Consider the following 143,713-nt stretch of genomic DNA (forward strand, 5'->3'; position numbering starts at 1 on the left):
GATCAAGGATAAAAACAGGTAGGTATCATATAATTCTCATCACAATCATACATTGAATTCATTAAAGGCTACAGATATAGAAGTATCATGCAACCAAAAGGGTTTAAGACCATACACAAGGATCAGTGTTAGCGGAATTGAGATATATTTGTACAGGGTAATGAAAGGTGCCAATCCAGTGCAAGATAATACAACAAATATGTCAAAGTTATTTAGATTTGCTAATGTGTTTGTTACACTACCAAAATTCAAGATAAACCATGACAGGGAAACCAGTGAATTACAGCAAAGGAGGCATCTAATTTGACTACCAGTACCACAATCATTGAGTGAAAGCAAACACCAGAGAATTCAGAAATTTTCTGAACTGAATGCAAGCAAGTCTGCACATGACATAGTAAGTATGCAATCCGTAATTAGATTAGATGTTCTAACTCATGAGCTACATACATAGAGACCTACTGGAATCCTTATGCTTAAACTAGAAAGAGAACAAAAAAACTGAACCTAACTATGCAGCAGAGAGAGATAGCATGGGGGGACGACCTATGGACCAAATTGTCCTTCACCAGATCATTCAAGGGAGCACAACAGCATTAGCAGACCTTGCATGTTGCTTCACACAACTAGATCGGAGCAACCTGCAAAGGAACACACTAATTAGATGGGGAGATGGAGAAGAAGAAGATAAGAGAAGTGGAGGAGCAAGTGACGAACCTGAGATGGTGCTGCTCCTCCTAGGTCGCCATGGACAATCTGATCCCCACATAATGTTTCTCGCCCTTCCTTCACAAAACCAGATCAACTCTCTTCATGAACCTGCAAAAAAAAGCAATCATATGCAAGATACGTTAAGTGTACCTGAAATGTCTATAGAGTATGGAGTGAATAAAAGTTAGTCTTGCCGGATTCATCAAATGCAATGGTTTGAATGGACCTTGAGGATCCCACCTATTTATTCCAGAAGCAGTATCATCATCAGTAACCAATCATATGCAAAGGAAAAACTTATCGCGCCCTTCGCTTTGAGCATCTTAACATACAGACTATGCTAAGTGATGCACTAGCAGGGTGACACCAAAGAGCAAAAGCCTTAGACAGAATCCATTGCCACAGAGATGCATTCGCAACTACAGCCCAATCTTATAGGATTATAACGTGAACATGAACTGGCCAATACTTATTAGAACCAAGAATCGCATGACACATAGCACCACAGAGTATGTACAGAAACCCCACAACTTGCTCGCAAGTTGCAACACAGCTAATAAGTACTAGAAAGCACGCTTATAGCCAATAAGATCTGTTCTTCCTGATTTGCTTAAATACTGAGAAAATTAGTACAAGTGTGATCTTGTCGATGTTTCTGGGCTCATATGATATGATGAGTTGACTGGAAGGCACCTAGAATACTGCTAGGTGGGATTCCAGATTAAAATGTTATACTATTTCGGTAGAGTAAACCGGATTGAGTGCTACTACTGTATCATGCAACATCTTTTAAAAGTTTCTTCTGGTTCTGAGGCGGCCATGTAGCGACCGAGGTCGTCCCATGGTGGTGGAGCCATGTATGCGTTGTGAACCCACGTACGTGTCTTATCTCAAAGAAATAACCCGGCAGCAGCAGGTCGCACACTTGTTCAAGTGCAGCAGTTCTCTTGACCTACCAGGGTGCCACGGTGCCGGTTTCATTCAATCCTCTGCACCTAGCCATATCTTTTGTCTACCAACAGGGAATAAATTCTGCACCTACTAATCTTATCTTATCTCAAAGAAGACTTGACGACCATGAATGACGACGGCGGGTGAAATGAAAATGAAAGGAGAGGAAAGGCAAGGCTCACTCACATCGTTGGCGAAGAAGACGCGGCTGTAGGTGTAGCTGCCGGCGGGGTAGATCTAGGAGTTGGCGACGAAGCAGAGGTTGCCGCGGCCGGGACGTCGTGGAGGGTGACGGTCTTGAGCAGGAACTCGGGGCTGTGGTAGTTGTTGACGACGATGGCGCCGCACCCGTGGGTCTTCCTCCGTGGCTCCGCGACGTGAAGCAAGCGGAAGGAGAAGCCCGCTGCTGGAACGCGCGCACGGAGGGGAAGGTCGTCGCCGAAGAAGGAGTAGAGTGAGGAAGCCCGCTCCCTGCTCGACGTCCTCGTGTCGGATCCGGCGCGCGGTAGACGTCGCCGGCCTTGGTTCGTGGAGGCCCCTTGACGGCGGGGGAGGGAGGTCGCTTGCTCGGGAGATCGATTGATGACGATGGCGCCTGGACGGAGAAGTGAGGGGAACTGGGTGGCGGCGGCGATGTGGGTGACGAGGGGGAGCGCGTGAGGTGGATCTGGAGCGCTAGGGTTCGACGGAGCGTTGTGGGGAAGGAGGGGGCGGCGACGGGGGGCCGTCATCGTCGATATGGATGAGGAGGTGCGGATCCGGCGATGTGGGGGCAGTGAGGTCGGGGCGGTGGGTGAGGAGGAAGGGTTGCCGCGCGGGAGAGGACTGGATCGGGAGGGGGGCGGCGGCGGCGCGGAGATGGGAGGAAGCGATCGATCTGAGCTAGGGTTTGGGCTGCGGGTGGGGGGTATCTCTTTCTGTTTTCTTTTTTTATTTTTTCTGTAGAAAGATGGATGGATGGATGTGGGATGGATGGATGGATGGACGCCATGTCATCAATCCGTGGGAAGTGTTCTGATTGGTTCGGAAAATCAATGGTTTAAAATAGTTTTGAACTATTAAAAATAGAGGGATTTTGTGAAGTAGATATCAAAAATATTTTTCAAAAGGGCACCACACAAATTTTCACTAGAGTTAGACCACATTTTATGGATAAGGACCCATTTGGATGCATTTCTGATCTTTCTAGCTATTTTTAATCATTTTCCGAGTGCCCGAAAGGAGGTTTTTTTGTGAAGGAACTACCAAATAATTGTTGCAAAATTGGACCAAATCAATTTTCTAAAATACTAGGCCATATTTAATGCACAATTGACCAAATGGTTGGGTGTAAAAAGTTTTGATCCACCTCTCGTGAAAAAGACAAATTTCCGCCGATTCAGTTGGAAGCAGGTCAAATTTGAACTGCAGCTGCCTCATAGTTTGCTATTTATTTTTTCTAAAAATCATTTCTAGGTACATAAGTATCTATTTAATCAGAGAAACACCAAAAGTTTTCCAAGATTCAACCACTAGCTAGGAACGGTCAAGCCCGCCGGGTTTTGACCGCATTTTGAAATGGGCATAAAAAATTCAAAAAAAATCAAAAAATTGGGAAACCTTTGCATTGTGTCATTATATGTGGCCAAGTTCCCAGGAAAAATAACAAACTTGTAATACGGCAATTATTTTAAGAAAGTGTTCTCAGAAACGAGCTATGAAGTGTGGAGATCAATGGCTTTCAAGCCAAATGATCAATCTTATGGCCACATTCATGGCATAGTTTGTTCAAATGATCTCATATTGTGCACAAGGGTGCATATTGGAATGGCAAACAATGTTGCCTAAGGAAGTTTTCTTTTTCTTTGGACGAAAGAACCATTTTCCATTTTTCGAGTGCCCAAAAGGAGGTTTTTTTGTGAAGGACCTCCCAAATAATTGTTGCAAAATTGGACCAAATCATTTTTCTAAAATACTAGTCCATATTTAATGCACAATTGGCCAAATGGTTGGGTGTAAAAGTTTTTATCCACCTCTGGTGAAAAAGACAAATTCCCGCCGATTCAGTAGGAAGCGGGTAAAATTTGAACTGCAGCTGCCTCATAGTTTGCTCTTTATTTTTTCCAAAAATCATTTCTAGGTACATAAGTATCTACTTAATCAGAGAAATACCAAAAGTTCTCCAAGATTCAACCACTAGCTAGGAACGGTCATTCCCGTCGTTTTGACCGCATTTTGAAACGGGCATAAAAAATTCAAAAAATCAAAAAATTGGGAAACCTTCGCATTGTGTCATGATATGTGGCCAAGTTCCCAGGAAAAATAATAAACTTGTAATACGGCAATTATTTTAAAAAAGTGTTCTCAGAAATGAGCTATCATCTCTGAAGAATCATGGCTTTCAAGCCAAATGATCAATCTTATGGTTACATTCGTGGCATAGTTTGTTCAAATGATCTCATATTGTGCACAAGGGTGCATATTGGAATGGCAAACAATGTTGCCTAAGGAAGTTTTCATTTTCTTTGGACGAAAAAACCATTTTTCATTTTCCGAGTGCCCGAAAGGAGGTTTTTTTGTGAAGGAACTACCAAATAATTGTTGCAAAATTGGACCAAATCAATTTTCTAAAATACTAGGCCATATTTAATGCACAATTGACCAAATGGTTGGGTGTAAAAAGTTTTGATCCACCTCTCGTGAAAAAGACAAATTTCCGCCGATTCAGCTGGAAGCGGGTCAAATTTGAACTGCAGCTGCCTCATAGTTTGCTATTTATTTTTTCCAAAAATCATTTATAGGTACATAAGTATCTATTTAATCAAAGAAACACCAAAAGTTTTCCAAGATTCAACCACTAGCTAGGAACGGTCAAGCCCGCCGTTTTGACCACATTTTGAAACGGGCACAAAAATTTCAAAAAAAATCAAAAAATTGGGAAACCTTCGCATTGTGTCATTATATGTGGCCAAGTTCCCAGGAAAAATAACAAACTTGTAATACGGCAATTATTTTAAAAAAGTGTTCTCAGAAATGAGCTATCATCTCTGAAGATTCGTGGCTTTCTGATCAATCTTATGGCCACATTCGTGGCATAGTTTGTTTAAATGATCTCATATTATGCACAAGGATGCATATTGGAATGGAAAACAATGTTGCCTAAGGAAGTTTTCATTTTCTTGGGACGAAAAAACCATTTTTCATTTTCCGAGTGCCTGAAAGGAGGTTTTTTTGTGAAGGAACTACCAAATAATTGTTGCAAAATTGGACCAAATCAATTTTCTAAAATACTAGGACATGTTTAATGCACAATTGACAAAATGGTTGGGTGTAAAAAGTTTTGATCCACCTCTCGTGAAAAAGACAAATTTCCACCGATTCAGGTGGAAGCGGGTCAAATTTGAACTGCAGCTGCCTCATAGTTTGCTATTTATTTTTTCCAAAAATCATTTCTAGTTACATAAGTACCTATTTAATCATAAATACATGGTTTGGTGGCGATACGTCGAGGTTTGGGCAGTGGCCGAGGGCCCCATCTCTAGAGCGCGTAAACTCGCATGCCCGCCGCGTGGTCACCGCGTGACCGTGGCGTTGCCATGTGTTCTGGGTGGCCTAGACATGTCTAGTTGGTTGGGCACTCCACAGGTAGGTGCTAGGAAGAAAATTACAACATAAGATTCTCACGAGGAGACCGATTGGTGCTCAAACATGAATTAGCAGCCAAGTGTTTGATTAGCGGTACAGGAAATGTACATGGCTAATGGGCGTGAGTTTTGGCTGAGGATGATCAGTTACTAAGAAGACCGTCTTCACAAATTTTCAGCTCAAAAGGAGGAGCCTAGGTGGTACTTGCTTTGCAAACTACCACACTGGACATAAATACGTATGTTGAAGCTTGGCTCAAAATAATGAATAGATTGAGCTGGCATTTGGTGGAGGATGTTTATTTGGGCATAGGAAAGCACTGTAGAAAATGGATACTATTTGGACATGCCAAAGTGGTACTTCCTTCACAAACTGTTGTTCTGAACAAAATAGGAAAATGAATTATTTTTGAATTATTTTTGAACTAGGCAAGGAAGGTTTTTACATATTTGACGAAGATATGACCCAAAGAATTTATGAGATTTTTTTGGGAATTTCGAGAATGACAGAAATATAGGTTGCTTCACAACCTAGGGCAAAAACTGCCACATGGACACGACACATAGGCAAAACTGATGAGGTGGCGCCTAGTCATAGCAACCCATCACAATTTACAAGGCTATGACCATCTATATTGGCCGTTAACAAATAGAAATAAGGCAGCGGACTAGCGCTGCTTGCTTTATGACCTTTTCGTGTGAGGAAATTACGACCTTTCTGACCAAAATGGTCGCAATGGTTTAGGGTTTGGAGCCCCCCGAACAGCTTTTGACCAATTGGTCTGAAATGGTCACAAATTTATGACCAATTCTTCAAGGGTCACTGACAGAAGGTCATAAGTTGACATATTTCTTGTAGTGGACTCGAGCCAAACCCATGGAACGCAGCCAGACTTCGAAGATTCTACGCCTAGCGCCGGACTCTATGTTCGTCTCCTTACCTCCATGAATTTTTTGCACATCTGTTTTTTTCCTCTCTTTCTTTCTCTCTTTTCTCTTCAAGGCCCTAAAGGGCTACACTTGTGTCTTGGTTACACAATCTTGACACGCTAACCGCGCTCAATATACCTGGGGGCTTCCTATACAGAAGCTTAATCTAATTACCTTTCCGGGCTTTATGCCCCACACATGTGTTATTCTTACACATGTACATTTTTTCGCCATTATATGCATCGATATGACTTACACTCCCGTTAATTCGGCTAGGGAATAAGGGGAGCACCTCTGTGATTGTTACTGTCGGGTCAGCCGGATGTGTACCTCAGACTGGGTGAAGCCGAAAGCTAGCGTTCTTAAGGGAATATTCAGTCGGTGAATAAAAGATGACCTTCATTTAAATTACTACACGCCCCCAGATGTTTTTAGCCTGTGTCTCACAGTTCGGACATGCACATTAGGGCATGTGTAGCCAGGGAAAGGAACCCTTAATGGAACTATTCTCCCTGGAAGATGTTGCTTACTATCCATGTAATATAACATAGCTAGTTGGGTACTTGTCTGTTCAAGCACTTATGACCCCTACGCCTAGTTTCCATGCATACCCTGGTTTTTACATAACCGAGTGGGTATTCGGATACACTCCGGACTATCGGGTCCAGAGGTTGAAGCGAAAAGGTCCGCCATGACAAATGATTTACAATCCGGCTAGGGACATTACATATGTCACTTGAAGTACACAGTCACTAAGACTGATTAAATTCTTCTTCTATACCATCCAACAGACTGTCTAGCCTACAATCCTATTGGGAATACTTTGCGGCTAATTCTATTTGATCATACACTAAACTAACAGGGATCTCTTTCCCATCGGGCCCCATAGGTCCGACCTCGGCCATGTGGTTTGGGTCAGCCTTGGTATATCGTGTCTTCACCATAGCCCATGCTTCCCTTGCACCTTGTCGGCAGGCTGATATCTTCCATAATCCAAAGCGCCGCCGTGCTCCCTTGAGCTTCTCTATAAGCTCCCCCATGCCTCCTGGCGGGGACGCGGATGGCCACAAGGCTTGGGCAATACCCTGCATCACCTGCCGAACTTGTTCGTGTAGTTGTGAGAGCTCTGGTAGAAGATCATCCGAAGACCCGGGCATCTCCTCCGCGGGACGACCCGTCAGCATACCTGCAGACATAACGCTGTTAGCAGGCTTCTTCGCCGAACTCCTTTAAAAAGTTCGTTCAAGCACTTACTAAAAATGTCGCGCCGAGCCGTTTATTCTCCTTCACGGAGTCCGCAAGCTGGGCTCGGACATCCTTCAGTTCCACGCCCAACCGGATATTGGCGTCTTGGAGATCATTTTTCTCCTGGCTGACTCGCGTCAGCACGCGCTCGCCAGCATTTCGCTGTCGATCATCACGTGCCGTATCCGCCTCCACGGCCTCCGGATTCACTCCGGGGCCACCTGCAACATCTATTGTTAGGTGTGCATACATGCCGCATAGTACCTGGTACCCATATTCTTTGCAATAGACAATAGAGTTACGAGCGGGACCCTTTTTGGACTCCTTCAATGCGGCAACAGCGGCTTCCAGCTGGGCCTTGCACTCGTCCAGCTCTTGAGACAACTGGGAATTCTTCTCTGTAAGAACCTGCACAAATAATGATCCTTAAATCAGTTGCGGCAACTGTTTCAAGTCTGAGGAGCTACTGATACATATAATCGTCAGATTTGCTTACCCATATATCCCTTACATACTGGTCCGTAGCTCTGGCTAGACCATTTTGAGCAGCACGGAAGTACGCTTCTCTAGAATTGAAGGCATCAAATGCCTCTGATGAGAAGCAAGCGTCACGGAGTACGGCTCAGCGACGCCTATGATTCATGGCGCTCTCGACTTTTGAATTTGTAGCAGATAGTTTATCCGCATCCTCTGTAGGAGAAGCATCCGGCGTCCGCCCCATGTTGGCTTCCGCCTCTATGTCCGGCCCTAGAGCCCGACTGGTGGAGGCGTGATCGACAGCCTCTCCGGATATAGTCCGGCGAGCGTTTTTTCTATTAAAGAAGCATGGATGTCATTACATTTTGAGAAAGACGACAACCACGGAGCGAGGTTTTGTGTCATACCTTTGCGTCGGCATCTCCGTCCTGACAGCCTTCCTTTTTGGCCTACCCGGTTTCGGTGCCTCTTGTTGGCGAGTTGCTGCGGGTTCGGCACGGCATCCCGAATGCCTTCCCTGTAAAACACCATATGTGTACGGTAGGTGAAATGTCTAAAAGGGGATCCTATTTTTGGAGTTGGATTTTGGTTTTTCTTACGTGCGACGCAGGGAGCAGTCCGAGATAATCGGCCGTTATGGCCACCATGGCGTCATCGCAGCTCAATTGATAGAATTGCCTGTCTATCAGCTCCACGAATATGTCTGGATCCTCTTCGAGTCCGGGACCGAGGGCCCGGTCAGGGTCCTCTGGTTGTGGAGATGGGGTGTTGACCTCCCTTACAGCTTTTCGCAGTTCCTGCCGTAAAATGGCAAGGTGAGTACCTACGACGAAGAATGCGGGAGGAATGGGAGTAAAAAGGTATAACTCGCCCATCTTGGAGGGTTGTACATGGAGAATACATCCCGTGGCTTGATACAGATGAACTCCTCTTCCTCTCCCTTGAACAGCTCGGACAGATTTTTTGCTAAAGCAGCAGCGGAGTCCGGTCCCTTACGCCCGCAACGGGTGGCATCATCTTCCCCGTTAAAACACCACAGGGGGTGCCCTCGATATTGAAGTGGCTGCACTCCCCGCATTATGCATATTGACATAACCTCGATTATTGTCAATCCTGATTGAGCCAGCGCTTTAATCCGGTTCATCAGGTAGAGGACTTCTCCGTTGTCTTCCTCCTGGGGGCTTCGTGGGTGCCAGCTTCGGCGTTTCTTCAAAGGAGCATTGTTGAACTCAGGAAGACCCCGCCGAACAGGGTCTGGAAGGGGGACGTCCTCCATATAAAACCACTTCGAAGGCCAGTCTTCGGACGTCTTCTTCGGAGTACCGGACAGGTATCCGGTTTCGGCGCTGCGCCATATTTCGGCTCTGCCTACTTGATAAAGTGACCCCTTCTGTGTGCGGGGCACAAGGCAAAATAACCTCTTCCACAGCTTGAAATGAGCCCCGCAGCCCAGAAACAGCTCACAAAGGGCAACATAACCGGCGATGTGTAGAATGGAAGCATGGCTGAAATTATGCAATTGGAGGCCGTAGAACTCCAGGAGCCCGCGGAGGAATGGATGAATTGGAAATCCGAGTCCCCTTAGTAAGTAAGGGACGAGGCATACCCGCTCCCCCTTAGAGGGGCTGGGAAAACCAAAAATTTTGAGATAAGCCCTAGACTACCCACAGTGGGAGTAACATAGATGGTAACATCACACTTATCTAGGCAAAATAGATGATGTGACATGTAATTAATGAAGAAAGAGAGGCATGTGATAACATAGCTAAGTTACAGTAACATCACACATATCAAGAAAAGATAAGTCTACAACCTAATAAATGAAGTGATGCATGACACAACACATACGTTAGGGCCTGTTTGGTTCCAAATAAGTCACCAACTTATAAGTCAAAAAGTGAAAAAAGTGACTTATTTTGCCAAACAGACCCGACTTATAAGCCACCCCAACTTATAAGTCATAAGTCGCTCCACCCCAACTTAAAACTTATAAGTCACCCCCTTTTGCGTGGGTCCCACCACCTTTACATTAAAAAACAAGGTGGAAATGTGTGATCAGGTGACTTATAAGTGAAGTGACAACCAAACAGACATAACTTATAAGTCACTGGTTTTAAGTCACCTGAATTATAAATCAGGTGACTTATTGGAACCAAACAGGCCCTTACTATCCACTGTGAAGATAGTAACATAGACTAATAACATATGCATGTTACTACTCTAAGTTACTCCCCACTGTGATTAGTCTAAACCGGAAAGGAGGGAGTATATTATAGGATTGTGCCTCCCCATGTGTCCATTTAATTTTGTACATGGATGTTTGAGGCTGACTGTAAACCTGATAGCGCTCATACGATTACTTGAGTAGATGATCATGAGACAATCATTCTGTTGTTTTCTAATAGAACAGATGTCTTACCGATGCAGTAATTCCTGCGGAATCTTCTGGGTTATTTCTTTCGTGATATCTAATGCCGAATTCTTCCACTGGACAAGGGAGACAAAACTGTGTGCAGTCATATCCAAGGATGCTTTTTGGACGACACAAGGTGCGTCTCGGCTGAAAGCTCCCATTGAGTATTGATAATCTGATATCTAGTGTAAGGCTACAAGGTAGGCACATTCTCAATTTGCAGGCCATTCCTTAAGCAGCGGTTTTGCATGTTTGTGTTGCCACGCGGAAATATACTGTTAGGACATGAATAAGGACTAGGTTTTTTACAAGGATTTCTTTGTATGTGCTTATTGTGTGATGAATAAGGAACGATTTGCTAGGCAGTGTGATCTTTCATCCTCAAAGTTAGAATATAAAACCAGTATTAGAATATCCCCAGCTCTGTACAATTACAATATCAGTATTAGAATATAAAACCATCCACAAAGTTATGATCCTTTACATATTATAAACTGGGTCTGTGAATACATCTAGTTACACGTTGCACCAGATGAAGATTTACCAAAAAGGGAGCGCATATACATCATGAAGACATTGCTCTTGAAACCACTCTCCACCAGCCGTGTGGACGATGCAGTGACCCTTGTCTGCGATATCTGATGCGCTGTGTAGGTCGGCGCCTTTGATGGCCACCACCACCGTCAGCCTCTTCTTCCCAAGGGCTGCCATCAGTGGACACTTCTTTGTCTGTTGAACTAACCTCTTGTGGGTTTATTTATTCCAATGAGATGTGCTTGTTTGTGTGCTAGTTCCATGTGTTTGTAGGCCATAAGTTTGTCTGATGGTGTAGCCGTCAGTACGACTAGTTGGCGAGGTACAATGATAAAGCTCATGACTTTGTACCGCGGCGGGGCGTCCCAATGCTCGGCGCGTCGGCGGAGGGGTTATGCGTCCACCAGCGCGTTCGGACACCAGACGGACTGAACCACCTCCGGCGAGGTACCTATGGATGGCCTAGCGTCGGATCCATGCAATGAATTGCCGACGGAAGGAGTCCGAGCGCTGCCGTGCACGGGCCTCCTCCCGGGCACGGCGGAGTGCAAGCCGGACGGCCATCTCCTCCTCGGGGCCGCGTGGGATGAGCTCGGGGTCGACGGATTTAGAGGTGAAGGATTCGAATCCGCTGCCCGACATGCCAGAGACGGCCGAAAGGCGCCGGAGACGAGCTTGGGTGGCGAAGGAAAGTGGAAGGGGGTGGAGTGAAGTGGCTAGGTTTGGTATGGCGAGCGAATGGGGAGGAATATGAGTTGGGTCAGGTGGGTCAGCGTGGGCTGGCTCCGACATGGCGGATGTGCCCGGGCACGCCCGTGGATCTTATATCTGCTCCATGCTTGAACTGGATATAAAGGGTGCCAGTCAGCCCGGGCGTTTGAGGACCATTTGAGGCGCCTGTTTGGATCAAAATTTTGTGACCGAACAATGACCGGGTTATTTGTCCGGACGTATGAGACATGTTTAAGGCGCACGGCTATAGATGCTCTAATAGCTCAATAGTAGCTTCCTTGAAGATGTCACTCCATCCCAGACAAGTGAAACCCTTGTCACGTCTCGCCTTAACATTTTCGGAAATACTAATGCCCACACGTGTGGGCGTTTGCATCTTGCTTACACGCATTGATCAATATCGGTTTGAGTTTGCACGAATTTTGGCATGCTTTGTCAGATTTTTTATGCCATGTAGGATTGGGCCGGTGTGTGGGTATTCATCCGGTCGTCCACACGTTCGTTTTTATACGTGGAGGTGCTGGTGTGTGTGGGCATTTAGCAGTTCGCCCACATGCCAGTTTTCAATGCACGCAGAGAGGCTGGTGTGTGGGCGTTTATCAGTTCGCCCACACGCCCGTCTCTTCTCCCACACCCAAAGCTATCAGTTGCCATGTGTTTTGCAGGGTACATGGGAACTGCCCTAATATGCTTGTAAGCAGATGACAACTCTCTCTTTACCCGAACATGTTATTTTGCCATGTCTTTTTGTAGTGCTACATGGCAACTGTCTAGTGTTTAGTAGATGGCAACTCCTAAAGATACCACCGCGTCCACACGTCCGTCTTCTCTCTCACACCCAAAGTTGTCAGTTGCCATGTGTTTGCAGGGTACATGGCAACTGCCCGTAGTGTGCTTGTAAGCAGACGATGGCAACTCTCTCTTTACCCGAACATGTTATTTTGCCATGTCTTTTCGTAGTGTTACATGGCAACTGCCTAGTGTTAGTAGATGGCAACTTCTAAAGTTTTCAAATCATGGCAACTGTAGTCACACATGGCAACAGCTGCAGTTGTCTAAAAATGGCATCTGGCACTTGACCTGAGATGGTAACTGCAGTTGAGCAACCATGGCAACTGTAGTTGTCCGATATGGCAACTGTAGTTTAGCAACATGGCAACTGCAGTTAAGAGAACATGGAAGAGGGTCCGGGACCATGGCAACTACAGGATGCGTGGTGACTGTCACACGGGGCGTGCAGGACAAGGTACGAGGTCTGACATATGGGCGTGTGGGCGGTATCTATTTCGCCCACAGATAAACGTGTAGGAGGGACCGCGAGGCAAAAAAGGAGACGTGTAGGCATTACTTGTTTTGCCCACACGTAGACGTGTAGGCTGGTTCTTTCAAACACTACACAAAACATGTGATTAGACCCGATAACACCCACACATGTGGGCGTTATCAGCGTCCTTTTGCGCCCTCTTGCTTTTTTGTCATAGGTCCACACCGGCCCTTTAAAACCAAGATCAAACAGGTTGCACTTCGAGAGAACCTCCTAGAAGTTGACCATATTCCTTTTCGATCTTCTTGCTATGGAGATGTGCTCAGGTTGCCACATCGTTTCGTTGAAATCATCGATGACCAACCAAGACACATTGGCAATATCTTTTATTCTTCTATAAGCAGGTTCCACATATAATGGCGTTCGTGTGCTTTTGGTTCTCAATATTACAAAGGTACCGCGTCAATGTTGGCCACGGCAGTTCAAACGTATCAACACATCAATGTATCTCAAACCCTTGACAATCTTTATTACTTCAGCATTTTTATTATAAAAGAGCGCAATGTCAAGAATAAATCAAGTCTGAGCGCGGACTCATCTACATCCGTTGAGCAGTAAATTCTTAAAAAAATAGCAAAAAAATAAATCTGAACTTTTTTTGGCGTCGAAGATGATCAAGTGCGCAAGGAGCGTGCAAAATCTCATGATGTTTGGATATTGGAGGAGCTCTAGACAAAAAATGATAGAAGCAAACCCCCAAACAATGTACTTTTTTCAGGTCTCTCAAAACCAAAATTTATTTTGCCATGACCTTCAAGAATGTTGAAACACCACAATTTTTCACGGGCACTTCACATGTTCAAGCATCTTGTATGCCAAAAAGAAAACATATTTTTTTTTATTTTTGTTGCTGTTTTAAATGATTTTATCATTCACGCCGCACCTGGGCATCAAATCGATACTTCCGCAATGCCAACCCCTTTTCCTCTAACCAGCCACCTTTTTTTAGCCTTTTCTTTTCCCTCTCACAAGGCGATTAGGGGAAGCTTTCTTCCCTTCGATCTTCACCGACGAGCCTCTGTGGATTCGCCTCCCTCCCCCTCCCCCTGCCTGCCACTCCAGCAGCCGGTGGTGGGGAGGGTATTCCTGGTGCCTCGGCTTATATAGGTATGGTTTTAGTTCTCGCAAGGCGGCGTCGGACAGATGGTGGCGCTTCTTCTTCAAGTCAGTCTTTCGGGCTCCGATCCTCCTCAAGTTTGTTCGTCGGGACAAATTAGACTGAGCTCCGGCATAGATTCCTGCCAGCTCCTCGGAGCGGCGAGGTTAGGGTTCCTCGTCGTGCGTATGCAACGATGTGATTTGGTGTCAAATTCTTCGGATCAATTCAATGAGTCAATGACGATAATTGTAACTCCCGAACGTTGGTTCTTAGGGGCACGTGCACGAAGATTTTCTGGTTGTCATCGACAAGAAAGCCGGCTCCGGTATGGGAGCAACGACAGCGGCGCATCGACGGCTCGTTCTGGCGACAACAATGGTCGTTCAGTTGTCCATGAACCATGATGTAATTTTTATTATATTTGAGATGCTTTATACTTCGAATGAATCTTTATAATAGATCTGATATTTTCCAAAAAAAAGCTTTTCTCTACTCGGCCCTGCCTGATACAATGTTTCAAACCTAGCCTCCATCTCATCAGGTTACTTTGCCAAGTTTCAAGCACACTAACTCTTGAACTCCAGAATATTAAAAACAAAACTAAGAAAATCTGCACGAATCACTGCTTATTTTCGATGGTTTGAAAAATACTCAATCGGTTGAGAAAAAGAAATCTTGATTAGGGCTCCCTAAAGATAAAGCTGAAAGAAGTTTAGTTTATAGTTTATATTAGCAAAAGTACCCGTGCATTACAACGGAAGGATACATATTTTATACTCCCTCCGTCCGTGAACTTTGCCGCTGCTCGTAGCTAGATTCGCCAGCCCGGCTAGAGCCTAAATCGCCATCGTCTCCGACCAGCGCCGCCGCCGCAGCCGCACAATTGCCACACCAAACGCAAAGATCTCATCGTTTTCCCACCTTTTCTCTCCTACTTCCTTCCTTGACATGCCGGCCGGCGAGGGCAGAATCGTTCTAGCTAGGCGTGCTTGCATCCCGTCGCCGTCAGCTCGCCGGTACAGGGTGCTTTCTCTCTGCCACGCGCACATACGCACAGTTCCTGTACGGCACAATCCTCGTCAGCCCGGAGTGCTCCCACGCCACCGCACCTTCACCGCCGGACACATGCCTGCGTTGCCACGAAAGATCCATGCCTTCTTGTTTAATTCGTCCCTCGTGCAGCTGGTGATGGGGGAAAAGCACCGACCAACCCAACACCGTCCACCTCCCGGACTAATAAGACGCGCACGACCCAAGACGGCGTACATCCACGGAGACATGCGCGCGCGGCGAGGCACCGGCTGGCTTCCGCAGGAGCCGTAGGCATTGGTCCCAGCCAGGCGCGTGCAGCGAGCGACCACACGATGGCAAGGCGGGTGCAAAAGCAGCTGTTCGAAAAGATTGGGTCTCCCCTCAGAAAAAAAAAGACTGGATCTTGCTTCAGCTTGGTACGTGCATGTGCATGATCAACCAAACAAACAACACACATGAGCCATTTTGATCGATCGATCAATTGAGAAGTAGAACGCTCACATGTACTGTATCAGCTACGTGCGTGCATGCATGGTGTAGCAGCTTTGAGGCCATCAGCTGGGGGTCTCTCTCATTGCTCTGCATCTCACAAACCTACGTCCACCTATAAAAATAGCTCATGCACACGTACGTGTATATGCACATGCACGTGAAAAGAATAGATTTGATCGATTAGTTAATTATTACTCCTTTTGTTTCTAAATATAAGTCTTTCTAGAGATTCCAATATGGACGAGCAAAATGAATGAATCTACATTTTAAAATATGTCTATATACATCCGTATGTAGTTTCTATTGTAATCTTTAAATGGTGTGGCTAGGTCTCAGTCGACTGAGACTTGACCAAGTCTAAGTCAAATGACGTAACAAGCAAGAAACAAAAATAAAATTTTACATGGATCTTCATGTAAGATCCTGCGGATATAGCGTCGACTGAGGCGGATCTATATCTATATCTATATCTATATCTATACCTATACCTACTAATAAAGCATGGATTGAGTCTGCTGGTTCACCATCGTAATACACTTCTTTCCATGAATTTACGCTTTCAATTTGAATTTAAAACATATACGCAAGGTGGTACTAATTCAGGGAACCGTTTGTAGTTTCGTCCGTCATCAAAATTTCCGTAGGTTGCTGTTGTTTTAAGTGAGTTGGACTTCTCCCTGATCCGTCTGGGCCTCAGCCCACCAAACTCAACCCAGGTAAAACCGTGTAGTTCGGCGGAGGTGGCAAAAATAATGATCCAGCAACTGGTAGTCGAACTCCCGACCTCCTGGTCAATGTATAAGGAGGTGTCCAACTAACCAAGGTTATGTTGATGGCTTAAAGAAAGATTGGTTGTTATTAGATAGTCCCACCTCGCTTTCTTAGGCAAAATCTCACCAATTTAAATACATCTATGAGTTGATACCAATAAGCCACCAGCGAATTAATAAGGAGTGCATGCGTCTCCTTCATGGGAAGAAAATTATGGAATTAACTCCAGAGAGACTCTATTAAACTGGCTCATCCTAAGTAATCGGAGAAGAAGAAGGGACAGGACGCGTCCATGGAAAGGAGCAATGAGGAGTACAGGGACTAGCCACGTCCATGGAAAGGAGCAATGAGGAGTACAGAGACGGGCCGCGTCCATGGGAAGGAGCAAGGAGGAGTGCAGGCCGACGGAGCACTCTAGAGAGGTGGTGTGACGGCTGCAGCCCGCCGGAGCTGTAGAGGCGGCTGGAGACCACCATGGGTGCAGGATGGTGTGAGACGGGAGGTAAAATGAGGAAGGGCTTCGAAGATAAGTGGTGATGGTAGAAGAGCATCGACGGCTCTACCTGTTCAATCTCATGCGTATGTAGTAGCCGGGTGGGCTTTGTCGTCCAAACGGGCCTTTGGCCTAGATTGATGCGCTTTTTTCCTTTGCTCACGGAAATGAAATAGCAAAAGAAAGAGGTAAAATCGGCATAAGCTTTTGAGCCACAATATTAGTTAGGTAAAAATGAATGTACATGCAAAGGCGTGCAGTGCTATGATACTTTTGTTGTTTGTTTTTATATATGTTGATCAAGTCTACTTCGCGTATTAATATTTGTTTAGGTAACTCTGGCATATAGATCACAATGATTATAGTGTATGTATAAACTTAGATTTTGTCTGGTCTGTTGTACACTTTATTGTTAATTTAATCCCATTTAATTTCTAACCATGGCAACAATACTCAGTTATTTACTTCAAATGGTTATGAACCTAAGAAGCAGAAATTGATAGAATGCATGTTCCGAACTTTTGCACTAAGATTCAGACAATGCCACGGTTGAGATTGCTAAGCGTCATATTGTGTATGGTGTTTCTAGAAATATCTAAGGGGCTATGAAAAATTAAGGTTGTCAAGAATGAGAATACATACTCCTCGCCAAAATAGCGCCCCGAAGTACCTTTGATCCATAGTGTTTTTTTTTTCATCAGAGACTTTTGTCCGGTGTTGGCCATGACTAAAGTTGATTTATGTTGCTTGGGTGACAAGAGAGTTTCAGGACGCTCAAGGTGCCTAGGTTTAATTGAGAAATGAGAAAGTTGTAATCAGTTGATTTTTTTTCTCCATAGCAATGCATGGGTATTAAGTTATGCATCTCTTTACGTAGACAAATGCATGTATTATACATGCATGATACTTTAACAAATGGATAATTTAGTTTTTGGTTAAGGTGAATCTTGGTAGCATCATATATGTGAGTGTGCTCCCATGACAACGCACGGACATTCTAAACATGGAAGATTTTTTTCTTCCGTTGCAACGCACGGGCATTTTTGCTAGTTATTATAGTTTGTATAAATCTTGATTAGTTTGTTTCGTCCCGCCGCCGTTTCCTTCCAGGAAACAGATAAATCCGCCGCCGCCGTTCGAGCTAGCCATGGCTTCCCAGTTAGGCCCACCGTCGCCGTCGATGGCGCTGGCGAAGCTTGATCCAGCGGCCATCGCCACCGCCACCGCCACCGCAATCACTGCTATCGGCGACGACCTCCTCCGCGAGATCTTCCTCCGCCTCCCCTCCCTCCCGAGCCTCGTCCGCGCCGCCCTCGCCTGCCGCACCTTCCTCCGCGCCGTCCGAACCTCCCCCGACTTCCGCCGCCGCTTCCTGGCTGTCCACCCGCCCCAGATCCTTGGATTCTTCGACCACCCTCTCCGACGAAGGGGCATCCCTGCCTTCGTCCCCTTCCGAAGCTCCTCTGACCCGGACCTCGCCGCCGCCGTCAGCGGCGCCGATTTCCTCCTCACCCGCCTACCGGAAGACAGCGGCGACCCCGGGTGGGAGATGAATTCAACCTGCTGCAGCTACCTCGTCCTCCACAACAAGAAAACCAAGCAGCTGGCCGCCTACAACCCCCTCACGCGGGCGCTGGATATCTTCCCCTGCCCGGCCCAGGAGGCCAACTGCCATCCCCGGTACCTTGCGTGCCACATCACCGTCTCCGAGGAGGACCCGAGGTCGTTCCGTCTGGTTTGCGTGCGTTGCCGCAGGCGCCGTCGCCGGACGCTTGCTCGATTCTCCGTCTTCTCATCGGACAGCAGGGAGTGGCAGAGTTTCCCTTGGGTGGACACGTCCACGCCGCGGCTCTCTTCTTCTTCTTCTTCTTCCTCGTCTTCCACTAATGACACGCTGACGAATGGATGCGTCTACTGGAAACATAAGAATCAAGCGTATGTGGTCGTGCTCAACACCGCGACGTTGCAAATGTCTCGGATGGATTTGCCGCCAAACATGGAAGATGACTGCACAGATTTTCGGCTTGGTCAGACCAAGGATGGGCATCTCTGTATGGCATACATAGATCACCCTGATGCAAACATGGAAGTGCTTTCTGTTTGTTGTTGGAGCGCCGATAGTGATGGTGTTAGCAGGTTGATGACGCACAAGGTTTTCCCAAAGAGTACATTTATTGATGCCGCTATGTGTTCGACAGGGGATGCTGTCATGATGGAGGTTTCGGCGGTCATCGATGGATTTGTGTTCCTGTCTATTAATTATGCTAGGTGGAATGACTGCCTCGTATCCTTCTGCCTGGAAACAGAGAATGTAAACAAGCTCATCGGTCATACGTACTACTGCCATATGCATCCTTACATCATGGCATGGCCTCCTTCTTTGGTAGGCAACAAGGTGATCCCTTGCTTCAAGATGCTGGTAAGATTTCTTCAGACCTTTGGTCCCTGTATTGTGTATTGTGTGCAGTTAGGTTACTTGAGAGCAATTGATTATTGTGTACCAGTGAAAATCTGTCGTCAGTCTCATATTTTGCAGGTCCCTGGTCAACCACTTTTTAGTATAAGTCTAGTTACTAATACATGTGTTCAATTGCAGATTATATGCAATATTTTTGTTTCTTTCTTTGTGCATATTATATGAATCTGCATTGACAGTATCTTGGGCTAGAAATTTCTCTCCACTAAAATGTTGTCTACACAATGTTTTGTAATCCGACCACTATAGAGACGTTGGTGTATTTCACTTCCGTTGCTTCGGTCGTTGCTAAATAAATCTGCCATGTACCATTTTTTTTTATTTTTCTTGTACAACATTGGAGCCAATAACCTTGCACTGTTTGTCTGTGCCAACACTTGCATCCTTACTTAGTACTTACACTTAAATCGTTCTATGTCTCAGGAGGATTTAGAAATCAAAGTTACTGGAGATAATGTGGCGGATGATGGTCCTGTGGGCACAGAAGGGACTCCCTCTGTTCTTGCGATGACGTTGCAATCATATAAAGAAGCTTTGATTAATGGCGATGGGGCAAAAGTTTCAGAGATAGAGGCATTTCTACTTTCCATCGAGGATGAGAAGAAGTCTCTGGTTGCAGAATTGACTACTGCGAGAGATTGTATCTTGAGGATAAGTGCCGGCACCGATGGGTACAGGGGAGGGGCAGAAAGAGAGGGGTGACGACATGGTGACCCACTTCGTTACCAGTTGAACCAGCCGTGTATTTCTTGTGATGAGATGAACTTTTGTTTATATGTGTCGGTACTTTGGTTTTTGTGGAGACAAACATCATGTGTAGTTTTGATATACTTGTAGGGTAGCAAGGAAACACTCGAGACATAAGCTACGGCTAATGAGTGTAACCATCAGTATGGCTATTTGGCAAGAGACCAAGCCATGTGCTTTTTCTTCCTGGAGGTTGCTATATATCTCAAGCACACTTTGCTTCTTGACTTGAGTACTATTCAACCATCACGCGTCCAGTCAGTTTGTGTTTTGTTGGATCCAGCCTCTTTATCATTTGTCGCGGTCGGTTTTATGAGCCTCTTAACCCCCGTTTGTTTGCCCACTATGATACTCTGTTTCCTTCTGCTTGATGTTTGCATTTGAAATGGGTCCAGATGGCTCAGGAGGTTTCAGATTGTTCTTTTTAAGTTTTCATACGTTTGTTGCCTCGTCTTTGTTTCCATATTGTAAGAAGATCTACTTAATAATTATGAAACATTAAACATACAAGCAAAATTAAGGTCCCAGGCTGGTTACTCATTTCCTTGTTAGTCTTTGGGCAGTAGTGATGTACTCCCTCTGTAATTCTTTACAGAGGGAGTAGTTGAGATCACAGCCTTCTATTTCTTCAGGCTATGAACCTATTTTCTCCTGAATACGCACTAGCGTGCGTATTCATATTTTATAAAAGGAGCAAGATTGTTCATCTATGATGGCATGTTTGTGCATCCCTCGATTATGAAGCACATCTCATCAATCCACCTACCTACAATCCTAGAGTCTCGCTGCTAACGTTTCACAAAAAGCTTCATCTCTCGACCGCAGACGACCAGCAGCAACCCAAGTTGTAGCTTCCCGAACAATGGCAAAGAGCACCTTTTGCGCCTCAGCGGCCACCCCTTGTCCATTACCACCCATGTTGATCACGGGCACTCACCACCACCTCACTTCAACACCAACCAACTAATTCTATTTTCCACCTATAATCGGTGATGCTATGGATAACCGTTCGCCCTAACGCTCCTCCCAACGTGGCTTGAGCCATTCTGCTAAGTTGTAAGAGCATTAGTTTCTTATCTGGCATCATGATCAGTCTTTCCACCCATAAAACCAATCCTTTTCTAGCGGTGTTGCAATTAGGGTGTGAGGTTCAAGAAAATATGGCATATGTGATGTTGTCCTTGGATCGAAACAACCTGGTAATACCATTGAAAAAATAACGTGCTATAGCAAAATAGCGCCGCCCTTAAAATATGCTCTTGGCGTGCTATATCGTGCTATAGCATGCTATTAGCGAGACATCGTATGCTAGCAAAACACTGCTCAAAATGCTATAATGTGCTATTAACTGCGCTATAGTGTTCTATTTTTTTCAATGAGTAATATGCATGGAAATGGTGTGAGGCATCTCCTACATGCTTAATTTCAGCTTAACATATCGTGTGTTGGCTTCATTTAAATGGGCGCCCAACATGGTTACACAAACATGGAGTTCATATGTGACATGTCAATAACAAGTGCAATAGGGGTTGCTACCGGCATGTTAATAGTAGTATAGGGGTATTGCAGATGATATCTCAAAAAACATCTTCAATGATAGCCCCTATTTTAGAGAGTCTAAAGTTCAAAAGGGGCATGCCCCATTTACATAGGCCTACAAATGCTTTCGACTTAAGTAGCATTCCCTTCGTCTGAAAAAGTTTGTCCCGAACTCGTCTCTCAAATGATGTATCTAGCGTTAGATACATTTCTAAGCTCGCAGGAATTGGTGCCCTGGGAGCGCTCGATTGTTTTTTTTTTTCGGAAGTGCATGGCACTTGTCAGAGAAAGATCGCAACTGACGTCCAGGTAGCCACCCATCCAATAGTCGGTTTGTTCAGAATTATTTTTTGCGAGGACGGTTTGTTCAGATCAGCAATGTTGACTTTGTATGCCCTTGAGCTCGTGAGCCACCCTCCCATCTCTCTTCTCCCTGTAGTTTCCGCCCGCCTAGCGCTCGCCGGCCACCCAACGCCGGCTTCCACCGCACATATCCTCTCCGGCTACACCACCTTGCCCACTATTTCCTCCGTCCAGATCTGTGACGCACCACGAGATTGCTTGTGGCCTTCGTCCTCATACCCCGGCGTCCCCATCCACCGCTCCATCGCCCACCCCAGGCCGGTTTCTACAGTAAGGGCTATGGCCTATGGGGCTGGGCAGGTTAGGCGGAAGGATAGTGAGAGCTTCACGACCTGAAGGAGCGGGCGGTGTGGGAGCTGCGGGAGGCTGCCAAGGCCCTCATCGTGCGTCGCGCCGCCGTCAGGACGTACGCTTTGTGGTGGCGCTGGATAGGGACGTCCGCCACCCTTCCTCAAGCTCAAGCCCACCATGGTCCGCATCCCCTCCCCACCCCACCTACTCGGTTCTCTCTTTTCCTAATCTCTCTGTCTGGTTATATTGTTTTCTCCCAGGCTAATTTCAGAAAAGTAGATCTTAATTCCGAGCAAAATCATGGGCTATTTGGAGGCCTCTACTTATTTGGTCGGACAAGCTATATATGGATTTTAGGGTGAGCTCACTGAATTTCTAGATGTTGCCCAAGGAGTTAATCTTCATATACACCTTTTGTGTCCACTCGAAGAAGTAGTAACTATCCATAGGATTTTCATTCTGAAGAACATGTGTGGCAGGGGGTTCTTGGCTGCCTCGGAGGAGGCTCGGACTCAACACTACTTTCATGGACTTTCCCCTCCTGCTCTTTGAGTTGTACTGTATATTGTTTACTACTGCTCTTGGAGTAGTATTTTAGTGGCAAGAAGCCATGAACTGAAAAAATAATGACATCTGTGTATAGAGATCGGATTAACAATGGTCTCCTTCTGTACTAATTTTTTGCGATACTTCTTTGGAGCATTGGGTTCGGTGTTAATGGCTGTCACATTATGAATCTTTATGAGACACGATAGTTTGTTGTTAAATTTTCAACCTTTTCTATTTCAGATATATATTACAATCTTCAATGGGTAGCTCCAGGTTACATCTGGAGTGAGGTGATAGGAGCAGCAAGCAACAATAGGGAACCAACAGGATCTCTTGTATGAAGCAGGTTTTGTTCAGCTACTACAAATTTCGGAATCAGGTAATTGAAATATTTAATTTCGTGCAGGAAGGTCATAAGTATGAGTGACATCGTTAAGTAAGTAGATGATCTGATTTTTGCCTTTGAGCTAGGCTACACTCAGTAAAAAGCCTTCTATTAAAGAAAATGTGTTACACATGTTCCAATATATTCCTCTGTTTGGAATAGAGAAAAGAGCTTTATGCTGAGAATCTACTTTGTTTTAGAAGAAACTTCTGTTAATAACTACTTTTTTGCGGGATGTTAACAAATATCTTGAAATAAAAGGTGTTCTAATAAAATAACTCCTATCAAGATTATATGAAGGACAGACTGCCATTCTAGAACATATGTTATGTTGCTAATTGACAGTGCTTTCAGAAGTAACTTTTATTTACGACATGAACTGTCAAGGTGGCTCATCATTTAGTGAGAACCAACTATTTTACACTTCATCAAAGCATTGATCTGGGTAGATTGCAAGTGCATAAGTATTTGTAAATACATATGTTATGTTGCTAATTGACAGTGCTTTCAGAAGTAACTTCTATTTAGGACATTAACTGTCAAGGTGACTCATCATTTAGTGAGAGCCAACTATTTTACACTTCATCGAAGCATTGATCTGGGTAGATTGCAAGTGCATAAGTATTTGTAAATACATATGTTATGTTGCTAATTGACAATGCTTTCAGAAGTAACTTTAATTTAGGACATTAGCTGTCAAGGTGACTCATCATTTAGTGAGAACCAACTATTTTACACTTCATCGAAGCATTGATCTGGGTAGATTGCAAGTGCATAAGTATTTGTAAGAACACATACATTTTGTTTTGTTTTGTACTGCACCCTTATAATTTGGTGACTACCCCCCCCCCCCCGCCCCCCCCTCGAGCTCTCACGACCGCGTCGCCCCCGCGGGCGACCGGCCGCGCATCGCCGCCTCCCTCCTCCAGTCCCCACATCTCCCCTTCCTCCTGCCGCCGTCGCTGGCGCCCGCAGCCGCCCTGGCCCCGGGGTCGCTGGTGGCGGCGGCCCCCTGACCTTCCCCTCCCGATCTCCCGATGGCTCTCCGGTGCGGGGCGGAGCTGCACCGAGGGGTGCTCCTAGGCGGCGACGGACCGGGTGGCGGCGGGGTTCCCTGGCGCGGCGCGGGCGGGCGGCTGGACGGCGGCGGCGTCGTTGGCGGCGGGGCGGCGCAGCGGTGGGTCCTGGCGGCGGCGCTCGGCCCAGATCTGGGCCCTACGGGCCCCCTCTGGGCCTGGGCGGGCCAGCGGCGGGGCTGATCCGTGGCGAGTCTTCCGGGAGGCGAGGGAACAGCGCTGAGCGGCGAGGTGCTGGCGGCGCCGGCGCCAGCCTGCTGCAGCATGGCCGGCGGGGCTTAGCGGGCCCGTTGCGGGCCTGGCCGGGCCAGGGGTGGCCTGGTTTGCCCCGCTGCCGTGTTCGGACGGCAACCGCGACTGTGCCGGAGGCACGGGCCTCTTGCACGACGGCGGAGGAGGTTGTTCCCTCCCGCTCGGCCTTGGTGTTGCTGCTCCTGTCGCTTGGCTCTTCTCTCCGGCCTTCTTGGCCTCATGTTGGTGCTCGTAGTGAGACAGCTTGGGTGGCGGCGCATCCGCGATGGCGCATGGTGTTGGGCGGTGGTTTGGCTGGTCGGCTCCGGTTGGGCGGTGGGGTTGGTGTGCGGGAGAAATCCTTGCCGGTTCGGCCGGCTCCGATGCGGTGACACCGACGGGTGCCACCTTTCCTTCTTGGAGGGTGTCGGTGGTAGCCATCCTCCACTTCCCTCCGTGTACCGGGGGAAACTCTAGGACTCGTCCGGGCGGCAGCGTCGTCGGCGTCGCATTCCTTCTTGAAGGTACCGCTTGGTACGCGGCAGATCGGAGCCTCGGGCGGTGGTGGTGTGTCTCTGGAGGGCACAGCGGTGGCGATTCATCCATGCTTTGTCGAACTGCCGTTGTTGGCATTCTTTTCTTCTTTTCTTTTGGGCTTGTTGTGCTGCTCGCCCCAGCAATGCTATGTGTATGGTGTTCGTTGCTTTGGAATACAAAGCGGGGGGAAACCCTTTTCCGGTAAGTATTTGTAAATTTTTGCCGTTTGTATAGTTGAATAAGAAAATCTATCAACTTAGGATTGGTTTTGCTTGCAGGAATTGGCAACAGCCTATTACAGTAATGCTTCCTCTACCCGTCATTCACTTGACCTGGAGAAAGGTTTGCATCCAGCTTTAATTTCTGAGGGGTTTATTAATGAAGGTCCAAACATATTAGCATATCTTGATGAGATGTCACTATGAAATAATACCAAGGCATAACATCAAATATTCTTCATGTTATATATTCTGATATATATTCCCAGAGAATATTTGTGTTTTACACTTTTACTTGGCATCAGTTTGGAGAAAAAAATGTGAAATTGAAATTATGCTTCTTTTAGTCATTGTAACTACTGCACTGAATTCTAGAAAAAAATGTGTTAGCTCAGATTAAGGAGATGAAATTTTATTTTGTCCCCTGTTACACTTCAACTATGTAAGTTCTGACTAGATTGTAGCATTGGTAAAGAAGTCCCGGGGTCGTTGTGCAAAGCTGTTTATAGTGAATAATGCTGCCCAACTTGCAACTTCAGTAACTGGTCGTATTATTAGTAAATGTGTTTTGTGCAGGTTTCATGCTCTCCTATTTGTGATCTATGGGATTTGCATGTAGTTGGCTGTATATATGTGATAGGTGGCACCACCTGGCAAGCTGCGATGGAGACACACTAGAGGCGGCCATGACATCCTAGCGACTGTTGCCTCAGGCGGAGATCCATGTGAGTTGGCCGTCGTCTTTAGGGCGTGAGGCTCCCCCTCAACGGGCGCACCAAGTTCTCCCCTGATTGCGACGAGCGGTGCTCTCCCGCGATGTGGCTTCTTTCCCTGAATCCTGGCCGTTCCTCTGTCAGGAATAACAGCCCAACATGTGCATCCGTGGTAAACGATCTTTGTACAGCACTGCGTCGTCGAACTCTTCGCAAGTCTCCAGGCAGAGCCGGCCTGGAGGTCCTTCGATCACAACCCAAGACCAGCGCAGTTTGACAACAGCGCGACAGCATGTGGATTATTAGATGACCACTACTGCGACCATGCAGCTTTGTTATTTTTAGATGACCTCTCTTGCCAATTTTAGTGCCAATCGAGCCTCAAAACGGCACTACAAAATTCAGAAATAAGTGAATTTTTCTTGGTGAATGCAAAATTCAGAAAGTGAATGCTTATTGGCGACTACAAAAATCTGATCAAAACAACTGTTTAATTTCTTTTGGAGAATGATATTGTTGAGGTTCATGTGGGTTTGTAATCTTGAGAGGTTCCCTAAGTGTTCACACTGCATTTGGGTTAGAAGTCTCATATGGTATTGGCAAACTTTTACACCTGATGCATACATGCTACTTCTGGTGCTAAGCAGCTAATAGTGTTGATGGTGCCCTTGCTGCTTGTTATACCATTCACTTTCAACAACATTTGATTGTACATTTCAAAATATTTGGGTTCGAGTTCATGGTTTAGCAAGACACCTATTCATCACCTCGGTATTGCAATTTAATTTACTTCATAGTGGCTTTGTTTTTTGTTATTTTTGGATGTTTCAGGAAGACACAAATTTGCAAATAGAACATGGAGAAGAACTCCACTGTAATCCACTAATACGTATAAGGCCATGGATCAGGATAGTGTTTCAAGGATTGAAATCAACTAGGATAGCTTAGATAAACAGATCAGACATCCTGCACTGTCATTTGGAATTTGGAATTGGCTTCATGCAGTCCAGCTCAAAAAACTTTTGTCTGAATGATAGCGTCATCATTGTCTAATGGTTAGAGAAATGGCGCGGCAAAGCGCGCGTACACTTCTAGTTCATTTGAGGGACAAGATTTTTCGGACGGAGGGAGTAGCTCCCATATCTTTTTCTTTTCTTTTTCTGCACATACACTTCAATTTGACACGACAATAGTTCAAAATATAATATTTATAATGTTAGGGTTTAATCATATTGAAATTCACAATTCAACCGCAGCAGCTGAGATTCAAATTTATTTATTTTTCAAACATGGAAATGACAAGTAACAAAATGGTTATGCCAATATCACAAATAGGTCATCAAGCATTCTCAAACATAGATCATCCAGAAAAAAAATCAAAACATAGTCCACAAAATGAAACATCAAAGTTGTTAGATATGCGACCACCAAGCTCAAATGTTGCTCCAGTCAACACCACCATTGCTATCTCCATTGTAGCTACGATTATGACTAGCACCTCCAAAATCACTTCCAAAGCCACAATCAAAACCACATCCAAGTAATTGTTGAAAGCAGTTGGACACCTTAGCTGCAACGAGGCCTCCTTTGGTTTGGAGGAATTTTATAGGAATTTCATAGGGTAGGATTTTTATTAAAAAAATCCTATAGAGCTCTTTGGTTTGTAGGAATGGAATCCTATTTCTATGGAGGAAATCTTCCTATCCTCCACATTTCATAGAAAAATAAACATTAGCCTAGACTCAACGGAAAAAATTCCTATATTGTGAAACAAAGGACATCTCCTTTCCTATTCCTACTCATAGGATTTGAGATGCATGTCATCTCATTTCCTATGACTTTTCTATTCCTATAATTTTCCTACCCTATGAACCAAAAAAGGCCTCAATCTCATCGCCAATATATACGTCCCCACATCCAGCTCCAGGGTACTATCACCATACCCCCCCCCCCCTCCGGTTTGAATGGCCCATCTCATAATTTCCAGATTTTGGTTGCAGTGCGTTAAATGTCACACTGCATCTAATCAGCACATGCAATCATCGAAATAATAAACCAGTTGTATTCTAGTATATGCACTATGTAGATGAGTGACGGAGAGAGAGAGTGAGGAAGACAGAGAGAGAGAGAGTGTGTGTGTGTGTGAGAGAGAGAGATGCAATGCACCATGCATACCAAATCAGGGGGTGTTTGTTTCCAGGGACTTTTTTGTGTAGGGACTAGAAAAAGTCCCTCTTAGAGACTTTTTTACCAAACGGGAGGGACTTTTTAGGGACTAAACTAGGCATTTGGGACTAAATGAAGAAGACTCTCAAGGAGGGTCTTTTTTGGGACTTTTTGGGACTTTTCCAACAATGCCCCTCCATGCATTCAATGGCCCGCCACCCCATGGTGTTGTTTGATTGTTATTTTTCTATATACTAGGGGTAACATGGTCATTTAATAACCTCTAGGAAGGGATTAGGGACTTTTTAGTCTCTGAAAACAAACAGGGAGGGACTTTTTAGGGACTAGAGACTTTTTAATTGGGACTAGAAAAAGTCCTAGGACTTATGAACCAAACAGGGCCTCAGTGGGAGGGACTGGACTACTTGGGGAGTCGAAAGGGTGGGGGCACATTTCACGCACATGCACAATTTTTCCGGAGGAAATAAAGCGTGCTAATTGAAAGAAAAAAAATAAGCTCATGAAATTCGTTCCCTCCACTCACCATCTCTCTTGGTTCCTAAGAAATTTGAGACAGGCCATTTAAACCAAAAGAGAGCGAGCATACCATAATCTTTGCTCTTAGGCTGGTCATAGTGGGAGTAACTTAGCAAGTAACATAGCGCATTTCAAGACAAGTTTGCTTATGTGGCATATAGTTAATGAGGAAAGAGGTGTTTGGAGTAACATAACATGTTATTGTAACGTAACGCAACCCAAAGCAAAATGAGTCTATAATGTAATAAATGCTATCATCTATGATATTACTTGTATATTACTTTGCACTATGAAGATAGTAACAAAGACTAGTGTCATATGCATGACACTAATAGTCTAAGTTACTCCCCACTCTAACTAACCTTAATCTCACATGAGCTCTCGGTCCTCAAGAGACCTTGTGTGCCTACTTCTCTTTGTTCTCCCTATATCTTTGTTCTTTTAGCTTTCCTAAATGACAACTCTAATCACCCAAACAACAGTCTAAGTCCAATAAGGTCATTTTTAGGCTTTAACTCACTCTAATCGAAGCGCAAAACGTCTTTAACTACAAATACTATTTGGCGCGGCACAAAAAAAATCCTCCCCACCAATATATAAGAGTTTCCGTCTACCACCTCAAAAGCGCCCCAAAACCCTACTTCAACGTGGGAGTGAAATTAACCCACCCCATCGGCGCGTCGATTCCACCACAACCGTCCACCATTAGTCCTTTTATCGTTGTATATTTGTGATTAGACCCCACCCGCCCCTCCTCAGTCATGCCAAACAAGATTGTGAGGGATATCACCACTTGTTTGCCCGGCTCCCATGGTGGATGTGCCACCTCATGGCGCCCCCCGCCGATAGCCGCGGATCCAGTCCATGCGAGCTCATCGTCAACCTTTGTCAGCGCATCCGCCTTCGCAGCAAGATCAAACCTCCATCTACCCATAACTCTCAGGTGTTGGCATGGCGGAGCTGCAGATGCTCCTAGACAACATGGATGGAGGAGGCATCACAACTATAGCCGCACGAGCACAACAATATGGATCTTGAGCAGGAGGATAATGAGATCAGCGAGCAAGGATGAGAAGCAGTGTGGCTTGAGGAGGAGGAGCGCATGCTTTTGACGTTTCACGGGAGTAGTGCTGTCATGAGCTCCGGTACCGCGAGCACATCACCGACATGGAGCGGTAATAGACGAGTGGTGCACCATCGAGGAGTCGTAGGCGACATACACCCATGACCTCCGGTAACATGACCACCTATGAGTCATTGTGACGTCAAGGATAAGGAGGCAGCGGCGACATAAGAGGAATTCCCGGCGATGGCCATGATGATGCCTAACTACGTCATCGTCATCTCATTTTACTCCGACGACAAGGCCAAGGGCGACCGTCGAGAAACTAAGTTTTTTCCTATTTATAACTATCTTTAATTTCAATATAGTGTTTTAAGAGATTTTCTTCCTCAAGTTGTGTTCATACCGCAACTCTAGAACCCAAGCATATGTAGGGAGGGGGGAATTTGGGTGTCCAGACATGTCGCGGCAGCTCATCATGGCGGACCCAATCCGCCGGAATCACTCCCCCCCCCCCTTTTTTTTCTCTCCTCTCTTTATCCCGGACAATTTGAAAGCATACGGGTCTAATTAGACCAATCTAATTGTAGATGCTGTCTGAGTCCACCTAGCTGAAAGAAGTTTAGTTTGTAATCAATCAAGTTCAAAAAAAGAAGTTTAGTTTGTATCCATTCCGATTTGGCCCGGGTGATCCCGTACAAATAATTCCTTTCCGCTGTCGTTTACCTCAAAACCAAAATTCGCCGCCGCCGTTTGGAGCTCCAACCCGGTCGCCATGGCCTCCCAACTAGGCTCACCGTCGCCGTGGATGGCGCCGGCGAAGTATGATCCAGCGGCCACCACCATCGCTGACATCAGTGACGACCTCCTCCGCGAGATCCTCCTCCGCCTCCCCTCCCTCCCAAGCCTCGTCCGTGCCACCCTCGCCTGCCGCACCTTCCTCCGCGCCGCAAAAACCTCCCCCGACTTCTGATATCTGTTCATGGCGCTCCACCCGCCCCAGGTCCTGGGAGTCTTCGAAGACTCGTTCTGGCAGAGAGGCACCCCTGCCTTCGTCCCCTTCGGAAGCCGCTCCGACCCGGACGCCGCCGCCGCCGTCAGCGGCGCCGATTTCCTCTTCACCCGCCTCCCGGAAAGCACCGGCGGCGACACCGGGTGGGAGATCAATACCTGCCGCGGCTGCTACCTTGTCCTCCACAACCAGAAAACCAGGCAGCTGGCCACCTTTTTTTCGAAAAAGGGGGGACTCCCCGGCCTCTGCATCAGAATGATGCATACGGCCATCTTATTAACCACCAAAACAGTGTCAACATGGTTCCAAGGTCTCCAAACAAAATGAAAACAAAGAAAGCTCACACAGAGCCATAAAGGCTAGAAACATCGACTAGCCAAGATAAGATGCCACAACCGGCTGGCTATATAGATAAACTAGATGCCTATCCTATTACATGATCGCCATCCAAACCGGTTGAAGATATCCCGAGCTACCATCTCCCAGCGGAAAGATCCAGTAACCAAATGCTCCCTGGCCTCCGTCTGAGTGAGTAGTGACCACGAACGGATCAGAGCCGTAGTGCGGAATATAACCTGCAAAAAATGAATACATGATATTCTGTTAAAGACCAAATCATTTCTGCAAGTCCAGATAGTCCACAGCAAAGCGCAAACCCCAACCCGAATGTGTTTCGCTAAGTCAGGCGGAATCCCATTCAGCCATGTCCCAAATAACGCGTTAACAGAATTCGGTGGTTTGATATTGAAAGCAATGTGAACCGTCTGCCAAAGGACTTTGGCCAACGGGCAATCAAAAAAGAGGTGTTTTATAGTCTTATCCCGATCACAGAAACTACACCTAGTAGGCCTTGTCCAATTACGCTTTTTCAAATTGTCCTTGGTTAAAATAATTTGTTTATGGACAAACCACATAAACACTTTTATTTTCAAAGGTACTTTGATATCCCAAACATGCTTGGATGTAGGAGTGGAGTTCGAATTAATAACATCAATGTACATTGATTTAACTGTGAATACTCCAGACTTAGTCAACTTCCAGCGTAATTCATCGGGTTGTTTGGAAAGTTGGACCCCCATCAGTCTCCTAACTAGACGGAGCCACTCCTCCCAACGATTGCCCGCCAGCGTCCTGTAACACCCTCGATGCGACTATAGCTCCCACGTGTCGAGGCACGACTTAGAGACATAATTGCATTGAAGGCATATGTCGCAAGTGAGGTAATCTTCACACAACCCATGTAATACATAAGGGAAAGAGGTACATAGTTGGCTTACAATCGCCACTTCACACAATTACATGATTAAACATTACATCAATCAAATACACTCATGGTCCGACTACGGAACCAAAATAAAAGAAGAACCCCAAATGCGACAAAGGTCCCCGATCGACCCCGACTGGGCTCCACTACTGATCAACTAGAACGAAACCACACAAAGGACAAGATCTTCATCGAGCTCCTCCTGAGCTTGGTTGCGTCATCTGTACGGACTCATCGGCACCTGCAAGCTAGTTTTGGAAGTATCTGTGAGCCACAGGGACTCAGCAATCTCGCACCCTCGCGATCAAGACTATTTAAGCTTATGGGTAAGGTCAAGGTATGAGGTGGAGCTGCAGCAAGCGACTAGCATACATGGTGGCTAACATACGCAAATGAGAGCGAGAAGAGAAGGCAAAGCACGGTCGATAAAAGTATGATCAAGAAGTGATCCTGGACTACCTACGTCAAGCATAACTCCAACAACCGTGTTCACTTCCCGGAAACCGCCGGAAAGAGACCATCACGGTTACACACGTTGTTGATTCATTTTAATTAAGGTCGACTTCAGGTTTTCTACAACCGGACGTTAACAAATTCCCATCTGCCCATAACCACGGGCACGGCTTTCGAAAGTTCAAATCCCTGCAGGGTGTCCCAACTTAGCCCATCACAAGCTCTCACGGTCAATGAAGGAATAGACCTCCACCCGAGACGTTCCGATCAGACTCGGTATCCCGGTACAACAAGACATTTCGACAGGGTAAAACTAAACCAGCAACACCGCCCGATGCACCGACATCCTGATGGGAGCTGCACATATCTCGTTCTCAGGGCAACACCGGATAGGTCAAGCTACGAGTAAAACCAGCCCTCAAGTTTCCCCGAGGTGGCCCCGTAGGCTGCCCATTTCGGACCAACACTTAGACAAGCACTGGCCCGGGGGGGGGGGATTAAAATAAAGATGACCCTCGAGAGAGCGACTCCCAAGGGAAAAGAGGCTAGGTGGCGAATGGTAAAACCAATGTTGGGCATTGCTGGAAGAGCTTTACTTAAGGCGAACTGTCAAGGGGTTCCCATAATAGCCCAACCGCGTAAGGGACGCAAAATCCGGGAACATAACACCGATATGACGGAAACTAGGGCGGCAAGAGTGGAACAAAACACCAGGCATAAGGCCGAGCCTTCCACCCCTTACCAAGTATATAGATGCATTAATTAAATAAGATACATCGTGATATCCCAACAGGTAAATAAATATTCCAACAAGGAACAACATCTCCATGTTCCAACAAGGAACAAACTTCAATCTTCACCTGCAACTAACAACGCTATAAGAGGGGCTGAGCAAAGCGGTAACATAGCCAAACAACGGTTTGCTAGGACATGGTGGGTTAGGGGTTTGACATGGCAATTTGGGAGGCTGACAAGCAAAAGGTAGGCATCGTAGCATTGGCATAGCAAAAGAGCGAGCAAACTAGCATAGCAAAGATAGTAGTGATTTCGAGGGTATGATCATCTTGCCTGAAATCCCGCAAGGAAGAAGAACGAGTCCATGAAGAAGACAAACGGACGTAGTCGAACGGTTCCTCACAAACTCGACGTTACCGGAACCAACCCGAAGAAGCAATCACCGGAAAAGAAGCACACAACATAGTAAACAACCACCACATAGACATGGCATGATGTGCAAACAAGTATGATGCATGTCCGGTTTAAAGATACATGGCATGGCAAAGTGCACAAGCAATCCTACAAATTAAGTGGAGCTCAATATGCAACGAGTTGCATATTGACGAAACACCACGATAAGTTATTTAGTTTGATCCCGTTTATGTACCCAACAATATTAAATGTTGTTAAGCATGGCAAGAGGGTGAAGCTAATGAAAACTACCTATCTAGTCAAGGTTAAATGAGGCCGGAAACAACGAACAACAATTCCGGAAACTCCTCATGAGCATAAATTAGGTTTGGTACTGTTCTGCCCTAAACATTATTTTAGAGTTGTTAAACATGCAAGATGAGTGCAACATGTTAAACTAGACATTTTTCTACCCCATTTACATATATAATTTATTAAATTCGGAGTTACGGTGAATTAGTTATGAATTAAATCATTTTAACATGGCATAGGAGCAAATTTAATCAAACAGCATGTTTAACATTTAAAACATGGGTGAAAGTTGGATATTATTAATCTACACAAAATTCTGAGCAAGTTTCATATATAAAACATTTTAATCCGATGCACGGTTAGTGAGTTATTAAATGCATGAACTAGGGGGACTATTCTGCAAAACTGCTGTCTCTCGAATAATAGCTAAATCCCAGGCGCTGAAAAAAAAACACATGCGGGCCGAAACAGAGGCCGGCCCAAGAAGAACAGGGATCTGGAGGGGAAAGCTCACATCAGGCCTTGGCCCGGCTGGAGGCTGTTGGGCCTTGGGAGGCTGGGTTCAACACGAGCGGTGGGCCGAGGCCCACGCGCGGGAGACGTGCCTGTGCTCGCATGCGCACACGCTGGCATGCAGGAACGGCGACGACCGGTGGGAGGGGGGGTGGCGCATCGACGGCGGGGCATTCCGGCAGACGATGGGGATGGATGCGAGGGCGGCGGATCCAGGTAGCTCCAGCCTAGATCTAGCCGGAGGAGGCACGGCGGCGAGCTCCATCGGGCGGCCATGGCGGAGCTCCTGCAGGAGAGAGGGGTTGTGAGAGAGGAAGACGAGGGAGAATCAGAGGGAGGAGGAGAGGAACAGGGCGGCGGGGTCCGGCCTGGGTGTCCTTCGGTGGCGGCTCCATCAAGGCCGCTGATGAGGGCGGGGTCGGGCGGCTCCAAGAGCTCGATCTGGAGCTCATCTCCTCGACCCCGCTCGGGGCAGGAGGATGGCGAACGGTGGCGGCGCAACACTGGCACCTCAGGCCTAGATCGACCCAGACGGGCCGGTTGCGGGCTGTGACGGTGTAAGCATGGGGCTGGATCGTGAGGGGGGGATTTGGATCAAGGAGAAAGTGGCTGGTTGGCTCAGCGCTAAAAACAAGGAGAAAGAAGATTGCGGCGGCGGCGATGGGATGGATGGGACGGATCCCTAGGATTTAGGGTTGGGGCTATATATAGCATGTCGGCGAAAAGAGAGGGATGTGGATCATCGGATCGAAATCCGACAGATGAGAATAAATATGCTAAAGAGTCTAATAAATAAAACGATGATATTTTGTAGGTGTTTGGGGATGATCCGGACACAGCAGTAACGACTGTCCGAGTCGGGTCCGGGACAGCTTTCGGGCTAGCGTGAGGAGGGTCGCGGGCTGGCGAGAGAGGTTAGGTAGGGCCTGACGGTGAGTAGTGAGCTGTGTAGACGGTCTCGAGCTGAGAGAAGAGAAGAGAGAGAGGCCCGGTGACTGTTTCCGGAGACCGAAAACGTCCGACGTTAGACCAGCTACTATTGCCGCTATATTTATCCGTTGGGGCGTCAAACGGACTCCGAACGCGATGAAACTTGGCAGGCGGCCTACTAACAACAAAACAACACCGCACGCCAACTTTCATCCCATTCCGAGAACATTTTCTGGCCACTTATAAAATAATATTTCGGACGTGCCGCGGGCGCGTGCAAGTGTGGTAGGGCTCAGAACGGACAACGGAGAGAACGAGGAGGCCGGGACGGATGCAAGATTTGAAAACATGAAGATGCAATGCCCATGATGACATGATAAGATGCAACACACAAGCAAATGACACGGCAACGACAACGAATAACTGAACGACACCTGGCACATCGGTCTCGGGGCGTTACAACACTCCACCACTACGAGAGGATCTCGTCCCGAGATCTAGAATGGCACCGGAGGGACAAACGGAAGAGATAAGAGAAGAGGTAAAACAAATTGCTTCTTTGACAAACGAGTGAACCCACGAACCTTGAAAAGGTTGAACAAATTCGAGAAAAGAATACAACGAAGGAGAACAAAGTCGAAAGCACTCCGTTAGGAAAGAGGGACAAAGAACATTGCTAAAAAACCCTTGAGGTTTAAAGGCAAGATATATATTGAAAACACGCCGGTTAAGGAAGGGGATCAAGAAAGACCAAATTCAGGCAGCACTCCAGTTGAAAGGAGATGCAAGGCTTGATAAGGCGAAAAGAACTTGAGCAAAAAGGCACAACACTCCGGTTAAACAAGATAGGGAAGGAATAAGAGTGATATAATTTGGACAGCACTCCGCCTGTAAATGGAAGGAATTGAACTTGACAAGATGAGAGGATACTTGAAAAGAGGACACAACACTCCGGTTAAAAGGACAGGCATGAAAAGAACATGATCCTGACAGAACGAAAAGATGGGTTGAAGAGAGCAACATCAGAAAGCCTCCGGAACAAAAGAATAGAAGATAGATAATTGAAATAAGAGAATTGAGAAGAAAATGCCAATTTCTGCCACAAAAGAGTTCGAAAAGGCATCTTTAGGAGAAGGGTCGAACGGAGTTGTTGGAAAACCAACAATGAAAATACTAAGCTTGATATGGTCTTATGGAATATATCTCAAATATATGAGGTGACAACCTGCCACTCACGGAAAAAGAATTGGATTGGAATGAACAAGGAGACGAGAAAGCTATATCACCGGAAGGATAAATGAAAATCTTTGATCATATAATATCACCATTAATAGCATTACTCCTTAGGGAAAGCTTTAGGTGAAATATAACCCCAGATAATTCCAATGACGAGATTGATGGATTTAAAATATCCCAATCTTGACAACATGTGAATCATGAAAACATGAAGTCAAATTATCAAGAATGACATAATACAACCTCCAATGATACGGTAGAGAGAAAATGCACTCCGGATTACAAATATGAAGAAAGCTTGAGCTCCTCTGAAAAGAAAGTTGATGAACGTTTCGAGAAGGAATATGAATCCTTGATGAACCACCAAGTTGAGCCTCCACGAAGAACTCCGGTCAGAAAAGAATCATCAAACGAAAGGAAAGAGAAGTTGAGAACACAAGGTCAAACCTTGTAATGATTTAGATGGATCTCCGTGATATTTAGAGCTTGGAACTCCGGGAAAGAAAAGATGAAACAATTGAAACCAAGAATTTTGATGAGGCTCTGGAATAAAGAATTAATCACTTGGATGAACAAAAATAAGAATTACGTTATGCGTATCCTTCGCCAATTAAATTGATGACAAACAATGGATTTGGCACACTACTTATTCTTGTAGAAAGGATTAAGAGAGATATAGCGCAAGCTTGGGAAAGTCTTCAACGAACCACCGGTAGGATTGAAAAGAACGAAAGAATTGATATGATGAGAAAGAAGAAAAAACTTGAACGAACCATCGTAAGAAGTGAAAATGAACGAAGAGAAGATAAAGAGACGCCGGGAAGAATTATAAAATGAAACAAAGATGCTTGAGAGAATTTAGATACATGAGAACGAAGAGCTCACGAGCCGATTAAAGCTTACTTGAATGAAGCACCGGTAAAATTAGGAGAACGAGAGCTGAAGCTGAAATGGATAATCTTCGATGATGGGCTCCCGATAACAGACTGAGAAGACTCTTGAATTACTCCGGATAGGTGAAAAAGAATTCTCACGAACAAAACAATTACGAGAGGATGGCAACACGCTAGAATCACGAATCTTGAAGAGAATGGAGCGAGATTAAAGAGAAACTCTTCTTCGTTCTCCAAAATCTGAGAATTATGACGAGAAACACCACCATGAATTGTTGAGGCACCAGAATAAAGAAGAATATAAAAATTGAATCAACGATGAAATGAATTTGAAAGATCTTGGAGAAAAACATAAGACTGATGATAATTCATTCTTACGTCAAACTTGGAAAAGAATTTAATAATATCTCCGGGAAAATAAGAAGAGTCAGGTAAGATCCTGGGAAAAGACCTGTGGATTAGGGCCCACTGAAAAGATACACCGTAGAACGATTTCAAAGAGAGATTGCACCGGTTGAATTTAAATGGCTTGAATGAGATAACATCCTTGAAAGAGCTTGAATGAAAGCAGAGTGTAAGCACGAATCTTCGGGATTTCTTGAGCACTCCGGAACAATTGAATAGCAAGAGGTGGATGACTATGAGGTGCAACGGTAAGAGAAAAACATTGAAATACGGAAAAGAATATGATCAACACCGAAAGCTTGAATTGGTTCCACCGGAGAAGAAAAAGAATGAAGAATGATGAACTAGAAACTTCGTTAGCATCTTCATGAGCATCACCGGATAAGAAAATTGACGAAAAGGAATGGAGATGCTTTCCATCAATAAAGGATACTTGGATAAGAAATCTGAATCTTTGGAGAAAAACAAAGGGAGGCAGGGTGGGAAAAACAAAGACAATTTGGAATGGATGAAACGAACACCGTTGAGAGGAACTGATACTTGATCTTGCGGATGTTGAAATGATTGGATCCACTTGAGGAGGAGCACACCGGTTAAAAAGGATTGACAGCACAATCTCGATGATCAAGAAGGATTAGTATTCACATCGAAGTATGAGAACACCGTTTCAAAAAGGTATGGAATCAACATTTGACTTCGAAGCAACTCGAATACCACAACTCAAAACAAAAACAACGGGATTGGCTTGCAGAATAAGCCGGAACAAACATATGATAGAGATTTCGTCCGAAGTTTTCGTGGTGGGGCCTACACGGGCTCGATCGTACAGCACCATCATGTACAAGGCAGTGCACATGACATACGAAGCGTCCCCGAGTCGGCATAGCCAAGGACTCTTTAAGACACAACGAGACCACTGTAAAACCGACCGTGAATAGGCGGACCACTAGACGTCGAACCCCAATTTCATATCATACATCTGTCGGAAAGATATCCTAAGAGCTACTTGAATTCCCACCTATGAAACTCCCGAAACTTTCCGGTTATGCAATCAGGTGTTGGGGATACACGGGAATCATAATATCTCACCCAAACTAGCAAATCCTACATCCAGCTGTATCCATCCTTCAACACATAACCAAGAAACCTTCGGAAATCATCTACCTCAACCTTCGAAAAGCATCCGTTATACAAGTTATGGCGATACTCCCGAACTCCCGCCCCAGTACTGGGTGGCGTCGAGGTTATCTCACCAACGAACTGCATAAAAGAGATTTTCGATGTCGGCGTACTAAACTCAGGTATTCCAGAATTGCAACGATAAAATTATGATGACAACACCTCAGAGCTCAACTCCCCGGGACACTTCCACAAAACCACTGACAGGAGGCACCAAGAACAATGTTCTCGTCACAAAACCATCGGAACAAAACCAAGATACTCGCGTGATCCTAAAATTTTTTTTTAGTGAAATTTGAGAAGAGAAGAATCAAAACTCTACGTCATGATGCCTTACCAGAGCGATGAGGAGACTAGGAAGTAAAAAGAATTCCTAAGCTCTCCGATATATAATTCCTAAGGACTCAAAACATTTTTCTAGACACAACTCGGCTGCTAAAAACGATCAAGCAATGGGGGCTCCTAAGGTCGGGGAAGGCTCTGATTACCAACTTGTAACACCCTCGATGCGACTATAGCTCCCACGTGTCGAGGCACGACTTAGAGACATAATTGCATTGAAGGCATATGTCGCAAGTGAGGTAATCTTCACACAACCCATGTAATACATAAGGGAAAGAGGTACATAGTTGGCTTACAATCGCCACTTCACACAATTACATGATTAAACATTACATCAATCAAATACACTCATGGTCCGACTACGGAACCAAAATAAAAGAAGAACCCCAAATGCGACAAAGGTCCCCGATCGACCCCGACTGGGCTCCACTACTGATCAACTAGAACGAAACCACACAAAGGACAAGATCTTCATCGAGCTCCTCCTGAGCTTGGTTGCGTCATCTGTACGGACTCATCGGCACCTGCAAGCTGATTTTGGAAGTATCTGTGAGCCACAGGGACTCAGCAATCTCGCACCCTCGCGATCAAGACTATTTAAGCTTATGGGTAAGGTCAAGGTATGAGGTGGAGCTGCAGCAAGCGACTAGCATACATGGTGGCTAACATACGCAAATGAGAGCGAGAAGAGAAGGCAAAGCACGGTCGATAAAAGTATGATCAAGAAGTGATCCTGGACTACCTACGTCAAGCATAACTCCAACAACCGTGTTCACTTCCCGGAAACCGCCGGAAAGAGACCATCACGGTTACACACGCTGTTGATTCATTTTAATTAAGGTCGACTTCAGGTTTTCTACAACCGGACGTTAACAAATTCCCATCTGCCCATAACCGCGGGCACGGCTTTCGAAAGTTCAAATCCCTGCAGGGTGTCCCAACTTAGCCCATCACAAGCTCTCACGGTCAATGAAGGAATAGACCTCCACCCGAGACGTTCCGATCAGACTCGGTATCCCGGTACAACAAGACATTTCGACAGGGTAAAACTAAACCAGCAACACCGCCCGATGCACCGACATCCTGATGGGAGCTGCACATATCTCGTTCTCAGGGCAACACCGGATAGGTCAAGCTACGAGTAAAACCAGCCCTCAAGTTTCCCCGAGGTGGCCCCGCAGGCTGCCCATTTCGGACCAACACTTAGACAAGCACTGGCCCGGGGGGGGGATTAAAATAAAGATGACCCTCGAGAGAGCGACTCCCAAGGGAAAAGAGGCTAGGTGGCGAATGGTAAAACCAATGTTGGGCATTGCTGGAAGAGCTTTACTTAAGGCGAACTGTCAAGGGGTTCCCATAATAGCCCAACCGCGTAAGGGACGCAAAATCCGGGAACATAACACCGATATGACGGAAACTAGGGCGGCAAGAGTGGAACAAAACACCAGGCATAAGGCCGAGCCTTCCACCCCTTACCAAGTATATAGATGCATTAATTAAATAAGATACATCGTGATATCCCAACAGGTAAATAAATATTCCAACAAGGAACAACATCTCCATGTTCCAACAAGGAACAAACTTCAATCTTCACCTGCAACTAACAACGCTATAAGAGGGGCTGAGCAAAGCGGTAACATAGCCAAACAACGGTTTGCTAGGACATGGTGGGTTAGGGGTTTGACATGGCAATTTGGGAGGCTGACAAGCAAAAGGTAGGCATCGTAGCATTGGCATAGCAAAAGAGCGAGCAAACTAGCATAGTAAAGATAGTAGTGATTTCGAGGGTATGATCATCTTGCCTGAAATCCCGCAAGGAAGAAGAACGAGTCCATGAAGAAGACAAACGGACGTAGTCGAACGGTTCCTCACAAACTCGACGTTACCGGAACCAACCCGAAGAAGCAATCACCGGAAAAGAAGCACACAACATAGTAAACAACCACCACATAGACATGGCATGATGTGCAAACAAGTATGATGCATGTCCGGTTTAAAGATACATGGCATGGCAAAGTGCACAAGCAATCCTACAAATTAAGTGGAGCTCAATATGCAACGAGTTGCATATTGACGAAACACCACGATAAGTTATTTAGTTTGATCCCGTTTATGTACCCAACAATATTAAATGTTGTTAAGCATGGCAAGAGGGTGAAGCTAATGAAAACTACCTATCTAGTCAAGGTTAAATGAGGCCGGAAACAACGAACAACAATTCCGGAAACTCCTCATGAGCATAAATTAGGTTTGGTACTGTTCTGCCCTAAACATTATTTTAGAGTTGTTAAACATGCAAGATGAGTGCAACATGTTAAACTAGACATTTTTCTACCCCATTTACATATATAATTTATTAAATTCGGAGTTACGGTGAATTAGTTATGAATTAAATCATTTTAACATGGCATAGGAGCAAATTTAATCAAACAGCATGTTTAACATTTAAAACATGGGTGAAAGTTGGATATTATTAATCTACACAAAATTCTGAGCAAGTTTCATATATAAAACATTTTAATCCGATGCACGGTTAGTGAGTTATTAAATGCATGAACTAGGGGGACTATTCTGCAAAACTGCTGTCTCTCGAATAATAGCTAAATCCCAGGCGCTGAAAAAAAAACACATGCGGGCCGAAACAGAGGCCGGCCCAAGAAGAACAGGGATCTGGAGGGGAAAGCTCACATCAGGCCTTGGCCCGGCTGGAGGCTGTTGGGCCTTGGGAGGCTGGGTTCAACACGAGCGGTGGGCCGAGGCCCACGCGCGGGAGACGTGCCTGTGCTCGCATGCGCACACGCTGGCAGGCAGGAACGGCGACGACCGGTGGGAGGGGGGGTGGCGCATCGACGGCGGGGCATTCCGGCAGACGATGGGGATGGATGCGAGGGCGGCGGATCCAGGTAGCTCCAGCCTAGATCTAGCCGGAGGAGGCACGGCGGCGAGCTCCATCGGGCGGCCATGGCGGAGCTCCTGCAGGAGAGAGGGGTTTTGAGAGAGGAAGACGAGGGAGAATCAGAGGGAGGAGGAGAGGAACAGGGCGGCGGGGTCCGGCCTGGGTGTCCTTCGGTGGCGGCTCCAGCAAGGCCGCTGATGAGGGCGGGGTCGGGCGGCTCCAAGAGCTCGATCTGGAGCTCATCTCCTCGACCCCGCTCGGGGCAGGAGGATGGCGAACGGTGGCGGCGCAACACTGGCACCTCGGGCCTAGATCGACCCAGACGGGCCGGTTGCGGGCTGCGACGGTGTAAGCATGGGGCTGGATCGTGAGGGGGGATTTGGATCAAGGAGAAAGTGGCTGGTTGGCTCAGCGCTAAAAACAAGGAGAAAGAAGATTGCGGCGGCGGCGATGGGATGGATGGGACGGATCCCTAGGATTTAGGGTTGGGGCTATATATAGCATGTCGGCGAAAAGAGAGGGATGTGGATCATTGGATCGAAATCCGACAGATGAGAATAAATATGCTAAAGAGTCCAATAAATAAAACGATGATATTTTGTAGGTGTTTGGGGATGATCCGGACACAGCGGTAACGACTGTCCGAGTCGGGTCCGGGACAGCTTTCGGGCTAGCGTGAGGAGGGTCGCGGGCTGGCGTGAGAGGTTAGGTAGGGCCTGACGGTGAGTAGTGAGCTGTGTAGACGGTCTCGAGCTGAGAGAAGAGAAGAGAGAGAGGCCCGGCGACTGTTTCCGGAGACCGAAAACGTCCGACGTTAGACCAGCTACTATTGCCGCTATATTTATCCGTTGGGGCGTCAAACGGACTCCGAACGCGATGAAACTTGGCAGGCGGCCTACTAACAATAAAACAACACCGCACGCCAACTTTCATCCCATTCCAAGAACATTTTCTGGCCACTTATAAAATAATATTTCGGACATGCCGCGGGCACGTGCAAGTGTGGTAGGGCTCAGAACGGACAACGGAGAGAACGAGGAGGCCGGGACGGATGCAAGATTTGAAAACATGAAGATGCAATGCACATGATGACATGATAAGATGCAACACACAAGCAAATGACACGGCAACGACAACGAATAACTGAACGACACCTGGCACATCGGTCTCGGGGCGTTACACGTCCGTCGGAACTGAATATTAAGGGGGATAGATTGAAATACCGAAGCTACGAACACCTCACGTCGTTGAACAATACGATACAAAGACGGATATTGGACGGCCAAGGGTATCTCGCCGAGCCAAGTATCCTCCCAGAAACGCGTGCTAGTGCCATTGGCAATAACAAACTTCGTCCTATTGAATATAGATTGTTTGACTTTCATCAGTCCTTTCCACAAAGGTGAATCAGTCGGCCTAACTGTAGCTTGGGACAAAGTTTTGTCTGAAGGTACTTGCTGCGTAGGATTTGAGCCCACATGGCATCATTCTCCGAAGAGAGCTTCCACAGCCACTTGCTAAGAAGGCATCTGTTTTTAACTTCGAGGTTCTCTATACCAAGACCCCCTTGGTCTTTCGGTCTATAGATGATATCCCATTTAGCAAGTCAGAATTTTCTTTTAAGCTCATCACTCTGCCAAAAGAACCGCGATCGATAGAAGTCCAGTCTCTTCCGAACACCAACTGGGACCTCAAAGAACGATTGGAGAAACATAGGCATACTCGTGAGCACCGAATTAATCAGGATTAATCGGCCTCCGTATGACATGAGTTTACCCTTCCAACAACTCAGTTTCTTCTCAAATCGGTCCTCGATGCACTTCCATTCTCGGTTTGTTAACCTACGATGGTGGATTGGAATACCTAGGTAAGAAAAAGGTAATTCTCCCAACTCACACCCGAAAAATTGCCATACGCCTCCTGTTCGTCTTTGGCTCTACCAAAACAGAACAGCTCGCTCTTATTAAAGTTAATCTTTAACCCGGTCAATTGTTCAAATAGGCATAGCACCAGCTTCATGTTTCTCGCCTTGGCCAAGTCATGCTCCATAAAGATGATTGTATCATCAGCGTACTGAAGTATGGACACATCTCCATCAACAAGATGAGGTACCAATCCATCTATTTGACCATTTTTCCTTAGCCCTTCCTATCAGAATTGCTAACATATCCACCACAATGTTAAACAGGATAGGTGACATCGGATCTCCTTGTCGTAGGCCTTTATATGTCTGGAAATAATAACCTATATCGTCATTCATTTTAATTCCCATACTACCTTTTTACGTAAATGATTCAACCTGTCTGCGCCAGACTTCATCAAAACCTTACAACCCCCTCACACAGGCGCTGGACGTCTTCCCCTACCCGGCCCAGGAGGCCAACTGCCATCCCCGCTACCTTGCGTGCCACATCATCTTCTTCAAGGATGACCCGATATACTTCGGTGTGGTCTGTGTGCGCCGCCGCCGGCGCCGGCTCCGGACGCTGGCTCGCTTCTCTCTCTTCTCATCGGACAGCAGCTGCAGGGAGTGGCAGAGCATCCCTTGGGTGGACACCTCGACGGGGCAGCTCCCGTCTTGCCCCGACACGCTGATGGTGGATGGATTTGCCTACTGGAAACACATTGATCAACCCTATATAGTCGCGCTCGACAACTCGACGCTGGAATTCTCTCGACTGGATTTGCCGCCGGGCATGGAAGACATGCAATGTGCAGAATTCCGACTTGGCCAGACCGACGATGGGTATCTCTGCATGGTTTACATATATGAAGACACGCTTGTTGTTTGCGGTTGGGGAGACGCTGGTGATGGTGTTGACGAACTGATGACATACTACAAGGTTTTCCCACTGAGTACAATTATCGATGCAACTATGTGTTCGGAAGAGTATGGTGTGCGCAGGTTTCGGCGGTCGTTAAGAATGATATGTATACCGAGTGCATCCTATCCTTGTGCCTGGAAACAGAGAGTGTAGACGAGCTCATCGGTCATGCATTAGATGACTGCCATATCCACCCCTACATCATGGCATGGCCTCCTTCTTTGGTAGGCAACGACGAGGTGAGCCCTTGATTCAAGATGCTGCTAAAATTTCTCCCGACGCTAATTTGGTCCCTATATTATCGTATGCATTTATGTTATGTTATGCTCCAAATTCAAGTATAAAGAGAAAGACTATATTAATCAGTATGGACCTAGGTCACATGTGTTATATATATATATATATATATATATATATATATATATATATATATATATATATATATATATATATATACCTCTTATAAGCCGTCGCACGGGATAGTTGGTCAACTGTCTTTTTAGTTGGTTACAGGTTACAGAACAATGACGTACTTTATTCTAAGTCTAATTACAATAGATTCTATACAATAGTTTGGTCGGTGTGAGGGTAGGGGAGGGTTGATCTAGAAACTTAGGCCTAGTTTGGTAGCACAGTTTATCTAAAACAGTAGTACTACAAAACCTCGGTATTTTAGCGCGTGGACGTTGAATACTTCAGTATCTAAAAACCGCAGTTTCTCGTGGCTTTGGCAAAACCACTGAGGCGTTTGCCAAATCGTTTTTTCTCAGTTTTCTCCAATTATCACCTGTTGTTAGGTTGCATGAATAACCCTGAAGATATCGAGTTGAACCGAACTCAGCTACACGATCTGACCAGCTTGTGCTCATGGCTGATGTATGCATGCAGCGCTGTGTAGAGAAATTGACAAGATCAACGACAAAGTAGGCGTACAAGGGCGCGTACCTTCCTTCCCCTGTGCTGAGCTTGAATTGTTTATTCATAGCTACAGAGAAATGAAGTATAATCACACTGGTTGACGGCCGGAAAGATGGAGTTAAGAGACCGACGAGAGCAATCGTTTCTCGGTTTTAAAAAAAAGGGGGTCTGGACCTCTTTTTCTAATACCGTGAAAAAACCATGGTTTTGAAGATACTACGATTTTGCAAACTGGAGTATTTCTTGGCGCCAAACGCATCAAAGTATTTTAAACCGTGGCTTCTAAAAATACCATGGTATTTTTTTTAAACTTCAAAAATACTGTGGTGCCAAACGCGAGCTGCCAAACGCAGCCTTAGGGCCGCCGTCGCCGTCGCTGCCGCCGGCGAAGCATGGTCCAGAGGCAACCGCCACCACCATTACTTCTATCGCTGACGACCTCCTCCGGGAGATCTTCCTCCGCCTCCCCTCCCTCCCGAGCCTCGTCCGCGCCGCCCTCGCCTGCCGTGCCTTCCTCCGCGCCGTCCGTTCGTCCCCCGCCTTCCGCTGCCGCTTCCGGGCGGTCCATCCGCCCCAGCTCCTAGGCTTCTTTAGCGCCCCCTGCCGCACCGCCATCCCTGCCTTCATCCCCTTCCGAAGCCGCTCCGACCCGGACCTCGCCGCCGCCCTCCGAGGCTCCGATTTCCTCCTCACCAGCCTCCCGGAAGACAGCGGTGACCCCGGCTGGGAGATGAATTGCTGCCGCGGCGGCTACGTCGTCCTCCACAACCAGAGCACCAGCCAGATCGCCGCCTACAACCCGCTCACGCAGGCGCTGCATATCATCCCCCGCCCGCCCCATGAGACGAGACCTGCCATCTCAGCAATCTCGATGTCCACTTCATCTTCTCGGAAGAGGACCAGAGGGCGTTCCGTGTTGTCTGCGACCGTCGCCGCAGGCGGCGGCGGAGGACGCTGGCTCGCTTCTCTGTCTTCTCATCGGACAGCAGGGAGTGGCAGTGTTTCCCTTGGGTGGACACCTCGACGCCTGGGGACGATGGAGGCGACGAGTGCATGCTCACGTGTTACACTGATACGCCGCTGAATGAACCTGATAGATTGGCCCGCTGGAAACACAAAGATCAGGCATATCTAGTCGTGCTCAACACCGCGACGCTGCAACTATCCCGGATGGATTTGCCGCCGCCATTGAAGGACATAGATCCTGTACGAACCGAACTTGGTCGGACCAGGGATGGAAGGCTCTTTCTGCTTTGCATAGATGACTACGATGCAAGCAAAGGAAGGCTTGCTGTTTGGTTATGGAGAGCCGATGGTGATGGCGTTGAGAAATGGATGCCGCACAAGATTTACCCACTGCGTAAATTTGTTGATTTCACTCTGTGTTCACAAGAGTGTGATGTCATGGCACGTGATGTGGTGGTCATAGATGGTTTTGCATACTTGTGTATTGAGTATGATACGGATACCGGGTGTCTCCTATCCTTTTGCCTGGAAACAGAGAAGGTAAACAAGCTTTTTGATCATAGAGTCGACTATGCTGTCCATCCCTACATCATGGAGTGGCCTCCTTCTTTGATAGGCAACAAGGCGAGCCCATATGTGCTTCGAGATGCTGCAGTTAAGTTACTTTAGAGCATTGGGGCTATTTTACAGCTGTGACAATCTGCCATCGATTTCATATTCTGCAAGTCTGGTCAATTGCTTTTGAGTTGATTACACTGCAAAATGACTTAATTCTAAGTCTAGTTGCAGTAACTCTGCTATGCATAACTCATGGTACAAAGTGTTCAGTTGCAGATTGTATATCAGGGAAAGGACTATATATTTCAATGGTTTGCATGTAGTTTTTGTGCCGATTATTTTAGTTTGAAAATTTCTCTCCGCTAAAATGATGTACTTGAATCATTACTTACGCCGATGTCATTTTATGTCCCAGGAAGATTCAGAAACCAAAGTTACCGGAGACGATGCGAGGGATGATGGTCCTGTGGGCACAGAAGGAACTCCCTCTGTTCTTGCCACAGCGTTGCAATCATATAAAGAAGCTTTAATTAATAATGATGTGGCAAAAGTCACTGAGATAGAGAAATTACTACTTTCGATTGAGGATGAGAACAAGTTTCTTGTGTGTAAAATCACTACTCTAGATGCAGAATTAACTATCGCGAGAGATCATTTGATATGAATATGAGGAGTATATAGGATTATGCCTTCCCACGATATGTTCATTTAATTTTGCGCATGGATGTTCATACCAGTATGTACAGCTGACAGTGCTGATATATATGATTATTGAGTAGATGATCGTGGATGTAAGGATGCTCACAACATTTAATTTTGAGGAGTATATCTTTTTGTTGTTTTTTGATAGAACTGTTGCATTATCGATACACTAATTCCTGTGGGATCTTCTGGGTTATTTCTTCCGCGAAATGTAATGCCGAATTCTTCCTTGAACTATCCATTGGACAAGGGAGAGAGAATTATGTTAAGTCATATCCAGGGATGCTTTTTGGATGATAAAGTGCATCCGTTGAAAAACTCCTAGGTGATAGGAGTGCTCCAATGTGAAATCGGTTATTGCGATTACCCTTGAAAAGTTTGTGAAGGTTTGAAGGTCACCCTCAAGGTCTACTGCTAGGGGTTGGGAATCGCATTCGTTGTGATATCCAAGGAGAATAGAACGAGCCTTCGTAGCATCGATGTACCTTTGTGGTAACACATCCATTCCTCCAACGGTAATTAACTTCTCTCAAAGAAAGTGAACATCAGAATACATCGTTGTCTTCGTGTCTTCAGTTATCCCTAATCCTATATGTCTACTAGTGATTTACCTTAGTCACTAGACCCTGCATTTGCAACAATAATAGTGTTGCTTGCTCACCACATTGTTGTTGTTCACTATATTTCTAAGCAATTTAATCACATTTGCAACTGTTAGGATCACTTTCATATTTCGCATATTGTTTAGTAATTGAATTTTGTAATTGTACGTATGCACCATCCCTATAGGTCCATCTTGATCCTTTCAATTGGTATCAGAGTCCCGTGATCTATTCTTATGGCTTAACCTCCCTAGAGCGAGATGACCAAGGATGGGGAGAAGGAGGTTGCTAATATCGAAGAGCTAAGTGATGCATCATCGAAAGATGATAAGATATTTAGCTCCCCAAATTTAGCTAAAAAGTTAGATAAACAAAATTTTGACCTAGATGTTTTCATTGATCAGGTGGTTAAAGTAAGGATGGCATTGTTATAACCCTGGTGGTGTACCTATCACTATAGTGAAGACTACACCATTGGCGGCCAATGCTCATGACACTCCTCCTTTCACCCTACCGTTGGGGACCAACCCCGTTGAGATTGCATGGACTTACCCAAAATCTAAAATTGAGAAACTCAAATATCACTTCGTCCAACCGCTCACCCGACAGTTACGGCGTCTGTATTGAGATCCCGTGACTTGCTAGTCACCAGTCACAAGTGAACAGTACGGTAACTTGCCCCCCTCTCCACACCATACAATCAAGAATCTGTGGACAGGTCCATGTGAACAACACCTGAGCTACAGTGTTCAGTCTACGAAAACTCACCAACAGTTTTTTGCTACAGTGCTTGATTTGGTCTGTTAATCCTGCATCCAATTGTTGGCTTCCCTACAGTTACGGCATGACTTGGCAGAGACCAGTCAATGGATCCATGTCCGTTGTGTCTGGGCCACCGTTTGGAAATGTAGTGCACTGCACAAAGTTCGCATCTTTGTCTGGCGGGTGACCACCAAACTCCTTGCCAACATGGATTTTTTTATTTGAGCAAAAGAGAGGCTTGCCCTCTCCGATTTCATATAAAAGAACCCAGTTCTAGTAGTAGCAGTGTCCTTGCATGACAGGCAACGAAGCTAGGATATCTAGGCTAAATTATTTTATTACAAGCCAGCTCAACCAGGGAGCATACATGAAGCTAGTTTGATCACGGAAACAAAAGCAAACACGGGGAAAGCGAAGCGCGGGAGGCAAGAAAGAAATCTACATAACATCCGGACGACTTCTTCATTTTCTTCAGCTTTCCCCCTGTCTGTTAGAGGTCACTGACATTTGCCCTGTCTGTGATATGGATAAGACACGCTTCCACGCTTTTGTGCAGGTGCAAATATGCAAGAGAACTTTGGCTCCGTATGGCAGATTGTTGGTCTCTTCTGAATATAAGGCTGGTCATAGTGAGGAGTAACTTAGACTAGTTTAAGTTACTACCTTTATAATACAAAGTAATATAATAGTAGTGTCATAAATGGCTTTATTTATTAGTTTGTAGATTCATTTTGTTTTAGGAAGCGCTATGTTACAGTAACATATTATGTTACCACCTCTTATTAATATACTTGCCACATAAGCAAAAATTTCTTGAAGTGCGCTATGTTACTAGCTAAATTACTTCCACTATGACTAGCCTAAGTTGTATGGAACACATCAGACCATAATGGATTTTACATGCAATATGAATATGCCAGGAGGGCGGCACTTAAATTTCTTCATGTTGGTGTTGAGAATCTGGCACGCAAGGAATGAACTTTGTTCATCATAAGCATGCACCTACAATGGATGCCTCCAATTAAAAAACATATTCGCTCCGATCCAAATTAGTTGACTTTTTTCGTACTAATTTATTTAAGCAATTTTTTTGAGTGCTAAGGGCATCTTCAACATGTTGTATGTTAGTCTTATTGATAAAATGTCCATGTTATCAACCAACAAGCTATCATACAACTACTCCAATAGGTTATATCTAAGGTACTCCCTCATTTCCGGTTTATAGGTCTCAATTCAAAGATCTCACCAACCAAGGTAGATGGTGAGTGGTGGAATACTTTTTGTAGTTTGCAAAAGCACCCAATTAATGCTCTTGTTTTTCTAAAAAAAATAAGTTTACCAATGCACTAATTGCAATGCATGCATGCATAAAATACATGCATTGGTCAATTTTCTCTTAATACTTGCATTCAATGATTTAATGCACTTTAAAATCTGAACTTGTGATGGAGAACAACCAAACTGAGCCTTATAAAATGAAAAAACTAAGGGGGTGTTTGTTTACAGGGACTTTTTGGTGTAGGGATAGAAAAGGTCCATCTTAGAGACTTTTTAACCAAACAGGAGGGACTACTAGGGACTAAAAGTTGCTTTTTGGGACTAAATGAAGAAGACTCTCAAAGAGAGTCTTTTTTGAGACTTTTTTAACAATGCCCCTCCCTGCACCCATTGCCTCGCCGCCCCATGGTGTTGTTTGGTTGTTATTTTTCTGTATACTAGGGGTAACATGGTCTTTTACATGTCATTTAATAACCTCTAGGGAAGGACTAGGGACTTTTTAGTTCCTGGAAACAAACAGGGAGAGACTTTTTAGGGACTAGAGACTTTTTAGTTGGGATTAGAAAAAGTCCTAGGACTTATGAACCAAACAGGGCCTAAAATTTTGAGATAAGCCTTGTAAACCGGAAAGGAGGGAAACCGATTTCACCTTGAAGCTTGTGCAAAGGTTGTCGGCGAATCTATATACAACTTTGCTCTCTCTCTCTACATTTATTACATGCAACATCATCAATATGTCCTATGTGGCAAATTTATCAACACTTATCTTACGACTGTTGAAGATGCCCTAATTGACTCTCTTAGGTATACTTTTCCTGTTCGATGAAGAATGTACACTTTTCGCCGGACGAAAGGAGTAACTTTTTTTTTCGAGAATCACCGAGGAGTAACTAAAAACGTAGCCATGCCTCCAAAACAAAAACTATGCGATGAGCAGCACCCAATCATTTGCCGTCCGACGAGTTAGTGGGCCGGCCTTTTGCCGCACAGCCCACGCGTCTGCCGTTACCTTCCGTAATCCCGTTCTCAAGGAAAATCCGAGCCGAACTGCGCCGCCGCCGCTGGAGATCGAACTAGGCAGACATGCCCCCCCAAGTAGAGCCACCGGCGCGGGCGCCGTCGCCGGCATCGGCGAAGTATGATCCAGCGGTCACCGCCACCACCATCACTTCCATCACCGACGACCTCCTCCGCGAGATCCTCGTCCGCCTCCCCTCCCTCCCGAGCCTCGTCCGCGCCGCCCTCGCCTGCCGCACCTTCCTCCGTGCCGTCCGTTTGCCCGCCTTCCGCCGCCGCTTCCGGGGGCTCCACCCGCCACAACTCCTTGGCTACTTCACCGACCCCTGCCGCACCGCCTTCCCTGCCTTCATCCCCTTCCGAAGCCGCTCCGACCCCGACCTCGCCGCTGCTGTCCGCGGCTCCGATTTCTTCTTCACCCGCCTATCGGAGGACGGTGACGACAGTAGGTGGGCGTTCAACGGCTGCTGCTCCGGCTACGTCTTCCTCCACAACGAGAACACCGACCAGATCGCTGCTTACAACCCCCTCACGCAGGTGCTGCATATCTTCCCCTACCCGCCTCAGGAGGCCTGCGACCCCTACTATCTTGATTTCCGCATCATCTTCTCGGAAGAGGACCGGAGGTTGTTCCGTGTGGTATGTGTTCGTCGCCGGAGGCGGCGGCGGAGGACGCTGGCCCGCTTCTCTGTCTTCTCATCGGACAGCAGGGAGTGGCAATGTTTCTCGTGGGTGGACACCTCGATGCCGCAGCCTGGGGATGATAAGTCCACTGCTATGCCGCTGAATGAATTTGATAGATTAGTTTACTGGAAACACTTTAGTCAACCATATATAATCGTCCTCGACACTGGGACGCTGCAGTTATCTCGAATGGATTTGCCGCCACCCTTGCAAGATATGGGCTCCACGGAATTTAAGCTTGGCCAGACCAAGGATGGGAGGCTATCTTTGGTTTTCATAGATCACCTTCTTGCAAGCAAAGGAATGCTCGCTGTTTGGTTTCGGAGAGCCGATGGTGATGGCGTTGAGAAATGGATGCTGCACAAGATTTTCGCACTGAGTGAATTTGTTGATTTCTCTATGTGTTCAGAAGAGTATCATGATGTCATTGTGCATCCTGCGGAGGTCATAGGTGATTTTCTGTACCTGTATCTTTGTTATGATGGGTATACCAAGTGCTGCTGCCTATCCTTGTGCCTGGAAACAGACAAGGTTAACAAGTTCTTTGATCATAGTGTCCATCCCTACATCATGGCGTGGCCACCTTCTTTGGTATGCAACAAGGTGAGCCCATGCTTCCAAGACACTAGCAAAATTTCTCCCCCTGGCGTTTGGTCCATGCATCATATGCATTTAAGTTACTTGAGATCAATTGATTATTGTATAGGTGTGAAAATCTGCCTTCAGTTTCATGTTTTGCTAGCATTTATTCGTGAGAAAACAAAAAGTCTTGCGTCTCGATGCATTGATAGAAAAAGAGTCTGTACAAGTCTGGTCAATTGTTTTTGAGTTGGTTATAGAGCAATGACTTAATTCTTACTCTAGTCACAGTAGCACTATGTTGTGTAACTCATAATACAAGTGTTCAATTGCAGATTTTATACAAGGATTCAATATTTAATTTTTTTGCATGTGGTCATTGCAGATTATATGATATCTGTGCACTGATAGTATCTTAGGCTAGAATGTCTCTCCATTAAAATACTGTCTACACAATGCTTTGTAATCCTGACCACTATAAGGCCTTGATGTATTTACATTTTACACATCTCATTTCACTTCCATTGCTTCACTCGTTGCCAATAAAATCTGTCTCGTACTATTTTTTTCTAAAGATCTGTGTTATACCATTGGAATCTATGACCTTCTACGATTTGTCTATACAAACACTTGAATCCTTACTTACACTGAAGTCATTTTATGTCTCAGGAGGATTTGGAAACCAAAGTTACTTGAGACAATGTTGCGGATGATGACCCTGTGGGCACAGAAGAAACTCACTCTGTTCTTGTCACAGCATTGCAATCATATAAAGAAGCTCTGATTAATGGTGATGGGGAAAAAGTTGCAGAGATAGAGGCATTCTACTTTCTATCGAGGATGAGAAGAAGTCTCTAGTTTGCAGAATTGAAAACTGTGAGATATTGTATCTCGAGGGTAAGTGCCGGCATTGTTGGCTACAAGAGAAGGGCAGAAAGAGAGAGGTGATGACATGACTACTTCGTTGCCAGTTGAATCAGCCTATTTGAAATGATCATGGTGTATTTCTTTCAATGAGATGAGCTTTTTAGGGTAGCAAGGGAGTACTGGAGTCATAAGCTACGGCTAACGAGTGTAACAGATGTATGCCTATTTGGCAAGAGACAACTTTATCTTTCTGGAGGTTGCTATTTTACTGTGTGTCATTGAGTCACTTTGCTTCTTAGCTTGAGTACTTATCTGTTGTGGGTCCACTCTTTTTATCTTCTCGTTGGTCTTGTCTTTTTATTATTATCTCAGTCTTGTGTCATTTGTAACATTATTTTCCCATTATGGTTGTTAGTTTCCTTCTGATTGGTTTTACATCTGAAATGGGGTAAACAGTTTCCTTCTGATTGGTTTTATATCTGAAATGGGGTAACAATGCCGCTGAAGGTGTGACGATTTTCTCTCTTAAGTTGACCAGTAACCGTTTGATCTAACTAGACAGAGAATTGAGCTTGTTTGCATATCTTAAAAACTAACATCTTAATGCTGATGAAGCATTAAGCAAGTAAAAGTTATGTAACACTATGCAATTTAGTTCTGGACTATTACATCAAAACAAGATCATGGCTGGTTCTCGGTTCTAGTCTCAGGTTTGTTGCTGCTCAGCGGTGCTTGTTTTGTGACTGTTGTTGAAGCACTGAGATTTAACATCTTAGCATTTGGCAGGGGACAAGGCCATGAATTTGGTGTGTGCAACAGTCGCTCCGAAGGGAGGCAGTGAGATTCAGATCAGATATGGCTGGGCCATATGGCACTTGGGGCAAAGCTAGTGGACTAGTGGCTGGGCAGTCAACTGCATACTATAGTTCTTGGTGCTGAAGTGGGCAGAGGTATAGAGCAATCATCTCTGAATAGGTGAGGTCAAGAGCCAGCCTCACAGTGGGATACCACATATGCTTTTGGGTGTGTATTCTTTGCACTTACAGCTGCAGCTGCATGCTAGGTGTTTGTTGGTTGCTTCAGCAGTGCTTTGATTGTTGCAAATCTAGCAAGTTGCCTGACAGCTCCCTATCTCACGGTCTGCATGATTTCTAGCATCGCATGTGACATCGATTCCTGGTATCTCTACTGCATTTTCCAATTGACTTCGAGTCCATCTCTAGGGAGTAGGACTCTGGTAATGTAAGTTGCAACGCAAGGCTCATTCCTTAGACCTGAAATCATGAATAGTTTACTTGCATTGTCCATGACAGGGATATAACTAGTTATATTTAGTTTGGCCAAACACAGATGTGGTCATGTGGATGAGCTCATTTAATATATATATATACACTGAAAGGAAAATGTCTCAGTACCCTCTGTTTCTGTACATTCACAGGTTTTCTGGTCTGATTCAAATATAATTCAGCAGTATTATCTTTGGTTGAACAAAACGCAGCAGCTTTTCTACAAAAGGTCAGTTTCCTTCTCCATCTGTGAATATTTTCCAGCCCACGCCAATGTTCCTTTGTACTAGTTTTGGATATGAGATCATATAACTGTGCAGAAATGTTTTCAACAATGCTTCGTGCTTAGGTCCAACAAATCTGTGATCGATCATTTTATCTTTGAATTTTTTTCATATACACATTGAAAGAACAGTGTCTCTAACTACTGCTCACCTTCCTTGTTTGCTTCTTCACTTGCAAGATCAAAATTCCTTATTTTTTTCTATATCCCTATGACTCTGTAAATGGTAATCAGGAGCTGCAGACACCAAAATGATGGCTAACACCTGCGAAGCCGAACTCCTCTTGGGACATCCTCAAGAGCTCACCAAAGACCGTCGAGCCAAGGAACGCAAGCGGCAGCTCGAACCTCGTGCCGTCGTCAGTGTACACGATGCAGCGGCCCTTGCCGGCCACTGGCAAGCATGATGTGCCACAAGACCCTTTGGTTTCTTCCGCAGACGTTGATGATGACAAGGTGAGCCTCTTCCTCCTCATGTCTTTGTCTGTGGAAGAAATGGTGGTGCTTAGCAATGGATTTATAGCTCAGGGGTAAAGCAAGGTGGAGTGTGTGTGATGGTTGGGCAGGAGGCAATGCCATGTGCAATGCTACATGTGGTGCTGCGGTTTGGAGGTGCCATGATGTGATCTAGATCAGGTTCTGCTGGGGCCAAGTGTTTGGCACTTGCCGGAGCTTGGCCTGCACGTCTCGCCTACACGCGTCGTGATGGGTTTGCTGGGGAAATGGCATGAGGACCCCATGGGGCCAAGTGTTTGGCACTTGCCGAGCTGGGGTTGGATGCCTTGCCTGTACAGCTAGCCGTGGTGATCGGTTTTCTGGGGAGATGGCACGAGGACCCCATGGGGCTCTCTCACCGAACAACATTTCATATATGGATGGTGCTTGAAAATCTCATCAAAATCATTCATCACATTGTCTGTAGCTAGTTGCAACAACACTGCATGGAGAGCACTCAAGGGTCAAGGCCCTGTCCCCTGCCCACCGCTCTTGCTGATAGCTACACACTACCCACTGCCCTGAGCCCTTCTCTTCCTTCTACAATAAATCCATGGCCTGCTCAACACAAACTTCTTCATCTCATCTACTCCCTCCGTGCCAAAATAGATGACTCAACTTTGTACTAACTTTAGTACAAAGTTGAGTCATCTATTCTGGAACGGAGGGAGTACAAAGCAACATCACAATCTACACCACACCTTTAGACTTTCAGAGCCAAACTGAAATTTAGCCAGCCAAGAAAATATCAGACTCTACCATGATCCACCCAAATAAGTTTGCTCAGCTAGCCAAGAAGTTCCAGCGGATTTTACCTGCCGGAGCCGGTGCCCGCCGCCGGCAGCATGCCTCAAACACATCCGACGACGAATGCTGCAGCACAGCGCCGTCTATGGTTGCTGATGAGGGCCACTGTGTGGTGTACGCCGCCGACGGAGAACGGTTTGAGGTCCCTTTGGCGTACCTCGGGACGACGGTCTTCACCGAGCTCCTGAGGATGTCTGAGGAGGAGTTTGGCTTCACCAGCGGCAGCGATGGAGGCAGGATCACGCTGCCCTGCGATGCCATGGTGATGGAGTACGTCTTGTGCCTGGTCAGGAGAGAGGCCTCTGAGGAGGTTGAGAGGGCGTTCTTGAGCTCCATTGATGGGCACTGCCACAGCTACAATGCTAGCTGCACGGTGCCATCAATGGCACTCAGCCATAAATTTGCTCTTTGTACTTAGCTACCAGCTTAGCTTCTGAAATGTCCGAGAGGAACTCTGTAGAGTCTGAATATGGCACATCCTTTAACATAGTTCATATTAATATGTAGTATTACTGAAGAAGTTTGAAGGAAACCATGTGCCTATATAGTTGCACTTGTCAATAGTTTTTCTTTAACAGATGAGAGGCTGGCTTAGTTGGAACTTGCGGTTGTACTTGAATGCGTGTTCCTAACATTTTGATTAGGTGCGAAAGGGACGATCTTAATTGATGCAGCACAGACAACTTGCGAAACAGTGTCGTAACTTGGTTCTTGATGGCCTACCTGACTTGCAGGCTGTAGCCATTCCTTTAGCTCTTTCTCTGCACTTTCCTTTGCGCCTTCAGCCAGCTGCATGTTTGAAGATTCTGAATATATAACATATTCAGAATCTACTAAATATTGTGCCAGCATCTTCTGTAAAGTTTTGTCAGCCTCGATCGCCAGCTCATGAGCCAATTCATTGCTCTTCCTTTCCACAAAGACCACTTTGTGCGAGGCAAATCCGGCCAGCAGGTTTTTGATGTCCTGAATCACAGCATAGCAAGGGGCAAGGCACGCCTCCTGTTCGTATAGGTACTCAACAACAGTTTTGCAGTCCAGCTCCACTTCGATCGGTCCATTGTAGACAGTGGCCAATGACTGCAAACCTGCCATAACCGCCTTCGCCTCCGCTTCCTCCACACTCCCCGAGACAGTCAGCCGGCTGCCAATCGACAAGAATACATAGCCCTGATGGTCTATGGCAGCTGCGCCTAACCATCCCACTCCACTGTCCAGCAGAAAGTGTTAAGTTGTATATTTTTGTACACATTGTAACGTTGTTCTGTTACGTTGTATCGATCCTACTCCCTCCGTTCCTAAATTTTTGTCTTTTTAGAGATTTCAACAAGTAACTACATACGGAACAAAATGAGTGAATCTACACTCTAAAATATGTCTACATACATCTGTATGTGATAGTCCATTTGAAATCTCTAGAAAGACAAATATTTAGGAACGGAGGAAGTAGATTGTAGGATCTGAGGTCTCCCGCATGGACTGCGTGCCTCAACTCTCGGGACTCTCTCTCCCTCTCTATGTATACTCTCCCTCTCTATGTATACTCTCATGTGTAACAGAATCAATCAAGGGAAATTACACAAACACTTTCCAACTTGGTATCAGTCGCCAGGAACCTCTCCATGGCCGCGGACGACACCTCCTCCTCCTTCTCCGCCGCCACGAGCTTGGCCACATCGCCGGGCACCCTCTCCTCTTCCTCCTTGGCGCCTGCCGCCGGCACCTCCCTGGCTACCGCCCCGACCACCCCTCTGTTCGTCTTCGGCACGTCTCCAACCCTCTTCAGCGGCTCCTTCCCCGCCACGGCCTCCCAGTTTGCCCCCCTCTTCACCACCGCCGGCTCCTCCCCTACGCCATCGCCGGCCCTTGCCGCTCCCCACCCTATTTTCCGTGATCACATCACGAACCACATCAAGTTTCTCCTCAATCCTGTCGATCACAATTATCATAAGTGGAAGACTTTCTTTCTGATGGTCCTCGTTCGCTACGGCGTCTCCTACCTCCTCGACCACCCTCCCCCTCCCAATGCTCCGTCACAATACCTTGAGCTTGACGCCCATGTCGTTCTATGGATCTATGCCACTCTCTCGGACACCATGTGTGACCACGTTGTTGGCGCCACCACCACCTACGCCCTCTGGCACAAGATCAAAGACTTCTTCCTCGCCAATCGCGACGCCCGCTTCATGATCCTCAACCGCCAATACCGCAACCTCAAGCAGGGTGATCTCTCGGTGTCGGAGTACGCCCGCCGTCTGAAACTCCTCACCGACGCCCTCGCCGACATCGAGCACGCCGTTACCGAGGTGGATCTCACCATGCAGTTTCTTCACGGCCTTGACAAGCGGCTCGACACCATCCGCGTCGTCCTCGGCAACCAGGGCATCCCCTTCGACACCGTTCTCTCCCGTGTTGTCCCCGCGGAGGAGTCGTAGGCACAACGCGCGGCTGAGGAAGGCACCTCCGCGTTCGCCATGGAGGGCGGCAGCTCTTCGGGCGGCAGTTCCTCGGCCGGATCCTCTGGTGGTCGCGGGCAGGGCGATCGTGCAGCCGACCGCTCCTATGATAGCGCCCCCGACGTCCCTCATCCGCCGTCCAACCCCTCTGGTCGCGGGCGCGGTGACTGCTCCGGTGACGATGGTGACCGTGGACGCGGGCGCGGGCGCGGTCGTGGCCGTGGCCGCGGTGACCACTCCGGGCGCGATTCGCAGGCGCCTCAGTTCTCTCCCTTCACGGGGTATTTCGCCCCGTACGGGATGGCTCTCCTGACGCCCCGCTCTGGCTGGATCCCGCCGAACGCCGCCGGTGTTCTTGGGCCCCGACCCGGCGCCCACGCCCAGGTGTACCCTGCCTTCACGCCCTCGCCGGTGCCGTCCACTCCGTACTATCAGCCCCCACAGCCATCGTGGGACCACCTCGCCATGCTCAACGCCGCCTTCAGCAACGGCGGCTACGCCACGTCCCCAGCACCCGAGTGGTATCTCGACAGTGGCGCGTCCTCGCACGTGACAGGCACCCAAGGTAACCTGACCTCGTTGAGTTCTTCATTTTTGCATTTACCTTCTAGCATTGTTATCAGTAATGGGCATCATCTTCCTGTCACTGACACGGGCTCTACCACCCTCTCACCTCATGATTTTTGTCTCACTGACATTCTTGTCTCCCCCAACATAGTCACTAGCCTCATCTCTGTTCGATCGTAAATTCACTAAAGATAATTCTTGCTCTATTGAATTTTATCCGTGTGGTTTTCTTGTGAAGGATCTTCGCACTCGACGAGTTCTCATGATCTCCGTTAGCCATGGCGATCTCTACCCCTTCGTTGGCAATAAACCGGCACCGGTGTCCGCTCTCCTCGTAGCCACCCCCTCGGACTTGTGGCATCGTCGCCTTGGGCATCCCGGCGCACAGACATTTTCTTCCCTGTCTAAACATTTTCTTCATGATTGTAATAAGGCTCCTCACTCTCCATGTAGTGCTTGTCAACTTGGCCGCCAGCCCCGTTTGCCTTTTCCCTCTTCCTTTAGCAAAACTTATGCTCCTTTTGATTTAATACATTGTGATTTGTGGACATCACCCATTGTTAGCTTCTCTGGTTTCCAATACTATCTTGTGGTGCTTAATGATTTTACGCATTACTCGTGGACCTTCCCCCTCAGCAACAAATCCAACACATCCACTGTCCTACAACGCTTTTTTACGTTTATTCACACCCAATTCAATGTAATTATCAAAAGCATGCAGTGTGACAACGGTGGTGAATTTATCAACTCATCTCTTCGTGCCTTCTTCTCCTCCAACGACATTGCCTATCGCTTCTCCTGCCCCCATACCTCCCCCCAAAATGGCAAAGCGGAACGAATGATTCATACAACTAATGATGTCATGCGCACCCTTCTTCTTCAAGCCAACCTCCCACCACCCTTTTGGGTAGAAGCCCTCCACACGGCCACCTACCTCCTCAACCAGCGTCCCTCCCGTGTCATTGCGCCCCACACTCCGCATTATCTCCTCTATGGTGTTGCACCCACATACGACCACCTTCGTGTCTTCGGATGTCTATGCTTCCCGAACCAATACGCCACCATGGATCACAAACTCGCCCCCCGCTCGTCCTGCTGCGTCTTCCTTGGCTATGCCCTTCAGCACAAGGGTTACCGGTGCTTTGACCTCGCCACACGCCGCGTCATTGTCTCTCGCCACGTTATCTTCGACGAAACCGTTTTTCCATACACCTGCAGCACGCCAGACCACACCACCGTCACGACCACACAAAATCCCCATGCAAACCTCTTGCCCAGCCCCGGATTCCCTCCTGGATCCCTCCCACCTACCCCGCCTGGGCCCCACCCCCCACCAGCTTCCGTGCCCCGCCAACCATCCCCTCCCACGTCGCCCGCTGCTTCCCGCACCGGTCGCACCGCGCCAGCTGCGCCAACTCCCGCGTCCGGATCTTCCTCGGATCGCGAGTCCACCAACGCACCTGCCCCGCCCGGTCCCTCCGCATCCCCCTCGGATCGCGCGCCAGCCCACCCACCTGCCTCTCCCAGTCCCGCCACATCCCTCTCGGATCACGCGCCCACTCCCGCACCTGGCTTGCCCGTTCCCGACGCTTAAGTGCTTACTCCCTCCGTTTCTTTTTACTTTGCATATAAGATTTGGTCAAAGTCAAACTACACAAAGTTTGACCAAATTTATATAAAAAATATGAACATCTACAATATTAAAACTATATAGTATGAAAATACATTTCGTGGTGCATCTGATAATGTTGATTTCATATTGTTAATGTTTAATTTTTTTAATATAAAGTTAGTCAAACTTTACAAAGCTTGACTTTGACCAAACCTTATATGCAGACTAAAAAGAAACGGAGGGAGTACAAAGTGAGAAGCAAAGCACTTGTTATGGGAGAGCCCACCATTCAAAAAGGTAAAAGGAAGACAGGCTTGTGCTTATTTGCTTTTTTACTTTGAGTTTATAGAAAGGTTTGTATTATAAAAACAGGGATGCCCACGGAAGATGCACTTTGGATGAGTTGGGGATGTGGCTTCACATGCGCAAAGTATTTGCACCCACAACGTCGTGCACCAAAGGCTAGAAGGAGCCCTCAACTTTGCAATTGTTTTGTTGCTCTATATGGCCCACAATGGATCCACCTCAGTTCTAAATCTTTTTTTTTGAAATTCAAACTTTTATTATTCAACGCTCCTCATTGGGGATCTCGTCTGAAATTACATGCAAAATAAAGTCTGAGGGCATAACCGGCCACTCCAAGCAACGATTATTAGAAACAGCTTCCCTAGCTAAAATGTGAGCAGCCCGATTAGCTTCTCTTCTTACCCATGCAATTTTCCACTCCTCCCTTGCCTCCATTATCTTCTTGACCTCCTCCACGATCGGCCCTAGCGGTGACAGATCCTTCTCTTTGCTTCCCAGTTTGCCTACAATCTCTTTGCAGTCCGTCTCAATGAACACTCGTGGAATATTGTGAGCTTCCGCTAAGATGGCAGCTCGACGGCAAGCATGTAGTTCAGCTTTCACTGGATCATTGCACCTCGGGAGAGAATAGCTAGCACTTGTGATATACGCACCGTCGTGGTTTCTGAGGACCACACCAGCTCCTCCATCTCCCGTCTTCGTCGTAGCACCATCAACATTGGCCTTGACCCATCCTTCTTCCAGTGGTTTCCACCTCTCCATCGTCCTCGTTTGTCCGGCTTTGCTCCTGCACCCGTGTATCGACTGCCATTCCACCATGAGGTTAAGAACTCGCCTTGCTATCGCGTCCGCTTCCTCCACCTGATGTCCATCTCGGGCATTATTCCTTGCTAGCCAGAGAGCGTAAACTCTCTGTACCATGACTGCTCGTTCGTCATCCGAAGCTACAGCAAACCATGACATGAGCCATCTGGACAACGCACCCTGAGGGCTACAAGACTCCGGCGGGATCGCCACCGGCACCCCCATTTCCGAGTGCATTATCTGCCACAACTTAACCGAGTGGTAGCAGCCCCAAAATCTGTGATATATTGTCTCCTCTCTTCCACAAGCAACGCAAAAGACTCCCGGTTTAATTTTTCTCCTCTATAGCTCTGATCCAACAGCAATGTCGTTCCTTATGATTCGCCATATGTGCGTTTTAACTTTCCCAGGTGCCACCGTGTCCCACAAACATAGCCACGATTTGTGGTCCGCCACCGTCGAGGAGGATTCTGGCCTCCCAGTTCACGATTGATTCTGACTCATACGAAGATGATAGGCCGATCGCACCGAAAACTCCCCATTCTTGGTGAAGTTCCACGCCTGGTAATCTTCCATCCCGGCGCCTCCCACAGGAATCTGCAAGATCTCCTGAGCTTCATCTGCAGCAAACATAGTCTGCACCATATTCACATTCCAAGATACCCCGTCCGCCTCCAATAGATCACTAACTCGCACTATCCCCGGAATGTAGCTTTGGCCCAGTGGCTTTAAGCTACCTTTCCTAGGGATCCAGTTGTCGTGATGGATTTTAATGTTTGAGCCGTCTCCAATTCTCCATATGAGACCATCCAGCAGCAAGTTCCGCCCATGTAAGATGCTCCTATATGTGTAAGAGCCCCCGCTCGGGCAGGTTGCATTTAGTATTGATCCATCTGGATAGTAACGTGCTTTCAGAACCCTCGCACACAAAGAGGTCGGCACCTGGAAGAGATGCCAAGCTTGCTTTGCAAGCAAGGCTTGGTTGAAAGCCTCCGGGTCGCGGAACCCTAGGCCTCCCTCATGCTTTCTCGTGCACATTTTATCCCAAGCGATCCAATGGACTTTCTTCTTCCCATTTGCTTCACCCCACCAGAAGTTTGACGAAATAGATGACAGATTCCCGCACATTTTCTTTGTGAGTTGGAAGCAGGTCATGGTAAAGGTTGGTGTTGATTGAAGGCCGGACTTAACAAGCACCTCTCTAGCCATTTTTGAAAGTCCTTGTCCTTTCCATCCTGAGACTTTCCCTCTTGCTCTCTCCTTTACATATTTGAAAGTTCTGTCCTTCGAGCTCCCTACCACCGTAGGTAGCCCCAAGTACCGCTCACTCAATGCCTCCTCCTTGATGCCCAGTACTTGCTTTAGCTCTTCTTTTGTAGTATCATCCGTTCCTTTCCCGAAGAAAATTGCTGACTTGTGTAAGTTCACCTTCTGCCCGGACGCACCTTCATACTGCTGCAAGATAGTCCGGAGTGCTTCAAAATTATCCCTAGAACCTTCCACAAAAACCACGCTGTCGTCAGCAAACAGTAAATGAGTTACTATTGGCCTGTTTGAGCCGAACGACACACCTTTGATATCGGCCTCCTCCTGCGCCTTCTTTAGAAGAGCCGAGAAGCCCTCGACGCAGAAAAGAAAGAGGTACCGGGAGAGGGGGTCCCCCTGCCTCAGTCCTCTGGATGGGTTAAATCTATGGGATAAACCCCCATTGAGCTTTACCGAAAACGAAGGGGATTTAACACAGCGCATAACCATCTCCGTCCAGTGATAGGAGAAGCCAATCTTCAGAAGCATTTGCTCTAAAAAATCCCATTCAACTCTGTCGTAAGCCTTCATCATATCTAACTTGACCACACACACAGGCCTCTTTCGCTTCCTTTTCCTGATCGCGTGAACACACTCATATGCTACAAGCACGTTGTCTGTTATTAGTCTACCCGGCACAAAAGCACTCCGCTCCTCTGAGATCATGAAAGGCAGGACCATTTTCAGGCGGTTGGCCAGTGCCTTCGCCGCTATCTTATACAACACATTACAAAGGCTAATGGGTCGGAACTGAGAAAGTAACTCCGGTGAGTTCACCTTCGGAATCATAACAATGACTGTGTCATTAAAACTATTGGGGGCCGCTTTCCCATCCAAGAACTCTCTGACCGCTGCGCACACATTGTCCTTTACCAACTCCCAGTGGCGTTGATAAAACATGGTCGGAAGGCCATCCGGCCCAGGTGCCTTAGTTGGCCCCATTTGAAAAAGAGCCGTGCGTATCTCCTCGTCAGAGAACGGTGTTACTAGTTTTGCATTCATCTCCTCCATGACCAGTCCCTGTATGTGCTGCAGAACGTTTTCTTTGTTGTGTGATCCTTCAGAAGCGAAGAGATGCTCATAAAACTGTGCTGCCATCGCTCGCATCCCTTCGTCGTCAGTGCACTTCGTCCCATCGTCCCTCCTCAACGCCTTGACCGTGTTCTTTCGTTTGCGGTGCGAAGCATGATTTTGAAAATATTTTGTATCCTGATCTCCTTCCATCAGCCAGTCCACTCTCGACCGTTGCTTGTGGTACACCTCTTCTCTCTCATAGAGCTCATGTAGCTGATCTTCAATTTCCTTAACTTCCTGACGATAACCCGTCCTAGCAGCTCGTTCCTTCGCATCCACTAGCTGCCCCTTCAGGTGGCCAATCTGTTTTTTAATCGACCCAAAAACCTTTCGACTCTAGTCTTGCATGGCCTTGGTTGTTTCCTTTAGTCTGCTGCATGTCGCCCCCAGCCGCTCACCTTGCTGATTGGCTGTGCGGGCTGCACCCCATGCAGCGGCCACCATCCCGTCGTACCCATCATGACGAGCCCATGCAGCCTCATAAATAAAAGGCCGCTGTCCTTTGGCACGCGAGTCAGCCAGTGCCGCCGCTGCCTTAATAATCAATGCTTGGTGATCGGATTCTTCCGTCATCACATGCTGCACTTCTGTCGCCGGGAACATCTGGGCAAAATTCGCATTACAAGTCGCCCGGTCCAATCGAACTTGAATGTTCTCCTCCATATCTCGCTTATTATCCCAAGTGAAGGGGTAGCCAGAGAAACCAAGGTCCGCAAGTCCGCAGTCGGACAGGCAATCCTCGAACAATGCTCACTTTGCCGCAAAGCTTCATTAAAATCTCCTGCGCATAACCAAGGTAGATCATCTTGTGCCCTGAGATATTGAAGAACCTCCCACGTTTTCGTTCTCTTGTCCACACATGGTTCTCCATAGATTCCAGTGAATCTAAAGGAAAACTCATCAACCACAATCTTTGCATCGATGTAATACTGACACCAAGGTCGCACTGTAACATCAACATGATCTCTCCACCATAGCGCCAAACCACCACTCTTGCCCTTACAGTCCACCGCCACACCATGATTGAAACCCAACTTCCATTTTAATCTCTCCATTGCCCCCACACGTTTCTTCGTTTCCGACAGAAACACCACCTCTGGGTTGTATGACCTAACCAGGTCCCTAAGCTCGCCAACTGCCGAGTCCAACCCCAATCCTCGGCAGTTCCAGGCTAAGAAAATCATTGTTCTCGGCGGCCCCGCGCCTTGGCAGGGTCCGCCGATGCATCATCCGTAGCCATACGATCAAAAACAGAAGCTGTCTTCTGTCGAGCATCTCTCACAAAATTGCCAACTTCATCATACTTATCTCCAGCCTCCTTTGGTACCCACATCTGTCGGGGCCTCCTCTTCCTTGTATTTGGTGTAGCGCTGGGGCTATTTCCTCTTCTCCCATGATCCCCTTGATCACCCCGAGGCTTCCTAACATAATATCCTCTTCTTCTGTGAACGGGGTAGTGGGGTTTGTAGGCATAATCCTCATGAACTTGTCTATTTGCATCCTCCCACTCCCTATGCATTCTCATCTCATGCTGCTCTCTCTCCATGTCCCTCTTCCTTTGCTGCTCCTTAAGTTGTTCTCTTAGATCTCGTTCTTTCTTGCGTTCTATTTCATGTCTGAGATCCCTCTCCTCCGGCCATGCTCCTCTAAATTGGTCCTTCTTTGGGCTGTTCACCTCCCCCTTATCCAGTTTTTGCTGCCCACCAGTGCGGGAGCTTTCTGGTTTATCAAAGTCAGCTTTTAAGTTACGTTTGGTCGGAATATCTTTCTCCCTAGCCGAGCTGCCAAACTCCTTAGAATTTCCTTCCGAATGTGAGCTGGCAAAGCTGTTGCTAGTATTGAGTTTCCCTGCTTTCACATCGGTTTTGGAGCCAGTGCTCCTCCCCGGTGATGCTCTGAGCCAACCTCCCCATTGTGCAGATTTGTCAAACGGAGGGTTACACCTCCCATCCTCGTGGACTAGCCTTCCAAACTCAAAACAAAAATGAGGTATCTTCTCATAGTGGAAATCAAACCACGTCCTATTCTTATCCTCCGGTGTGGCCTTGAGGAATAAGTCCCGTACCAAAGGATCAAAGATGGAGATTCTTGCCCTAACACATAACTGGTTTCCTCTTGCCATCCCATCCTTGTCCACATCCACCTTGATTACCTCCCCTAGCCAATTGCCGAGGGCTCTGCCAAAACTCTCCGTCCTCTTCCCCGGTGGTAAGTCTGTAACTCTAACCCAGACATCTACTTTGTCAAACACCATCTCCGAGGGTCTAATATTGTTCTCATACTCTTTTAGCACCAGGACGTTGAAATCAAACTGCCACGGTCCGTTCGTCATCGCATGCTTCCAATCTCCCTCGCTACCAAAGTGGACTATGAATATGTTATCGCCCATATCTCGGAATCTTGCTTCGTGATGAAGACCCCATGCCCTCTGCATAGTTTTTTCCAGCACCGTCTTGTTGAACGGACGTGGTGAGAACGCCTTCCCCACCGCCGACCACTTCATGTTCTTAGGCAAGATCTGATCTGATTCCTCGAAGACGAAACCTTCCGCTTCCTTGTCCAGAAGTACCATCCCTCCCAGTCTCGCTGAGAGGCTCGCAGTTGGATCCGGCGTCTTGCACACCGTAGGGGACTTGGAAGATCCCCCGCTCACCGTCTTCCCCGGGGTCGCAGCCGCCGCCGGGGTTGCCTTTGCCGCCGGAGTCCCTGCCGCTTTCTCCTTCGTCTTCTCCGCCATAGCTCCGAACCGTGGCGAGGAGGACAACACCGGTCTGTGCCGAGAGGAGCGCCGTCGCCACTCCCGTCACCACCGTAGACACACCACCCCCGCCGCCGAAACCCTAAACCTAGCGCTGGAAGGAAATCGCCTGGCGATCGCCTCACAGTCGCCTTTCTAGCGAATCGGTACGTGGTGGACCCCGACTGTAGTTCTAAATCTTTCTAGATTGGTCCAAAACATCTGGCTGGCTTGCCAACTAGGCTAGAGTTCCTAGTCTGGTTAGAAGCTGCCCAGGAGCCTCTTTGGAATGACACCACCCTTTGTTTGCATGTATTAGTGGTTCGGTTTTTTGATGGTGTGGAACAAACATGTGCTAATTTTACATACACATATATTAAGGAAACACCATCTTCAACTGAAACCCGCACTTTGTCCTCATTTGTCTGGGCAGACAACCCGAACTGTGCCCGTCGATAAGAGAGACAAAGTCTATCCAATTTGACCATTAGATTGTTCCCATTAATCCGGTTGTCAAACTCTCAAATACAACCTGTATGTAAGGAGAAAATTAGGGTGTCCTAGCAGTCCGCTACGTCGAACACAACCCAACTTGAAGTACATTTTCTTTTTTTCTTTCTCTTCTCTCTCTCCATCCCATCAATACTATGTATGCGTCTGTGCAATGGGAGGGTATGACTGCGTGAAGTGCACGTACAAAACGAGGAAATAAGGGTTTGAAGCGAAACAAAACGACGAGCCGAATTAACCTAGTTTGATTGGAGATGCTCTAAACTTTGTATAGTGACGGTGTGACCATCAGTAAGTAGCAACCCACTCTATCCTGCTAGGAGGAGCAAGCGCCGTGGTCGTCTCTCCCGACCTCCTCCACTCGCAACTCTTGGCCTTGCCAACTCCGATCCGATGATGTCGAGTGCTTCGAATCCTCCCACGCCTCTCTCAGGGACATGTCTGTCGTCCTTGCGATGTAGATGTCGGTGAAGCAAAGGAATATCAATTGAGCAAAAGCGAGGCAAACAGTGCCAGGTGTTTGCGTGTGGGCTCAGGTTGTCAGGGAGCAAATGGTAATGAGAATTTTCGCTCACAAAGAAAGGGAATCGGTGAGTGAAAATTCTCATTGCTTCCCTTAAAAAAAAAAGAAAATTCTCGTTACTCTCGAGCTCGAGCTCGACAGCCATGGTCTCAGAGCTAGGGTTAGCGCCGCCGGCGAAACGCCCGACACCGTCCCCCACCACAATTACCGCCATCGGAGACGACCTCCTCCGCGAGATCTTCCTCCTCCTTCCGTCCCTCCCGAGCCTCGTCCGCGCCGCCCTCGCCTGCCGCACCTTCCTCGACGCCGTCCGTTCGTCCCCCGCCTTCCGCCGCCGCTTCCGCGCGCTCCACCCGCCCCAGCTCCTCGGATTCTTCATCGACTCCTGCCGTAGCAATCCCTTCGTCCCGTTCCGCAGCCGCTCCGACCCGGACCTCGCCGCCGCCGTCCGCGGCGCCGATTTCCTCCTCACCCGCCTCCCGGAGGACAGCGATTCCTCGCCCGGGTGGCACATAGAGGCCTGCCACGGCGGCTGCGTCGTCCTCGTCAACCTGACTACATACCAGGTCGCTGCTTACAACCCCCTCACGCAGGCACTGCATCTCTTCCCCTTTCCGACCACCAACGAGATCCTCGTCAAGGGCGTGCCTGATTTCATTTTCATATCCGACGAGGACCAGGAGGCCCGTATGATCTGTGTCCAACACCGGAACAAGCCGCAGCAAGTGCCGGCGCGTCTAGCTGTTTTCTCACCGGCCACCAGGGAGTGGCAGATCTTGCCGTGGGTGGAGACCCCCCAGCCATCTCAACCTGAGGACGATGGAGACATCGTTCCCACGTTTCTCCCTGGTACACAGCTGAAAGGATTCGTTTATCGGAGACACACGAGTAAGGCTTATGTACTTGTTCTCAACACTGCAACAATGCAATTCTCTAGAGTGGATTTGCCGCCATTCTTGGTAGAGATGGACCCTACGCTATTTAGTTTGGATTTGGGTCATAGCAAGGATGGAAAGCTCTGTCTGGCTGTCATAGAGGCAGAAACGCTTATTGTTTGGCTCTGGAGAGCTGATGATGATGTTGTTGAGAAATGGATGCAGGAAGGTACTTTTCCGCTGAGTACATTTGTTGATGACGCTAAGATTTCAGTAGAGGATTATACCACAGTGCAGATCGAGGCGGTCATCGAGGGCTTTGTGTACGTGTCTACTAAGTATGATGCGTACACCGAGTCCCTCCATTCCCTCTGCCTGGAAACAGCAAAGCTGAACAAGCTTTTTGATAATAAGTATACAAACTCTGCTCGTCCTTACATCATGGCGTGGCCTCCTTCTTTGGTAGGCAACGAGGTGAGTCCGTCCTTATTTCACTTCTGTTGCTTCGATCTTCGATCATTGCTAAATAAATCCGTCCTGCACCTTGTTTCTTAAGATCTTTCTCATGTCATTGGTGTATATAACCTTGCACAATATGTCTATCAAACACTTGAATCCTTACTTACACTGAAATCGTTTTATGTCTCAGGAAGATTTCGAAAACAAAGTTACCGGAGAGAATGTGGCGAATGATGGTCCAGCGGGCCCAGAAGAAGCTCCCTCTGTTCTTGTCACAGCATTGCGGTCATATAAAGAAGCTCTTATTAATGATGATGGGGCAAAAGTTGCGGAGATAGAGTTATTTCTACTTTCTATTGAGGATGAGAAGAAGTCTCTAGCAGCACAGTTGACAACTGCAAGAGATTATATCTTGAGGATAAGTGCCGACATTGATGGCTACAGGAGAAGGCCAGAAAGAGAGAGGTGATGACAAGTTGTGCCCACTTCTTTGCCAGTTGAACCAGCCCCTTTGGAGTGATCTTGGTGTATTTCTTCTGATGAGATGAGCTTATGCTTATATGTGCTGGCGCTTCAGTTTTTGGATGGTGTGGAGACAACAGCATGTACTAGTTTCATATAATAGTAGGGTAGCAATTAGCAAGGGAGCACTGGAGACATAAGCTATGGCTAATGAGTGTAACCATCAGTATGTCTAACTGTGCATCATTGAGTTGAGACCCACTTTGCTTCTTAGCTTGAGTACTTATCTGTCATGGGTCCACTATATCTTTTCTTGGTCTCGCCTTTTTATTATTTCTCTCAGTTTTATGTCCTTTATAACATTGTTCTTCCATAATGGTAGTCAGTTTCCTTCTGCTTGGTTTTATATCTGAAATGAGTAACGATTTCACTGAAGGTGCAGCGCTTTTTTAAGTTTACCAGTAACCATTTGACGTTTACTAAGCAGAGAAGTAAGCTCGTTTGCATACTTTAAAGACTAAGTTCTACTTAATACTGATGAAACATTAAACATACAAGTACAAGGTCCCAAACTAGTGCTTCTTCATCCTTGTTTGTAATTTTAGCCTATTGATGCAGCTAACTTGAGATTGCAGCGTTGATACGTTTTTCAGGCTATTCAATCCATTGATGACATACAGGCAAATGGGTACAAGCAACGGCTATTCATCTAATCAAATATTCGCATTTTTTATTGTCCCAACAGATCTGGCAGCTCTTCCATTAATCAGAACTTCAGAAAGCATTTTTCATGACACATTCTTAATCAATTCTGTATCAGGTGGTCATCACTTTGATTTCTAGATTCCATATGATCTACAGTCAGTCAATAAATTCGTCTGGTATCTATCTTTCTTAATTGTTTCCGTATCTGCTGTTCCCTTCTTTGATTTTTAGCATCTCTAGGGTCTACAATACATAGTTCCTTTCTTCAGTTATCTTATTCTAATTTTGTGCTTTTCTTGAGGCCTCCTTTGCAAACATTGTTTTTTAGATGCCGTCAGACTCTAGTGGCAATGTAGTTTCTAACACACTAGAGCTTCTGTGCTTTTCTCTATGAGATTTATTTATGATTGTTGTTGACATCTGTAGCTAACCTATGAACACAGCATCAACCTGTTGCTGGGATATATATATAGGAAACTGAACCAATAATAATAATGTTTACTTAACCAATAAAGTCTTAGCTTTTCACTGGATCAATAGATTTGGGGGCTTGTCCACTAATCTGATACCTTTCTTTGTGACACTTATTTATAATTGGTGTGTAATCAATTTACTTAATCACTTCTACATCAGGTGGTCGTTGCTTTGAGTTCCAGATCCCCTCTGGTCTGCGGTCCAAGATTCTTCCTTGATTTATCTTGCTTTCTTAACCACTTCCTTACCTGCTCATATCTTTTGAATTCTAGCAACTATGTGGTCTGCGTAATGGTTTCGTCCTCCATTGTTTCATGTTTTGGTGGAACATCAGCTATTCAAGCCTCTGTATGGCCATTTATTTGGCTCCAATGAAGGTTTCTTGTGCAGACATTGTTTACTAGATTCAGTCAGACTCAAGTGTCCACTGGACTTACTAACGCACTAGAGTTCTGTGTTTTTAACTTCAAAATTTATCGTTGGTGACCGACAACAGTATTTTGAACATACTCTTGACAGTGTATCCACTTTGAAGAGTCGATTAACATGCTTTTATTTTCTTAGTTGGTATATAATGCATGACTAATAAATAACTTTATGATATTTCTAACAAGAAAACTTCATCCTGTATCATTAAGAGAACCGCATGGATGATGGATTGTGAAACAGTGAAAGAATAGGGTGGCTGTTAATTGGCTCGAAATGGTTACTTCTGAATCCAAACTCATCCTGAGACATCCTGATTAGCTTGCCAACGATCGTCGTGCTGAGGTATGCCAACGGCACCTCGAACCGCCTCCCGTTGGCAGTGGCCCTTATCTGCGACAGGCAGTGTCACGCATCATGCTTCGTCGTCTCTGGCAGTGGTCAACTCGTCGTCTTGACCCTCTGCCACTTCCTCGCCAGCTCAGCAAGCCTCTTTGGGTGCATCATAGCTGGGTTCTTTGGTTCTAGTCTCAGGTATGTTGCTGCTTAGGGATGCTTGGTTTGTTGACTGTTGTTGAAGCGACGGTGTCTTACTAGTTAGCCCACGAATATCTGGGCATTGAGATATAACTCATTGGCATTTGGCAGGGGACAAGGCCATGATTTTGGTGGTTGCAATGGTGACTCCAAGGGAGGCAGTGAGATTCAGATCAGATATTGCTGGGCCTGGCACTAGGGGGCAAAGGTAGTGGACTAGTGGCTAGGCAACCAGATGCATACTACTGTTCTTGCTGCTGAACTGGGCAGAGGTATAGAGCAAACCATCCAGGGTCCCTTCGGTGCAGTAATCATCTCTGAATAGGTGAGTACAGCTTCAGCTTCAGCTGCATGCTAGGTGTTTGTTGTTTGCTTTAGCAGTGCTTTGATTGCTGCAAATCTAGCAAGTTGCCTGACAGCTCCATATCTCATCGTCTGCATGATCTTCAGCATCGCATGTGACAGCCATTCCTGGTATCTCCATTGCATTTTCCTATGGGCCAACCAGTTGGTAACCATCAGGGCCAGAATGGCATCAGGTCCATCTCTATGGAGCTGTCACTAGTTCATGTCACTATTTTTGTTTTCTGGTGGCTTTTGTTCATGGACTGCAGTAATGTAAGTTGCAGCGCAGGGCTCATTTTGTTAGTACCTGAAGTTTACTTGTATTGTCCATGACAGTGACTTAATGATGAGGGCATCTCAGTACCTCATGTTGTTCCCATGAAGGAGGAGGTGAAGCCCAACTTCAGGACTCCTCCAAGTTAGAGGTGTGCCAAAGGGGGTGACCGAACCATGTACTTGGTCGGTTCTAGTTTTATCTATTTTTATTTCCAAGTCTTGTTATGGGCCACTTAGGATTTTTATTTTGTGTGTTTCGGTGTGGGCCTGTCCAACCGACTAGTTTTCTAGATGCCTATATAAGGAGGCTAGTGGCTAGGTTTAGAGGGGGTGAAATTTTTAGATTGAGTTTTGAACATTGTGTCCACGTGGTGAATCATCCCTCCGGGGACGGCGCTGCTATTTATCAAATAAAGTGATGATTGCATGAAGGTTCTTGTGTGATCAAGGATTATCGTGCCAAGGTTAGAGGCATGTTGTTCATCTTCACGTTGCTTGCTGGATTCGTTTCCTCATCTTCAGGTTGCGTGGATTGATCACGCGATTAGAAAGTTTGCTATCTAATTGTCTTGCGGTGAAAGATCGGACAAAAACTATAGGATCATCACGTTGATCCTTATCACTTAACTAGTGGTTGTGTGGTACCTAGATTAGCCAAATACAAATGTGGATGAGCTCATTCAATGTCTCTGATTACTGGTCTGTTTCTGCACATTAGCAGGTTTTCCTGTCCCAATTCAAATAAAATTCAACAGTTTTATCTTTGGTCGAATAAAACACAGCTTTTCTACAAACCGTCAGTTTCCTTACCCTATTCGCAAAAAAAAAGTTTCCTTATCCATCTATGAAGATTTTCTAGCCCTAGTCAATGTTCCACTGCAATCCCAATTCAAATGTAATCTGACAACTTTATCTTGGTTCGAATAAAACACAGAGCTTTTCTACAAATGGTCAGTTTCCTTCTCTATCTGTGAAGATTTTCTAGCCCTTGCCAATGTTCCTTTGTAATATTTTGGGGTCTGAGGCCATATATCTATGCAGAAGAATTTTTCAGCAATGCTTCGTGCTTAGGTCCTAAAAATCTGTGATCAATCATTTATCTTTGCAAGATGTATATATACACATTGAAAGAACAGTGTCCCTAACTACCGCCCATCTTCCTTGTTTGCTTCTTCACTTGCATGATCAAAATGCTTCACATAAACAATTTCCTTTTTTCCTATATCCCTATGTCTGGCAGATGGTGATCAGCAGTTGCAGACACCAAAATGCTGGTTAACTCCCAGATGTGCCGCAGCATGATAGTGGCATGGCATCGCCATGGAGTAGAGGAACGCAGCCTCCATTTCTGCAGAGGCGCTTCTCCTGAGCAAGCACAGGGCGTACTCCATCACCGATGCGTCACATGGCAGCGTGATTCTGCGACTGTCAACGCCTGTGAAGCCAAACTCCTCTTGGGACATCCTAAAGAGCTCGCCGAAGACTGTCGTACCGAGGAACGCAAGCGGCACCTCAAATCTCACGCCGTCAGCAGTGTACACGATGCAGTGGCCCTTGCCGTCCACTGAGAAGCATGATGTGCTGCAAGACCCTTTGGTTTCTTCCGCAGACGTTGATGACAACCCGGTGAGCCTCTTCCTCCTCATAGCAACCACCTTCTGCCACTTCTTGGCCAGCCGAGCGAATGTCTTGGTACTCATCATGGTAGTTTCTTGTGTTTTGGAAACTGGAGAAATTCTTCTGCTATTGAAGGTTGGAATGCCTTTGTCTGTGGATGAAGCGGTGGTGTTTGGAGGGCACTTAGCAATGGATTTTATAGCTCAAGGGTAAAGTAATGTGAAGCGTGTGATGGTTGGGCAGGCGAGAATGCCATGTTCAATGGTACATGTGGTGCTGTGGTTTGATGGTCATGATGTGATCCAGATCAGGTTCTGCTGGGGCCAAGTGCTTGGCACTTTGCCGGAGCTTGGCCTGGACGTCTCGCCTGCATAGCCGTGGTGATCAGTTTGCTGGGAAAATGGCACGAGCACGAGGACCCCATAGGGTTCTCTAACCAGAAGCACATTTCAGACATGGGTGGTGCTTGAAAATCTCATCAAAATCATTCCATCACATTTCATGTCTGCAGCTAATTGCAACAACACTGCACATGGAGCACTCATGGCATTGTCCCCAGGGCCCAGCCCAACGCTCTCGCTGATAGCTACACGCAACCTACACACATATGCACTACCCTGATCCCTCTCTTCCTTCTACTATAAATCCATGGCCTGCTCAGCACAAACTTCATCTCATCTGTAAACAACATCACACTCTACAACACACTTTCAGACTTTCGGAGCCAGCCAGGAACACATCAGACTCTACCATGATCCATCCAAAGAAGCTTGCTCAGCTGGCCAAGAAGTGCCAGCGGATGTTGGCAGCCGGGACCGATGCTCGCCACCGGCAGCATGCCTCAGACATGGTCGACGATGATCGCTGCAGCACAGCGTCATCTGTGGTTGCCAATGAGGGCCATTGCATGGTGTACAGCACCGACGGAACACGGTTTGAGGTCCCTCTGGCGTACCTTGGGACAACGGTCTTCTCTGAGCTCCTGAGGATGTCTGAGGAGGAGTTTGGGTTCGCAAGCGGCAGCGATGGAGGCAGGATCACGCTGCCCTGTGACACCACGGTGATGGAGTACGTCTTGTGCCTTATCAGGAGAGAGGCCTCTGAGGAGGTTGAGAGGGCATTCTTGAGCTCTATTGCTGAGCATTGCCACAACTACAGTGCTAGTTGTGTGGCGCCATCGATGGGACTCAGCCATCAATTTGCTCTTTGTACTTAGCTACTAGCTTATCTGGTGATTTTTTTTGTTAGAACCTGAAGATCTCTGTACAGTCTGATGTAAGATCCTACTATCATGAGAAATGATAAAAAATATTATATTTTACTGAGAGAAATTTGGCTATTTGACGCATACTTTGGCCTTTGCTGTAGTTCGTCGTATAGAGTACTGAAGAAAGTAAAAAAAACATGGGCTGGAAGTTTGTCGGTATGATATGCGGAGGAAGGAAGCAGGAGAGGATGGGCCTGGCTAGAAGGTGGCAGAATGCGGTGATGGCGCAGCGAAGGAAATGCGGATGGAGGATTTTGGATGAACGATCAGCATACTGCTGTCCCTACCTCTACCTAGAACTGTTGGATTGACATCGCGTGTCCCAGATGGAGGTGGGTTGAGCTGGTTATAGGTCTTGAGGTAGGAACTGCAGTCTGTTGCCTGGAAGATGAACGCTTCCACCGCAGTTGCTATCGGAGACTAGCTACTTGCATGAGCTGGGTGGCCTCTGGTCGGCTCGCCACACTCCAAGTGAAAATGCAGGCCGGAATATGCCCTAACTACATTTTGCAGTACATCAGTTCAGTTTGGGAAGAAACTTGATGATTTCTGAAGAAAGTAGGATATCACACATCTAACTGATATTTGCTTTTGAACTTCTGTTTTGTAGACAATACCGAGAAATCAAATAAACCCTGTTGTTGAACATATTGTATGGTAACTTCCTTGGACTATTTTCTTCTGAAAAGGGTATGTATTTGTTGTTCTTGTATACAGATTCAGTACTTTTTTGAAGATAAGTGCAACAGAAAATTGGATTTTTTTAATTATTTATTTAGCATACAATATAATCACATCTTTGATTCTCTTAATGGCAGTGGTGCTTGTTAGGTGTTAGCTTTTGTACTCTGAATCCCGAGTTCAAAGTAAATCACTTTCCTGCGCCCTATGTCCTAATGATATATGGTTGTAGACTTGTAGTTAATGGTACTTCATAGGATGCAATAAGCTGGTATGCTAATACGTAATTTCCATTCTGCAGTGTTGAACTATTTTACATCGTGGGAGAAACATGCAAAATTCAGGAGCTACAAACTGCAAGCTGCTGGTGCAGTGATACCGTACTGCTTGGATATTGGGAAGGCATCACTATAGAGCTCAGGAACGGTCTCTCTACTTTGATGCATTTCTTCTGAGCAAGCACATGACATACTCAATCACCGCTGCATCGAAGGGCAGTGTGATCCTGCCATCACATGTAAACCCAAACTCCTCCTGGGGCATCCTTAGCAGCTCGCCGAAGATTGTCTTGTTGAGGCAAGTCAGGGAGAACTTAAGCCTCCTGGCATTGGCCATGCACACAGCGCAGTGGCCTTTATCTGTGCCCTGTGGTGTTGTGCAGCCTGCTTCGTTGTCGCTGGATGTTGTCCTGACCCTTTGCCACTTCCTCACAAACTGAGCAAATCTTTTAGGATGGATCATGGTCATGGCTGTGTGTTCTTGGTTCTGAGGTATGTTGCTCAGAAATGTTTAGCCTGTGAGTTTGTTGATGAAGTGATGGTGCACTACTAGCTAGCCCATGAATACATAGGCATAGACGTATGCCTAATTTGCATTGGGCAGGGGACAAGGCCATGAGTTCGATGATTTCAACGATGGCTCGTGAAGGAGGCAATGAGATCGTTTGATCCTGCTGGGCCATGGCACTATGGAGGCAAGGATAGTGGACTAGTGGCTGGGTGATAAGATGCCTACAACAGTCTATGCTGCCGAATTGGGCAGAGGCGTTGTGGGGCCATCCGGGGTCCAGCGTTTATGGCGGTGTTTCATTTTTTTGACGGTGATGGCGGTGTTTCATTCAGTTCAGCCTCCTGTATCAAGGGATTTGAAGTTCATGCTTTTGCAGGAATTGTGTGATTGCAATTAGGTGAGGTGAAGAGGAGCTCACTTCATTGCTTTTGGGTGTATTTTGCACTTACACCTGAAACTGCATGTTAGGTGCTTGTTGGTTTAATAGTGTTTTGATTGCTGCAGATCTGCCAAGTTGCTGGAAGTTCCATATCTCATTGTCCACACCCATGGTCTGCATGGTCTCTAGCATAGCTTGTGGTGCCAAGTGCCAACCATTTCCTGGCAGTTGAGTGTTCCGGGCCACACCCTTGAATCTATCCAAGGACTTGTCATTAATTCCGCTTTGGTATTTCTTTTGGGGAAGTGGACATGCTGTAATGTGAGCTCATGCTGTAAGTGGACATCCATGACCCGAACATAACTAGAGGCATCCAAATTTGCCAACCACAAAGTCTCGATGAGCTCATGCTGTGTGACACACCTGATTTCTGAACACTTGCAGGTTTGCCAGTCCCGACTCAGGTATTTGACGGTTTTATCAGCAGTTGAGAAAAAATGAAGTAGCCTTTCTCCAAAAGGTCAGCTCCCTTCTGCAGATGTGAAGATTTACCTTCCACCTCAACGTTTCTTTGTAACATTTTGTGTCTGAGGCCATAAAACTGCATAGAAAAAAATGTTCGACACTTACTGCTTGGATCCTAAAAATCTGTATATGATCATTTATCACTACAAGAAAAAGTATATATACGGTGGAAGAACATTGTCTCTGACTATTGTCCATCTTCCACCAAAGATCAAAATGCTTCACATAGACAAATTGCCTTTTTCCTGTTTTCCTATATCTCTGCAGATGCTAATCAGGAGCTGCAGACACCAAAATGCTGGCTAACTCCCAGATGTGCCGTCGCATGATAGTGGCATGGCATCGCCATGGTGTTGAGGAACGCGGCCTCCATCTCTGCGTAGGCGCTTCTCCTGAGCAAGCACATGGCGTACTCCATCACCGATGCGTCGCAGGGCAGCGTGATTCTGCCACTGTCAACGCCTGCGAAGCCGAACTCCTCTTGGGACATCCTGAACGAAGACCATCGTGCCGAGGAACACAAGCGGCACCTCGAACCTCACACCGTTGGTGGTGTACACGACGAACTGGCCCTTGCCGGCCACCGGTGAGCATGATGTGCCGCACGACCCTCCCGTTTCTTCCGCTGTATGTTGACGACGACCAGGTGGGCCTCTTCTGCCCGATAGATGACACCCTCTGCCACTTCTTGGCCAGCTGAGCGAGTGTCTTGGCACCCATCATGGCTCTGGAAACGGGAGAAATACTTCTGCGAGATGGAGCTTGGAATGCCTTTATCTGTGGATGAAATGGTGGTGTTTGGAGGGCAGTAGGCCATGGATTTATAGGTCAAGGGTAAAGCAAGCGCCCACAAGGTGGAGGTGGAGCGTGTGATGGTTGGGAAGGAGACAGTGTTGTGGGCATGGTACATGTGGTGCTGCCGTTTGGAGGCACCATGATGTGATCTAGATCAGGTTCTGCTGGGGACAAGTGTCTGGCACTTGCCGGAGCTGGGGCTGGATGCCTGGCCTGTACAACCATGGTGATCGGTTTGCTGGGGAATTGGCACGAGGACCCGATGGGGCTCTCTCGCCGAAAAACATTTCAGATATGGATGGTGCTTGAAAATCTCATCAAAATCATTCATCACATTGTCTGCAGCTAGTTGCAACAACACTGCATGAAGAGCACTCAAGGCCTTGTCCCCTGCCCAACTCTTTTGCCGACAGCTACACACAACCCACACATATGCACTGCCCTGAGACCTCTCTTCCTTCTACTATAATTCCATGGCCTGCTCAACACAAACTTCTTCATCTCATCTACTCCTACAGAGCAACATCACAATCTACACCACACCTTTAGACTTTCAGAGCCAAACTGAAATTTAGCCAGCCAAGAACACATCAGACTCAACCATGATCCATCCAAAGAAGCTTGCTCAGCTGGCCAAGAAGTTCAAGCGGATAGCTGCCGGAGCCGGTGCCCGCCGCTGGCAGCATGCCTCAAACACCGCCGACGACGAATGCTGCAGCACAACGTCGTCTATGGTTGCTGATGAGGGCCACTGCGTAGTGTACGCCGCCGACGGAGAACGGTTCGAGGTCCCTTTGGCGTACCTTGGGACGACGGTCTTCGCTGAGCTCCTGAGGATGTCCGAGGAGGAGTTTGGCTTCGCCAGCGGCAGCGATGGAGGCAGGATCATGATGCCCTGCGATGCCACGGTGATGGAGTACGTCTTGTGCCTTGTCAGGAGAGAGGCCTCTGAGGAGGTTGAGAGGGCCTTCTTGAGCTCTATTGCTGAGCATTGCCACAACTACAGTGCTAGTTGTGTGGCGCCATCGATGGGACTCAACCATCAGTTTGCTCTTTGTACTTAGCTACTAGCTTGTCTGGTGATTATTTTTGTTAGAACCTGAAGATCCCTGTACAGTCTGATGTAAGATCCTACTATCACGAGAAATGATACAAAAAATACTATTTTACTGAGAGAAATTTGGCTATTTGACACATACTTTGGCCTTTGCTGCAGTTCGCCGTATAGAGTACTGAAGAAAGTTTGTCGGTATGATATGTGGGGTAAGGAAACAGGAGAGGATGTGCCTGACCAGAAGGTGGCAGAACGCGGTGATGGCGCAGCGAAGGGAATGCGGATGGAGGATTAGATGAATGATCAGCATACTGTACCTAGAACTGTCGGAACTGAATCGTGTGTCCCAGACGGAGGTGGGTTGAGCTGGCTATAGGTTCTTGAGGTAGGAACTGCAGTCTGTTGCCTGGAAGATGAACGCTTCCAGCGCCGCTGCCATCAGAAGTGTGCACTTCTGGGTACCATTTCCCTTGTGTCGGAGACTACTTGCGTGAGCTGGGTGGCCTCTCGTCAGCTCGTCACACTACAAATGAAAATGCAGGCCGGAATACGCCCTAACTGCCGTTTGCAGTACATCAGTTCAGTTGGGGAAGAAACTTAATAATTTCTGAAGAACGTAGGATATCACATATCTACCTTTGCTTTTGGTCTTCTATTTTGTAGACAATGCCCAGAAATCAAATAAACCCTGTTGTTGAGCATATTGTACGGTAACTTCCTTGGACTATTTTCTTCTGAAAAGGGTATGTATTTGTTGTTCTTGTATACAGATTCAGTACACTTTTTGGAAGATAAGTGCAACAGAAAATTAGAATTTTTTTATTTATTTAGCATACATTATAATCACATCTTTGATTCTCTTAATGGTAGTGGTGCTTTTATACTCTGAATCCCGAGGTTAAAGTAAATCGCTTTCTAGCGCCCTATGTCCTAATGATATATGGTTGTAGACTTATAGTTAATGGTAGTTTGTAGGATGCAATAAGCTGGTATGCTAATATGTAATTTCCATTCTCCAGTGTCGAACTATTTTACACCATGGAAAAACATGCAAAATTGAGGGAAAAGCTTGGCATATATTCAGGAGCTACAAACTGCAAGCTGCTGGTGCAGTGACACCATACTGCTTGGATATTGGCAGTGTACACGGTGCAGTGGCCTTTATCTATGACCTGCAGTGTCGTGCAGCCTGCTTCGTTGTCGTTGGATGTTGTCCTGACACTTTTCCACTTCCTCACCAACTGAGCAAATCTTTTAGGATGGATCATGGTCATGTCTGTGTGGTCTTACATCTGAGGTATGTTGCTCAGAAATGCTTAGCCTAATAGCCTGTGAGTTTGTTGATGAAGCCCATGGATATACAGGCACAGACGTATGACTAATTTGCATTGGGGAGCAGGGGACAAGGCCATGAGCTCGGTGCGTGAAATGGTGGCTCCTGAAGGAGGCAATGAGATTCAGAGTTTATTCTGCTGGGCATGGTTCTGAGGTATGTTGCTCAGAAATGTTTAGCCTGTGAGTTTGTTGATGAAGTGATGGTGCACTACTAGCTAGCCCGTCTGCCCATGAATATATAGGCATAGACGTATGAGTAATTTGCGTTGGGCAGAGGACAAGGCCATGAGCTCGATGCGTGCATGATAATGAGATCGTTTGATTCTGCTGGGCCATGGCACTATGGAGGCAAGGATAGTGGACTAGTGGCTGGGTGATAAGATGCCTACAACAGTCTTCGCTGCTGAATTGGGCAGAGGCATTGTGGGGCCATCCGGGTCCAGTGTTTATGGCGGTGTTTCGTTTATGGCGGTGCCATGATGAGATCTGGATCAGGTTCTACTGGGGCAATGGGGCCAAGTGTTTGGCACTTGCCGGAGCTTGGGCTGGACGTCTCGCCTACACGCGTCGTGATGGGTTTGCTGGGGAAATGGCACGAGGACCCCCTAGCCGAACCACATTTCAGACATGGAAGGTGCTTGAAAATCTCACCAAAATCATTCATCACACTGTCTGCAGCTAGTTGCAACAACACTGCATGAAGGGCACTCATGGCATTGTCCCCTGCCCAACGCTCTCGCTGATAGCTACACACGACCCACACGCATATGCACTTCCCTGAGCCCTCTCCTCCTACTATAAATCCATGGCCTGCTCAACACAAACTTCTTCATCTCATATGCAAGCCACATCACAATCTACAACACGCCTTCAGAGTTTCAGGGCCAAACTGAAATTTAGCCAGTCAGGAACACATCAGACTCAACCATGATCCATCCAAAGAAACTTGCTCAGCTGGCCAAGAAGTGTCAGCGGATGTTGGTTGCCAGAGCCGGGGCCCGCCGCCGGCATCATGCCTCGGACACGGCCGACGATGAATGCTGCATCACAACGTCGTCTGTGGTTGCCGATGAGGGCCACTGCGTGGTGTATGCCGCCGACGGAGCACGGTTTGAGGTCCCTCTGGTGTACCTTGGGACGACGGTCTTCGCCGAGCTCCTGAGGATGTCCGAAGAGGAGTTTGGCTTTGCAAGCGGTAGCGATGGAGGCAGGATCACGCTGCCCTGCGATGCCACGGTGATGGAGTACGTCTTGTGCCTGGTCAGGAGAGAGGCCTCTGAGGAGGTCGAGAGGGCGTTCTTGAGCTCCATTGCTGAGCATGGCCACAACTACAGTGCTAGCTGTGTGGCGCCATCGATGGGACTAGTACTCAGCCATCAATTTGCTCTCTGTGCTTAGCTACTAGTTTAGCTAGTGAAATATTTCTTTTGGTTAGGTCCGAGAGGAGTTCTGTAGAGTCTGATGTAAGATTCGTTTGTCACAGGAAATGTAGATAAGAGACAATTTTCATGGAAAAAATACATTATTTGTCACATCCTTTAACATAGTTCATACTAAAGTTGAGACACATTTTTTGGGATGGAGGGAAGAAATTGGAAGGAAACCATGGGCCTATAGTTGTCAACAGTTTTTCTTTTTCAGATGAGAAGCTGACTTAGTTGGAATTTGCGATTGTACTTGAATGCATACTCTTAACATTTTGATTAGGTGCGAAAGGGATGATCTTAATTGATGCAGTACAGATAACTTGTCGAATAGTGTCATATCTTAGTTCTTGATGGCCTACCTAACTTGTAGGCTGTAGCCATTCCTTAGCTCTTTCTCTGCACTCTCCTTTGGGCCTTCAGCCAGCTGCATGTCTGAAGATTCTGAATATATAACAGACTTCTACTAAATCTTGTGTCGACACTTTCTGTAAAGTTTTGTGGGTACAACATTCAGTAATTCAGTAACAGTTAAACATCAGTGTCTTTTCGTGGAGTACAGCCTGCTTTCTCTTCCATTTTGTAAATTTTATCCTACTTCTTGTATTGATGGCTTCTAAATATTCTCCTGATGGTTCATCCTAAAATGGCCCCTGTACCACCTGGCCGGTTCACTAATTCACAAGTTTTTGATCATTCTAGCGTCCTGATTTAGATGATACTAGATTGCATTGAAACTTGTTTTTTTTCATTCTCTGTGCAGCAGTATGAAACTATTGACATCTAGAAATAGAGTTGCAACAATCGTTGGCTCAGTTCATTATATAGTTATATGCAATTAAAACGAAAGAGAAGAATGGCTGCAACTGCTGGTTGACCACATTCCTGTTGGTTGTTGCTGTAATGATCACATTGCTTTACATACAATTTTCCTTCTCCTATTGTCTGCTATCTAACAATTGTACACTATCCAGGCAAACTACTCTAAACCTGCTGTTCTTCAGCAGCTACACACAGTAAATCTGATTGCCGGCTCCAACGGTAGGCATCACAGAGCCAGTGTAGTGGCAAGGTGTCACCATAGAGCTCAGCACCGCCTTCTCGACCTCGGCAGAGGCATTCCTCCTCAGCAAGCACATGATGTACTCCATCACCGCGGCATTACAGGGCAGCGTGATCTTGCCATCACTCGCGAAGCCAAACTCCTCCTGGGACATCCTCAGGAGGTCACCAAAGACCGTTGTGCCGAGGTACAGCAGCGGGACCTCGAAGCGCCTCCCGTCGGCCGTGTACATGACGCAGCGGCCCTTAGCCGGTGCAGAGGTGCAGCATCCTTGGTCTTCCTTGGCCGTCACGGTGAGCCTCTTGGCCAACTGAGCAAATCTCTTGGCGCCGGCCATGGTTCTGGCTGGGTATTGCTTTTCAGCTGGAGGTTTGGAGAACGTGTGCTGCTGTCTGCTATGGATGTTGCAGTGCTCAGCTGGTGGTGGATACGTGTGGCTTTATAGGCGAGCCGTTCGCTGGATTTATAGGCGAGACGACGGGAAGGGCGTCATCGTGTCGGCGCAGGACAAGGCCATGTGATGGGCGCATGCAAGTGTTGCGGTCTGATAAGTTTGGATTAGATCGCGGCGGGGCCAAATGTTTGGTGTATCATTTGCTTCCACATGGTTGGTGTTGAAAAGCTTGTGCTGGTCTAGAACACGATGTGTTTGATATTCGGCATCTCACGTTGTGACAGGAGTCCATATCTTGACTAGAACCATGCCAAACCCATCTTGTGTTATGTATCGCAGCAGATGCCTCTGATGTGTGTGGTGTGCTGACTGTTTGTGTTCCAGTGCATGTATTGTACTCCCTTCGTCTCAAAATTCTTGTTTTAAATTTATCTAGATACGGATGTATCTAACACTAAAATGTGAAAAGATACATCTGTATCTAGACAAATCTAAGACAAGAATTTTGGGACGGAGGGAGTAGTATTTGCGGCATGGACTTCCCAGTTATGGTATGGTTGAGTTTCTTAGACACAACTGTTTTAGTTCCTTGTGGACAAGGTTTTTTGAGGTTGAGGGAAGGCCTTCAAGGCTTAGCTCCTTGTGGACATGTTCATCATTTAGTTATCCAGCTTTCTGTAACCCCTTTGGTTCTGAACTTGAAAGTAGTTAAGAGGACATGTTTTGGTTATGTGGGGTTTCTAGGCACATCAGTGAGTTTGTTCTAGCAAGTGACAGTTTTATGTAAGCTAGATGAGGTTCATATCAGTAGAGGCAGCTGCTCATCTGATAATGATCACAAGCTGTATGCAACCTGTTGACAATAAGAAGGCACTGTTCAAACAGACCATCAACTAAAGACTGGGGCTTTAAGTTGCTTGTAGAGACTAGCTAGCTCTACTCAATCTCACGGGCCAGCACTACATACTTTCTCCTATATTTTATTTTACCGGGATATAATCAAGAGAACAGATAGCAATTGATCTGCATCTACTCATAGTTGCAAACAGGACTGGATCCAGTTTCAGTCATACATGTCTCTTACCTCGCAGGACACTAGCAAATGGTTGATGTCCAACAGAGTACAGCAGACAAGATGGAAAACTCACAGCTGCAGCAGCGCATGCATGTTCTGAAATAAGCGCCTCCGCATGCAAAGATGCAGTTAAAACAAGGTTACAGCATTCACATAACTATATTCTCTAGTGGAAAATAACTCAAGAAAACCAAAGCCACCCCCTACGGTACGCTAGCTACTCCCACAAGCTCCAGTCGCTTTGGGGTCCGGGTTCGACGACAATCGAAATGGAGACTTCAAAGCAGCCATGGACCCACGGTAACCCAGCCACAACTCGGCAAACCATACATATGTAGCCAAGCATCAAAACAGCTCGTGGGTATCTTCACATCCTGTCCTCCCTCCTGCGTGGGGCGCAGGTTATGATCTCGTCGACCCTCAGGATCATCTCCGCAGCCTCGGTCGCCGACAGGACGATGGCCTGCTTCACCTTGAACGCCTCGCAGATGCCACGCTTCTGCATGTCTCCCAGCTGCACAACAGGGGACCATGTTAGTTCCAAACTCCCTCAGGTACAGGTTCAGATACAAAATCGGTGTCACGATGAGCCTACCCCGCCGCTGATGACGTCGATTCCAACAGTGCTGTTCTCCTTGTGGTGCTCAGCTCGGAGCTGAGAGATCAGCTCGGCACTATCCAGACCAGCATTGTCGGCTATGATTGTTGGGATGGCTTGCAGGGCGCGCGAAAAAGCATCAATCGCATGAGATTTCTTCCCAGGGGTCCTCCTTGCAAGTTCATCCACCTCTTTGGACATCACCATCTCAGGCCATCCACCGCCAAATATGACACGCGTGTCATTTACTGTCTGGGAGAGCACACACAAGGCATCATGCAAGGACCTCTCAGCCTCATCAAGCACATGCTCACTGTAGACAACAAGACACATAGTCAATGTGCGGCCAAATAAAACAGAATGACTGAATAATACTCCCTCCGTAAAGAAATATAAGAGCGTTTAGAAACGCTCTTATATTTCTTTACGGAGGGAGTACAATGTTATCACTGCATGATAAGGAGCTGCACAAATAAGACATACCTTGCTCCTCTCAGGACAATGGTGCAAGCTTGCCCCATCGCAACCCCGGAGAAATGAATCAGCCTGTCCTCCCCAATCATAATCTCTTCGATGAGCTTGCAGTGCCCAAGCTTAACAGACTCTGGGTTGTCAAAAGTAGATGCAATATCACCACCCGTGACAAGAGCTAACCGCTCGATACCCTCAAAGTCAGCATGCTCAACTGCAAGGATACCAGCATCAGCAAAAAGTTCTTCAGGAAAGTTGTAGATTAGCTGCCTGTTGACAAAGCAGTTGATCCCGTGACCAATGATTTTCTCAACTTTCTCTCTCATTTTCTGCTTTTCAGCAGCTTCAATATCTGCAACCTTAGACATCGAATCCACCCGGACACGTGCCCCATAAATCTTAACTTTATCTGTATCCATAGCGGTGTTCGCAACCAAAATATTAGCATTCTCAATTCGCTTTGGTTGACCCAGGCCAATCTTCTTATCAAGGATGAACCTACAAAACAGATTCAGAATGTTAAACTGATGCCAGTCTGCTTGGAACTGATATAGGACCATAATATATTTGGGGTAAAAGAGAACTAGGTTTCCCATAATATAGTTTGTGAAAGAACATACCCTTCATCCAAAAAGGAATCCTTAAGAGATCCTCCAGGTTTCTTCAGAATTTGGATTGATTCCAAGTTGGTGCTACCCTGCCACCAATGAACAAGTGTGATGATATCAAATCAACGTTTTACCAACAGATGTGAATTAATAATAAAGAACTATACTGAACTAGACCTCAAACAACATCCCACATATAGAAAATATATGGTATGACCAACTTCCCCCAGTCCTTTTTACCTTAAGCCTGAGGACAGCATCAACTGCAAGTTCAGCAAAATACTCCTTGTCCTGGGAGAGAATTTTCGAACTAAGTGTAGTCATGGCGATGTTCATGAGATCTGATCTGAACTTGTCTGCAGCACCAATGAAGGTTTATTGTCAGAAGAATATTCCTGGGCGGGAACTCTTGATATATAAACTATAAAGCATAATGAATGCAATAAAATTTATACATCTGACTGAAAATACTGCCAGGCCCCAACTAGGGCAACCAATGATACCAGGTCCTATAAGCTAGTATTCCAGGAAGTAAACATAAACCTTGTTCCACACAAGTAATAACTAACAGAAGTTTACATAGTGCTTAAACATAGTGACAAAATCATACTCCCTCCATCCCAAAATAAGTGTCTTTGATTTAGTACAACTTTGTACTAAAGTCAAAGACACTTATTTTGGGATGGAGGGAGTATATGAGAAGGTAACTAAATAGGTGACCTGTATTATCTTTGTTGTCCATGGTCTTCTTCAACAAAGCATTTCTGGCGCACTCAGCAGCCATTCTGTAACCTAATAGTTCAGGGAGATGACAAAGCATTAGAGATGTCCACATGTAACCAAATGATTAGCTAAAGATCTGCAAACAGTTCTACAATATGTATCTCTTTTCTCTTTCAAATATCATGTGTGCTGTTTCTGCATAAATAATCAAACAAAACGACATAAAAAACAAAAAGGAAAACATGAAATGGAACAGAAAACAAATGGTCGTAGTTCTCCATTGACAAAGTGGCATCAATGCAGAAGTGCACTGCTTTCACATTTTGGTTTTTCAAGATACTATCTTGTACTTCTAAAATGGCATCAATGCAGAACTGCACTGCTTTCACATTTTGGTTTTTCAAGATACTACCTTGTACTTCTAAAATGGCATCAATGCAGAAGTGCACTGCTTTCACATTTTGGTTTTTCAAGATACTACCTTGTACTTCTAAAATGGCATCAATGCAGAAGTGCACTGCTTTCACATTTTGGTTTTTCAAGATACTACCTTGTACTTCTAAAATGGCATCAATGCAGAACTGCACTGCTTTCAAATTTTCGTTTTTCAAGATACTACCTTGTACTTCTAAAATGGCATCAATGCAGAACTGCACTGCTTTCACATTTTCGTTTTTCAAGATACTATCTTGTACTTCTAAAATGGCATCAATGCAGAAGTTACCAATACTGAGGGAGCTGCTTTTTAATCATTTAAGCATGACAAAAAATAATAAGTATGTAAGCGTGAGATCTCATTTTTCAGAATTCACATGTCCGACTGCTCCAAAAAGTGTTGCTATTGTATCATTACTCACCCAAGACTCAGTAACGTGTATTGAAGTAATAATTAAGATGTTGCACAATTTTTAAATGTGAGCCTGTTAGGGATAACATTTTAGATAAACCGTGTCTAAAATGAGGATTACCTGCAATAATAGTCATCGGGTGAATCTTCATGTTAACCAACTTCTCAGCCTCCCTCAAAAGTTCTCCAGCCAAAACAACAACAGAAGTTGTTCCATCACCAACTTCATCATCTTGAACTTTGGAGATGTCTAAGAATGATCATTAAGGACCACATATTCTTTCAATTAGGAAGAACATTCATACAACCAGCTAATCAAATAAGGTCAGGAAAAGCTATAAGAAGCCTATATTGCCAGATCTAGAAATAACCATCATCTCAGCATGAACATCACCAAGCAATAGATTCAAACAAAAAGGATACCAACAAGGACCTTGGCAGCAGGGTTGTCGATATGGAGGGACTTCAAAATGGTAGCCCCATCATTCGTAACAGTGACACTCCGCCCTCGGCCAGTCGACTGAAGGATCTTGTCCTGGGCATAAACAAGGCATCATGTAAGGGAGACACACTAACACTAGCATTCAAAGGGCTGCCATCTTTTGTCCAAATGCACATTTTCTCTGGGAACAGCACACGCATACCATTCCTTTTGGCCCGAGTGTGGTCTTGACCAAGTCCGCGATCGCCATGGCACCAACGAAAGATGCCTGCCAGGAGATGAGACCGAATGAGTTAGAACCCCATATAACAAAAGGGGCTGAACGATAATTCAACAAAGCACGCAATCTACAGCCTCTTTGCAGTCCAAATAAAAGGAGATGAGTAAGCCCATTGCACACTGTTGCAAAAGCACATTGCAGCCGCAACAGAGCATCGGTAAGCCACAGATCCTATGAAGCGAAACCACTAGGCGGCGGCAGGGAACGCTCAGGCGCCCGATCTGGTGCTCCGCGAGCTGGCCCTTACTCAGCTCTCAGCTGGGAGAGCAGCACCGTGGAACGAACGAACGGACCGACCGACCTAAAGCAACAGTGGAACCGAGCGGATCAGGGAGGAGGGGTTGGGCGGTCGTCTCACCATCCGGGCGCGCTCGCCCTTCTCCTGTATGGCGTCATCCTTGAGCACCCTCTCCATCTGCCCAGCCACATAGAGAGAGAGAGAGAGAGGAAGAAAAATTGTCAGGAACGCATCGCGCTGATCCAGCCACGGAGAAGGGGACTGGGGGGCGGCCGGGCTGAGTACCTCGGGGACGGGTCACGGGTCGAGGCGGCAGGCCGGCGGATCTCGGTCCCGTAGTTCGTCGGGGAGGACGCGGCGGCGGAGGCGGGGCGGCGGCGGCGGGGAGCAGTGGCGCAGAAGAGAACACAGCTCAAACGGCGCTTCTAGTATCTACTAGCGCCCTTTGATGTGCGGCCGCGTCGCTCCGCTGGGCCTCCAATGGACTCGGCCCGCTTCTTAGGCGACTGTGCAAAAGAGTTCTCTTCTCTCGATTATCAGGCAAAAAAAACTTCTTCTCAAAAAAAAAAACATCAGGAAAAAAAACTACAACTCAAAAAAAATTATGACATTTTCTCAAAAAGAAAAGGCAAACCATGAAAGCCTTGTACCCCTAGGCGTCTAGGGTTTTTGTACTCCGCCATCTCCCCGCCGGCGTCGAGTTAGTGAGTCTTGTTCTGTCCCTGATCTCATAATAGTCCCTCGCCCCGTGACTGCACTCGTCGGCCAGATGGCCGCGTCATCGTCCTCAAGGAGTCCATACGGTGCGGCGGGAGGAAAAGGCAAGGGCGGGGTTGGAACCGATCTAGAAGAGGCGATGAAGCTGAAAGACGAAGAACTTGATGATATTTTTGTGGGTGAAGAGAAAATCTCAGGTCTCTCCAAATCTGCTAGACGGTTGGCGGTTGCAAAGGTGAACACGAACAAGTTTTTTGGTGCAGGTGCATTCAAGGATGCTATGAAATATGCATGGAACTTTGCACACGAACCGGATATCGGGGAAGTTGATGGCAATCTCTTCATGATATAGTGCTTTTTGCCTAGGTGACTGAAACAAGGTCATGCATCAGGGTTAGTGAATATTCCGTGGTTTGGTTGCACTTATTGAGGAATATGACGGCAAACAAAAACCAGGATCAGTCAAGCTGGAGCGGATCAACATCTGGGCACATGTTGATGATACTCCGAACCTCTAGGTTGCAAGGCATTGCTGATCAGATGGCTCATAGGATTGGCCTGGTAAACAACATGGAGATGAACCCATCCAGGGTTTAGGTTTACACCCTTGAACCTTAATGGGAAGGAGCAAATTTTTATGCGAGAAGATCGGCTTCTTTTGTGGAGTTTGCGACATCCTTGGTCATAACCTAAGACGAGGTTCATGGGCCGGATGATATAGAGTATGAGGACTATATGATGGCGGTAACCGATAAGAAGGTCATTTCTAGTGATTGGAGTGCTAGTCGAGGTGGTTTTGTTGCTTTGGCCAGGGGCATGCCGTTCAAGGGTGCGTGAGGTCGGGACCGTGGTGGTGGCTCGACTGGCACATGAAACATACCCTGCAAGGCAGGGAATGACAAGCTTGGATGAAGATGGGGAGTACGAGTTGGATGACTCGTCGACTAGCCCATTAAAGAATACGTCAGCTCCAGTAGGTGAAGATAAGGACAAGGAAAGTGTTGCAATGAAGCTGGACCTTGGTACATAAAATGTGCATGCTAATGTTGAGGATCATGATGTCACCGGAGACAAGAACATGCAAGAAGCGGCGGCTACCAAGGAAGGGCAATCTGGTGACGGGTTGCATGCCCTCCTCTCCCACCTGAATATGTGAAGTGAAGGGATAGGAAGAAACCAAAACAGGGAACTTCACCCTAAAAAAAGATGAACTCTGATGAAAAATTGGCAAGCTCCGGTATGGACCACCAGTATTCTCGGTTAGAACTGTTGCGGGATTGGCAACACATGATAGTTCGAGAGGTACACACGTGTAACACCCGAATGTAACTTTCCCTTTTTGTACTCCAACTCTTGCCGTTTCCGGCGTTAAGTTATATTTATTTCTCGGGTTCAGGTCTTTGTCTCCGTGTGTTGTTTTCTTTTTCATGCATCTCATATCGTGTCGTCATGTGCTTTGCATTTGTATACGTGTTCATCTCATGCATTCGAGCATTTTCCCCGTTGTCCGTTTTGCATTCCGGCGCTTCGTTCTCCTCCGGTGGCCATTTCTAGATTTCTTTCGTGTGTGGGGATTAAACATTTCCGGAGTGGACCGAGACTTGCCAAGCGGCCTTGGTTTACTACCGGTAGACCGCCTGTCAAGTTTCGTATCATTTGGACTTCGTTTGGCACTCCAACGGTTAACCGAGGGACCGAAAAGGCCTCGTGTGTGTTGCAGCCCAACACCCCTCATTTTGGCCCAAAACCCACCAAACTCTGCTCCATGTCCTAGAGCGTTCGATCACGATCGCGTGGCCGAAAACCGCACCTCATTTGGACTCTCCTAGCTCCACTTATGCCTATAAATAGCACCCCCCCAAATTCGGATCTTCTTCCCCGTCCAAACCCTAGTCAAAAAAAAACTCCAGATCCGCCGCCGACGGACGTGTCCGGAGCGGACCGGACAACGTCCGCCGCGCCCCTCGCCCACTCGCCGCGCGCCACATGGCGCCAACCACCGCCGCCGCCGCCGGCCCGCGGGAGCCCGCGCCCGGCCCCCGCGCCGCCCGAGCGGGCCACTCCCCCGCCGCCTCGCGCCGCCCGTCTTCCCCGTCGCCGGCGAGCCCCGCCATCGCCGCCCAGCCGCCGCCGGCCACCGCCTCGCCCGGCCCCGCCTCGGGACGCCGCCCCGGCCTCTCCTCCACTCCGGCCGGCCCCGCCGTCCTCCTCCTCTTCCCCAAGTCCGGCTCCTTCCTCTCCGGCCAAGACGAACTCCGGCGAGCAGCTCCGTCGAACCTCGAACCACGTACAAATCCAGATCTGATTCGAACGGTTGACTTTTTCTTCCCCAAACCCTAATTTTTTATGCCTAAATTTGACTGGCCGTAACTTTGCATCCGTAGCTCCGATTTGAACATATAATATATCAAATTGTTCGCCTCGACGACTACATCATTTCATTCCATTGCATCATTTTCATTTGAGCTCATCTTGATGCCCAAAATGCTGCTAGAAGGAGGCTTCGTGAGTTAATTGTCAGATCTGCTAGTTCATCTTAGACTTTTGTCATTTTTGCCATGATTATTGTGTGCATGCTATGCCTGTGAGTCCTTCATGTGTTTTGTTAAGCATTTTGTCTTCTTTCCAGAGGTGCAACCCATGCATTTTTAGGATGTGTGTGGTGACTTGTGCAAGCTTGCAAAGTGAGGCACCCGGTAAATCTGTTTTCAGGGACTTAGTTGTTTTCACTAAGTCTGGGATTATTTAGTTCATGAGGCCATATGTTCAGCTTCTTTCCTAGTGATCCGTGCCTCTTTTGAGGATGATCAGTAAAGGAGTTTCGTTAATCATGTTATTCTCTATCCCTCCAAGTCTTTTTTTGCAATTATGGAGCACACTAGCTTGAGTCAATCGAGCTCTACTTTTGCTTCGTTATGAATCTGGGCAGATCGTCAACTCGTTTGCGATTTTGCCGATGCTATTGTAGTTGATCCGTGCATGCCATGCCATTGATCTTGCCATGGCTAGCTAGTATTTTGTGCCTTCTTAATGGATGTATGCTTGCCTTGCCGTGACTTGCACCGTAGTGAGTGCATCGAGCTCGTTTACATGCCTTCGTGAGTTATATTTCAGCATGTCTCAGTTTCCACTAAGTCTGAAAACTGATTGTGTTTGAGCTATGTTCGTGTGCTTGTTAGTATATTTTGTGATCCCTTTTGGCCCCAGGTCACTTTGAGACTTTTGTTAAGCTTGTTGAGTAGCTCCATTCCATGTTCTTATTTATCATAATCAGGTCATGTATCATGTTGTTTTGCTGCTCCGAAGAGGGCTTCGTGATCTGAAATTTCAGACGTGTTAATTTCACTGTCTGAGATCTGTTTTGCATTTGCGTTTTTGACATGCTTGTTTGAACCTCATAATGGATGAATTGGCCGTGTCTCAGTGCTAGTCTTTTGTTAAGCATCTTGTGTGCATCCCTGCCATGTATTTTGTTGTCATGTTTGGTGGCTGTAGCATGTTCATCTCATTGCATTTAGGTGCCTACTTGCTGTAAATCGCAGACCGGTGTCATTCTTGAATCGCTTGCCATTTCCAAACCATAACTCCGATTCCAATGATCTTTATATCGTTTTTAAGAGATTTCATCTCATCTTTCCAGTGGCGCCCTTGGAATTCCAAGTTGAGGCCAGGTCCATGTATTTCCTGTCATATCTTGCATTTTGCATCCCGCATCGCATCCCGCATAGCATATCATCATTTCATCTTATTGCTTGGTCTTGCACGTGGTTGATTGTATCCTTGTTGCTTGTTTGTCTTGTTGGGTAGAGCCGGGAGACGAGTTCGCTACCGAGGAGCCCGTTGAGTTTGCTTGTGAGGATCCAGTCAACTCTGACAACTGTGCAGGCAAGATGATCATACCCTCGAAATCACTACTATCTTTGCTATGCTAGTTTGCTCGCTCTTGCTATGCCAATGCTACGATGCCTACCTTTTGCTTGTCAGCCTCCCAATTGCCATGTCAAACCTCTAACCCACCATGTCCTAGCAAACCGTTGATTGGCTATGTTACCGCTTTGCTCAGCCCCTCTTATAGCGTTGCTAGTTGCAGGTGAAGATTGGAGCCGTTCCTTGTTGGAACATCTTTTATTTACTTGTTGGGATATCATATTATTGTTATGTTATCTTAATGCATCTATATACTTGGTAAAGGGTGGAAGGCTCGGCCTCTCGCCTAGTGTTTTGTTCCACTCTTGCCGCCCTAGTTTCCGTCATATCGGTGTTATGTTCCCGGATTTTGCGTTCCTTACGCGGTTGGGTTATAATGGGAACCCCTTGATATTTCGCCTTGATTAAAGCTTGTCCAGCAGTGCCCAACATTGGTTTTACCATTTGCCACCTAGCCTTTTCTTTCCCTTGGGTTCTGCAGACTCAAGGGTCATCTTATTTTAACCCCCCCGGGCCAGTGCTCCTCTGAGTGTTGGTCCAAACCGTCTGCCGCCGGTGGCTACCAGGGGCAACTCTGGGCTGGCCTACCGGAAGTTTGGACAATCTGAGTGTGCCCTGAGAAAGAGATATGTGCAGCTCCTATCGGGATTTGTCGGCACATTCGGGCGGTGTTGCTGGTCTTGTTTTAACCTGTCGAAGTGTCTTGAGTTACCGAGATACCGAGTCTGATCGGAACGTCTTGGGAGGAGGTCTATTCCTTCGTTGACCGTGAGAGCTTGTCATGGGCTAAGTTGGGACTCCCCTGCAGGGATTGAACTTTCGAAAGCCGTGCCCGCGGTTATGGGCAGATGGGAATTTGTTAATGTCCGGTTGTAGATAACTTGAACCTTAATTAATTTAAAATGAATCAACTGGGTGTGTTACCGTGATGGCCTCTTCTCGGCGGGGTCCGGGAAGTGGACACGGTGTTGGAGTAATGCTTGCGCAGGTTGTTCTTCTAGATTCTCGCTCGCGCTTTGCCTCCTCTTCTCGCTCTCTTTTGCATATAAGTTAGCCACCATATATGCTAGTCGCTTGCTGCAGCTCCACATATTTTTGCCTCACCCCTTCCTATAAGCTTAAATAGTCTTGGTCGCGAGGGTGCGAGATTGCTGAGTCCCTGTGGCTCACAGATACTATAACTCCAGATGCAGGTCCAGGGGATTCCGCTCCAGGCGACGAGTACGAGCTCAAGTGGGAGTTCGACGAGGACTCTCAGCGTTATTATGTTTCCTTTCCCGATGATCAGTAATGGTGCCTAGTTGGGGTTCGATTCAGGGCCTTGTCGCATGTTGGGTTTTCTTCTATTTTGGCGCCGTAGTCGGGCCATGAGTGTTTGTATGTTGGATGTTATTTATGTACTCTGATGTGACGTGGCGAGTGTAAGCCAACTATGTTCTCCCCCTTTTAATTATATGTTGCATGGGATGTTGTAATGACTGCCTAACTTGCGACATTGCTTTCAATGCGGTTATGTCTCTAAGTCGTGCCTCGACACGTGGGAGCTATAGCCGCATCGAGGGCGTTACAAGTTGGTAATCAGAGCCTTCCCCGACCTTAGGAGCCCCATTGCTTGATCGTTTTTAGCAGCTGAGTTGTGTCTAGAAAAATGTTTTGAGTCTTTAGGAATTATATATCGGAGAGTTTAGGAATTCTTTTTACTTCCCAGTCTCCTCATCGCTCTGGTAAGGCATCCTGACGTACAGTTTTGACTCTTCTCTTCTCAAATTTCACTAAAAATTTTTTTAGGATCACGCGAGTATCTTGGATTTGTTCCGATGGCTTATGATGAGAACATTGTCTTGGTGCCTCCTGTCAGGGGTTTAGTGGAAGTGTCCCGGGGAGTTGAGCTCTGAGGTGTTGTCATCATAATTTTATCGTTGCAATTCTGGAATACTTGAGATATGTTCGCCGACATCGAAAATCTCTTTTATGTAGTTCGTTGGTGAGATAACCTCGACGCCACCCAGTACTGGGGCGGGAGTTCGGGAGTATCGCCATAACTTGTATAACGGATGCTTTTCGAAGGTTGAGGTAGATGGTTTCCGAAGTTTTCTTGGTTATGTGTTGAAGGATGGATACAGCTGGATGTAGGATTTGCTAGTTTGGGTGAGATATTATGCTTCCCCTGTATCCCCAACACCTGATTGCATAACCGGAAAGGTTCGGGAGTTTCATAGGTGGGAATTCTAGTAGCTCTAGTTCTTCTTCCACGGATATTGGTTTGAGATTGGGATTTCTTACTGATTATTCGTTCTTGATCCGTACCTTGTTGATTTATTTCTCTACCTTAATTCTATGTGGCTTCGCAATTTATGGATATGTGACCATTTCAGGAGGAATGCATTCGTTCATTTTGTTCGGATGTGAAGACTATATGTTGCAATTTTCATTCCGTTGGTTTCAGCTTCATTTATCTGTCAATGTGCTAATGGTGGTCAACCTCTTCAGGATGGCTCCCGCTAAGAGCACCAGTCAGAACCAGAATGAAGATCCGCCACCGCCTCCACCTCCTCCAGAGGCATGGCAAGCTGTGATGGCCGCAACCAATGCAAACACTCAGCTGATCATGCAAATTCTTCAAGAGCGCAATCAAGGCAGTCAAGGGAATCAAGGCAGCAATCAGAGTCACTTTGCTACACTCAACCAGTTCCTTGCTAATGGCCCAAAGACTTTCAACAATTGTGTTGAGACAACCGATGCTGACGATTGGCTTGTGGATCTGTGTAAGCATTTCGAGTGCAGTAACGTCAGGCCTGAGGACTTTGTCAAGTTCGCTTCCTTCCAACTCAAAGATCAAGCTGCAGAATGGTTCCAGCAGTACAAGGACTCCAGAGGTGGACGTGTTATCACTTGGGATGATTTCCGTCGAGATTTCCGAGCTCATCATATTCCGCAGAGCGTGGTTGAAAGCAAGCGTGAGGAATTCCGCAATCTGAAGCAAGGCTCTTTGTCTGTCTATGACTACAACAAGTTGTTCCAGAAGCTCGCCCGCTTTGCCAAGCAGGACGTGCCTGATGAGAAGAGCATGATATATCAGTTCAGGGGTGGTCTCAGAGAAGATATTCAGCTCGCTCTTGTCCTCTTCGAGCCCTTGAGATACGATGAGTTCTACAACATGGCACTAAAGCAAGAGGCTGCTCAGTTGAGGTGTGATGCTTCCAGGAAGCGAGTCAGAGATGTTACTCCTTGTTCCTCTACTCAAGTGGCCAAGCAGCAGAAGTTTTGGCTTCCTCCTCCTCCGTTCCGTCAGCCGTATCAGTAGAGGAGCAAAGGTGGCGGTGGTTCTTCCTACCCACCCAACCCTGGCTTTCAGAACAAGACTTCGTCTCAAGCTCCAAGATCGAGTGCTCCGTATCACCGTCCGCTTTCAGAGGTCACGTGCAACAAGTGCCAACAGAAGGGTCACTATGCCAACAAGTGTTTCAACCAGAGGCGTCTTCCTTCTCCTCCTCCTGTCAGATCGGCAAGTACAGCTGTGGTCAAGCATAACCCCAAGCATGCCAAGGTCAATTTGATGAATGCAGCTCAGGCAGAGGACTCGTCAGATGTGATCATGGGTAACCTTCCTGTTAATGATATTCCTGCAAAAGTTCTTTTTGACACTGGTGCATCGCATTGCTTCATCTCGAAACCTTTTGCATCTAAGCATGAGTTGACTTCCCAAGTTATGCATAAACCGTTAGCAGCCGTCTCTCCGGGTAAATGTTTGCTTGCTAATCACGAGATTCCGGATATTTCTATCATGATGGGTGATTTCAAGTTTCTGGCTTCTCCAATGGTTCTTGGTAACTCGGATATTGATCTTATTCTCGGGATGGATTGGCTTTCTAAGCACAAGGCTCAGCTTGATTGTGCAGCCAGGCAGATTCAATTGACTCATTCGTCTGAGGATGTAATTATCTTTGTCGCTCGGGATAATACTATCCGTCTGTTTTCTCTCAATGAGAAGGGTGAATTGGATGCCATCTCTCAAATTCCAGTCGTTTGCAAATATCAAGACGTCTTTCCAGAAGAGCTCCCAGGAATGCCTCCGCACCGGCCAGTGGAATTCGTTATTGAACTTGAGCCTGGCACGGAACCTGTGTGCAAACGTCCTTACAAGCTCGGACCTGAAGAGTTGAAGGAGCTGAAGAAGCAACTCGATGAGCAAGAAAGAATGGGTCTTATACGGCCTAGTACTTCTCCGTGGGGTTGTGGTGTTCTTTTTGTGAAGAAGAAGGATGGAACGGACCGACTTTGTGTTGATTACCGTCCGGTGAACAAGAAGACCATCAAGAACAAATACCCACTTCCCAACATCAATGAGCTGTTCGAACAACTCAAAGGTGCTCAAGTATTCTCCAAGCTTGATCTCCGTATGGGTTATCACCAGATTCGCATTCGTGAAGAAGATATTCCCAAGACAGCATTCAGAACAAGCTTTGGCTCATATGAATACACTGTCATGTCTTTTGGCCTCGCCAACGCTCCTCCGACGTTCTCTCGCATGATGAACTTCATCTTCAACGCCTACACCAATGACTTCGTTTTGCTCTATCTCGATGACATTCTGGTTTTCTCGAAGAACAAGGAAGATCATGCCAAGCACTTGCGTTTGGTTCTTGATAAGCTTAGGGAACATCAGTTCTACGCCAAGTTCTCCAAGTGTGAATTTTGGCTCGATGAGGTTCTTTATCTTGGTCATATCATCTCTGCCAAGGGCATTTCCGTGAATCCCGAGAAGGTATCTGCAATTGTGAATTGGGAACCTCCTCAGAACGTGAAGCAACTCCGCAGTTTTCTCTGTCTCGCAAGCTATTGCCGAAGATTCGTTGAGAACTTTTCTAAGATCGCGAAGCCTCTCTCTAATCTTCTTCAGAAGCACGTCAAGTACGTTTGGTCTCCAGAGTGTAATATTGCTTTCAACACTTTGAAAGAGAAGTTGATCACTGCTCCAGTTCTGACTCCGCCTAATGAATCCAAGCCGTACGAGGTCTTTTGTGATGCCTCCCTCCAAGGTCTTGGCGCAGTATTGATGCAAGAGAAGAAAGTGGTTGCTTATACATCTCGCCAGTTGAAGCCTAATGAGAGGAACTACCCCACTCATGATCTCGAATTGGCGGCAGTTGTGCATGCTCTTTTGACTTGGAGACATCTTCTATTGGGAAGAAAAGTGGACATTTTCACTGATCACAAGAGTCTCAAGTACATCTTCACTCAGCCTAATCTCAACCTCAGGCAAACTCGATGGGTCGAAATGATTCAAGAGTATAATCCGAGTATTGAGTATACTCCAGGCAAGGCCAATGTGATTGCTGACGCTTTGAGCAGGAAGGCTTACTGCAACAGTCTGATTCTTAAGCCTTATCAACCCGAGCTTTGTGAAGCTTTCCGCAAACTTAATCTGCAAGTTGTCCCTCAAGGTTTCCTTGCCAACCTTCAAGTCTCTCCTACCTTAGAAGACCAGATTCGCCAAGCCCAGCTTCTTGATGCTATGGTGAAAAAGGTGAAGATTGGGATTGCCAAGAGTCAGTCCAAGTACAAGTGCTACCGCCTTGATGACAAGGACACTCTCGTCTTCGAGGATCGTATTGTTGTGCCCAAAGGTGACCTCCGTAAAGTGATCATGAACGAGGCTCACAATTCTCTCCTCTCCATCCACCCTGGGAGCACGAAGATGTATCAGGACCTTAAGCAAGTTTATTGGTGGACTCGAATGAAGCGCGAGATCGCTCAATTCGTGAATGAATGTGATGTCTGCAGAAGAGTGAAGGCAGAACACCAAAGGCTAGCTGGTCTCCTCCAACCTCTTGCCATTCCAGAATGGAAGTTTGACCACATTGAGATGGACTTCGTGACTGGGTTTCCAAAGTCCAAGTGTGGCAATGATGCTATATTTGTTGTCATCGATAAACTCACCAAAGTGGCTCACTTTCTGCCTATCAAAGAGTCGATCACTGCAGCTCAATTGGCGGAACTCTATACCTCTCGCATTGTCTCTCTGCACGGTATTCCTCAAGTGATATCTTCAGACCGTGGCAGCATCTTTACCTCCAAGTTTTGGGATTCTTTCCAGAAGGCCATGGGCACTAACATCCGCTTCAGCACTGCTTTCCATCCTCAAACAAGCGGTCAAGTCGAGCGTGTCAATCAAATTCTTGAAGATATGCTCAGGGCTTGTGTGATCTCCTTCGGCATGAAGTGGGAGGATTGTCTTCCTTATGCTGAATTCTCATACAACAACAGTTTCCAAGCAAGTTCAGGCAAGGCCCCTTTTGAAATTCTGTATGGCAGGAAGTGCCGTACCCCTCTCAACTGGTCTGAAACCGGTGAACGTCAGCTGCTGGGTAATGACTTAATCACAGAAGCAAAAGAAATGTGCAAAGTCATTCGTGATAACCTCAAAGCAGCCCAATCCCGCCAGAAGAGCTACTATGATAGTAAGCACCGTGATTTGGCTTTCGAGATCGGAGATCATGTTTACCTCCGTGTCTCTCCTATGAAAGGTACTCGTCGCTTCGGTATCAAAGGGAAGCTTGCCCCTAGATACGTGGGACCTTTCAAGATTGTCAGCAAGAGAGGCGACCTCGCCTATCAGCTCGAGCTTCCTTCAAACTTTGCAAATGTTCATGATGTGTTCCATGTCTCTCAGCTTCGAAAGTGCTTCAAGACTCCTGACCGCACCGTCAACTTCGAGGACATTGAGCTCCAAGAAGATCTCTCTTACCGTGAGCACCCAGTTGCTATTCTTGAAGAGACTGAACGCAAGACTCGCAACAAGTCAATCAAATTTCTCAAAGTCAAGTGGTCACACCATTCCGACCGTGAAGCTACCTGGGAACGCGAGGATCACCTCCGTTCTGAGTACGCGGAGTTCTTTCAGTCCTAGATCTCGGGACGAGATCTTTTTGTAGTGGTGGAGTGTTGTAACACCCCGAATGTAACTTTCCCTTTTTGTACTCCAACTCTTGCCGTTTCCGGCGTTAAGTTATATTTATTTTTCGGGTTCAGGTCTTTGTCTCCGTGTGTTGTTTTCTTTTTCATGCATCTCATATCGTGTCGTCATGTGCTTTGCATTTGCATACGTGTTCATCTCATGCATTCGAGCATTTTCCCCGTTGTCCGTTTTGCATTCCGGCGCTTCGTTCTCCTCCGGTGGCCATTTCTAGATTTCTTTCGTGTGTGGGGATTAAACATTTCCGGAGTGGACCGAGACTTGCCAAGCGGCCTTGGTTTACTACCGGTAGACCGCCTGTCAAGTTTCGTATCATTTGGACTTCGTTTGGCACTCCAACGGTTAACCGAGGGACCGAAAAGGCCTCGTGTGTGTTGCAGCCCAACACCCCTCATTTTGGCCCAAAACCCACCAAACTCTGCTCCATGTCCTAGAGCGTTCGATCACGATCGCGTGGCCGAAAACCGCACCTCATTTGGACTCTCCTAGCTCCACTTATGCCTATAAATAGCACCCCCCCAAATTCGGATCTTCTTCCCCGTCCAAACCCTAGTAAAAAAAACTCCAGATCCGCCGCCGACGGACGTGTCCGGAGCGGACCGGACAACGTCCGCCGCGCCCCTCGCCCACTCGCCGCGCGCCACATGGCGCCAACCACCGCCGCCGCCGCCGGCCCGCGGGAGCCCGCGCCCGGCCCCCGCGCCGCCCGAGCGGGCCACTCCCCCGCCGCCTCGCGCCGCCCGTCTTCCCCGTCGCCGGCGACCCGCGCCGCCGCACGCCTCCATCGCCGGCAGCCGTCGTCGTCGCCGGCGAGCCCCGCCATCGCCGCCTAGCCGCCGCCGGCCACCGCCTCGCCCGGCCCCGCCTCGGGACGCCGCCCCGGCCTCTCCTCCACTCCGGCCGGCCCCGCCGTCCTCCTCCTCCTCCCCAAGTCCGGCTCCTTCCTCTCCGGCCAAGACGAACTCCGGCGAGCAGCTCCGTCGAACCTCGAACCGCGTGCAAATCCAGATCTGATTCGAACGGTTGACTTTTTCTTCCCCAAACCCTAATTTTTTATGCCTAAATTTGACCGGCCGTAACTTTGCATCCGTAGCTCCGATTTGAACATATAATATATCAAATTGTTCGCCTCGACGACTACATCATTTCATTCCATTGCGTCATTTTCATTTGAGCTCATCTTGATGCCCAAAATGCTGCTAGAAGGAGGCTTCGTGAGTTAATTGTCAGATCTGCTAGTTCATCTTAGACTTTTGTCATTTTTGCCATGATTATTGTGTGCATGCTATGCCTGTGAGTCCTTCATGTGTTATGTTAAGCATTTTGTCTTCTTTCCATAGGTGCAACCCATGCATTTTTAGGATGTGTGTGGTGACTTGTGCAAGCTTGCAAAGTGAGGCACCCGGTAAATCTGTTTTCAGGGACTTAGTTGTTTTCACTGTCTGGGATTATTTAGTTCATGAGGCCATATGTTCAGCTTCTTTCCTAGTGATCCGTGCCTCTTTTGAGGATGATCAGTAAAGGAGTTTCGTTAATCATGTTAGGCTCTATCCCTCCATGTCTTTTTTTGCAATTATGGAGCACCCTAGCTTGAGACAATCGAGCTCTACTTTTGCTTCGTTATGAATCTGGGCAGATCGTCAACTCGTTTGCGATTTTGCCGATGCTATTGTAGTTGATCTGTGCATGCCATTCCATTGATCTTGCCATGGCTAGATAGTATTTTGTGCCTTCTTAATGGATGTATGCTTGCCTTGCCGTGACTTGCACCGTAGTGAGTGCATCGAGCTCGTTTACATGCCTTCGTGAGTTATATTTCAGCATGTCTCAGTTTCCACTAAGTCTGAAAACTGATTGTGTTTGAGCTATGTTCGTGTGCTTGTTAGTATATTTTGTGATCCCTTTTGGCCCCAGGTCACTTTGGGACTTTTGTTAAGCTTGTTGAGTAGCTCCATTCCATGTTCTTATTTATCATAATCAGGTCATGTATCACGTTGTTTTGCTGCTCTGAAGAGGGCTTCGTGATCTGAAATTTCAGACAAGTGTTAATTTCACACTGTCTGAGATCTGTTTTGCATTTGCGTTTTTGACATGCTTGTTTGAACCTCATAATGGATGAATTGGCCGTGGCTCAGTGCTAGTCTTTTTTTAATCATCTTGTGTGCATCCCTGCAATGTATTTTGTTGTCATGTTTGGTGGCCGTAGCATGTTCATCTCATTGCATTTAGGTGCCTACTTGCTGTAAATCGCAGACCGGTGTCATTCTTAAATCGCTTGCCATTTCCAAACCGTAACTCCGATTCCAATGATCTTTATATCGTTTTCAAGAGATTTCATCTCATCTTTCCAGTGGCGCCCTTGGAATTCCAAGTTGAGGCCAGGTCCATGTATTTCCTGTCATATCTTGCATTTTGCATCCCGCATCGCATCCCGCATAGCATATCATCATTTCATCTTATTGCTTGGTCTTGCACGTGGTTGATTGTATCCTTGTTGCTTGTTTGTCTTGTTGGGTAGAGCCAGGAGACGAGTTCGCTACCGAGGAGCCCGTTGAGTTTGCTTGTGAGGATCCAGTCAACTCTGACAACTGTGCAGGCAAGATGATCATACCCTCGAAATCACTACTATCTTTGCTATGCTAGTTTGCTCGCTCTTGCTATGCCAATGCTACGATGCCTACCTTTTGCTTGTCAGCCTCCCAATTGCCATGTCAAACCTCTAACCCACCATGTCCTAGCAAACCGTTGATTGGCTATGTTACCGCTTTGCTCAGCCCCTCTTATAGCGTTGCTAGTTGCAGGTGAAGATTGGAGCCGTTCCTTGTTGGAACATCTTTTATTTACTTGTTGGGATATCATATTATTGTTATGTTATCTTAATGCATCTATATACTTGGTAAAGGGTGGAAGGCTCGGCCTCTCGCCTAGTGTTTTGTTCCACTCTTGCCGCCCTAGTTTCCGTCATATCGGTGTTATGTTCCCGGATTTTGCGTTCCTTACGCGGTTGGGTTATAATGGGAACCCCTTGATATTTCGCCTTGATTAAAGCTTGTCCAGCAGTGCCCAACATTGTTTTTACCATTTGCCACCTAGCCTTTTCTTTCCCTTGGGTTCTGCAGACTCAAGGGTCATCTTATTTTAACCCCCCCGGGCCAGTGCTCCTCTGAGTGTTGGTCCAAACCGTCAGCCGCCGGTGGCTACCAGGGGCAACTCTGGGCTGGCCTACCGGAAGTTTGGACAATCTGAGTGTGCCCTGAAAAAGAGATATGTGCAGCTCCTATCGGGATTTGTCGGCACATTCGGGCGGTGTTGCTGGTCTTGTTTTAACCTGTCGAAGTGTCTTGAGTTACCGAGATACCGAGTCTGATCGGAACGTCTTGGGAGGAGGTCTATTCCTTCGTTGACCGTGAGAGCTTGTCATGGGCTAAGTTGGGACTCCCCTGCAGGGATTGAACTTTCGAAAGCCGTGCCCACGGTTATGGGCAGATGGGAATTTGTTAATGTCCGGTTGTAGATAACTTGAACCTTAATTAATTTAAAATGAATCAACTGGGTGTGTTACCGTGATGGCCTCTTCTCGGCGGGGTCCGAGAAGTGGACACGGTGTTGGAGTAATGCTTGCGTAGGTTGTTCTTCTAGATTCTCGCTCGCTCTTTGCCTCCTCTTCTCGCTCTCTTTTGCGTATAAGTTAGCCACCATATATGCTAGTCGCTTGCTGCAGCTCCACATATTTTTGCCTCACCCCTTCCTATAAGCTTAAATAGTCTTGGTCGCGAGGGTGCGAGATTGCTGAGTCCCTGTGGCTCACAGATACTATAACTCCAGATGCAGGTCCAGGGGATTCCGCTCCAGGCGACGAGTACGAGCTCAAGTGGGAGTTCGACGAGGACTCTCAGCATTATTATGTTTCCTTTCCCGATGATCAGTAATGGTGCCTAGTTGGGGTTCGATTCAGGGCCTTGTCGCATGTTGGGTTTTCTTCTATTTTGGCGCCGTAGTCGGGCCATGAGTGTTTGTATGTTGGATGTTATTTATGTACTCTGATGTGACGTGGCGAGTGTAAGCCAACTATGTTCTTGTTGGGGAACGTAGCAGAAAACAAAATTTTTCCTACGGTTTCACCAAGATCCATCTAGGAGTTCATCTAGCAACGAGTGGTTAGATGCATCTACGTACCTTGTAGATGGCGAGCGGAAGCGTTCAAAGAACGGGGATGATGTAGTCGAACACGACGTGATTCAAATCACCGAAGATCTTAGCACCGAACAGACAGTGCCTCCGCGTTCAACACACGTACGGAACGGATGACGTCTCCTCCTTTCTTGATCCAGCAAGGGGGAAGGAGAGGTTGATGAAGATCCAGCAACACGACGGTGTGGTGGTGGATGCAGGGCGTCACAGTAGCAGGGCTTCGCCTATACTACAAGAGAAAGACGTAACGGGGAGAGAGGGAAGCACCAAAGGCTGAGGTATGAAATCCCTCCTCTCCCCCACTATATATAGGAGGGCCAAGGGGAGGGGGTGGTGTGCAGCCTAGGAGATCCAATCTCCTAGGTGCGGCGGCCAGGGGAGGTTTCCCTCCCCCCCAAGGCACTTAGGGGTGCCTTCCACTAGTGGGACTCCTCCCCATGGAAACCCTAGGCGCATGGGCCTATAGGGGCTGGTGCCCTTGGCCCATATAGGCCAAGGCGCACCCCCTACAGCCCATGTGGCCCCCCGGGACAGGTGGCCCCACCCGGTGGGCCCCCGGGACCCCTCCGGTGGTCCCGATACAATACCGATAACCCCGAAACTTGTCCCAATGGCCGAAACAGCACTTCCTATATATAATTCTTTACCTCCGGACCATTCCGGGACTCCTCGTGACGTCCGGGATCTCATCCGGGACTCCGAACAACATTCGGGTTACTGCATATACATATCTTCACAACCCTAGCGTCACCGAACCTTAACTGTGTAGACCCTACGGGTTCGGGAGACATGCAGACATGACCGGGATGACTCTCCGGTCAATAACCAATAGCGGGATATGGATACCCATGTTGGCTCCCACATGCTCCACGATGATCTCATCGGATGAACCACGATGTCGAGGATTTAATCAACCCCGTATACAATTCCCTTTGTCAATCGGTATGTTACTTGCCCGAGACTCGATCGTCGGTATCCCAATACCTTGTTCAGTCTCGTTACCGGCAAGTCACTTTACTCGTACCATAATGCATGATCCCGTGACCAGACACTTGGTCACTTTGAGCTCATTATGATGATGCATTACCGAGTGGGCCCAGTGATACCTCTCCGTTATATGGAGTGACAAATCCCAGTCTCGATCCGTGTCAACCCAACAGACACTTTTAGAAATACCTGTAATGCACCTTTATAGTCACCCAGTTATGTTGTGACGTTTGATACACCCAAAGCACTCTTACGGTATCCGGGAGTTACACGATCTCATGGTCAAAGGAAAAGATACTTGACATTGGAAAAGCTCTAGCAAACGAACTACACGATCTTTGTGCTATGCTTAGGATTGGGTCTTGTCCATCACATCATTCTCCTAATGATGTGATCCCGTTATCAATGACATCCAATGTCCATAGCCAGGAAACCATGACTATCTGTTGATCAACGAGCTAGTCAACTAGAGGCTTACTAGGGACATATTATGGTCTATGTATTCACACGTGTATTACGATTTCCGGATAATACAGTTATAGCATGAATAAAGACAATTATCATGATCAAAGAAATATAATAATAATACTTTTATTATTGCCTCTAGGGCATATTTCCAACAGTCTCCCACTTGCACTAGAGTCAATAATCTAGTTACATTGTGATGAATCGAACACCCATGGAATTTTGGTGTTGATCATGTTTTGCCCTAGGGAGAGGTTTAGTCAACGGATCTGCTATATTCAGGTCCGTATGTACTTTACAAATCTCTATGTCTCCATCTTGAACATTTTCACGAATGGAGTTGAAGCGACGCTTGATGTGCCTTGTCTTCTTGTGAAACCTGGGCTCCTTGGCAAGTGCAATAGCTCCAGTGTTGTCACAAAAGAGTTTGATTGGCCCCGACGCATTGGGTATGACTCCTAGGTCGGTGATGAACTCCTTCACCCATATTGCTTCATGTGCTGCCTCTGAGGCTGCCATGTACTCCGCTTCACATGTAGATCCCGCCACGACGCTCTGTTTGCAGCTGCACCAGCTCACTGCTCCACCATTCAACATATACACGTATCCGGTTTGTGACTTAGAGTCATCCAGATCTGTTTCGAAGCTAGCGTCGACGTAACCCTTTACGACGAGCTCTTCGTCACCTCCATAAACGAGAAACATTTCCTTAGTCCTTTTCAGGTACTTCAGGATATTCTTGACCGCTGTCTAGTGTTCCTTGCCGGGATTACTTTGATACCTTCCTACCAAACTTACGGCAAGGTTTACATCAGGTCTGGTACACAGCATGGCATACATAATAGAACCTATTGCTGAGGCATAGGGGATGACACTCATCTCTTCTATATCTTCTGCCGTGGTCGGGCATTGAGCCGAGCTCAATTTCACACCTTGCAAAACAGGCAAGAACCCTTTCTTTGACTGATCCATTTTGAACTTCTTCAAAATCTTATCAAGGTATGTGCTTTGTGAAAGACCTATCAGGCGTCTTGATCTATCCCTATAGATCTTGATGCCTAATATATAAGCAGCTTCTCCAAGGTCCTTCATTGAAAAACTCTTATTCAAGTAGGCCTTGATGCTGTCCAAGAGTTCTATATCATTTCCCATCAAAAGTATGTCATCTACATATAATATGAGAAATGCTACAGAGCTCCCACTCACTTTATTGTAAACGCAGGCTTCTCCATAAGTCTGCATAAACCCAAACGATTTGATCATCTCATCAAAGCGAATGTTCCAACTCCGAGATGCTTGCACCAGCCCATAAATCGAGCGTTGGAGCTTGCACACCTTGTTAGCATTCTTAGGATCGACAAAACCTTCCGGCTGCATCATATACAATTCTTCCTTAAGGAAACCATTAAGGAATGCCGTTTTGACGTCCATTTGCCATATTTCATAATCGTAGAATGCGGCAATTGCTAACATGATTCGGACGGACTTTAGCTTCGCTACTGGTGAGAAAGTCTCATCGTAGTCAACCCCTTGAACTTGTCGATAACCCTTAGCGACAAGTCGAGCTTTATAGATGGTCACATTACCATCCGCGTCTGTCTTCTTCTTAAAGATCCATTTATTTTCTATGGCTCGCCGTTCAACGGGCAAGTCAGTCAAAGTCCATACTTTGTTTTCATACATGGATCCTATCTCGGATTTCATGGCTTCTAGCCATTTGTCGGAATCTGGTCCCGCCATCGCTTCTTCATAGTTTGAAGGTTCACCGTTGTCTAACAACATGATTTCCAAGACAGGGTTGCCGTACCACTCTGGTGCGGAACGTGTCCTTGTGGACCTTCGAATTTCAGTAGGAGCTTGATCAGAAGTATCTTGATCATCATCAATAACTTCCTCTCTAGTCGGTGCAGGCGCCTCAGGAACATTTTCTTGAGTTGCGTCATTTACCGGTTCAAGAGGTAATACTTCATCAAGCTCTACTTTCCTCCCACTTACTTCTTTCGAGAGAAACTCTTTCTCTAGAAAGGATCCATTCCTGGCAACAAAGATCTTGCCTTCAGATCTGAGGTAGAAGGTATACCCAGCAGTTTCTTTAGGGTATCCTATGAAGACGCATTTTTCCGACTTGGGTTCGAGCTTTTCAGGTTGAAGTTTCTTGACATAAGCATCGCATCCCCAAACTTTTAGAAAGACAACTTAGGTTTCTTACCAAACCATAATTCAAACGGTGTCATCTCAACGGATTTCGACGGAGCCCTATTTAAAGTGAATGCGGCAGTCTCTAAAGCATAGCCCCAAAAGGATAGCGGTAAATCGGCAAGAGACATCATAGATCGCACCATATCTAATAGAGTGCGATTACAATGTTTGGACACACCATTACGCTGAGGTGTTCCAGGCGGCGTGAGTTGTGAAACTATTCCACATTTTCTTAAGTGTGTGCCAAATTCGTGACTCAAGTATTCTCCTCCACGATCTGATCGTAGAAACTTGATTTTCCTGTCACGTTGATTCTCAACTTCACTCTGAAATTCCTTGAACTTTTCAAAGGTTTCAGACTTGTGTTTCATTAAGTAGACATACCCATATCTACTCAAGTCATCAGTGAGGGTGAGAACATAACGATAGCCACCGCGAGCCTCAACACTCATTGGACCACACACATCAGTATGTATGATTTCCAATAAGTTGGTTGCTCGCTCCATTGTTCCTGAGAACGGAGTCTTGGTCATTTTTCCCATGAGGCATGGTTCGCACGTGTCAAATGATTCATAATCAAGAGACTCTAAAAGTCCATCTGCATGGAGCTTCTTCATGCGTTTGACACCTATGTGACCAAGGCGGTAGTGCCACAAGTATGTGGGACTATCATTATCAACCTTACATCTTTTGGTACTCACACTATGAACATGTGTAGTAATACGCTCGAGATTCATTAAGAATAAACCATTGACTATCGGAGCATGACCATAAAACATATCTCTCATATAAATAGAACAACCATTATTCTCGGATTTAAATGAGTAGCCATCTCGTATTAAACGAGATCCTGATACAATGTTCATGCTCAAACATGGCACTAAATAACAATTATTGAGGTTTATACTAATCCCGTAGGTAAATGTAGAGGTAGCGTGCCGACGGCGATCACATCGACCTTGGAACCATTCCCGACGCGCATCGTCACCTCGTCCTTCTCCAGTTTTCGTTTATTCCGCAGCTCCTGCGGTGAGTTACAAATATGAGCAACGGCACCGGTATCAAATACCCAGGAGTTACTACGAGTACTGGTAAGGTACACATCAGTTACATGTATATCAAATATACCTTTGGTGTTGCCGGCCTTCTTGTCCGCTAAGTATTTGGGGCAGTTCCGCTTCCAGTGACCCTTCCCTTTGCAATAAAAGCACTCTGTCTCAGGCTTGGGTCCATTCTTTGACTTCTTCCCGGCAGCTTGCTTGCCAGGCGTGGCAACTTCCTTGCCGTCCTTCTTGAAGTTCTTTTTACCCTTGCCCTTCTTGAACTTAGTGGTTTTATTCATCATCAACACTTGATGTTCCTTCTTGACTTCTACCTCTGCTGATTTCAGCATAGCAAATACTTCAGGAATGGTCTTTACCATCCCCTGCATATTGAAGTTCATCACAAAGCTCTTGTAGCTTGGTGGAAGCGACTGGAGGATTCTGTCAATGACTGCGTCATCCGGGAGATTAACTCCCAGCTGAGTCAAGCGGTTATGTAACCCAGACATAGTGAGTATGTGCTCACTGACAGAACTATTTTCCTCCATCTTACAGCTGAAGAACTTATCGGAGACTTCATATCTCTCGATCCGGGCATGAGCTTGAAAAACCATTTTTAGCTCTTCGAACATCTCATATGCTCCATGTCTCTCAAAACGCTTTTGGAGCCCCGGCTCTAAGCTGTAAAGCATGCCGCACTGAACGAGGGAGTAGTCATCAGTACGTGTCTGCCAAGCGTTCATAGCATCTTGGTTCTGTGGGACGGGTGGATCACCTAGCGGTGCTTGTAGGACATAATCTTTCTTGGCAGCTATGAGGATGATCCTCAGGTTCCGGACCCAGTCCGTATAGTTGCTGCCATCGTCTTTCAGCTTGGTTTTCTCTAGGAACGCGTTGAAATTGAATACAACGTTGGCCATTTGATCTACAAGACATATTGTAAAGATTTTAGACTAAGTTCATGATAATTAAGTTCATCAAATTATTAATGAACTCCCACTCAGATTAGACATCCCTCTAGTCATCTAAGTGTTACACGATCCGAGTCGACTAGGCCGTGTCCGATTAACACGTGAGACGGACTAGTCATCGCCGGTGAACATCTTCATGTTGATCGCATCTTCCATACGACTCGTGTTCGACCTTTCGGTCTCTGTGTTCCGAGGCCATGTCTGTACATGCTAGGCTCGTCAAGTTAACCCTAATTGTTTTTGCATGTGTAAAACTGTCTTACACCCGTTGTATGTGAACGGAAGGATCTATCACACCCGATTAACACGTGGTGCTTCGAAGCGACGAACTGTAGCAACGGTGCACAGTTAGGGGAGAACACTTCTTGAAATTGTTGTAAGGGATCATCTTATTTACTACCGTCGTTCTAAGTAAACAAGATGCAAAACATGATAAACATCACATGCAATCAAATAATAATAGTGACATGATATGGCCAATATCACATAGCTCCTTTGATCTCCATCTTGGGGCTCCATGATCATCCTATCACCGTCATACTCATTGACATGTAAGTTGTGATTCCTTTTACAATAGCATGAACATCTCATACATCACATATAGATCATTCATTATTCATCACAACTTTGGCCATATCACATCACATAGCATACCCTGCAAAAACAAGTTAGACGTTCTCTAATTGTTGTTTGCATGTTTTACGTGGATGCTATGGGTTTCTAGCAAGAACGTTTCTTACCTACGCAAAGACCACAACGTGATATGCCAATTGCTATTTACCCTTCATAAGGACCCTTTTCATCGAATCCGATCCGACTAAAGTAGGAGAGACAGACACCCGCTAGCCACCTTATGCAACTAGTGCATGTCAGTCGGTGGAACCTGTCTCACGTAAGAGTATGTGTAAGGTCGGTCCAGGCCGCTTCATCCCACGATGCCGCCGAATCAAGATAAGATTAGTAACGGCAAGCATATTGAACAAAATCAACACCCACAACTACTTTGTGTTCTACTCGTGCAAGAGAACTACGCATAGACCTAGCTCTGATACCACTGTTGGGGAACGTAGCAGAAAACAAAAATTTTCCTACGGTTTCACCAAGATCCATCTAGGAGTTCATCTAGCAACGAGTGGTTAGATGCACCTACATACCTTGTAGATGGCGAGCGGAAGCGTTCAAAGAATGGGGATGATGTAGTCGAACACGACGTGATTCAAATCACCGAAGATCTTAGCACCGAACGGACAGTGCCTCCGCGTTCAACACACGTACGGAACGGATGACGTCTCCTCCTTTCTTGATCCAGCAAGGGGGAAGGAGAGGTTGATGAAGATCCAGCAACACGACGGCGTGGTGGTGGATGCAGGGCGTCACAGTAGCAGGGCTTCGCCTATACTACAAGAGAAAGACGTAACGGGGAGAGAGGGAAGCACCAAAGGCTGAGGTATGAAATCCCTCCTCTCCCCCACTATATATAGGAGGTCCAAGGGGGGGGGGGGTGGTGCGCAGCCTAGGAGATCCAATCTCCTAGGTGCGGCGGCCAGGGGAGGTTTCCCTCCCCCCCAAGGCACTTAGGGGTGCCTTCCACTAGTGGGACTCCTCCCCATGGAAACCCTAGGCGCATGGGCCTATAGGGGCTGGTGCCCTTGGCCCATATAGGCCAAGGCGCACCCCCTACAGCCCATGTGGCCCCCCGGGACACTTGGCCCCACCCGGTGGGCCCCCGGGACCCCTCCGGTGGTCCCGGTACAATACCGATAACCCCGAAACTTGTCCCGATGGCCGAAACAGCACTTCCTATATATAATTCTTTACCTCCGGACCATTCCGGAACTCCTTGTGACGTCCGGGATCTCATCCGGGACTCCGAACAACATTCGGGTTACTGCATATACATATCTTCACAACCCTAGCGTCACCGAACCTTAAGTGTGTAGACCCTACGGGTTCAGGAGACATGCAGACATGACCGGGATGACTCTCCGGTCAATAACCAACAGCGGGATCTGGATACCCATGTTGGCTCCCACATGCTCCACGATGATCTCATCGGATGAACCACGGTGTCGAGGATTTAATCAACCCCGTATACAATTCCCTTTGTCAATCGGTATGTTACTTGCCCGAGACTCGATCGTCGGTATTCCAATACCTTGTTCAGTCTCGTTACCGGCAAGTCACTTTACTCGTACCGTAATGCATGATCCCGTGACCAGACACTTGGTCACTTTGAGCTCATTATGATGATGCATTACCGAGTGGGCCCAGTGATACCTCTCCGTTATATGGAGTGACAAATCCCAGTCTCGATCCGTGTCAACCCAACAGACACTTTTAGAAATACCTGTAATGCACCTTTATAGTCACCCAGTTACGTTGTGACGTTTGATACACCCAAAGCACTCTTACGGTATCCGGGAGTTACACGATCTCATGGTCAAAGGAAAAGATACTTGACATTGGAAAAGCTCTAGCAAACGAACTACACGATCTTTGTGCTATGCTTAGGATTGGGTCTTGTCCATCACATCATTCTCCTAATGATGTGATCCCGTTATCAATGACATCCAATGTCCATAGCCAGGAAACCATGACTATCTGTTGATCAACGAGCTAGTCAACTAGAGGCTTACTAGGGACATATTATGGTCTATGTATTCACACGTGTATTACGATTTCCGGATAATACAGTTATAGCATGAATAAAGACAATTATCATGATCAAAGAAATATAATAATAATACTTTTATTATTGCCTCTAGGGCATATTTCCAACAGTTCTCCCCCTTTTAATTATATGTTACATGGGATGTTGTAATGACTGCCTAACTTGCGACATTGCTTTCAATGCGGTTATGTCTCTAAGTCGTGCCTCGACACGTGGGAGCTATAGCCGCATCGAGGGCGTTACAACACGTTAGTGCACAAGACTGCCCCCCCAGTGTTATGTCTATAGGAAACTCAAAGGTAGCACTACAACAAATAATCTGGCGTTTAGGTTGGGCTTTGATAATAGTTGTGCCATAGGGAGTGATGGCCGCAATGGCGCTTTGGCTATGTACTAAAATAATTACGTTACAATGAGATTGATTCACTATTCCTAGTATCATATTGATATGAAAATTAGAATAGATGGAGAAGAACAATGGCGGCTTACAAATATCTATGGAGAAGCTAATAAGAGAGAGAGAGACAAAGAGAGAGAGAGAGAGAGCTTGGAAACTTATCGAGTTCCTGAGATCGGAGTCAGATCTTCGCTGCTATGGATTGGTGATTTCAATGAAGTACTACATCAGAGTGATGCTGGGGTCGGCAATAGGGACACTAAGAAAATGAATGAATTTCGAGAAGTAGTGGATGCGACTGGGACCCTATTTCATAAAACCACCACAATTCGTTTCTTTTATTCAAAAAACCGCCACTATTTGTGCTGACAGTTTCAGAAAATACTGATCACTGGATTATCACTCAATTAGAGATGATGTTTGACAAAAAAACTGATAGCTAGGTCCCATGGTCAGGTGCCATGTGGCTAGGACGAAATAACGCTGCTACTAACAAAATTCACTAATTGGAATCATAGGGAAGAGATCATGTGGAAGAAGTGATCAAGGGTTCAAGGGGATAGCAACACAAAAATCATTAGCGGGGAAGCAGACGGAGGAAGAAGAACAAGATAGGACAACTCGCGATGTCTGATGGAACAGTTGTGACGGATGTTCACGAGATGCATAACCTCATAGTCCATTTCTAAAAAACTCTCTATACTTCTGAAGGGGCAATAGGGACGGACGTGGTCCTTGATAGTGTAATAGTAAAGGTGAAGCAACTGGTGAACTTCAGGCTTGATAAGGAGTATGGGGCCGAAGAGGTGAAGGCTGCTCTTTTTCAGGTGTTCCCCACAAAGGTGTCGGGCCCGAACGGAAACCCAACACATTTTTCAGTGTCACTAGGATGTTTGTGGGGATGAGGCAACAAAAGCAGTACTAAGCATCCATAATGGGACTGAGTGTTGGAAAACGTACTAGAAACAAAAAAAAATCGTCCTACGATCACCCAGGAACAATATGAAGATGCATATAGGGTTTGGATCAACGATCGTTACCGACTCTGAAGTGCAATGGAAGTACACGAGTCAGTGTAGATCGTACTTGGAGTCCCTCAAACCATTGATGACGATCTCGCAAACCATAGACATAGTGGAAACACAAGAAGAAATAGTAACAAAAGATTTTTTGGGGGGTATTTTTGGAAATTATGGAAAACAAAGAAGAAGGCAAAAAGGCAAAAGGCAACTAGACAGGAAAATAGAAACAAACAAAATAGAAGTGTTTCTACGAAGGCACCTGGTTTGGTACATGATGACTCCCCGGCAACAATGCCATAAATTCTTTTGCTACTCTCGTAGGAGTTGTTGGATTTCCCAGAAGAGGAATGTTGATGTAGCACAATATCAGAAAGTATTTCCCTCAGTTAAGAACCAAGGTTTACCGAACCAGTAAGAGGCACTACACTAACAACATAAACAATATCTGCACACAAACACATCAATTTCTTGCACGCAACAAACACAAGGGGGACGTCACTCCCCTTGTTCTTGATGGTTACAAGATTAAAAGCAGATATAGTGATAGGCAATGTAGCAAAAATAGTAAAGAGCAAACAATAGGAGCTTTTGTATTAATGGAGAATAGACCCTAGGGCCATAGGTTCACTAGTGGCATCTCTCTTGAAAGCATGTAGTGACATGGTAGACAAAATTTTGCCGGACAATTGACAGAATAGCGCAAATTATAACTATGATTATTCATGGCATAATCTCACATAGGCATTACATTTGTGATAAGTAGACCATTAGTCCAACTGCATCTACTGAAGGAAATATGCCCTAGAGGCAATAATAAAGTTATTATTTATTTCCTTATATCATGATAAATGTTTATTATTCATGCTAGAATTGTATTAACCGGAAACATAATACATGTGTGAATACATAGACAAACAGAGTGTCAGTAGTATGCCTCTACTTGACTAGCTCGTTGATCAAAGATGGTTATGTTTCCTAACCATAGACATGAGTTGTCATTTGATTAATGGGATCACATCATTAGGAGAATGATGTGATTGACTTGACCCATTTGTTAGCTTAGCACTTGATCGTTTAGTTTGTTGCTATTGCTTTCTTCATGACTTATACATGTTCCTATGACTATTAGATTATGCAACTCCCGTTTACCGGACGAACACTTTGTGCGCTACCAAACGTCACAACGTAACTGGATGATTATAAAGGTGCTCTACAGGTGTCTCCGAAGGTACTTGTTGGGTTGGCGTATTTCGAGATTAGGATTTGTCACTCCGGTTGTTGGAGAGGTATCTCTGGGCCCTCTCGGTAATGCACATCATCTAAGCCTTGCAAGCATTGCAACTAATGAGTTAGTTGCGAGATGATGTATTACGGAACGAGTAAAGAGACTTGCCGGTACGAGATTGAACTACGTATTGAGATGCCGACGATCGAATCTCGGGCAAGTAACATACCGATGACAAAGGGAACAACGTATGTTGTTATGCGGTTTGACCGATAAAGATCTTCGTAGAATATGTAGGAGCCAATATGAGCATCCAGGTTCCGCTATTGGTTATTGACCGGAGACGTGTCTCAGTCATGTCTACATAGTTCTCGAACCCGTAGGGTCCGCACGCTTAAACTTCGATGACGGTTATATTATGAGTTTATGTGTTTTGATGTACCGAAGGAGTTTGAAGTCCCGGATGAGATCGGGGACATGAGGAGGAGTCTCAAAATGGTCGAGACATAAAGATCGATATATTGGACGATTATATTCGGACATCGGAAAGGTTCCGAGTGATTCGGGTATTTTCGGGAGTACCGGGGAGTTACGGGAATTCATATTGGGCCTTAATGGGCCATACGGGAAAGGAGAGAAAGGCCTCAAAGGGTGGCCGCACCCCTCCCCATGGGATGGTCCGAATTGGACTAGGGAGGGGGGGCGCCCCCTTCCTTCCTTCTTCTTTTCCCTTCCCTTTCCTTCCCTCCTACTCCTACTACTTGGAAGGACTCCTAGTTCTACTAGGAAAGGGGGAATCCTACTCCCGGTGGGAGTAGGACTCCCTAGGGCACGCCATAGATAGGGCCGGCCCTCCCCCTCCTCCACTCCTTTATATACGGGGGCAGGGGCACCCCAAAGACACAACAATTGATCTCTTGATCTCTTAGCCGTGTGCGGTGCCCCCCCTCCACCATAATCCACCTCGATCATATCGTAGCGGTGCTTAGGCGAAGCCCTGCGTCGGTAGAACATCATCATCGTCACCACGCCGTCATGCTGATGAAACTCTCCCTCAACACTCGGCTGGATCGGAGCTCGAGGGACGTCATCGAGTTGAATGTGTGCTGAACTCGGAGGCGCCGTGCGTTCGGTACTTGGATCGGTCGGATCGTGAAGACGTACGACTACATCAACCGCATTGTGCTAACGCTTCCGCTTTCGGTCTACGAGGGTACGTCGACAACACTCTCCCCTCTCGTTGCTATGCATCACCATGATCTTGCGTGTGCGCAGGAATTTTTTTGAAATAACTACGTTCGCCAACATCTACTACTATTACTCCACCCCAAGACCGCTATCCAGCATGCATTTCAAAGTATTAATTTCATAATAAACAAAGTAACGCAATAAGAAAGATAGCATAATATAGATAGAAAGAGATCAATCAATATGACCAAACCCCATCGTTTTACACTTAGTGGGAACAATATAATACGTGCCTTCGCCCCTCCTGTCACAGAGAAAGGTCGCCGCAAGATTGAACCCACTACTATGCACAACTCCCTTTGAAAACCTAGTCATCTAATTGGTCAGAAAAGACTCACAGATCGGAAATCATACATAGCTACAAAAATACACAAGAGAAATACTTCAAGACAATCAATATAAATTAATGAACAATATGATCATAATTCCGCAATTCATCGGATCCCAACAAACATGTCACGGGAATTACATCGAATAGATCTCTGAAGAGATTGTTGTACTGAAGATCAATAGAGAGAGATATAGGGAGAGAGAGAGATCCATCTAGCTACTACTATGGACCAATATGCCCTGAAAGAACTACTCACACATCATCATGGAGGCAACAAGGTTGATGAAGATGGCCTCCCCAATGATTCCCCCCTCCGGGAATAGGGCTTCAGATGGGATCACTTCGGAATAGAGGCTTGTAGTGGCGATAATATTATTTCGTGTCTCACTTCGAGGATTTCTGAATACATGGGAATTTATGGGTCAGGAATTAAGGAAAATAGAGCTATAGGGGTCCCACAAGCCAGGGTGGCACGCCCTACACCCCAGGGCACGCTCTCTGCCTTGTGGGGCCCTCGTGGGTCTTCTTTCCTCCCTCGAAGCATTTAGGGTCTCTTTTTATCTAGAAAAAATCTTCAAAAAGTTTTGTCATCTTTGGATTTCTATAGGTATGGATTTTTAAAAAACCCAAGAACATGCAAAAAATAGAAACTAGCACTGGACACTAAATTAATATGTTAGTCTAGAAAAATAATATAAAATGACATAGAAAGCATATATAAGTGATAATATAATAGCATTTACAATTAAAAATTATAGTTATATTTGAGACGTATCAGCAGCCCGCCCGTGCGTTTGGGATGGATATGGGGGGGTCCGGGTGTAGATGCTCTAACTGTCATGTATGTGAGGCATACCCATCTATGCCAACTCATTAATAAATTTCTGTTTAGATTGTACATACTTAGCTTTCAAGTTATGTTTGTGTGTGTGCGTGACACAAGTCCATCATGTTATGTAATCTAAGTTATTGTGATGGAGCTTGTGCCATTGAGGATATTCCGGTAACAATGTATCTCATTACTGATAGCATCCTTGTTATAATAACAATGCTCAAGATCAGGAAAACAAGATCATCATCAATACATGAGCTAGTCTTAGAGGCATGACTAGGGATCACATTGGTGTTTATGTTTCCACGCATGTATCTGGGTTTTTTCTATGAATCTCATATCCAAGAACTAATACACTTATAAGACAAAAATATAAACATGATAATGAACATGGAAATATAATAGTAAAAATTATTGCCTCTAGGGCATAATTCCGACAATTACAAGTTTCCTTCTTTATCAAAATATAATAGGAAGTAATAAGATGCTTCCTTTTTATAGCATTTGAATTAAATAGATTTAACCAAAGGAAGAAGTGTGTAAATATTGTATTCATCCTCGAGAACACATGATGATTTACTACCAAATATAAGGTATGTATGGTATATAATTATGAGTCATCAATGATTGCTTGACATATTGGGGAATGTAAAGAACCCACTCATTTTTTTCTAGCTATAAGTACCACCAAACATAAACATCTCAAACAACACAAATACCAAAGAAACCACCAGCTAGCTTGCTTCAAATCTTAAGTAATGGCGCTAACAAAAGTTGCTCTCTTCCTTGCCCTCAACCTTGGTCTCATTGCTATTGTGCATGGTAACCCTCCAATGGTTCCTACACCACCTTTGGTGCCTACCCCACCTATTGCACCGACACCATCGAATGGTGGTTCCTGCCCAATCAACCCACTAAAGATAACTGTGTGCAGCAATGTATTGTTGCTACTCAAGCTCCGGATCAACGTGCCGGAGACCGAGCAATGTTGCCCACTGCTTAGTGGGTTGGCTGATCTAGATGCCGCTGTCTGTGTTTGCACTGCCATCAAGGCCAACCTCCTTGGCCTCATCGACGTCGACATTCCCGTCGACCTGACCCTCCTACTCAACCATTGTAACAAGACATATCCCTCTAGGTTCACCTGCTCGCCATGAGCCATGATCAACTGTACCTCTCCAAAACATTCTCATAATTGTCATGCATGTGAGGCATACCCATCTATGCCAACTCATTAATAAATTTATGTTAGATTATATATTTAGATTTCAAGTTATGTTTGTGTGTGTGACATAAGTGTATCATGCATGTTATGTAATCAAATTTATTGAGATGGAGCTTGTCTCATTGAAGATATTTCCTACAACATATGAGATCATTATAAATAATTCAAAACGACATCGCAGCTGATCGTTTAAACCATCTATCTATATACGACATATTTATGAATTTTTACAACCGGTTCTATAGTCTATGGAAACATCTATGACATTTGGATCTTACTATGAACCATATGTTGACAGTTACTTATCATTGCTGGTTTAAGAGATTTCTTTGTTCTCGACTAGATGTGTTGATTATGTTCATGTGGGGTGCAAACTCTATAAACTAGTGACAGCTTGCGCGTTGCTGCGAGATTTTGTTGTTGCGAAGATGATAACAATTGAAATCAGTTATATGCCAAATTTTATTTACATACAGTGACTGCTGTATTTGTTTTATAACATGCATCACCCGCAGATGATTTAAACAATTTAAAAGAAAAATAAATTGGAAAGCCCAAGAGCTGGAATAGTTCCTGGCTTCCTACATGAATCATCCTTCATGGTCTGTTTTTGAACATAGTTAAAATGGCCATATAAAATGAATAATATGTCAAGATCCAAATTACTCAATATAGTAACACTTTGTAAAAGGAATAATTCAGAATAGTGACCCATTTCATTGTTGTAGTTTTTTTTAACACTGTATAGACGCAAGCGCTCATATACACGCGCATACACTCATCCCTATGAACGCACACACGCACACCTTATCCCTATAAGCACCTCCGAAAGATTGAGCCGGCATATCATCTTGAAATTTATGGTGACTTCGTAAATTTCATTGTTGTAGTTTATTAGTTGTGCAAACAGTTGGGGAACGCAGTAATTTCAAAAATTTTCCTACGCACACACAGGATCATGGTGATGCATAGCAATGAGAGGGGAGAGTGTTGTCTACGTACCCTCATAGACCGAAGCGGAAGCGTTGACGCAACGTAGAGGAAGTAGTCGTACGTCTTCCCGGTTCAACCGATCCAAGCACCGTTACTCCGGAACCTCCGAGTTCTTGGCACACGTTCAGCTCGATGACGCACCCCGAGCTCCGATCCAGCAAAGCTTCGGGGAGGAGTTCCGTCAGCACGATGGCGTGGTGACGATGATGATGTTCTACCGGCGCAGGGCTTCACCTAAGCACTGCAATGATATGACCGAGGGGGAATATGGTGGAGGGGGGCACCGCACACGGCTAAGGAACGATCACGAAGATCAACTTGTGTGTTCTAGGGTGCCCCCCTGCCCCCGTATATAAAGGAGCAAGGGGGGAGGCCGGCCGGCCGTATGGGGTGCGCCAAAGGAAGGGGGGAGTCCTCCTCCTAGTGGGAGTAGGACTCCCCTTTCCTAGTCCAACTAGGAAGAGAGAGGGGGAAGGAAAGAGAGGGAGAGGGAGAGGGAAAGGGGGGCCGCGCCCCCCCTCCTAGTCCAATTCGGACTCCCCATGGGGGGGCGCCACCTCCTGGGCTGCAGCCCTCTCTCTCCCCTCAGGCCCACTAAGGCCCAATACTTCCCCGGGGGGTTCCGGTAACCCCTCCGGCACTCTGGTTTTCTCCGAAATCACCCGGAACACTTCCGGTGTCCAAATGTAGCCGTCCAATATATCAATCTTTATGTCTCGACCATTTAGAGACTCCTCGTCATGTTCGTGATCACATCCGGGACTCTGAACTAACTTCGGTACATCAAAAACCATAAACTCATAATATAACTGTCATCGAAACATTAAGCGTGCGGACCCTACGGTTCGAGAACAATGTAGACATGACCGAGACACGTCTCCGGTCAATAACCAATAGCGGGACCTGGATGCCCATATTGTCTCCTACATATTCTACAAAGATCTTTATCGGTCAGACCGCATAACAACATACGTTGTTCCCTTTGTCATCGGTATATTACTTGCCCGAGATTCGATCATCGGTATCCAATACCTAGTTCAATCTCATTACCGGCAAGTCTCTTTACTCGTTCCGTAATACATCATCTCTCAACTAACATATTAGTTGTAATGCTTGCAAGGCTTATGTGATGTGCATTACCGAGAGGGCCCAGAGATACCTCTCCGACAATCGGAGTGACAAATCCTAATCTCGAAATACGCCAACCCAACATGTACCTTTGGAGACACCTGTAGAGCTCCTTTATAATCACCCAGTTACGTTGTGACGTTTGGTAGCACACAAAGTGTTCCTCCGGCAAACGGGAGTTGCATAATCTCATAGTCATAGGAACATGTATAAGTCATGAAGAAAGCAATAGCAACATACTAAACGATCGGGTGCTAAGCTAATGGAATGGGTCATGTCAATCAGATCATTCAACTAATGATGTGATCTCGTTAATCAAATAACAACTCTTTGTTCATGGTTAGGAAACATAACCATCTTTGATTAACGAGCTAGTCAAGTAGAGGCATACTAGTGACACTCTGTTTGTTTATATATTCACACATGTATTATGTTACCGGTTAATACAATTCCAGCATGAATAATAAACATTTATCATGAAATAAGGAAATAAATAATAACTTTATTATTGCCTCTAGGGCATATTTCGTTCAGTCTCCCACTTGCACTAGAGTCAATAAACTAGATTACATAGTAATGATTCTAACACCATGGAGTCTTGGTGCTGATCATGTTTTGCTCGTGGAAGAGGCTTAGTCAACGGGTCTGCTACATTCAGATCCGTATGTATCTTGCAAATCTCTATGTCTCCCACCTGGACTAGATCCCGGATGGAATTGAAGCGTCTCTTAATGTGTTTGGTTCTCTTGTGAAATCTGGATTCCTTTGCCAAGGCAATTGCACCAGTATTGTGACAAAAGATTTTCATTGCACCCGATGCACTAGGTATGACACCTAGATCAGATATGAACTCCTTCATCCAGACTCCTTCATTTGCTGCTTCCGAAGCAGCTATGTACTCCGCTTCACATGTAGATCCCGCCACGACACTTTGTTTAGAACTGCACCAACTTACAACTCCACAGTTTAATGTAAACACGTATCCGGTTTGCGATTTAGAATCGTCCGGATCAGTGTCAAAGCTTGCATCAACGTAACCTTTTACGATGAGCTCTTTGTCACCTCCATATATGAGAAACATATCCTTAGTCCTTTTCAGGTATTTCAGGATGTTCTTGACCACTGTCCAGTGATCTACTCCTGGATCACTTTGGTACCTCCCTGCTAGACTTATGGCAAGGCACACATCAGGTCTGGTACACAGCATTGCATACATGATAGAGCCTATGGCTGAAGCATAGGGAACATCTTTCATTTTCTCTCTATCTTCTGTAGTGGTCGGGCATTGAGTCTTACTCAATTTCACACCTTGTAACACAGGCAAGAACCCTTTCTTTGCTTGATCCATTTTGAACTTCTTCAAAACTTTGTCAAGGTATGTGCTTTGTGAAAGTCCAATTAAGCGTCTTGATCTATCTCTATAGATCTTAATGCCTAATATGTAAGCAGCTTTACCGAGGTCTTTCATTGAAAAACTCTTATTCAAGTATCCTTTTATGCCATCCAGAAATTCTATATTATTTCCGATTAGTAATATGTCATCCACATATAATATCAGAAATGCTACAGAGCTCCCACTCACTTTCTTGTAAATACAGGCTTCTCCAAAAGTCTGTATAAAACCAAATGCTTTGTTCACACTATCAAAGCGTTTATTCCAACTCCGAGAGGCTTGCACCAGTCCATAAATGGATCACCGGAGCTTGCACACTTTGTTAGCTCCCTTTGGATCGATAAAACCTTCTGGTTGCATCATATACAACTCTTCTTCCAGAAATCCATTCAGGAATGCAGTTTTTTACATCCATTTGCCAAATTTCATAATCATAAAATGCAGCAATTGCTAACATGATTCGGACAGACTTAAGCATCGCTACGGGTGAGAAGGTCTCATCGTAGTCAATCCCTTGAACTTGTCGAAAACCTTTTGCGACAAATCGAGCTTTGTAGACAGTAACATTACCGTCAGCGTCAGTCTTCTTCTTGAAGATCCATTTATTCTCAATTGCTTGCCGACCATCAGGCAAGTCAACCAAAGTCCACACTTTGTTCTCATACATGGATCCCATCTCAGATTTCATGGCTTCAAGCCATTTTGCGGAATCTGGGCTCACCATCGCTTCTTCATAGTTCGTAGGTTCATCATGATCTAGTAGCATGACTTCCAGAACAGTATTACCGTACCACTCTGGCGCGGATCTCAATCTGGTTGATCTACGAGGTTCAGTAGTATCTTGTTCTAAAGTTTCATGATCATCATCATTAGCTTCCTCACTAACTGGTGTAGGTGTCACTGAAACAGTTTTCTGTGATGCACTACTTTCCAATAAGGGAGCAGGTACAGTTACCTCGTCAATTTCTACTTTCCTCCCACTCACTTCTTTCGAGAGAAACTCCTTCTCTAGAAAGGATCCATTCTTAGCAATGAATGCCTTGCCTTCGGATCTGTGATAGAAGGTGTACCCAACAGTCTCCTTTGGGTATCCTATGAAGACACATTTCTCCGATTTGGGTTCGAGCTTATCAGGTTGAAGTTTTTTCACATAAGCATCGCAGCCCCAAACTTTAAGAAATGACAACTTTGGTTTCTTGCCAAACCATAGTTCATAAGGCGTCGTCTCAACGGATTTCGATGGTGCCCTATTTAACGTGAATGCGGCCGTCTCTAAAGCATAACCCCAAAACGATAGCGGTAAATCAGTAAGAGACATCATAGATCGCACCATATCTAGTAAAGTATGATTACGACGTTCGGACACACCATTACGCTGTGGTGTTCCGGGTGGCATGAGTTGCGAAACTATTCCACATTGTTTCAAATGTACACCAAACTCGTAACTCAAATATTCTCCTCCATGATCAGATCATAGAAACTTTTTTTTCTTGTTACGATGATTTTCAACTTCACTCTGAAATTCTTTGAACTTTTCAAATGTTTCAGACTTATGTTTCATTAAGTAGATATACCCATATCTGCTTAAATCATCTGTGAAGGTGAGAAAATAACGATATCCGCCACGAGCCTCAACGTTCATCGAACCACATACATCTGTATGTATGATTTCCAATAAATCTGTTGCTCTCTCCATAGTACCGGAGAACGTCGTTTTAGTCATCTTGCCCACGAGGCACGGTTCGCAAGTACCAATTGATTCATAATCAAGTGGTTCCAAAAGTCCATCAGTATGGAGTTTCTTCATGCGCTTTACACCGATATGACCTAAATGGCAGTGCCACAAATAAGTTGCACTATCATTATCAACTCTGCATCTTTTTGCTTCAACATTATGAATATGTGTATCACTACTATCGAGATTCATCAAAAATAGACCACTCTTCAAAGGTGCATGACCATAAAAGATATTACTCATATAAATAGAACAACCATTATTCTCTGATTTAAATGAATAACCGTCTCGCATCAAACAAGATCCAGATATAATGTTCATGCTCAACGCTGGCACCAAATAACAATTATTTAGGTCTAATACTAATCCCGAAGGTAGATGTAGAGGTAGCGTGCCGACCGCGATCACATCGACTTTGGAACCATTTCCCACGCGCATCGTCACCTCGTCCTTTGCCAGTGTTTGCTTAATCCGTAGTCCCTGTTTCGAGTTGCAAATATTAGCAACAGAACCAGTATCAAATACCCAGGTGCTATTGTGACCATTAGTAAGGTACACATCAATAACATGTATATCACATACACTTTTGTTCACCTTGCCATCCTTCTTATCCGCCAAATACTTGGGGCAGTTCCGCTTCCAGTGACCAGTCTGCTTGCAGTAGAAACACTCAGTTTCAGGCTTAGGTCTAGACTTGGGTTTCTTCTCTTGAGCAGCAACTTGCTTGCTGTTCTTCTTGAAGTTCCCCTTCTTCTTCCCTTTGCCCTTTTTCTTGAAACTAGTGGTCTTGTTGACCATCAACACTTGATGCTCTTTTTTGATTTCTACCTCCACAGCTTTCAGCATTGCGAAGAGCTCGAGAATAGTCTTATTCATCCCTTGCATATTATAGTTCATCACGAAGCTCTTGTAGCTTGGTGGCAGTGATTGGAGAATTCTATCTATGACGCAATCATCTGGAAGATTAACTCCCAATTGAATCAAGTGATTATTATACCCAGACATTTTGAGTATATGCTCACTGACAGAACTATTCTCCTCCATCTTGCAGCTATAGAACTTATTGGAGACTTCATATCTCTCAATCCGGGCATTTGCTTGAAATATTAACTTCAAGTCCTGGAACATCTCATATGCTCCATGACGTTCAAAACGTCGTTGAAGTCCCGATTCTAAGCCGTAAAGCATGGCACACTGAACTATCGAGTAGTCATCAGCTTTGCTCTGCCAGACGTTCATAACATCTGGTGTTGCTCCAGCAGCAGGCCTGGCACCTAGCGGTGCTTCCAGGACGTAATTCTTCTGTGCAGCAATGAGGATAATCCTCAAATTACGGACCCAGTCCGTGTAATTGCTACCATCATCTTTCAACTTTGCTTTCTCAAGGAACGCATTAAAATTCAACAGAACAACAGCACGGGCCATCTATCTACAATCAACATAAACAAGCAAGATACTATCAGGGACTAAGTTCATGATAAATTTAAGTTCAATTAATCATATTACTTAAGAACTCCCACTTAGATAGACATCCCTCTAATCTTCTAAGTGATCACGTGATCCAAATCAACTAAACCATAACCGATCATCACGTGAGATGGATTAGTCTTCAATGGTGAACATCATTATGTTGATCATATCTACTACATGATTCACGCTCGACCTTTTGGTCTCTGTGTTCCGAGGCCATATCTGCATATGCTAGGCTCGTCAAGTATAACCCGAGTATTCTGCGTGTGCAAAACTGGCTTGCACCCGTTGTAGATGGACGTAGAGCTTATCACACCCGATCATCACGTGGTGTCTGGGAACGACGAACTTTGGCAACGGTGCATACTCAGGGAGAACACTTCTTGATAATTAGTGAGAGATCATCTTATAATGCTACCGTCAATCAAAGCAAGATAAGATGCATAAAAAGATAAACATCACATGCAATCAATATAAGTGATATGATATGGCCATCATCATCTTGTGCTTGTGATCTCCATCTCCGAAGCACCGTCATGATCACCATCGTCACCGGCGCGATACCTTGATCTCCATCGTAGCATCGTTGTCGTCTCGCCAATCTTATGCTTCTACGACTATCGCTACCGCTTAGTGATAAAGTAAAGCATTACAGGGCGATTGCATTGCATACAATAAAGCGACAACCATATGGCTCCTGCCAGTTGCCAATAACTCGGTTACAAAACATGATCATCTCATACAATAAAATTTAGCATCATGTCTTGACCATATCACATCACAACATGCCCTGCAAAAACAAGTTAGACGTCCTCTACTTTGTTGTTGCAAGTTTTACGTGGCTGCTACGGGCTTAAGCAAGAATCAATCTTACCTACGCATCAAAACCACAACGATAGTTTGTCAAGTTGGTGCTGTTTTAACCTTCGCAAGGACCGGGCGTAGCCACACTCGGTTCAACTAAAGTTGGAGAAACTGTCACCCGCAAGCCACCTCTGTGCAAAGCACGTCGGGAGAACCGGTCTCGCGTAAGCGTACGCGTAATGTCGGTCCGGGCCGCTTCGTCCAACAATACCGCTGAACCAAAGTATGACATGCTGGTAAGCAGTATGACTTATATCGCCCACAACTCACTTGTGTTCTACTCGTGCATATAACATCAAACCATAAAACCTAGGCTCTGATACCACTGTTGGGGAACGCAGTAATTTCAAAAATTTTCCTACGCACACACAAGATCATGGTGATGCATAGCAACGAGAGGGGAGAGTGTTGTCTACATACCCTCGTAGACCGAAGAGGAAGCGTTGACGCAACGTAGAGGAAGTAGTCGTACGTCTTCCCGGTTCAACCGATCCAAGCACCGTTACTCCGGCACCTCCGAGTTCTTGGCACACGTTCAGCTCGATGACGTACCCCGAGCTCCGATCCAGCAAAGCTTCGGGGAGGAGTTCCGTCAGCACGACGGCGTGGTGACAATGATGATGTTCTACCGGCGCAGGGCTTCGCCTAAGCACTGCAACGATATGACCGAGGTGGAATATGGTGGAGGGGGGCACCGCACACGGCTAAGGAACGATCACGAAGATCAACTTGTGTGTTCTAGGGTGCCCCTGCCCCCGTATATAAAGGAGCAAGGGGGGAGGCCGGCCGGCCCTATGGGGTGCGCCAAAGGGAGGGGGGAGTCCTCCTCCTAGTGGGAGTAGGACTCCCCTTTCCTAGTCCAACTAGGAAGAGAGAGGGGGAAGGAAAGAGAGGGAGAGGGAGAGGGAAAGGGGGGCCGCGCCCCCCTCCTAGTCCAATTCGGACTCCCCATGGGGGGGGGGGCGCCACCTCCTGGGCTGCAGCCCTCTCTCTCCCCTCGGGCCCACTAAGGCCCAATACTTCCCCGGGGGGTTCCGGTAACCCCTCCGGCACTCCGGTTTTCTCCGAAATCACCCGGAACACTTTCGGTGTCCAAATGTAGCCGTCCAATATATCAATCTTTATGTCTCGACCATTTCGAGACTCCTCGTCATGTCCGTGATCACATCCGGGACTCCGAACTAACTTCGGTACATCAAAAACCATAAACTCATAATATAACTGTCATCGAAACTTTAAGCGTGCGGACCCTACGGTTCGAGAACAATGTAGACATGACCGAGACACGTCTCCGGTCAATAACCAATAGCGGGACCTGGATGCCCATATTGGATCCTACATATTCTACGAAGATCTTTATCGGTCAGACCGCATAACAACATACGTTGTTCCCTTTGTCATCGGTATATTACTTGCCCGAGATTCGATCATCGGTATCCAATACCTAGTTCAATCTCGTTACCGGCAAGTCTCTTTACTCGTTCCGTAATACATCATCTCTCAACTAACATATTAGTTGTAATGCTTGCAAGGCTTATGTGATGTGCATTACCGAGAGGGCCCAGAGATACCTCTCCGACAATCGGAGTGACAAATCCTAATCTCGAAATACGCCAACCCAACATGTACCTTTGGAGACACCTGTAGAGCTCCTTTATAATCACCCAGTTACGTTGTGACGTTTGGTAGCACACAAAGTGTTCCTCTGGCAAACGGGAGTTGCATAATCTCATAGTCATAGGAACATGTATAAGTCATGAAGAAAGCAATAGCAACATACTAAACGATCGGGTGCTAAGCTAATGGAATGGGTCATGTCAATCAGATCATTCAACTAATGATGTGATCTCGTTAATCAAATAACAACTCTTTGTTCATGGTTAGGAAACATAACCATCTTTGATTAACGAGCTAGTCAAGTAGAGGCATACTAATGACACTCTGTTTGTTTATATATTCACACATGTATTATGTTTCCGGTTAATACAATTCCAGCATAAATAATAAACATTTATCATGAAATAAGGAAATAAATAATAACTTTATTATTGCCTCTAGGGCATATTTCCTTCACAAACTACAAAAAGATCTCGAGAATCTTAGTGGTCTTAATCACATCATATACGTTATTGTTTTTTATTTCCTTTTGATTAGTACAAAATGCACCACTGTTATCACTAGACAACCGTACAACGACATCCCTTGTGAATCCACATATCGATCCTGCCTTCTTCTTATAGTCGAATCAACCAAACTGCAAAATCAAAATGGCCAAACGAATCAAATGTTACATAGCTGGGGAGAAGGCAGCTTGCCCCAGTAATCGGCAACATAGTGGAAATAATAGATTGAAAATATGAGCTCACTTGTGTGTCCTAGCTTGGCGGAAGGCGTTAGGGTAGAGGCGCCTGTGGATGGTGATGATAAGAAGAGGCGGACTACTCCACACGCGCCGGCCTCTACGACGACGTATAACACGGACTCCGTGACACCCATCTACATGGCAGCGAGCGATGCGTTGGATTCGGGAGCCTTGGCGTCGTGCAGGATGGGATGAGGCATGATAGTAATTATTATAGGAAGATTTTTACTTGAGTTAATTATTGAGAGGAGAGAAATGGTTTACACGTGGGACCTATTTGCTGATGTGGACGGTGTACATGTTGAAAAAAATGATAGTAATAGGCATTAACTTCTTAAGAATGTAAGATGTCATGCCATTTATTTATTTATTTTGCGAGAAAACCTTCAATCTATTTATCAATTGTCAAGGTAGTATAAAAAACATCAGAAGTAAAAATTACATCCAGGTCCGTAGACCACCTAGCGATGACTACAAGCACTGGAGCGAGCCGACGGCGCACCATCGTCATCGCCCCTCCCTCATCGGAGCCGGACAAACATTGTTGTAGTAGTCAGTCGGGAAGTCGTCATGCTAAGGCCCTATAGGACCAGCACAGCAGAACAGCAACCGCCGTCGATGAAGAGGATCCTAGATCGGAAAGATCCAAGCTGCAGAAACATAGACGAACGAAGACCGAATCCAAGAGGATCCATCAAAGAAAAATGCAGACCGGATGCCACGAGATCCGCTGGAGACACACCTCCACACGCCCTCCACCCCGTCTTCCTGAGCATGGCACAAACCATAATAAAACTCCAAGAAACACCTAAAAACGAAACCCTCCTCCAACAAGGGCCGGGATCCATCGTGCCCCCATTATCTAAGGACCATAGGAGAGGAGACGCACCGGTGCGCCGCCGGCGAGAGACGTGGAAACCCTAACTGAGGAGCCAAGAGCGAAGGCCTGGTTCGTAACTTTATCATGCCATTTATTTTGCTAGCGTTATGCACACACTTGCTTAGCCATTTGCTGCTCACAGGATGAGTGGCCATGTTCTTATCAAACAGTGTGGAATTTTCCTATTAGAACTTGTCTGCCTTGCCTTAGATGATGGAGGGGATTGAATGCCTCTTCACCACTGTTCGTTTACAAATATCAACATGCACAAGATTTTGTCATCTTTTATGAGTATAGGGCATGTTAGCACGTGAACTTGAGAAACCTTGTTCATTTTTTTACCATTTTTGTCCCATGCAAAAAAGAGGCAAGTACAATATAATTCATAAGTTTCTTTTCTATACATTGCCATATTTTTAATTAATTTCAGAAATTTCACGTGTTATAATCCTACATCCACGGTTTAATCAACATATTTTTGGATTCCCTTAACCCCTACGCGCTACCTACTCAAAATTTATCTTAACTAGCACAAATGCCCGTGCGTTGCAACGGGAGAGATTTTTTTTAGCATGCACTCAATTTTTCTAAGAAATATATATGCAAGCACAACCCCCATGTTTCGCTACGAAGAAAGTGCTAGTTACCCTGTCCACCTAAACACCGAACTCAAAACATCCGACTGCATGGCACGGCAACATCAGAACGTTGCCACCCAGGGAGGCGTTGCAACGGGATATTAATATCCTTGAACCCACGCATCTAAACAGATAAATATCAAGCCAAATAACTGTTACAATGAACCGCTAAATTCTGGCATGCAAAGGGAAGACAATGACAATCTCCATTTATCAAAGAACAAAAAATTGTATGAAACTAAAACAATAAATTTGGTCTCATACTATGAATAATTCATAATACAACAACAACAACTTATCAGGTCAAGGGTACAAATTATTTCTAGTGAAGTGCAGAACCCATGGGTGATTGACCTTACAAATATGATAATTCTGGTAACAAAATTGCTTGTCTTTTCCATATGCGCCAAAATGATCCTTGATAGAACACATGGATATAGTTAAAAAATGAACCAAGGATCAGAAGCTTGTGGATTGACCCGTTTCAAATTTAGTATGAACATGAGTAAAATAATTATAATAATTTATGACTGGACTGGAAATGTGATCTCCTCTGTGGATCACACCTGCAAAATAATGATATAATGTACTTGAATCTAGGAAAAAACTTATATGTAAAATTTTAGATAAGACTAATACCAAGCTGTGCATGTCTAGTTGTCCTGCTGAGCTCCATCGCAGCTGCAATCTCTGGACCAACTCACTTCTTAGCGATCAACAATGAGCGCAGGCAAGTCACTATGACAACACATGAATGTCTCACAACAGATGCATCCAATAATTCAAACCGGCAGTTAAGCATCACTATGTACATTGCCGATGAAGACCCTAATACAGTGTTGCTGATTCAGAAAATAAATATGCAAAGCCGATGCTACTATTTTTAGGTATATACACAGTACCAAATAGAGGTAGATTCATCAGTGAATATGTGAGTCCTTGATTGCACTGTCATCAAAAAAGCTGCTCATTGCCCATGTTTGTCTCCCAATTAGCTACAAACAGACAATAAGGTCAACTAACAATGCACATTTTCATTGAGTTAAAAGCATAGCCTGCAAAATGAATCAGATGGCAAGATTTCACTATTCTTTAGTGCATTGAAGATCAATGGAAAACGCAAATCAGCAAAGGCCTGCAATCATGGTATTTCATTCAAGTCTGTAGCATTGTGATCAGGTCTGCAGTTATGGTATTCCATTCAGGTTTGTAGCATTGAGATCATTGTCGTGTCTTGGTAACCATCATGATGTACAGCCCCGGAGATGTCAGCCGACAATACCAGCATCCATTGGAAATCTGCAACTATGTATCAGCACCTTGTGCACGTGCATGCCTGTAAGACAACTAACTCATGGACTTCTTACCTGCTGTTCCTGATCGTTCTTCCTTGGACTTCAGTTTGGAATATTGACGGCCTAACAAATCAAAAGCATTTCAATCCATCTCATCAATCAGCTTATGTGCTAGCTCAGAGCGCCCAACCTTTTCAGGTCACTGATCAGTGGACGGTGGATATATAAATCAAAGGCTGGTGTAACTTACACGCACTTGGACTCGAGCATCGCCTTCAGGTCATGGTGGACACCGTCTGGTCCAGTACGATCCCTGACCAAGCTGTTGTTTGGATCGGCAGGTGGGCTATGTGAGCGAGTGATGTGAGGAAGCGGACGACGTGCACGAGTGCCAACGTGCCCGACAAATTAACTGACAACTGAAACTTTGATGAAACTGATGAACTGAATTTTCTGAATCTGATGAAACTAAATCTGACGAAACTGATGAAACTGAAACTGTCGAATCTGAGGGAACTTCAGGACAGCATAGGTGGCGCCATAGTGGCCTCGTGCGAAGGCTGCTGCAGCCTCAGAGGGAGCTGCACGGGGGAGGGGCAGCCGAGTTGGTCGTCATCCCTTGTCGTGGATCATTAGAGCTGCGGGTCACAGGTGGTGGAAGAGCATATCCGGGGCTGGGAGGAGTAGCCGCGGGTCGCCGCATATAGGGCGCGTCAATCCTGTACGGGCGCCAGCATACCCAATCAGGATTAAGTCACGAACCCGCAATCCTGATGAAGTCAGATCTCTCGATAATAGGCTGCCCGGTGTGATGCAAATGCTAGTAGTATGTGTACTTCTTAAATTAAGTGAAGCAAGTTCATACAATAATTAGAAGGTTCAGTACACTTTTCTGTTTCAAATTGTTTTTCTTGTGATGCGGCAAAGAAATTCTCCTACAGTTGCAAAAATCATTATTCATAGTTTAATAGTAATAATGTTCAGGCAGGCACAAATTTAGGAAAAATACCACATGAATCTGAATTAAACCATACATGATTCACAATCGCATCTAAGTACAAAACCAACAGTGGTCCTCCATCTAAGCAATCCACGAGTACACCTGATCTCAAGATTACTAACTAAAACCAAGTCTCGCAACAGTAAGAGAAGAAGACCATGACCACCAGTATCAAGTGCTGAAGAATCGTATTAGGTGTTTTACAATTACAGATAGTCGAAGAGCACCACTGTTCGTTTACAAATATCAACATGCACAAGATTTTGTCATCTTTTATGAGTATAGGGCATGTTAGCACGTGAACTTGAGAAACCTTGTTCACTTTTTTACCATTTTTGTCCAATGCAAAAAGAGGCAAGTACAATATAATTCATAAGTTTCTTTTCTATACATTGCCATATTTTTAATTAATTTCAGAAAGTTCACGTGTTATAATCCTACATCCACGGTTTAATCAACATATTTTTGGATTCCCTTAACCCATACGCGCTACCTACTCAAAATTTATCTTAACTAGCAGCTATGGGTTTGTCAAGCATGCATATATTTCTTATCTACATCCTAGAATATCTTTTGTACAACTGAAGTGTATAACATATTCGGCTTTATTTTTTCCGAAAATGTGGATAATCCCTATCCTCTGCATCAAACGATGTATACATCCATCTTTATTAAATTATGCAACAGGGCAAAATAAATACAAGGATGAATCCAAAGCCACCTATCTGGCGATTTATGTCGCTACACATGCATGCTTGACGATGTGCCTTGACCGCACCAACGCACACCATCTAATTTGGTGGCCTCATGAAGTCACCGCGGCTGCGAGCGAAGAGCACCAATCGGTCTAGCAGACCCACAGCGCGCACCGCAGGCACACGCTCTAGGATCCTGCGCCGCCATCTTCGACCGTCCCATCTTCTGGAGGGATCCTCGCATTGACCTCGCCAGGACCAACTATTGTCGACACCACCACGATGCCAGACAACGCCATCAGTCTGCACGCGTCCATCAAGCCGCGTCCAATGCCAAGACTCCACTGCGCCACGCCACCGAGACCCGCCGTCTTCGAGGAGGTAGATGCAATACCACTCCACCTTACGGCCCCTCCAGTAAGAATCTGATCCAAAACAATGCCCCCAGGAGGGAGAACGACACCAGAGTCACCGTCATCATCCGACCCAGGAGACCTAGATCTAGGGCTTCCCTTGGAGCAGATACCCTCTGGAGGAAAAGAGGCACAACATCTGCATTTGCCAACGAACCCAAATGGTACCCACTATCACAAAGCTCTCAGGGAGACACCTTGAGCATCATCGTCGCCAACTGCAGTTAGTGTTTTCACCTGAGAAGCGGTGAGGTAGGAAGAAGTAAGGCATACCCGAACGACAACTCCAAGAAGAAAACCGACGCCAACAAGCGTCGTTGTCATCGTGGCCGGCCGAAGTGGACCAGGGAATTATCCTTGGTCATAACCTAAGACGAGGTTCATGGGCCAGATGATATAGAGTATGAGGACTATATGATGGCGGTAACCAATAAGAAGGTCATTTCTAGTGATTGGCGTGCTAGTCGAGGTGGTTTTGTTGCTCTGACCAGGGGCATGCCATTCAAGGGTGCGTGAGGTTGGGACCGTGGTGGTGGCTCGACTGGCACATGAAACATACCGTGCAAGGCAGGGAATGACAAGCTTGGATGAAGATGGGGAGTACGAGTTGGATGACTCATCGACTAGCCCATTAAAGAATACGTCAACTCCAGTAGGTGAAGAGAAGGACAAGGAAAGTGTTGCAATGAAGCTGGACCTTGGTACATAAAATGTGCATGCTAATGTTAAGGATCATGATGTCACCGAGAGAAGAACATGCAAGAAGCGGCGGCTACCAAGGAAGGGCAATCTGGTGACGGGTTGCATGCCCTCCTCTCCCACCTCAATATGTGAGGTGTAGGGATAGGAAGAAACCAAAACATGGAACTTCACCCTAAAAAAGATGAACTCTGATGAAAAATTGGCAAGCTCCGATATGGACCACCAATATTCTCGGTTAGAACAGTTGCGGGATTGGCAACACATGATATTTCGAGAGGTACACATGTTAGTGCAAAAGACTGCCCCCAAGTGCTATGTATATAGGAAACTCAAAGGTAGCACTACAATAAATAATCTAGCATTTAGGTTGGGCTTTGATAATAGTTGTGCCATAGGGAGTGATGGCCACAATGGCGCTTTGGCTATGTACTAGAATAATTATGTTACAATGAGATTGCTTCACTATTCCTAGTATCATATTGATATGAAAATTAGAATAGATGGAGAAGAACAATGCTGGTTTACAAATATCTATGGAGAAACTAATACGAGAGAGAGAGAGAGAGATATCTTGGAAACTTCTTGAGTTCCTGAGATCAGAGTCAGATCTTCCCTGCTATGGATTGGTGATCTCAATGAAGTACTACATCAGAGTGATGTTGGGGTCGACAAGAGGGACACGAAGCAAATGAATGACTTTCAAGAAGTAGTGGATGCGACTGGGACCCTAATTCATAAAACCACCAGAATTCGTTTCTTTTCTTAAAAAAACCACCACTATTGTGCTGACAGTTTCAGAAACTACGGATCATTGGATTATCACTCAATTAGAGATGACGTTTGACAAAAAAACTGATAGCTGGGTCCCATGGTCAGGTGACATGTGGCCAGGACGAAATAACGCCGCTACTAACAAAATTCACTAATTGGAATCATAGGGAAGAGATCACGTGGAAGAAGCGATCAAGGGCTCAAGGGGATTGCAACACAAAAATCATTAGTGGGGAAGCAGACAGAGGAAGAAGAACAAGATAGGACAACTTGCGATGTCTGATGGAACCGTTGTGACGGATGTTCACGAGCTGCACAACCTCATAGTCCGTTTCTATAAAACTCTCTACACTTCTGAAGGGGCAACAGGGACGGACGTGGTCCTTGATAGTGTAACGGTAAAGGTGAAGCAACTGGTAAACTTTAGGCTCGATAAGGAGTATGGGGTCGAAGAGGTGAAGGCTGCTCTTTTTCAGATGTTCCCCACAAAGGTGTCGGGCCCTAACGGAAACTCAACACGCCTGTGGACGGCGATGATAAGAAGAGGAGGACTACTCCACACGCGCCGGCCTCTACGACGACGTATAACACGGACTCCGTGACACCCATCAACATGGCAGCGAGCGATGCATTGAATTCGGGAGCCTTGGCGTCGTGCAGGATGGGATGAGGCATGGTAGTAATTATTATAGGAAGATTTATACTTGAGTTAACTATTGAGAGGAGAGAAATGGTTTACACGTGGGACCTACTTGCTGATGTGGACAGTGTACATGTTGAAAAAATTTGATAGTAATAGGCATCAACATCTTAAGAATGTAAGATGTCATGCCATTTATTTATTTTTTTGCAAGAAAACTTTCAATCTATTCCTCAATTGTCAAGGTAGTACAAAGAACATCAGAATTAAAAATTACATCCAGATCCATAGACCACCGAGCGATGACTACAAGCACTGAAGCGAGCCGAAGACGCACCGCCGTCATCGCCCCTCCCTCATCGGAGCCGGACAAACATTGTTGTAGTAGTCAGTCGGGAAGTCGTAGTGCTAAGGCCCCATAGGACCAGCACAGCAGAACAGCAACCGCCGGTGATGAAGAGGATCCTAGATCGGAAAGATCCAACCTGCAGACACATAGACGAACGAAGATTGAATCCAAGAGGATCCATCAAAGACAAATGCAGGCCGGATGCCATGAGATCCGTTGAAGACACACCTCCACACGCCCTCCAGCGATGTTAGAAACATCACCGGGACGAGAGCTAGGCGGGAAGAACTTTATTCCATCTTCAAGAAGCCGCCTCTGCCCCGTCTTTCTGAATATGGCACAAACCATAACAAAACTTTAAGAAACACCTAAAAACGGAGCCCTCCTGTCCGCAAGGGCCGGGATCCATCACGCCCCATAATCTAAGGATCATAGGAGAGGAGACGGACCGGCACGCCGCCGGCGAGAGACGGGGAAACCCTAACTGATGAGCCAAGAGCGAAGGCCTGGTTCGTTACTTTATCATGACATTTATTTTGCTAGCGTTATGCACACACTTCCTTAGCTATATGCTGCTCATAGGATGAGTGGCCATGTTCTTATCAAACAGTGTGGAATTTTCCCATTAGAACTTGTCTGCGTTGCCTTACATGATGGTGGGGATTGAATGCCTCTTCACCATTGTTCGTTTACAAATATCAACATGCACAAGATTTTGTCATCTTTTATGAGTATAGGCATGTTAGCACGTGAACTTGAAAAACCTTGTTCATTTTTTACCATTTTTGTCCCATGCAAAAAAGAGGCAAGTACAATATAATTCATAAGTTCCTTTTCTATACGTTGCCATATTTTTTAATTAATTTCAGAAAGTTCACGTGTTATACCTCCTACATCCATGGTTTAATCAAGATATTTTTGGATTCCCATAACCCATATGCGCTACCTACTCAAAATTTATCTTAACTAGCAGCTATGGATTTGTCAAGCATGCATATATTTCTTATCTACATCCTAAAATATCTTTTGTACAACTGAAGTGTATAACATATTCGGCAATCTTTTTTGCCGAAAATGTGGATAACCCCTAGCCACTGCATCGAATGATGTATACATCCATCTTTATTAAATTATGCAACATGGCAAAATAAATACAAGGATGAATCCAAAGCCACCTTTCTGGCGATTTATGTCGCTACACACACATGCTTGATGATGTGCCTTGACCGCACCAACGCACGCCATCTAATTCGGTGGCCTCATGAAGTCACCGCGGCTGTGAGCGAAGAGCACCAACAGGTCTAGCAGACCCACAGCGCGCACCGCAGGCACGCGCTCTAGGATCCTGCGCCGCCATCTTTGACCATCCCATCTTCTGGAGGGATCCTCGCATTGACCTTGCCAGGACCAACTATTGTCGACGCCACCACGATGCCAGACAATGCCACCAGTCTGCACGCGTCCATCAAGCCGCGTCCAATGCCGAGACTCCACTGCACCACACCGCCGAGTCCTGCCGTCTTCGAGGAGGTAGATGCAATACCACTCCACCTTACGGCTCCTCCAGTAAGAATCTGCTTCAAAACAATGCCCCAAGGAGGGAGAACTGAAGGAGATATGCCTTAGAGGCAATAATAAAGTTGTCATTTATATTTCCTTATATCATGATAAATGTTTATTATTCATGCTAGAATTATATTAACCGGAAACTTAGTACATGTGTGAATACATAGACAAACAAAGCGTCACTAGTATGCCTCTACTTGACTAGCTTGTTAATCAAAGATGATTAAGTTTCCTAGCCATGGACAAGAGTAGTCATTTGATGAACGGGATCACATCATTCTTATGATGTGATTGACTTGACCCATCTATTAGCTTAGCACTATGATCGTTTAGTTTATTGCTATTGATTTCTTCTTAACTTATACATGTTCCTATGACTATGAGATTATGCAACTCCCGAATACCGGAGGAACACTTAGTGTGCTATCAAACGTCACAACGTAACCGGGTGATTATAAAGATGCTCTACAAGTGTCTCCGATGGTGTTTGTTGAGTTGGCATAGATCGAGATTAGGATTTGTCACACCGATTGTCGGGGAGGTATCTCTGGGCCCTCCAGGTAATACACATCACTATAATCCTTGCAAGCAATGTGACTAATGAGTTAGTTATGGGATGATGCATTACGGAACGAGTAAAGAGACTTGCCGGTAACGAGATTGAACTAGGTATAATGATACTGACGATCGAATCTCGGGAAGTAACAAACCGATGACAAAGGGAACAACGTATGTTGTTATGCGGTTTGACCGATAAAGATCTTCATAGAATATGTGGAAACCAATATGAGCATCCAGGTTCCGCTATTGGTTATTGACCGGAGATGAGTCTCGGTCATGTCTACATAGTTCTCGAACCCGTAGGGTCCGCACACTTAACGTTCGATGACGATCGGTATTATGAGTTTATGTGTTTTGATGTACTGAAGGTTGTTCGGAGTCTTAGATGTGATCATGGACATGACGAGGAGTCTCGAAATGGCCGAGACATAAAGATTGATATATTGGATGACTATATTCGGACACCGGATGAGTTCCCCGGGTCATCGGATATATATCAGAGTGCCGAAAGGGTTATCGGAACCACCGGAGAAGTAATGGGCCTTATTGGGCCTAGGGGAGAGAGAGGGGTTGCCAAGGGCTGGCCGCGCGCCCCCCATGGGCCTAGTCCGAATTGGACTAGGGGGAGGGGCGGCGCCCCCTCCTTCCTTCTTCTCCTAGTAGGACTAGGAAAGGGGGGAGTCCTACTCCTACTAGGAGGAGGATTCCTCCCCCCTTGGCGCGCCTATGAGGGCCGGCCGGCCTCCCCCTCCATGTTTTATATACGTGGGGAGGAGGGCACCCTAGGACACACAAGTTGACAGTTGTCTTAGCCGTGTGCGGTGCCCCCTCCACATATTTCCACCTCGGTCATATCATTGTAGTGCTTAGGCGAAGCCCTGCGTTGGTACCTTCATCATCATCGTCATCACGCCGTCATGCTGACGAAACTCTCCCTCGGCCTTAGCTGGATCAAGAGTACGAGGGATGTCACTGAGCTGAACGTGTGCAGATCGCAGAGGTGTCGTGCGTTTGATACTTGGATCGGTTGGACCGCGGAGACGTTCGACTACATCAACGGTGTTACTAAACGTTTCCGCTTTTGGTCTACGAGGGTACGTGGACACACTCTCCCCGCTCTTTGCTATGCATCACCTAGATGGATCTTGCGTGTGCGTAGGCAAATGTTTTTAAATACTACGTTCCCCAATAGTGGCATCCGAGCCAGGTCTATGCGTAGATGTTATATGCACGAGTATAACACAAAGAGTTATGGGCGATAATAGTCATACTGCTTACCAGCATGTCATACTTTGATTCGATGGTATTGTTGGATGAAGTGGCTCAGACCGACATTACGCATACGCTTACGCGAGACTAGTTCTACCGACGTGCTTCGCACACAGGTGGCTAGTGGGTGTGTGTTTCCCCAACTTTAGTTGAATCGAGTGTGACTACGCCTGGTCCTTATTGTAGATTAAAACAACAAACTTGACGAAAAATCGTTGTGGTTTTGATGCGTAGGTAAGAACGGTTTTTGCTAAGCCCGTAGCAGCCACGTAAAACTTGCAACAACAAAGTAGAGGACGTCTAACTTGTTTTTGCAGGTCTGTGTTGTGATATGGTCAAGACGTGATTATATAAATTGTTGTATGAGATGATCATGTTTTGTAACAAAGTTATCGGCAACTGGCAGGAGCCATATGGTTGTCGCTTTATTGTATGAAATGCAATCGCCATGTAATTGCTTTAGTTTATCACTAAGCGGTAGCGATGGTCGTAGAAGCAATAGTTGGCGAGACGACAACGACACTTCGATGGAGATCAAGGTGTCAAGCCGGTGACGATGGTGATCATGACGGTGCTTTGGAGATGGAGATCGAAGGCACAAGATGATGATGGCCAAATCATATCACTTATATTGATTGCATGTGATGTTTATCCTTATGCATCTTATTTTGCTTAGTACGGTGGTAGCATTATAAGATGATCTCTCACTAAATTTCAAGGTATAAGTGTTCTCCCTGAGTATGCACCGTTGCTATAGTTCATGGTGCCGAGACACCATGTGATGATCGGGTGTGATAAGCTCTACGTTCACATACAACGGGTGCAAGCCAGTTTTGCACACGCAGAATACTCGGGTTAAACTTGACGAGCCTAGCTTATGCAGATATGGCATCGGAACACTGAGACCGAAAGGTCGAGCGTGAATCATATAGTAGATATGATCAACATAGTGATGTTCACCATTGAAAACTACTCCATCTCACGTGATGATCGGACATGGTTTAGTTGATATGGATCACGTGATCACTTAGATGATTAGAGGGATGTCTATCTAAGTGTGAGTTATTAAGTAATTTGATTATTTGAACCTAAATTTATCATGAACTTAGTACCTGATAGTATTTTGCATGTCTATGTTGTTGTAGAAAAATGGCCAGTGCTGTTGTTCCGTTGAATTTTAATGCGTTCCTAGAGAAAGCTAAGTTGAAAGATGATGGTAGCAATTACATGGACTGGGTCCATAACTTGAGGATTATCCTCATTGCTGCACAGAAGAATTACATCCTGAAAGCGCCGCTAGGTGCCAAACCCGCTGCAGGAGCAACGCCAGATGTTATGAACACCTGGCAGAGCAAAGTTGATGACTACTCGATAGTTCAGTGTGCCATGCTTTACGGCTTAGAAGCGGGACTTCAACGACGTTTTGAACGTCATGGAGCATATGAGATGTTCCAGGAGTTGAAGTTAATATTTCAAGCAAATGCCCGGATGGAGAGATATGAAGTCTCCAATAAGTTCTACAGCTGCAAAATGGAGGAGAATAGTTCTGTCAGTGAGCATATACTCGGAATATCTGGGTACCACAATCACTTGACTTAGCTGGGAGTTAACCTTCCAGTTGATAGTTTCATTGGTAGAGTTCTTCAATCACTGCCAACAAGCTACAAAAGCTCCGTGATGGACTATAATATGCAAGGGATGGATAAGACAAGTCCCGAGCTCTTCGCGATGCTAAAGGCTGCGGAGGTAGAAATCAAGAAGGAGCATCAAGTGTTGATGGTCAACAAGACCACCCGTTTCAAGAAAATGGGCAAAGGGAAGAAGGGGAACTTAAAGAAGAACGGCAAACAAGTTGCTCCTCAAGTGAAGAAGCCCAATTCTAGACCTAAGCCTGAGACTGAGTGTTTCTACTTCAAAGGGACTGGTCACTGGAAGCACAACTGCCTCAAGTATTTGGCGGAGAAGAAGGATGGCAAAGTGAAAGGTATATTTGATATACATGTTATTGATGTGTACCTTACTAATGGTCACAATAGCGCCTGGGTATTTGATACTGATTCTGTTGCTAATATTTGCAACTCGAAACAGGGGATACGGATTAAGCGAAGATTGGCTAAGGACGAGGTGACGATGCACGTGGGAAATGGTTCCAAAGTCGATATGATCGCCGTCGGCACGTTACCTCTACATCTACCTTCAGGATTAGTTTTAGACCTAAATAATTGTTATTTGGTGCCAGCGTTAAGCATGAACATTATATCTGGATCTTGTTTGATGCGAGACGGTTATTTATTTAAATTAGAGAATAATGGTTGTTCTATTTATATGAATAATATCTTTTATGGTCATGCACCCTTGACGAGCGGTCTATTTTTTACTAAATCTTGATAGTAGTGATAGACATGTTCATAACAGTGAAGCCAAAAGATATAAGTTTAATAATGATAGTGCAACTTATTTGTGGCACTGCCATTTAGGTCATATTGGTGTAAAGCGCATGAAGAAACTCCATGCTGATGGGCTTTTGGAATCACTTGATACTTGCAAACCATGCCTCATGGGCAAGATGACTAAGACTCCGTTCTCCGGAACAA

At 46.1% G+C, this 143,713-nt stretch overlaps 6 protein-coding genes, 2 long non-coding RNA genes and 10 pseudogenes across 12 annotated transcripts; 12 read left to right on the forward strand and 6 right to left on the reverse strand.

The window, feature by feature from the left end:
- Positions 1-17,974: 17,974 nt before the first annotated feature.
- Positions 17,975-20,005, forward strand: LOC125507273 (uncharacterized). Its single transcript, XM_048671906.1, has 2 exons — positions 17,975-19,222; positions 19,727-20,005. The coding sequence occupies exons 1-2, from the start codon at positions 17,975-17,977 to the stop codon at positions 20,003-20,005; spliced, it is 1,527 nt and encodes a 508-aa protein (XP_048527863.1).
- Positions 20,006-21,952: 1,947 nt separating this feature from the next.
- Positions 21,953-26,704, forward strand: LOC147972522 (uncharacterized). 2 transcript variants are annotated; one of them, XR_015602591.1, is made up of 4 exons: positions 21,953-22,423; positions 22,504-22,601; positions 23,033-25,363; positions 25,816-26,704. It is a non-coding gene; the product is annotated as an uncharacterized LOC147972522 (long non-coding RNA). The 2 variants fall into 2 exon arrangements; XR_015602590.1 differs by having other exon boundaries at positions 23,033-25,222; positions 25,300-26,704.
- Positions 26,705-30,700: 3,996 nt separating this feature from the next.
- LOC125507274 (uncharacterized) lies at positions 30,701-45,357 on the forward strand (annotated as a pseudogene).
- Positions 45,358-45,473: 116 nt separating this feature from the next.
- On the forward strand, positions 45,474-49,286 carry LOC147972523 (uncharacterized; annotated as a pseudogene).
- A 2,588-nt stretch (positions 49,287-51,874) lies between these two features.
- On the forward strand, positions 51,875-54,307 carry LOC147972524 (uncharacterized). 2 transcript variants are annotated; one of them, XM_087521510.1, is made up of 3 exons: positions 51,875-53,044; positions 53,148-53,196; positions 53,842-54,307. In XM_087521510.1, the coding sequence occupies exons 1-3, from the start codon at positions 51,976-51,978 to the stop codon at positions 53,954-53,956; spliced, it is 1,233 nt and encodes a 410-aa protein (XP_087377636.1). In that variant the 5' UTR covers positions 51,875-51,975; the 3' UTR covers positions 53,957-54,307. The 2 variants fall into 2 exon arrangements, with proteins under 2 accessions (XP_087377636.1, XP_087377635.1); XM_087521509.1 differs by having other exon boundaries at positions 51,879-53,196.
- A 140-nt stretch (positions 54,308-54,447) lies between these two features.
- Positions 54,448-57,457, forward strand: LOC125510283 (auxin-responsive protein SAUR36). The gene is made up of 3 exons (XM_087521511.1): positions 54,448-55,014; positions 55,478-55,554; positions 55,843-57,457. Exon 3 carries the CDS (start codon positions 56,864-56,866, stop codon positions 57,326-57,328), a length of 465 nt encoding a protein of 154 aa, XP_087377637.1. The 5' UTR covers positions 54,448-55,014; positions 55,478-55,554; positions 55,843-56,863; the 3' UTR covers positions 57,329-57,457.
- Positions 57,458-58,532: 1,075 nt separating this feature from the next.
- LOC147972525 (uncharacterized) lies at positions 58,533-60,113 on the forward strand (annotated as a pseudogene).
- An 8,764-nt stretch (positions 60,114-68,877) lies between these two features.
- Positions 68,878-73,582, forward strand: LOC125510282 (uncharacterized). 3 transcript variants are annotated; one of them, XM_087521513.1, is made up of 4 exons: positions 68,878-69,370; positions 69,485-70,153; positions 70,329-72,739; positions 72,854-73,233. In XM_087521513.1, exons 1-3 carry the CDS (start codon positions 68,948-68,950, stop codon positions 70,605-70,607), a joined length of 1,371 nt encoding a protein of 456 aa, XP_087377639.1. In that variant the 5' UTR covers positions 68,878-68,947; the 3' UTR covers positions 70,608-72,739; positions 72,854-73,233. The 3 variants fall into 3 exon arrangements, with proteins under 3 accessions (XP_087377639.1, XP_087377638.1, XP_048531381.1); XM_087521512.1 differs by adding an exon at positions 73,424-73,582 and having other exon boundaries at positions 68,879-70,153; positions 72,854-73,067; XM_048675424.2 differs by having other exon boundaries at positions 68,879-70,153.
- A 383-nt stretch (positions 73,583-73,965) lies between these two features.
- Positions 73,966-75,088, reverse strand: LOC147972526 (auxin-responsive protein SAUR36 pseudogene; annotated as a pseudogene).
- A 483-nt stretch (positions 75,089-75,571) lies between these two features.
- LOC125510284 (auxin-responsive protein SAUR36 pseudogene) lies at positions 75,572-76,897 on the forward strand (annotated as a pseudogene).
- A 339-nt stretch (positions 76,898-77,236) lies between these two features.
- LOC147972527 (auxin-responsive protein SAUR36 pseudogene) lies at positions 77,237-77,962 on the reverse strand (annotated as a pseudogene).
- Positions 77,963-78,135: 173 nt separating this feature from the next.
- Positions 78,136-79,359, reverse strand: LOC125510286 (auxin-responsive protein SAUR36 pseudogene; annotated as a pseudogene).
- A 187-nt stretch (positions 79,360-79,546) lies between these two features.
- Positions 79,547-81,214, forward strand: LOC125510285 (auxin-responsive protein SAUR36 pseudogene; annotated as a pseudogene).
- A 1,472-nt stretch (positions 81,215-82,686) lies between these two features.
- Positions 82,687-83,519, forward strand: LOC125556528 (auxin-responsive protein SAUR36 pseudogene; annotated as a pseudogene).
- Positions 83,520-84,090: 571 nt separating this feature from the next.
- Positions 84,091-85,003, reverse strand: LOC125510288 (auxin-responsive protein SAUR36 pseudogene; annotated as a pseudogene).
- Positions 85,004-85,824: 821 nt separating this feature from the next.
- Positions 85,825-90,410, reverse strand: LOC125510287 (T-complex protein 1 subunit beta). The gene is made up of 11 exons (XM_048675432.2): positions 90,254-90,410; positions 90,089-90,145; positions 89,653-89,718; positions 89,432-89,543; positions 89,130-89,258; positions 88,159-88,230; positions 87,679-87,794; positions 87,451-87,527; positions 86,843-87,328; positions 86,357-86,672; positions 85,825-86,275 (listed from the first exon to the last, which is right to left on the reverse strand). The coding sequence occupies exons 2-11, from the start codon at positions 90,143-90,145 to the stop codon at positions 86,129-86,131; spliced, it is 1,578 nt and encodes a 525-aa protein (XP_048531389.1). The 5' UTR covers positions 90,254-90,410; the 3' UTR covers positions 85,825-86,128.
- A 29,486-nt stretch (positions 90,411-119,896) lies between these two features.
- Positions 119,897-120,488, forward strand: LOC125529135 (cortical cell-delineating protein-like). The gene has a single exon (XM_048693546.2). It carries the CDS (start codon positions 119,929-119,931, stop codon positions 120,325-120,327), a length of 399 nt encoding a protein of 132 aa, XP_048549503.2. The 5' UTR covers positions 119,897-119,928; the 3' UTR covers positions 120,328-120,488.
- Positions 120,489-132,067: 11,579 nt separating this feature from the next.
- Positions 132,068-133,670, reverse strand: LOC125556530 (uncharacterized). The gene is made up of 2 exons (XR_007305119.2): positions 132,498-133,670; positions 132,068-132,424 (listed from the first exon to the last, which is right to left on the reverse strand). It is a non-coding gene; the product is annotated as an uncharacterized LOC125556530 (long non-coding RNA).
- Positions 133,671-143,713: the final 10,043 nt, after the last annotated feature.

The sequence above is a fragment of the Triticum urartu genome, chromosome 5A (assembly GCF_056163025.1).
Source record: "Triticum urartu cultivar PI428250 chromosome 5A, HENAU_Tu73, whole genome shotgun sequence".
NCBI lineage: Eukaryota > Viridiplantae > Streptophyta > Magnoliopsida > Poales > Poaceae > Triticum > Triticum urartu.

Excerpts from the sequence above, each read along its gene's own strand:
- LOC125507273 (XM_048671906.1), top strand. The coding sequence starts at position 17,975 with ATGGCTTCCCAGTTAGGCCCACCGTCGCCGTCGATGGCGCTGGCGAAG. Across the intron at positions 19,223-19,726 it reads CTTCTTTGGTAGGCAACAAG|GAGGATTTAGAAATCAAAGT; the intron begins GTGATCCCTTGC and ends TCTATGTCTCAG.
- LOC147972524 (XM_087521509.1), top strand. The coding sequence starts at position 51,976 with ATGCCCCCCCAAGTAGAGCCACCGGCGCGGGCGCCGTCGCCGGCATCG. Across the intron at positions 53,197-53,841 it reads CTTCTTTGGTATGCAACAAG|GAGGATTTGGAAACCAAAGT; the intron begins GTGAGCCCATGC and ends TTTATGTCTCAG.
- LOC125510283 (XM_087521511.1), top strand. The coding sequence starts at position 56,864 with ATGATCCACCCAAATAAGTTTGCTCAGCTAGCCAAGAAGTTCCAGCGG.
- LOC125529135 (XM_048693546.2), top strand. The coding sequence starts at position 119,929 with ATGGCGCTAACAAAAGTTGCTCTCTTCCTTGCCCTCAACCTTGGTCTC.
- LOC125510287 (XM_048675432.2), bottom strand. The coding sequence starts at position 90,145 with ATGGAGAGGGTGCTCAAGGATGACGCCATACAGGAGAAGGGCGAGCGC. Across the intron at positions 89,719-90,088 it reads AGGGCGAGCGCGCCCGGATG|GCATCTTTCGTTGGTGCCAT; the intron begins GTGAGACGACCG and ends ATCTCCTGGCAG. Across the intron at positions 87,528-87,678 it reads ATGCTGTCCTCAGGCTTAAG|GGTAGCACCAACTTGGAATC; the intron begins GTAAAAAGGACT and ends CATTGGTGGCAG.
- LOC125510282 (XM_087521512.1), top strand. The coding sequence starts at position 68,948 with ATGGTCTCAGAGCTAGGGTTAGCGCCGCCGGCGAAACGCCCGACACCG. Across the intron at positions 70,154-70,328 it reads CTTCTTTGGTAGGCAACGAG|GAAGATTTCGAAAACAAAGT; the intron begins GTGAGTCCGTCC and ends TTTATGTCTCAG.